This window comes from Akebia trifoliata, chromosome 12 (genome assembly GCF_017979445.1).
Source record: "Akebia trifoliata isolate Shusen 1 chromosome 12, ASM1797944v1, whole genome shotgun sequence".
NCBI lineage: Eukaryota > Viridiplantae > Streptophyta > Magnoliopsida > Ranunculales > Lardizabalaceae > Akebia > Akebia trifoliata.
Genome location: NC_141386.1, coordinates 27,972,987 through 28,076,467, shown reverse-complemented (window position 1 = coordinate 28,076,467; position 103,481 = coordinate 27,972,987). Strand labels below are relative to the sequence as shown.

Here is a 103,481-nt window from a genome sequence, read left to right as displayed (position 1 = left end):
CATTGCTCACTTGGTACTGAAAGTATTTGCAAGTGCCTTCTAAAAATCAATTTATTTATATATTTTATTAATTGAATTAAAAATTTCAAACTTTTTGATCACCGGTTTAACATCTTAAAATTATTTTGGATGATGTTGTATTCTTTAACAAAAGAAGATTAGAGCATATAAGTGCATAAATTTCTTAACTTAAAGTTTCTTCAATTTTGCAAAATCATTGAAAATATAAAGTTGATCTAGACAATTTATTGCTTTTTCAACTTTTACATTCCATAAAAAACACTTCTCAAGTTTGTTATCAAACCAAAACTTGAATTTCAAATGTGATTTGCAAACACCCTTTTAAATATTACCTTAAATTCTTTAAAATAATAAAAAAAATTTATTATCATAATGAGAGAAAGTGGAATTGATAAACTTACTATAGTCAAGGTCATTTTGATAATATAAAAAAAAAAAAAATTGGAACCTATAACACAATGTGAAAAAAGCCCAAATTTGATGGCTCAGTATCGTCAAATTTCATAAAATTCGACAGACAAAGGGGTCGAATTGACATTGAATTTTTTATTGTCAAATTTTTATTTTTAACAGCTCGAAACTGTCAAATTAATTAAGGATGGGAGAAATTCAACAACTCTAAACCGTCAAATTTGAGAACATCAAGAATTTTGACTGTCCTAGACCGTCATAGTCAAAATTCAATTTATGAAATTTGTGGCCTTGACCTGTCAATTTTTTCTGTCGAATTTTCCAATTTCACGTTGTATAAGTTGTGTAATCAGGAGAAGATCAATTGTATCCCATTTTTCCTATAGTTGATATCAATGGTTGAGGGTATCCCACATCATCAAAACAATTACATTCAATCTTTTAAATTTAGGAATTCAGTGACCGTCCATTTTTCAAACAGGAGTTGTTATTATTTTTCAATTTGTTTGCCGGTGGACTGTAAAACAACATTTACAAGAAAAATGGGCTACAAAGGATCTATTCCTTTATACTTATGCATGTTGGTTAATTTTCGAAATTACAAAATTTTTAATTTTTTACTATTTAATCATAAAAAACTTCTTTAATATTAATATTTTAAATTACAAACAAGTCTTTTTAATGTACACGGCACCTTCTAGTTATATTTAAACCAAGTACACAACAAAATCAATGAAAGTTTTTGAAAAATCCAAATCGTAACGAATGAGATCTCAACCGAGTAAATGAGATATCGAAAGAAAGTTTGAAATTTGACACATCTAGTGAGTGCAGTAACACACAACTGAGGATGTTTTATGACATTTTTGGCAACTTGACTGTCAAATTCTGTACAGGTTGACATAAAGAAGTTAGGTGGCACACTTTCTCAATGTTAAAAATTTTAAACGATATTTTGGAAATTACTAGAAACCGAATTATCGCAATATGATGAGGAGATATTGGGGACAGTTGGGACGAACGAAAATGGTTGCAACTATCTAAATCACAAGAAAAGGATGTTGTGCGTTTTAATGCAGATATAGAGTCTAAACAAGGGGTTGGAGTTCATAAGAGCATTTTAATGCTCAGTGGGCTCTGGTCACTTGTGCCGTTATGGCACGATAGTGTAAGTCGAGTTTTGACTCGACTTGCACTATTCATAATTATGATAAAAGAATAAATTTCAAGTAGGTAGGTCACATTTTGATACCAATTTAGGCGGTTCATTATTAGCCATCTTGTCAAATATTGTTTGTTTTAATTATTTTTGATTACTTAAGGTAACCCACAACCCTTCTAGTATTGTAGTCCAATTAAAATATTATTTACTTGAGTTGAGAATTGAAAGAAAAGATTGTTAAATTTGTGGACTTCTAGTTCCAAACATGGTCCCAAGTCACCAACTCATTTTTAAAGAAACAACTTTAGGGTTAGTTTTAGCTTCTGTTCCAATGGGGAGCTACTTTTTATCGAAGCCAGAAGCTCGTGGCTATCCTCACACAAGACCGATTCAAGTATAAGGTTGTTAGGTGCTTGCTTAAAACCTCGCTCAAGATCAGGACAAAGTTAATAAAGACACAATGAGGACAATTGTCCCTCCACAATCATTGAGACACCCTTGCATTTTCAAGTAACTACATGTCTCATTTACCACCACTCCCTCATCTTTCATCTCATTTGCCCCACCCCCACCTACCCACCCACTCACCCACCCTTCAATTTTTTAGAGATGACATTGCCTCTTGACTAGGGGTAGCAATGGGTCAATTCTGATTCGGCTCTTAAGAAAATTAGAATCACAACTATTATATTTTTTCGGTTCTGGTTCTGATTCTAAACTTAAAATAAAGAGAATTGGAACAACCAAGAATCATGGGTATTCGTTGGTTTCAATTCTCAAGAATTGAATAAAAAAAAAAGTATTTCAAATTCATTATAAAAAAATTTCTCCTAAAAAATAACAAAGTGTGAACTTAATTATAATTTATCTCACTAAAATATGATTTAATGATAATTTTTTCAAAATTAAAATTCATCTTCTTCACAGGTAATAAATTTTTAGAAGAGTGATCCATTTTAAACTCCAATACTTAGTTTATATGAAAAAATAAAGAACTTTATGTAATATATGTTAATTTTAAAATATAGGTAAATATTAAATTACATAATATAAATAAATGACAAAATAAATCTTTTTTTAAGAGTCCTACACGTTGGAGGGTGGAATACTTTCCTATCCAAAAACTTATGGTTGACTACTAACAAAGAAAATTACTCTTTAAGAAGAAGTGGGATGTGCAAATGCATGTGTATCAAGGACTTCTTTTTAATTTTAAATATTGATTAAAGGGTTTTTGAAGTTTGATCATGTGGTCATGAGAAATTTTAGTACTTTTGAAAACTAATCAATTTTGTGTTGCAATTTCTTGATTTTTAACTAAAATGACCTTCAATATTAAGTTTAGAAAAAAAAAAAAAAAACTTTTTTCCTTACTAAATTAGTAAGATTTGAAATCTTACTAAGAGTTGTTTGCTCACATGGATTATCACGTTGGAAATTCAACACCAAAACCATCTAGATTTCATGGAAAAACTCAGATTCTGCCAAAAAAAGAAATGTTTTGAGCTTCATCCAAATTGTTGAAAATGGACGATTGTGAATCTCCCAAATTTAAAAATAACAATCAATGGTGAAATATATATATATTAATTTCTTTTTAAAGTTCTTAAAATTTTGTCCTTTACACCCTTGTGGCATTGAATCATGTTTTTAGATGCCAATGTTTTAGATGTCAAAGTGGGGGCTTGAACCAATTCTACTCCACTTTCTCTTATAATAAAGAAAGGAATTTTGATTATATGACGGAGTTTTTAGGTAACGCCCCCGATGCCATTTTCTCTCTCTCGCCCATAGTGAATATTTTTTTTTCTAATTTGATCACCATGTGACATTCAAAAACATGATTTGAGACAATGAAGTTGTAGAGGACAAAATTATATGAACTTTAAAAAAAGTTATTTTGCACTTTTGAATTTTATTTTTAAATTTAGGTGCTTGCCGGCCATCCATTTTCAACACCCTGCATCAAGCTTGAAAATAATATATATTTTTTGAATATGAATATTTTCATGAAATCTAGAAGGTTGTCTTGTTGGATTGTAAATGTGATAATCAATGTGGGCCCAACAATCATTTTTAAGATTTAAAATCTAAAAAAATAAATATGTGGGCAATGAACCATGTTATCAGTTTCAAAACATTGGAGCATCTCCAATATTCACCAAAACATTGGGTTCACGTTGGAAGTCTGCATCATGATTTTTTATTTTAAATTCTTAAGATCTATATTTGCATCTCAAAAAAGGAGAAGAGTAAATTTTAAATAATATTTTTTTTTATCATTATATAAAAAGTTAATTAACATTATTATGATTTATATAATATATTAAAAAAAAAAAAGACCCTCTTTTCAAAATTTTGCCTTAGGCCTTAACTTATATTGAGCCGGTCTTGTCCACATTTTTTTTAAAAGTTAATTAGTGCTTATGCGGGTTAATCTTAGTAAAAAAAAATGTGGGGTTGGGTTCAAAATTTTCGAATATATTAAATATGGACCGGGCTAGGTTCAAACAAAACCAATCCTAACTATGTATATTAGATGTATGATTTTACAACAAAAAATAATTAAAATATATTTTAAAATAATAATATATTTATTATCATATCTAATCTTTTTCATTAGGGTGGGGATTGGACTTCTATTTTAAGAAAAAGCAATATGAAACAACTCCAAGTAGCTTAAGGAGAATGAATTGTTTGATAAAAATCCTAAAAATCAATCTGAGATGCACCAAAGACCATTTGGATTGGGCATGGGCTTATCCAACTTAGAAATGCCTTTTAGGGTTGGTCCCATTGACAACTTTAGCGATTACCAAAGAAAAGAATGGGGTGATTTGGACATACTTTTCCATATTTGTTGAATATTTGAGATGCCCTCTCAACTGAGGGACCATGTCATTTGAACCAGTCAGTCCAAATGACAATTCAGTCATTTTGTTTGTGATATAGATTGGGTTTGAAAAATAAAATCCTTCAAAAAAAAATATTTTTTGATCTTAAGTTTAAGAATGGAACTTAAGAATGGCCAGCCATTAAACTCTTAGATCTAAAATTTAAATTCAACGGTAAAAAAATCTCTTTTTTCAATTTTATGTTTTTGGGAGTTCATAAATTCCATGCTCTATATACATGTGGCACTCAATGATGTATTTGGGCACTACGTTGACATGTGTTCCATAAAGATAGATGGTGCTTCGATCAATGTGACCCCATCTCATATATATATAAGGTCGGGATCCGAAAACAACATTCTAGATAACGTGTTTTGTCTTATATGGGCAAAAAGTTTCAGAATGGTCTATTTTTTTTGTGAGGATGATCTATATAGTGAGGGGATCATCTTTGCAAAAATCAGCTCATTCTGAATTTGCTAACCCCAATTTGCAAGTTGAAGAATTGTGGACCGTTCATTTTAACTATTTGTTTGTAATCACTTTTCATAGGGTTAGAAGTTTTAGAATGGGCTGATTTTTTGTGAGGAATCTAGTCACCATATAGATCATCCTCACAAAAAAATCAGCCCATTCTAAAACTTTTTTGCCATATAGGATAAAATGTTGTTTACGGAACACTGTCTATATATATATAGGGTCAGGATCAAGGGCCATATGAAAAAACATATGTAAAAATAATGTAACATTAATAAAATTTCAAAATATTGGTTAGAAGTTTTGGATTGAGCTGATTTTTTGTGAGGATGATCTCTATGATGGGAAGATCATCTGAAAAAAAAATCAATCCAATCTGAAACTTCTAACCCCATTAAAAGTGATTTAGAATGTGGATCGTCGATTTTTTACCAACTTTTTTCAATAATTTGTAAATCACTTTTGATGGATTTAGAAGTTTCTGATTGAGCTGATTTTTTGTGAGGATGATCTTCTCATCATAGTGACCATCCTCACAAAAAATCAGCTCAATCCAAAATCTCTAACCCATATTTTGAAAAACCATTGTTTTTTCAAATGTTTTTACATATGGCCCTTGAACGGCCCATATATATATATATATGTATGGCTTGGGATCCATTGACTCATGAGAAAACACATGATTCCAACAGTTTAAATACAATATCCAACAGTTGAGATTTATGCATGCGTATCTTGACAATACATATCTCGAAGATATTTACCTCGAGGATAAATCTCAATCATTGGATTTTGCATTTAAATGGTTGGGAACTTGGGATCATGTGTTTTTTTTTTTTCTACGAATCATTCATCACGAGTCAAGGGATCCTCACCTTATACATATCTTATGTTTGGTCCCCTACTATTTTCCCTATGTGTTTTGTCATACATGGGTTGGAAGTTTTGGAATGGGTTGATTTTTCGTGAGGATGATCTCCTCCCATTCCAAAACTTTTAACCCCGTCTCAAAAGTAGTTTACAAAAAAAGAATGGTCCACTATTCTTCAACTTGTAAACATGGGGCTAGAAGTTTTGGAATGAGCTAATTTTTTTGAGGATGATCACCTCACCATAGAGATCATCCTTACAAAAAATATACCATTCCAAAACTTCTAACCCATGTAGGACAAAACACGTAGGGCAATGGTAGGGCGCTGATATATATATTGTAGCGACACAGTACTATAATTTTGGTCTTCTTTAAGGGACTAATCAAAAAAGGACTTTATTGCCCTCCTCTTCAACCTCTAGTCAAATCTTGTAGCGATGTAACATGTATAACTCTCCACTTGATTTTTATTTTTTCCTAAAATTTTATTAAATTTATCCAATTAATCGAAATGACCCCATGTAGGATAATTGCCAAATCCAAACTTATTTATGATGAATCGTAATAGGATTTTTGTGGAAATAAAAAATGATCATATCTTGCTTAGAAAAATCAAAAGATTTTCTTCAAGAGATTAGGAGGATGTTGAAAACAATGGATTGAAGGAAAGGTTGAGTACGTTAAAAATGTTTTACTGTAGTAAACATTTTCTTGAAACTTATGATACATTTTTGATAGAAAAATAAACGACTTTTTGGTTAGAGGTCTAAGATGAAAGCGTCATTTTACATTAATTTTCCATAGTAGACCAAGGTCAAGGGGGCACTTGTCGTCATCAGTTGGGAAAAAAAGGGGTATCTCAAAAATACCCAAACATGGAGGGCCATCTCTAAATCACACAACCCAACTCCTAAACCAACTCAACAAACACCACGCAACCTATCCTAATTTAATTCAACAATAAATACAGTAATTGGCCCCATTTCCTACTAAACCCATTGAATTCCCACCACCAATGATTATGACATCCCATGATCTTTAAATGCATCGTCAACAAATACATGTGTCGAGCCGAAAGTTATTTCAGAGTAAACTAAGGCCATAAAATGAGCATATTTCGAGAGTTTGTCTACTTCCACGTAAATAATGGTTTTACCATGAAAAACGACAGGACTTCAATAAAATCCATTGAAGAATCCATCCAAATATTCAGAGTAGGAAGGGATGAGGTCACGAGGGTACTTGCCCTCACAAGAATTTTCAAAATCTATAACAATGGCGGATTAAAAAAAATCATCTTTATTACCCCTATAAAAAATTTCTACTCTCATTTGCCCCCACATAAACTCCCCCCCTGCCCCCTCTCTTAATTGCTCCCATGTGAGAAAAATCCTGGCTTCGCCCTGAGAGTATGTAAATGCCAAGGTTTATGTTATGTTGTTTGCCTAGTGCCAGAATGAAAACGACCATTCATTGGAAGGTTTACCTAATAGTACCTCGAACGTCCGACTAATGGAGTCATGTGGATTTCTTCAATAATGTTGGTGTGCAATGGAGATGAATGACTTCTCATGTTGCACCCCTTATGATACCAAACCACATGTGCAAATCCCTCTTTTCTTTTTTTCCACCGACGAATTAAAGCTTTGGGATTGATCTAGACTAAAATCTACTCTGATGTTGTCCCACCACCTAGACCTTGAAAGTGAAATGAAATTTGAGTCCACTACTCCCATCTAGATATAGTACTTATTGCCTTATTATTTTAAACACTTTAGTATTGAATTTGGTAATCGTACTCCATTAATTTGGTAAGCCAATTTTGTTGAGTCATTAGTGGTGTTAAAATTGGGTATATAATGTTTCATAAATATTAAGAAAAAAATGACTAATTTAATAATTTTTGCAAAATATTACCCATCTTTTTTTTTTTTTGTAAAGTACCCATTTAGAAATTTGTTTATAGGAAAACATATAAATTGTAATAAAAAAATATCTATACAAGAAGAAATTTCAAAAAGAAAAAAAAAAAAAAGGAAAAAAGAAAAAAAAAAGAAAAAAAAGAAAAAGAAATTTTTTATTGGCATCAAATCTTTTACTTATCAATTATTCAAATTTCAAAAAACAAAAATTAATAGGATGAGAATATATTCTATTACTTGAAGAAAGAGCATTAGGTTTGAATATTTTCTTCTCATCTTATGGAGATATGCACGAAGAGTGGGAGATCAACATCAAGAAATTGGAGTAGATGATCATAATTAATGCCAACTTATTATTTTTGATGAAATAGTGTCGATAGCGATTATTTGTATGTTGATGTTAATAAAGTCATCATGTTATATTAATAATTTAATAATATTTTATTAATATTACTTGATAATTTTATCAACATTAGCAAAATTTTAAAAATACCGAAAACTTTTGTAATTATTTGAAAATTTACCCAATTTTAAATGGCCTGTGTTGATTTTTAGTTGGATAGTGTTAAAATTTAGTAATCGGGATGTAATAAGTTATAATTGGGGTGCCAATCAAATTCCATGATCAGCTATTCGGCTACAGCCATATTTTGTAGACGAAGCCGGCTCATTCTGCACTGGCAGACCTCTGAGCTGTATGGGCCACTAAAGAATAAACTCTCTCGATTTGACCCATTACCATGCAGAGCATTTATTACGATTCAGCTATATGGACAACGCACCTAAACGATACATTGATTCTAATGATTCGAGTCGCCTAAGCCGAGTTGAGGCTACATTGAGAGTTGATTTTTGTACCAGAACTGCCCTCAATTTTTTTTTCTTACCAAAATACCCTCGAATGTTTATTTCCAAGGGGTATTTTTTAGATATCCTTATGTCTTTAAATGATGGCATATCATTGGATATTGGTCTACTCTGATAGACTAATGAAAATTGATCTATAAATCTTTTGATTTTTCTTTCCAAAATCAAATATCATCAACTTCTTAAAGAAAATGGTGACGATGATGGTCAGTTTCAAAACTTTATGTCCATTGGTTGTCCTCACAAAAAAGAAAAAAAAAAAAAAAATCCCTCATGGTTGCCCCCATGTGGGCAAAATATCCTGGCTACGCCCTTGATCGCTATGGATCAATTTGAGGATTTCATGAATTAATTTAAGAGTCGTGATAATCTGACTTGCACACATGGTATACTCAATCGATACCCATGAAATGACATTTGAAGAATCGTAGATCTGCACTCCTCGGGATACAAAACTCTATTTCCCCATGAAAAAGTACAATTCTATATCTTGGGAAGTGCAGATCTACGATTTCCGAACATGTCACGTCAGGGGTGTCGATTGAGTATGCTATGTGGGTAAGTGAAATTATCATGATACAATTTTTTTTTCGTTATTTTTAGTTTAATTTCGTTTTCACAATCCAAGCCCCACTTCTTGTACCATTCTATGTTCTTTACTTTCATTTTTTGCATGATCATTTTTAAGTCTCCTTTTATAAACATCATATTTCCATTATGATTTTTCCTCACATCCTTCATATTTCCCCTAATCTTTGGGGTACATGGTAATAGAATATGAGTTTATTGAGGTGAATGGCCTTTACCTTTCATTAGTTTTTCAGAATATATAAAATACAATCACTATGTTAAACTAATAACAAAAAGTTAGTTCTGATCCTAAAAAGTAGGATGATTCAATGGAGTCCTAAACAGAAGGAAGACTTAACAACCTATTCAAACTAAGATACACAAGAATTCAAAACTTAAACTATACGATTACAACAGTTGTTATACACCCTTTGATATACATCCTTCATGTGCCCCTTCAAGATAAGCAGCGACTAGAAAGGCCAATCTTGTCCCGTAAAGATTGAAATTGAGAACGAGGCAAATTTGATAAGAAAATCAGCAAGCTGGTTAGCAGAAGAAACATGAGCCACATGAAGGATATTAGATTGAACTTGATCTCGGATAAAATGGTAAGTAATGGCCATATGTTTCATTCGAGAATGGAAAACTGGATTGGAACTCAACTGAGTGGCACCAAAGTTATTGTAGTAGACAACAAGATAGTTTGACATACTAACACCAACGAAGCTCAGCATCAATATAACGATACTCAACTTCAGTGGAAGAGCAAGCAACGGTTTGCTGTTTCTTAGAGCTTCAAGAAATAAGATTTCGACCAAGATAAATAAGATAGGCACTAGTAGAAGAGTAATCATCCTTATTACAAGCCCAATCTGCATCCGAGAATGCATGAAGAGAATTCGGGAAGGCATGAAGAGATAGATGAGAGTCGCGATAGAGAAGAAGCCCTTCATCCAAAGTGGTGCATAAATATGCAAAATGCGATTAATAAAAACCCAATGCTCATCGGTAGGTTGATGCATAAATTGAGACATCTTATTGACAACAAATGAAATATCTAGATGGGTGAGGGATAAATATTGAAGACTTCCAACTACCGCACGGTATTGAGATGGATCAAAGAGAGGTGACCCCAAGGCTAAGGGAAGGGAAAATGAATGTGTTGGTAGTGGAGTAAGGACAGGTTTAGCATCCATCATATAAGTTCTATTAACTAGGTCTTGGATATATCATCTTTGAGAAAGCATAATACCATGGTAACGAGGAACCACTTCAACTTCTATAAAATATGACAGAGAGCCAAGATCCTTCAAAGAGAATTGTTGGGCAAGACAATTGACAAATTGAGAAACAAGATCATCACTACTATCTGTAAAGATAATGTCGTTAACATACACTAGTAAATACAAAATATGATGGCCAGTCTTGAGAACAAACAAAGAAGTGTCTGAGTGAGAATTTTTAAACTTAGATTCCACAAGAAATTAACGCAATTCGTGATACCATGCTTGAGGAACTTGTTTAAGCCCATAGATGGCTTTATGGAGCTTGCATACACATGTAGGATGATCAGAATCAATGAAGTCGGGAGGTTGAGCCATGTAGACATTTTTTGATGGTCGACCTTGAAGAAGTGCATTATTAACATCTATTTGTCGAAGAGACCAACCATTGCTTACAACAATACTAAGCACAAGTCTCATAGTAGTAGGCTTAATAACTAGACTGAATGTTTTATGGTAATCCACACCTGGTCTTTGATAAAAACCTTTGGCCACAAGACATACTTTATACTGTCAACAGAGCCATTAGAGTTTTTTTTAATGCAAAAAATCCACTTACAACCATCAATATTAGTAATACCAACAAAAGAAACTAACTCCCAAGTCCCATTACGGACAAGAACATCATACTCTTCAAACATCGCTTTGCACAAGTTATGATCTTTGATGGCTTGAGTAATGATTATAGTTTCAAGGCTATGTGGAAAGGATAAGTGAGTGTGAAGGTTGGGTTTTTGAATTGGTTTGTGAATATCATTTTTGACCCTGGTAATCATTCGATGTGTAGTTGGATGTTGGGTAGTAGACTTTATTTCGATGGACTGTTGGATAATAGTGGTTGGGGGTGAAGTCAACGTGGGTTGTTGCTCATGATCTGGCTGTTGAGATGGTGGTTCAGAGGTTAATGAAGGATCAACAGTTGGAGGCAGTCCTTGAGTTTGCACTTCATATGGAGTATTAGAACTTGGTTGTGATGGAGTGGTAAATGAAATAGTTAGAATGGGTGGGATCCAAGTATTTATGGTGGTGGTAGTGGGATGTGGTAAGTGACTATGAAGTGAGTTGTAAGGAAAGATGGACTCAATAAATTGTATATGACGAGAGACAAATATTTTTGATGTGGTTGGTTCAAAACACAGGTAGGCACTTTGAGATAATGAGTATCCAAGAAATACATGGCTTAGATTTTTGATCAAGTTTATGAGATGTATAAAGACGGAGCCAAGGATAGCATAAACACCCGAATACCTTTAGCCTAAAATAATTAGGAGTTTTGTGGAAAATTAATTCATAGGGAGAAGAAAGGTTGAGCGAAATGGTAGGCATTATATTAATTAAATAGACAGTGGTGGCGAAAACAATGTGATGGTGTCGTCTTTCCAAGTATCAATTATGTTCTAGTGTATGAGGTGGAATGGTTAATCTTTGATGCCCAAATATTTTCTCCCATTATTTGAATAAAGTGTGATGATTTTGTGTTTAAAATAATTTTCCACAATGGCTTTGTAACACTTAAAAGGTTTTTTGAACGTTAGATTTTCTTTTTATTGGATAAAATCATATGTATTTGGTAAAGTGATCAACGAAAATGACATAGTATTTAAACCTATCATGTGACATTATAGAAGTCCATATATCAGAAAAAATAAATTTAAGAGATTGTGTAGAGATAAGAGATGAAGTGGAGAAAGATAACTTATGACTTTTATTGGAAAGAAAGCATTACACGAAAATTCTTTTGTCATAGGAGAAGAAAATTCCAAAAGACAACTTGAGATAATATGTTTCAAAATAGGGAGAGTTGGGTGACCTAAATGATGATGCCAGTTTGATGACATGGTTTTAATATTGGAGAAGGCGAGAATTAGGGTCGACACATATTTGGTAGCTAGCTATTCATATACTCCATCCTTAATGCTGCCTTGGAAAAGAATTGCCCCCTTGCGAAGATCCTTCACATAGAAAAAAGAGGGTAAGAATTCAACTGAAACATTGCTAGTTGTACAAAACTGAGAAATAAAAATTAAATTCTTTTCCATGTTTGGTACACAAAGAACATCATTTAATGTGAAAGTAATGGTAGGTAATGGAAGAAAGGTAGAACCAATGTGGGTGATGGAGAATTTTGTGCCATCACCAATCATAACATTGTTAGAGCCTGTATAAGTTGCATAAAGAGATAAGTTGCTCAAGTCTGCTATGACATGGTGAGATGCTCCACTGTCAAGTAACCAGGATGAATTGTTGGATGAAGTGTTAGCAGCAAAGTTGGCCGGAGGCTGCAAAGGAGTTGTTGAAGCATTTGGTGATGGAATTTCTATGTTGGATTATTGAATTGGTACCAATTGAAAAGATGGACTTCGCTTAGTCGTGTATCCTAGAATACCACATATCTGACAGAACCCCTAATATGGACAGGATGGTAGACGGTTGTTGCGAAATGGAATACCTGAGTTGGTGGTTATAGAAGGTCAATCTATGTTGCTAGGTGTGGGGCGCTAGCCAATGTTACTGGTAGGAAATGAATATGTGGGACCCCAATTGTTGTTGGATTTTTGTGGGTGCCATTGTGTGTTTGTCCAATTTGTTGGATTGGCAGTGATTGGAAGGTGTAGATCTCTAGGTTTTGTATTTGCTTGAAGGGTTGCTTCAAAAGCTAGAAGTTTCTCATGTAGCTCATCAAAAGTGATGGAGATGTCACAAGCTTAAACAACACGAACAAACTCTTTGTAGTCATCTTTTAGGCCATCTAAGATCTTCTTTGTAAGATCTTCATCATCCATTGGTGCTTCTAATATGGCTAGCTCAATCTGCATGGGCTTTAACAGATTGAAGAAAATCAGTAACACACATAGTACCTGTAATGGGATTTTTGATAGAATTCTTGACTTGTTTGATGCGTCCACGAGATGGTTTGGCATATGTATTGGCAAACATGGTCCATTCTTCCCGAGAGGTTCTGGTTCAAGCAATGAATGAGATAATTGTAAGAGAAAGAGAGCTAATGAGAGCATTGAGAATCAGTTGATCTTGCCGCACCCACAGATTGTAAGCTGGAGTTGGTGATGTTGTGTTGTTTGTAGTTAGAGTTTTGGTTGGACAAGATTTGGTGCCATCAATGTACCCGAGAAAATCATATCTAATAAAGAGAGTTTCGAATTGAAGTTTCCATGAAATATAGTTGGTGGAGGTGAGTTTGAGAGGTCTTGAGTAGAAACATTAATGGAGAGAAGCTGAAATTCGTTGGTGTTGAGAGTTGTTGAGGTTGCGGTGGTGGTTGTGTTATTTGGGGTAGTCATTGTGACTTTTAGAGAAGAGGATGTAGACACCCCAATTTGCACGAAACCGTTAGGAAAATCCAAATTTTCTCGAATTAATTCCAATTAAGAACTCAAGTTCTTCAACAGGCCCGCATTGTCACGTGGCATCATTTTTATGCATACATGCATCATGTCATATAGCTTTACATACTCAACCTTATCCCTAACCCACTCCAAATTCGTATTCATTCTCCATTAACCAATCCATCACCCATACCCTCACCAAAGTCCATTGTTTAACCTAAATTCAAGCCCATTCTCTAAGTTCTAAACCCAATGCCATTCTAAACCCATAACCCAAATTCATTACCTAACCTAACTTAAGCTCAAAACCCAATGCTATTCTATACTCATAACCCAAATCCATTTTCTAGCCCAACCTAAGCCCAAGACAAAGTCCATTCTTTAAGTCCTAAACCAAGTCCACTCTAAGCACAATACAAAGCCCATTCTCTCACATCCCCTCAAAAAGTGACACATGTTGATCTCCTATAAACCCTCAATACCCAATGCATTATCTAATTGGAGAGTCAAATCCCCCTTGTGAAAATCCAAGAATGCCCTTCCCAAAAAGGTTGGTCAAACCAAAAAGGTTCTTGGGTCTTTGGTAATAAAATTTTTAAAGTTAAGAGAACTTCCAATCATACCCTCAAAATGTGGGAATCTTCAAGTACATACATGGAGCTCTCCCATTAGTATATTTCAAAAATATACATCCACCCTTGCTTTATGAGTTATTTACAAATGAACCAAGGTCTACTTTTCACCTACTACTTCATATTTTCACATGTCATTCTCCTACTCACTCTTCAAAAAGTATTTTTGTTATCTCATTGTTATATTTCAAAAACATAAATCCACCCTTACTTTATGAGTTATTTACAAATGAACCAATATCTACTTTTCACCTACCACTCTACCTTTACACATGTTATTCTCCTATTCACCCTCCCAAAAGTACTTTTTGTTCTCTTATCTTTATTTACCAAAGATCAAAGAATATTTTTTGGATTTCTTCACAAATGTAATGTTTACCCTTATACAAATGAAAAATCCAAAAAGAAATAACTTAAACCTCATGTCCATTCTCTTTTAGGGTTGGACCACTTTATCCTTAAAAGTCCTTCAAAAACTCTATAAATACCCTCACTTTCTATGAACAATGCATGCTCTCAAGACCCCATCTCTTAATCTAAAACTCTACCAAAATCTATACTCAATCTCTCATATTTTAATTTCAACTAACTTAACCCTCAAATCTATTTCTCAAGGTTCAAGTTCATCAAGGGACAATGTGAGATTTAATATGTAGTTTATCTATTTTAAGCTTGCATTTTCTTCATCTAACTTTCTCATTTTTTTTTATTTTAGAAATATCTAAGATGTAATGCACACCCTCTCTCATCTCCGGTAGATTGGACTAAGGTTCGATCGAAAGGATCGGGGTTGAAGTCATTTTCACCTCAATCTCATGCATCATATTGTAGATAATGCACACACTCACATGTGCATGACAATGATGAAGAAATGTGTCACATTCTTGATGGGGATGAAACACTAAGTTTTTAGCCATGCATACATGTATCAAGGTTGTAGCCTTAAAGGAACTCCATCATGGAGTCTCTCTAATAGGTTAAAACCAACATTCATATCCATAACAATAATGTGGTTACATGGGTCATCCTTCTTAATAGGATGTCCCTAAGTTCACATTGAAATCAAAACCCTTCTCTAAGGGGATATTTTCACTCAATGCATACACCACCTTAGCATGCATCTTTATGCATTTTCTATCTATATTATTAACCTTTTAAAAAAATGGTCAAACAAGGTAATCACCTTTGGTGGAGAGGATGGGGTGTCTAACACCTTCCCTATCCTCTAATCGGACCTTCTTACCTATATCTTAGGTAGACCTTGTCCTTTCCAACACATGAGAGTCACTACAATACCATAGAAAAAATGATTTAAAAAAAATCAATTCAGGTGCCCATTCACACCTATTTTCAAAAAAGAATGGTGGTGACTCCAAACAATTTAGCATTGAGGTTCATGGCAAACATTTCATATCTACAGAGGACAAAAAAAATAGGAAAAATTAGTGGGGAGAAAAAGGAGATGCTCTGATACCATAATAAAATATGAGTTTATTGAGGTGAATGACCTTTATCTTTCATTAGCTTTTCAGAATATATATATAATACAATCACTATGTTAAACTAATAACACAAAGTCAGTTATGATCCTAAAAGGTAGGATGACTCAGTGGAGTCTTAAATAGAAGAAAAACTTAATAACCTATCCAAACTAAGATACATAAGAATTCAAAACTTAAACTATACGGTTACAACAATTGTTATACACCCTTTGGTATACATCATTTATACATGACACTAATAATGCTAATTATCTGTTCTCAAAATACTAATGTAATTTGATGTAGGAGTATCTTGTCTATTATTAATAGCTAAGTCCAAAATTTGGCCCAAATCCACACTAATTGAAGAGATTTCCTTCTAGAAGAGCCCAAGTCAACATGCTATGGATACCTTTGGGTGGATGTTTTCTACATTAGAACCAATAGATATTTTGATACAAGTTTGTTTAAATGTGTTTCAATTGGTTGTTATGTGGGTCTTTGAGGTATTCCCATGTTAGGGATGTTTTGGTTTTTGGCCTTGTGAGCGACAGTCCCACATCGCTTAGGTATCATGACTTTGGGCTATATATAAACATGGAACGATTTTCACCTTACAAGTCGGTTTTGTGAGGATAGTATCAGAGCGAGTAACGATAGGGATGTAGGAGACACGTTACTCGTGAGCGTAGTTACCAAGTCGGAATATGGGTTTAAATTGGCAAGGGAAAACTTCAGAAAAATGAGAAAAAATGATAAAAATATATATTAAAAATCATGAAAAATATTTATATCTAATGATAATTCATAAAATCAAGTTATTATCATCAAATCCCATATTTTTACATTTATGAGTCACTAAATTCTACTATGTATCAAATCCCACATTGAAAAAAATAAGAAAGTGTTTAATTCTTTTTTTTTCCGTGAAAAAAACAAGAATAAATTGGAAATGTTTTTCATAAATGAAAAAATCGCGTTTTTTAATCATAAAAAATGCAACACATGTTTTAAATGTTTTTTTCTTCATAAAATTATCGTTTTTTGTTACTATACACGTGAGAAGGAGTGTGAGCGATAGTCCCACATCATCTGGGTATCATGACCTTGGGCTATATATAAACCTAGGGCAATCCTCAACTTACAAGTCGGTTTTGTGAGGACGAGTTAGGCCTATGGGCTTTTACAGGCTTTTCTCTCTATCTACCATTTCGTGAGTTGAATATGACAAAATTTCGATTCCAGCTAACTGTTCATTTTAATTTTCGTTTCTCTCCACCATTCATGAATTGAATATGACGAAATCCAATTCTAAATAACTGTTCATTTTAATTTCCAAAACATGGATAATGAGATTGTAGTTTTTTCAAGTGATGATCTCATAAGTCTAAAGTGACAATCTTGCTGGTTTATATAGTGCCGATCTCATTAAAAGAATCGAACTTGCGACATTGTCACTTTAACATGCTAGATCATCACTTGAAAAACCTACGATCTAGTTGTTCACATTTTGAGATTTAAAATGAATATTGAGTTGAAATTGGAATTTCGTCAAACACACACACACACACACACACACACACACACACACAGATTGAAAGCGCTTTCAATCCGTGGGTATGGATCCGCTTTTACTTTTTTGGGAGTCACCACCTAGTTTTACGATCTAGGAATCGAAACATGACTTTAAAGGATAAGAAATACTAAACTACGAAACGATTGTGGGTTCGGGGACCAAGTTATGGGATTGGAAGGTGTTAGGCATCAATTCCACTCGGCGAACGCCAGTTTTTACTTTTTTCAAAAATTTGCATTGTAACAAACGGCTTAAAAAAATAAAATAAAAGTTACATTCATTTACCTGAATGATCACGACGATTGATTCCCTCAGAAACTGATGGTGAGAGTTCTTCGTGTGAATCTTCTTACTTTTATCTCTGTTGTTAAATCTATCTCTAATTTTCGAGATGATACTTTCTTTTCTTAAATCTAGATGTTTTACTAGCTTTTCGATGTGTTTTTAAGAGTTTTTGAGTATTTTTAGGTGAAAAATTAGGGCTTGGGGGTTAGATATGGACTTGGGGTTTCAATTTAGGGTTTTAGACAGTATTGAGAGAATTTTTGATCTCTTTTTTCTAGGATTTTTCTTAACGTATGAATTTTGGTAGTGGATGCTCATTTTTTAAAGAGTTTTGTAATAAGATTATGGTTTAAATTAAGTCTCTTAGAGATAAGATCTCTATTTAATTAATCTGTTAAGTTGTTTAAATTAGGATAATGTTTTAGATAAATTTTATTTGAATTTTGAATTTTGAATATTTTGACTTACATAGAATGTGAATTTTTTAATTTTTAGATAACCCTCCAATGGAAGGTTCTTTATTAAATTATATTTTTAATTCTTTGAGATCCACGGTGGAGAGTTATTTATTAAATATCATGTGGGCCCCACTTAAGTAAATGGGTCATCACTTAAAATTTGATCCGTGGGCTTAATTAATTGATTTTATTTGTTCAAAATTTTTAATTTGATTTATTAAGATTTTACTTTATGTTAATTAATAATTTTAACTATTAGTTTCAAATTTTAAATTTTAAGATTGGAAAATTATCGTTTTACTATCAAAGAGGACTTTTGCTTTGAGATGTTGTTTTTTGACGTTTTGAAATGTTTTATAATTAATTTTTCATAAGGAATTCAATGAGAGTGTTGGTTTGTATCGCTTATGAATTTTTGGCGTGAAATAATTGTGGACCCTATGAGTGGCATTTTCATATTTTGTCAAATTTTATGGAAATTGGCAAAACAGTTTATTTGGTTTTAGTTTGTTATTTTATGTGTTCGAATAAGTTTTCCTAACCATATGTAAGCTCTAGGGATGTTCTGATGTTAGGAGTATTTTCATAATTTAGTCATTTTTTAATATTTTTTTCGTAAAGTTTCTTTTTGTCTGAAAATGACGATTTTTATGTTTTTGGGTCATATTTTCCTAGTGTAACGTGATTTTTAAAGTTTTACTTGTTCGAAATATCTAATTCGAGTTTTGGAAACACATCTAGTAATAACTAAAAACATTAGAATATAAATCTATCATTGAAAATCGTCGCAATTGGGTTGACGAGTTACTAAATTAGGTGAGTACGAAAATGAGGTGTTTACACCTATATGGGTTAAAAGTTTTAGATTGAGCTGATTTTTTGGGAGGATGATCTATATGGTGAGGAGATCATTATCACAAAAAAAAAATTGCCTAATCTAAAACTTCTAATCCCATCAAAAGTGATTTACAAGTTGAAGAATTGTGAATTGTGGATTTTTATTATTAATTTGTAAATGACTTTTGATGGGGTTAGAAATTTTAGAATGAACTAATTTTTTGTGAGAAATATCTCTACACCATAGAGATCATCCTCACAAAAAATCAGCCAAATTTGAAGTTTCTAAGCCTATCAAAAATGATTTACAAATTGATGGTCCACAATTCTTCAACTTGCAAATCACTTTTGATGCGGTTAGAAGTTTCAGATTGGGCTAATTTTTTATGAGGATGATCTCCTCACCATAGTGATTATCCTAAAAAAAAAAAAAAAATAGCCCATTCCAAAACTTTTAACCCACATAAGACAAAACGTTGTCGACCAAATGCTACCCATATATAAAAGCTATGTTTTGAGTATATAATTGTTCTGTTATGAAGTACTATCCATATAGAAGACTTTCTTGGAATGTCCTACACATCAGAATTTAGCATCCTCCTTCAATCTTTGTTGGTGTTTGATTGATTGCTAGAGCTTTTTTTGTTAATTTTAAAGATAGCATCATAGTTTTTGATTGTTTATTCTTACTATTATTTCCCAGTCCAAGTAAAGGTGTACAACCACCTCAAATATCAATATTGATCGTATATTTTGTCAACACCTACGACTACATACTTTAAATCTCTATATTTTATTATGAGTTAGGATCCAGAATAGTATCCTGTTCCTATAATAAAGGCAAGGTGTCTACATGACACGTTTTTGTAGAGTTTAAAACACCTAGGACTCTTAACCAAGTCGTGCATGCAGCCCGATGTGTTTGAATTCCAATAAAAAATGCGTCATGTAGACACCTATTGTTGTTATAGGAACATGACACTATTCTGGATCGCGACTCTTTTATTATACCTACATCTTTTTTATTTTGACCTTTTGAACGAGTTTGTTTCTTATAACTAATCCAACCTTTATTAATGATTTGGTATTATCTTTAATCACATTTTCTCTCATAAGGTTTATTCATATGGTGGAGAAAACGCTAAGAGTTTCTATTTCAATTATATTTTCCTACCCATCAATGAAATTGGAAATATGAAAATCTTTATGAGTCGTGGTAATTTGACAGCCTCATGTGACACACTCAATCGATTCGTCTGACATAACAAGTTTGGGAATCATAGATCTGTATGTCTCGAGATACACAGTTCCCTTAGGATACACATTTTTATGGGGAAGTGTAATTTTGTATACTAAGACGTACAGATCTGCGATTCCCGAACTTGTTACGTCAGGAGAGTCGATTGAGTATGCCACGTGGGGTAATCAGATTATAACGATTCAACCTTTCTTTCTCATATTAACTTGTATTGGGATTATTGATATGATTGGACTTTTGAGAATCTGAGTAATTTTAGAAATCATATCGATCATTAGGCTACATAATGGAAAACCTTCATTCTCCTACTGGCCCACATGATCAAAACATTTTTGTTTATCCGATAAATTTCAAATTTTACAAAATGACTCTTTTTGGATTCAACATTTTAAATTTCATTTATATAATTATGAATTTGAATAACATTCTAATCAATCATTTTCAAGTTAATCATCTTAATAAGGTGATTAACTCTCTTCCATTGGTAGAGATCGATTATATAAAGTAGGATTTGATGCTTAATTAACACATTCCAATCCTTCAACTTGATCCCCAAATCTAACTTTGGCTCAATATCAGTGTCTGTAATTAGTCGACCATAAATTAGGTAAAGATTGTAGACCAAAGACAGATCCAAATTCCATTAAACCTCCATTGTGTTCATAGGGGTGACTTCACCTAGGGACATGGAGGATCAAACTTGACAGTACACGCAAGTGTCGCATTTCAAAAATTGGTTTAAAGCACTAATTTGATAGTAAAAAGAATTCTGATTTTGCAACTTTTTTTACTGAAAAATTCAGATTTAGGTCTACCATCAGCAACTTTTTTTTTTCCTTCCTCCTTTGGAAGAACACTGAGATATCAATCACACCTTTAGAACCTATATGTTTCCCTGTAAACAAGGTTAAGTGTGTCCTTCAGACCTATTTTATTTTATTTTATTTTATTTTTTCAAATTTCAACACATTTCTCAGCACCAACATTGTTGTATGATAGGTGTAAAATTTTCCAAAATTTTCATTGATCCTGGACAGAGTGATATGGCTGTATTTTCAACCCAAACATTTTAAGTTCTTGGAATTATTATATGATTGCATTTTCAGCTTAAAATTTCAGATTTCAAAGCATGCATGTGAGTGTTTTTTCTTTAAAAACAAAATTTTTGGATGTTTTTTAGCAACTTGTGTAGTTTGAAACGCGAGGGTTTGCTCAATGACAATTTCGGACTGATAAGTGGTTAATGTCCATAGATCGTGAGTTTGATACCCAATACGAGCATTAATTCCTCAAGGGCCACCCGTGAGCATCCTCACCTACCTGGTGTGTGTGTTGCGTGGGTGTTGCACGTGCCCCAGACTAGTCCTTAGACAAGACCATAGTCTGTGGATTGGGTAAAGCTCAGATATGAACCCGGTCCATTGTTTACAAGGATATCCCGTTATAAAAAAAATATCACATTTCAGGTGCAAACACCCCAAAATTGTGCAACATCCTTTTCAACATAATTTAAAATAAGCTTTCGAATGAAAGTTTAAAAGCTATCCGGTTTATCTTTATTGATATTATCTATTTTTTCATCCTAGCCAAAATCAATCTAGAAGTAAAATATTTTTACCTATCTTTGGTATTTTAGGAATATTTGACATAATAAAATTTACGAGCTTCTAAGATTCGGAGAAAACCATAGCATTTGAAATTAGAATTTTGGTGAGGTCACTAAATTAAAACCGTGTTTTATTCTTGAACTGAAAAATTAGATTCATCGTGCACCAAAATGTTGGCCATTTGTCATGATTGCCAATTGATCCATCTTTGATTCCTATGAAAGTTCAGAGTTGACGTAAAATAAGATTCTAAACTCCTTCTCGTGCTTCTCTCCAGTCCCCGTTCAAAGGACCAATTAGAATCCTTCTTGCTTCACTTTGGGTTCACGAGTCAAGCCGTTTGATCAAAAGACCCTCACATCCGTCAAATCTTGATACCTCACACTAGGCAAGCATGAAATGGTTGAAATAATTCGCGTAATTTTACTAGAATTTTTTATTTAAATTTTTTTTTTTCGTCTAAGAATGAATAAATTTTTTTTTTTTGGTAACCTAGGGAGTTTTCACACATTAGTGTGATTAAATATCCTTGGGGGCCACAGGAGAGCCCACAACTCCCACTAAACAGGTTATTTAGAGACTGCACTCGATTTCGAATTCATGACTAAGAGCCTTTTGCCTAATGGGTTATGAAAAAGCAGTTGGACACTAATTAATGTGGATATTTTAATATGGCTTGAGTACCCTTATTTCTATGATAAAAAGCAATCCAGTTGGAACACCCAAGAGGAATGTACGATGTGAAGCGTAAAAAGGAGGAGTTGACTGAGTGATTGATCTACCAGGATTGTCCTCCATATTAGTACAAAATTCAAGATGTCAGCTTTGGAAAAGTACACTGTAACAGGGTTCATCCTATGGATCCAACTCAGTTTTGAAATAAGCTGGTTTTTTTTTAAGGATATCTTTATAATCACTCATTCTTACAAAAAAAAAAAAAAAAAAAAAAGTCAATTTTGAAGCGTCTAACATCATAAAAAGTGATTACAAACTAACAGTAAAAAAATTTGACGAATCACAATTCTTCTACTTTTAAATTAGGATTAGAAATTTCAGAATTGACTGATTTTTTATAAAGATAATTTTCTTATCATAGAGATCATCTGCCCATTTTAAAACTTTTAGCTTATATAAGATAAAATGCTTTATCTAGAATGTTATCTAGGATTTTGTATATATATGTATGATTAATATGCAAGGGTGGAGCCAATATTTTCTCATGAGTCGTGATTTTTTGACTCGAAATTTCTTGCTCAGTACGTACGTAATTATCATGGCAAGGGCACAGAACCATAGATCTTTTTCTTCGGGATACACAAGAAAAATGATCAACTCTTTTGTGCCCTTACCATGGCAATCGAGTAAAAAATTTTAATTCAAAATATCATTAGGGTTTTCTTATAGTGGGGGTAAGATTGTAATTAATGATAGGGATGAAGAATTTGAACAGTGGTTTTGGGGAGAAAATTCAAGGGTCTTTTGTTAGAGGTTAAAGAGAAGGCATTTGGGTCATTTCTTATTTATCTACTAGTAGAGAGCCAAGTCAAGGGGCAATGCAATTAGTTTAAAATTTTGGAGTGCCTTGAATATTCAACAAAACACCTAATACTACTTTGACCTTGGTCTTTCCCAATAGAGTAATGCAAAACGACTTTATTACCCTCGCCTAAAACTTGAAATCAAAATCCCTTTGCTTTCTTTTCTCAAAATCATTCATCTTCAACCTCTTGGGTACAAGTTTTTATCTTATTTTTTAATCTTAAGATTAATGTACTATAATTTACAAATCTAACGAACAAATTCTAGATTACTAGTTTTAGAAAGAAAAATCAAGTATTTTTATTTTAGAAGGGTGTCCAAATCATTTTGAAAACAAAGGGGTATCTCAAATATTCCTCAATCTGATAGAAGTGTGTCCAAATTACCCAAAAAAATTAAAGGGGGCATATCATTAGATTGAAAACATAGGGGAGGGGGGGATCTAAAATATTAACCATGTAGGGAGGAGTGTCTAAATCACCTAAAGATTGAGGGGGTGGACAGAAAATTGGAGGAAGAGGTAGGGTGGGGGCAACAAGGTCAAAGATTTATCTAGTATCTAAATCTCCTAAAAATTGAGGGGATGGGCAAAAAAATTGGAGGAAGAGGTAGGGTAGGGGCAAAAGGGTCAAACATTTATCTAAATCACAAGGGTCACCACAAATAGTCATCAAAAGAAAGGGTATCTACTTAACCCAAAATATTAAGTGGGAGCAACCCAAAAGACCATATAACCCAATTATTTCAAAGAACTATCGTAAGAATTGCCCTTGGATCGCTCGTGCTTTAAGACCCTTTCGTAAAAGTACTTGTCATTTTCATAGGATGCCCCATGTCTAACACTTTTTCCAATGTCTAGAAAGTGCCACGTTGAAAAAAAAAAAACATCTCTGACCTCTAGGGTTTATGGCCTACTCTGGATCTAAAAATGATTCATGAATATGTTATCATCGCAGAAAAATTGAAAAAAATCACCTCTGCTCTCTAGGGCTCATAGCTTAGACCAAATCTAAAGAATAATAATAAATACATTTCTTTATTTGATCAAAGATTTCGAAAATGACGACCAGTGAACTCCCAAATTTAAATATTGTGATTTTGCTGTGTTATCATCATAAAATGCTAGGCCAACTAGGGAGAGTTGGAGAGTAGATTCAAGCTCAACTCAAGTGACATAGCTCTCAACCTACGCATTGACAAGAGCCAATAACGCAAGCTCAACTTGAGATTGAACTTCTAAACTGAAGTTAGCCTAAGTTAGGTAGTTTTAGCAAATAAATTTATATTTTGAACAAGAAATACAATTAATATAAAAAATTCTATCTTAAATAAAAATAATTAAAACACTTTAAAATAAATAAATAAAATGTAATACATAAATATATAAAAAAATTATATATTATTATATAGCCACAAGTTTCTGGTTGAGCTAGGTTGCACGAACCCTCAACCCGAGCTCAACCCAAATGAAAAGGTCGATTTGCATTATTGTAACTCATGCTCAGCTCATGTTCTACATAATTCGACCAAAGTCTGCCCATCAATCGGGCTGGGCTCGAGTTGGCCTTGGGCTAACCAGCCCAATTCCAGTCCTACCAAAAAAAAAAAGAAAAAAAACTCTATAAAATCCACCACCTAATGTGTGATAACACTTAATAAGGAGTCAACCCACTTGGTAGTTATAATGTTATATCACATTAAATTGCTCATCTAACTTCAACCTTCAAATGCCAAGTTCATTTAACACTCTCATACTCTTATAGTCTCCACATTGCCTCCCCTAAATTTTCCTACCAATTTTTTTCCCCCCCAAAAATGGATTTCAGGAGAGATTTTTCCAATAATGTAAAGGAAAATAAGAAGAAAGATGAAGAGAAAGAAGAAGAAGAGCAACAACAACAACAGAAACAAAGCCGCAAAGTTCCCTTTTTTAAACTATTTTCCTTTGCAGATTCCTTAGATTACATATTAATGGCTATTGGATCTCTGGGTGCATGTGTTCATGGTGCTTCAGTGCCTGTATTCTTTATTTTCTTTGGAAAATTAATAAATATAGTTGGTATTGCGTCACTTTTTCCGGAATCTGTTTCACATAAAGTAGCAACGGTAAGTTACTTACTTTATGGGGAAAAAAAACATTTTTTTTTTCTTTTTAATTTTGCTTCCAAACAGATCCTTAATTGGTTATAATTTTTCTTTTGTTTTTGCAGTACTCCTTGGATTTTGTTTATTTGAGTGTTGCCATATTATTCTCTTCTTGGACTGGTAAGGCTTTATCTTTGAGGAATTTAGGCTTACCCCTCCAGCTTTTGGTGAATATTTTAGATACTCCCTCATTTTATGATAAATGCTCTTTATCTGATCTTCTATTAGATGTTCTTAATTAAAACCCTTAGTCTTCAACCTTGGGTTTTAGTGGATAATATTTTTATTTATTTTTTATAATTTGGGATTCATTTCGTACACATGGGTTCACGTGATTGGTCGATCTAAGATTCTGTAAAATCCCAAGTTTTATTTTCATTTCTTAATTTATTTGCCAATTGTTGTGCTCCCAATTAGATTAATAACTTAATTTTTTCTATCATTTTGTCCTCTAAGTCCATGAGAAGGAAATAACTAAAATTATTATTTTATGTGACATTGAAATAAATTTTATGGTTGAGGATAATGATTTTATTGTTATTTAATTTATTTTTGGTTGAGAGAAGGGGGACAAACAAGATATTTATTAAGGGAAGTTTCCTGACTACCCATCTCTTCCTATCCAAAACATGAAGGGAAGTCACATGGATGTAAGATCACAAAATTTTAGAGAGCTTCTATTGACACCTAACTTTTATCTATTACACCCCAATTAAAAATATAGAAAATATGGATTTTTCTCAAAACGTGTGCAACTTATGTCCAAATTCCGGTTTCAGTGCATTATTCATTTTAATTCCCAAAACATGCACGAATCATTTTCTACCGAGTTTGTTGATAGGTATTTTGGTAAATTTAAAGTCAAAATACACTTAATTTTAAAGTGATGAATTCACAAGTAAATTTATAGATAAAATATTCTTATTTTTTAATGATGAATTCGTTGGTAATTTATCAATGAGTTTGTCACTTTAAATTAGAAGTACGTGCTAACAAATTCGCTGAAAAATGATTTATGCTTGTCTTTGAAATTATTATGAACATTGTATCGAACTCGAAAATTTCCGTCATATTCACCACACGAAATGATAAATCACCCTAGAAAATAAGTAAATGATGGAGAATAAGTAAAAGTTAGGGTGTCAATAGAAATTCTGTAGGTTTTTTTTTTTTTTTTTTCTTCCATTAAATTTTTATTTTTGGATTTAGGATTTTATATGAGCTTAATCATAATTATAAATAACTACTGAAATTGCTTGAATGAGTGTTATAATGTTTTGTAATGTTGAGACTAATTTGAGGCAAACCTTCTTAATGTTTGAACAGTGTGTTTTGATATTTAATTGAGGTGCGGTAAATAATTAAAAAAATTAGGATGTAATAAGTAAAATTTGAGATGCCAATAGCAGCTCTCCAATTTTAATAAGCTTCACTAAGAGGAAATTAATAAAAAAAAAATTATTTTCCACCACCCAATGGTATTAGCAAAAGTTGGTGTGGCAATATAATTAATCTTAAATTAGCCTTTATACTTTCCTAGTTAAAGAGTTGGTTAACTTAGCTATCTAGATGAAGATGATGACAATGATGAAGATAAGTTTAATTAATGGTGGATAAATTGATGCGGACATGTATAGAGGTGGCTTGTTGGATGTATACGGGAGAACGTCAAGCAGCAAAGATGAGGTTGGCGTATCTGAGGTCGATGTTGAATCAGGACATTAGTCTTTTTGATACCGACGCGTCTACAGGGGAAGTCATTGCTGCCATCACTAGCGACATTATTGTGGTCCAAGACGCCATTTCTGAGAAGGTATGGGCATTATTGTAATTAAAATTTCTAATTTCTTTTTACCAAACATTTCTTCATCTCTTTTACATGATTTTTATTTATTAAAGTTACTAATTTAATGGTTAATTAGAGACACCGTTGTGTTTCCTAACTGAAGATTTTCTTATCTTGAACTTAGTCTACTCTAATAGACTAATAATGAATGGCTTAATTGCCGTCATATTCAAATTATATATATCTAAAAAACCCTTCATTTTTTCTTCCCAAAAATCAGTTTACAATCTTTGAACCTCAAGAACAAGATGGGATTTTCAGGGAAGTGGAAGGCAATGGAATTTTGGGTAAAAATCAAGGATTTCTAAAGGATTTAATGTGAGAAAATGATGGATTAAAGAAGATAAAAAATGAGTTACTGTTACCACACCAACTGTGTGCGTGATTTTCATAGGAATTGGTGTGGCATTAGTAAAAGTTGGTGTGGCAATAGCAGTTTTCTTAAAAATAATCTATGCTAGAGGTTGAATAGCTTGAAGAAGACAGATTAATTTTTGGGAGAACAATCAATGACTTTTGGGGTACAGGTTGAAGATAAGAGCATTTAGGTCATTTTTTGTTAGTTTGTAATTAATTATTATTAATTAGGTATATTTGTAATTAATTTGTTATGGTAGGACTATATTTGGAAACAAATTATATAAGAAAGGGTCTATGACCCTCGAAAAATGTTCTCTTAAAAAAAAAACCTCCCTTTAGAAAATTTTAAATTTGGGTGTTTAATGGTCATCCATTTTCGAACCCTTGATCAAGTGAACAAAAATGTTTCTTTTCGGGGTCAACGTGGTCTAAATGAGGACCTTGGTCAATGGTCGATTGAGGCTCTACATGATCGTCTGTCCTTGTAAACTTTTTCTATATATATTGTTGCTCGATGATAGTTTGGTTCAATAAATGATTAATAACCAATGACAATCTATAAATATTGCATAAATTGGATGGTCAAAGATCACTTAGCAACTCAAATATCTCAAGTTAAACCAATAAGATTGAGTAATTTAAGAATTATGAAAGTATATAAGATTGAGATTAGGACACGCATTTTACAACTATAGTTTCAAGTTTTTGGCCCTCGTTTTTCTCTCCCCCAGGCGAAGAGAGTTTGTATCAACAAACACGTTAATGCATTTTTTTAATTTTTAGTATCATGTAATCAATTAATTCCATATTGATCTTTGGATCTTTATTTACTTTCACACACAAATCTATAAACTCGTGAGTTTCTCTAATTCTAATTTTCATGAAATGAGTTCGCAGGTTGGGAACTTCATGCACTACATAAGCCGTTTTATTGCAGGATTTGCAATTGGGTTCTCGCGAGTGTGGCAAATTAGTCTTGTAACTTTAGCTATAGTCCCTTTGATTGCCATTGCGGGTGGTGTGTATGCATATATAGCAATTAGTCTAGTTTCACGAGTCAGACAATCCTACGTGAAGGCAGGAGCAATAGCAGAAGAGGTTGTTTTATTTCCTCCTTTTCTCTTTCTCATTCTCCAATTATGTTAAAGTTCTTAAAAAACTGACTTCTTTTGTTACTTTAGATATCACTTAAAAACCGATGTCTAAAACCACATTTTAGACATCGCTCCTATAAACATCGGTTTTAACTGATGTCTAAAGTCTTTTATGTACTATTGTTAACTCAAATTTGTATCAAAACGTTAAGATGCCAGTGTTGTTACACTAAACTTCTTATAATTTTCAGGTTGTTGGGAATGTACGTATTGTTCAGGCATTTGTGGGTGAAGAAAAGGCCGTAAAATCATACAAAACAGCTCTTCTGAATACTTACAAGTATGGGAAAAAGGGTGGATTAGCTAAGGGTCTAGGGCTTGGATCCATCCATTGTGTATTATTCTTTTCGTGGGCGTTACTCATGTGGTACACTAGTATTGTTGTCCACAAGGGTATATCAAATGGCGCAGAATCCTTTACAACCATGGCTAATGTTTTCATAGCCGGCTTGTAAGTATTGACTCCTTGTTAAACTCAAAGAAAGATATAGCGTGTTATATATCTTGTAGTGGAGATAAAAAAAGCAGGAAATTATTAAAACAGCTATATATTTTGTTGAAATTATTAAACCATGCAGCCATGTTTTGCAATATTCATGAAGACAATCATATATATGATTTTGTAATTATATTCTTTTTCAAAAAACGAGTATCTCATTTATCGGTTGTTAAATGGACCATTTGACGAATTTAATTACCCCTATTCACTTGGATTGAATGCAGGTTCATAGGGAGGGTAAATAGTAAATAATCATTTTCATAAACACCCTTGGGAAAATATAGACAGGATAAATAGTATTAATTAGTATTTCTGATTGAGAAATCGTCATTATTTAGATTAATAGGATCTATAAAATCTTTCTACAGCCAAAGCTCTAATTGTTGATATTTTCAATCAAATCCTTAAGTCTTACACTCTATATGAAGATAATCACATAACATGAGTTCATACTAATTTCTGGAAAAATAAAATAAAAAATATAATTTTGTAACTCTAAACAAGCTTCGAAACTGGTCCTTTGCCTTAGAACATGTTTTGATAGATTCTGATTCCATTTAGCTTATTTTCTTCAATAATTTCTGGGTTACCTTTTCATGTGATTATACTAAATTTGGTTATTTTTCAAATATTTTGGTCATGCAGTTTTGGAGAATGTATTGAATCATAATTGTCTAACTGGATGGCTAAAAAGAGCAACAAATTAAAGTTCTCATGCACTAGTATCTTTGGTTGTTGTTCATCAGGTCACTCGGGCTGGCGGCACCAAACATCTCTACATTTGTTCAGGCTAGATCCGCTGCGTATCCCATTTTCGAGATGATTGAAAGGAACACAATAAGCAAAGCTAGCACCAAAATTGGCCGAACACTAGACAATGTGGAAGGACACATACAATTCAAGGATGTCTGTTTCAATTATCCGTCTCGTCCTGATGTGGTGATATTCAATAGGCTTTGTCTTGATATACCTTCTGGGAAGATCCTTGCCCTCGTTGGAGGTAGTGGGTCTGGTAAAAGTACGGTGATCTCATTGATCGAACGCTTCTATGATCCTCTTTCGGGAAACATACTATTGGATGGAAATGATATAAGAGAGCTTGAGCTTAAGTGGCTAAGGCAGCAAATTGGTTTGGTCAATCAAGAGCCTGCTCTTTTTGCTACAACCATCCGTGAGAATATCCTTTATGGAAGAGATGACGCAACCGATGAAGACATTAGACGTGCCGCGAAGCTTTCTGAGGCATTTTCTTTCATCAACAAACTTCCTGATAGATATGAAACTCAGGTGATGGTTTCTTCTTTTCTTCAAGTTTTTTTTTTTTTTTTTTGGGTATCAATGTGAGGATATTTCTATATACCCTGATCATTGGATCTGTCAGTACCAAGCTTAGATAAAGAAGTAGGTTGTCACTTCCACAAAATTCAGTGAAAATTTTCAAAATTTCGGAAAAATTCACCGATTAAGGATGTTAGAGTATTAGATATGGTGCATTGTAATAAGGTGTACTACGATACACTGAATTATGTTTTACAGAGATTAGTAAAGGTTAGAATCTTTAAGATAATTAATCAGATTTGTTAAACAAGAGAATGAAGTTTATTGATGCGATACACCATTTCTAATACTCTAACAAAGGGACCGCTTGCGTTAATTTCTTCATGTAACATGTCTTCTTCTTCATCTTTTTCTTCTTTTTTATTTCAAAGCTTATTGATCTTTTTTACAACCTTGATATATATTTTTCTAAAAGTCCATCTTCAACCTTCATTCTTCTTCTTCTCTTCCAAAATCTTATTAAAAACATTCTTTTACTTTCATTGTCTAAATATGAACCTTGTATTTTCCCTAAAAATCTATCATCTTCAACCTCAACGATAAATTTTATCCTTCTATCTCACGATTCTAACTTCTTGAACCTTCAAATCTTAGAACATGGAGGGTTTTTAGGGAGCTTGAAGATGCTGTTTTTTTTGGGAAGAAATCCAATTAAACATCATTTATAAAATTCCCGAAGTTTTTTCAAACTTTTTTGGACTTTGTTGAGTTTAGTCCCACATCAGACACTCATTGCCTTGTCTCTCTCTTTATAAGCTCCTGGGCCTCTCCACATGGCCAATTGGTTTTGAGTTGGACCCCCAAACTTATCATGGTATCAGAGCGTGCCTTTCTCTCCTCCACGTCACCTAGTTCATATCTCCACATGCTTTGCCCCATTCCAGCCCACACATGCGGGGTGTGTTGAGTTTAGTCCCACATTGGACACTCAGTGCCTTCTCTCTCTCTCTCCTTATAATCTCCTGGGCCTCTTCACTCATTGCCAATTGGTTTTGAGTAGGACTCCCAAACTTATCATATTTATCTGAATTAAATCAAACTGATACCAGTCAAATAATTGCCTAATCCAAACTTAGTTATGAGACTAAAAACTAGTGTAAAACTATGTCAAGACATAAAATCTTAACAATCTCTTCACATTGTTTCTGAAGTGACCGATATAATGTTGCAGACCACTAGTCCTAATGCCACTTTTTGGTTGTTGTTGTCGTTGTTGTTATTGTTATTGTTATTGTTGTTGTTGTTATAGGTGGGTGAGAGAGGGATACAATTGTCAGGTGGACAAAAGCAACGGATCGCCATAGCTCGAGCTATAGTTAAGAACCCTTCAATTCTTCTCTTAGATGAGGCAACAAGCTCCCTTGATGCTGAGTCTGAGAAGAGTGTGCAAGAAGCGCTTGATCGTGTCATGGTAGGAAGAACGACCATTGTGGTGGCACACCGCCTCTCCACTGTAAGGAATGCAGACATGATCGCAGTTGTCGAAGGTGGGGAGATCATCGAGACTGGGACCCATGAGGCACTTATGTTGGACCCCAACGGTGCATATGCATCGCTTGTTCAGCTCAAAGAGGAGGCTGATTCGAAATCTCAGCCTTCCACTATGGGACAACCACCCAGGTAAGTTGATCAATAGTCATCATAGCCTACAAATATGGATTAAGTGATTCTAAATATCCAATCAACTTTTCAACAATCCATAATTTTGGTGACCAATCCAATGTTTTAGTATTGAAAAAAAATTAAAAGGTATTTTTAGAACTATGTCCAATCAGATGTTTGTTTTGATGGAGTTCAATTTTGATATGTGGCCCATAGTTTAAATTTTGTACATACCATATTGGAATATTGTTTCATCCGAAACATTCTGATTTCAGCTGGGAAATGAGTGAAACATAGATCCCAAAACAATGAATGTTTTTAGAATATTTCAGATTCATGAGATATTTGGGAATGTTTCGGTCGAGACAGAGATTCTTCTCCCACCTGAAACATTCCATCCAAATAAAATTTTAATCCTTGGTGTGGCCTATACTCATGGTAGATCCAAATACAAATATCAGCTTGATAGGTGATTTTTATCGGTTGAATTTGAACATTTATTCATTATGGGTAAAGAGATCGAATTAAACGGATAAAAATCACCAATCAAGATGACCTTTCTTAATAACATGTTCATTGGTAAAGTGATCTCAGTTGAAATTTCTTGTCAGTACATATATAAAATGATCTGGAGAACAAAACAAACATGTTTTAGAAAGCTTATGTATCTGACATTTTTCTCTTATAAAATTATCTACAAATGATGAAATTAAATATGGTGTTTGGGGTGCGAATAACCATTCCATTTTTTAATAATCAAACCCCCTTTTCATTTTTTCTTCTCCTCTCAAAAAAATAAAGCTCTTCTATTTGGATCTCTACTATTGTGAGAAAACAATGTTTAGAGAATGATCGAAGGAGGAATCAGAGGTTGGGCACTGTGTCATTGTCATTGCAGCTGCTCCCTTCTTCTTTCCTTTTAATAACTTTTTGGATCCTTTGTGAGTTATATATAACTATGGGTAATGCTAACGTCCAAGACTAGAAGATCTCAAGGGAATGTTAGCATTCTCCACTACATTTACTTTTCAATAATCCCTATTTTGTCTTTTAGTAAAAAAGACAAGGGTATGTTGGTCTTTTCCATAATAAATGCTTGTTTAAATAATAAATGCTCTTAGCATTTATTGTAAACAAAACATTTAAATTCAAATACTAAAATGCCCTTAACATTTATTATGTAAAAGACCAATATATACTTGTTTTTTTTACTAAAAGACAAAATGGGCAAGGGTATTATTGGAAAATGAATATGGTGGAGAATGCTAATGTCCCTGCACCTATATATAAGAAAAAATTGTTTGACAATATAAGCTCTCCTCTATTATAGCATTGGTAAAGTCAGTGAATGTTGACGGTTGATATTGTTACCATGGGTTTAAAATCCGTTTTCAACTACTAACGAAATATGTGTGACTTCTGATCTACATCTCTTTGGCAGCCTTACATATTTGAAAGAATCATCTCGTGCAAGCTCCAGTTTTGGTGGCAGTGTCCATTCAGATAAGGAATCTGCAAGCCGTCATGTTGTTGATGGGATTGAAACTGTTAAGCCAAAACCTGTCTCGATAAGAAGATTATATGCAATGGTAGCTCCTGATTGGATACATGGCCTTTTGGGCATCATAGGTGCCATTTTGTTTGGGGCCCAAATGCCACTTTTCGCTCTTGGAGTTTCACAAGCTCTTGTCTCCTACTACATGGATTGGGAGACCACGCAACGAGAAATAAAAAAGATTGCATTTCTTTTCTGTGGTGGTGCTGTTTTTACTGTCATCTTTCATACCATTGAACACTTCAGCTTCGGTATCATGGGAGAACGACTTACTCTTCGAGTAAGAGAGAGGATGTTTGCAGGTACAAATACTTTATACCACTTTGATAATGGAACTTGAGTACGAATACTGAAGTATTAAATATGATTCATTATACTATATTGTACATTGATACATCAAATCATTATCTTCATAAGATTGTCCATCTAGAACATTTTTCGGATCCATTGTTCATCATTAATATTTACTCACCATTCAATGGGCTTAACTAGTGATTTCTAGCTGTTAAATTGTAACTTTTTGTTCGATCCTATCCATTAGGACCAAGACCAAAAAAGAAAAAGAAAAAGAATTTGACGAAGTAAATAATTTTTTTTAATCTAATCTAAACGATGAACCCATAAAAATTGAGGTGTCATTTGGGTCAATGTGGCAGTTTGTATGGTCCAAATGAAGACCTTGGTCCAGGCTCTATTTGATCCTTCGGTCCAATATAACCTTTTTCATATGTATAATGTGTATCCCAATGACTGTCATGTATCCCTAGGATATATCCGGGCTAACTTCCATACCATTCTTGTTCTTCTTTTTTAACATTTTACTAACCTGAGGTCAAATCTTTTATTGCAGCCATTTTGAGGAATGAAATCGGATGGTTTGATGACATAGAAAACAACAGCTCTATTTTGTCATCGCGACTAGAAGCCGATGCAACTCTGTTAAGATCAATAGTCGTTGATCGATCTACGATCCTCTTACAAAACATATCTTTGATCATCGCCTCATTCATCATTGGTTTCATCCTAAATTGGAGGGTCACACTTGTAATATTGGCCGTTTATCCTCTTATCGTCTGTGGACACATTAGCGAGGTACCCTCTCTTTGTCCCTTTTTTTAACTTGTGGCTCACCTATCTAAGCAATTTAGTTAGTGCCTAAAAAATGGGATCGAACCGTGGTCCAACTAGATGATCGGATTTTGTAATAAGGTTGGTTCGATTCAAATAGAATTGGAATATTTGAAAGTTCTTCACCCAAAAATTTTCCAAATATTCTCTTTTCAAGATATTATTTTTGGGATAGACATTCAAATTCTTTAATAAATGTAACTTGGTCTAATCGAATGAGATTTCGACCATGATCTTACCAAATTTTTCATGTTTTTTCATTCTTAATACATTACTTCGGACAACATAAGATTCAAGAAAACATTCTTCTAAAATGCTGTTTTATGGACGAGAATATATGGCAGAAACTTTTCATGAAAGGCTATGGAGGCAACTTGAGCAAGGCTTACCTTAAAGCTAACATGATTGCTGGTGAGGCAGTGAGCAATATTCGCACTGTCGCGGCATTCTGCTCTGAAGACAAGGTCATTGACTTGTATGCCAGTGAGCTCGCTGAGCCATCCAAGCGCTCCTTTCACCGTGGTCAGATTGCTGGCATCTTCTATGGAGTCTCCCAATTCTTCATCTTCTCATGTTATGGCCTCGCCTTATGGTATGTGTTTTGGTTTTGATCTACAAATTTATAGACATGGTATATAAATAGAGCTTCTAATATAAGGGTAATTTGATTTTGACGTGCCCCTCCAAATTATGTTGAAAATTAGAGATATGTCATTACATTTCTTGACTAATAGAAGATACCAAAATACATTTCTTGACTAATAGAAGATTACCAAAATGCCTATGTTTTCAGACTCTTGTTGAAAATCCTTCATCTTTCTCTTCTTTGACCTAGTGGTTACAAGTTTTTACCCATGCTTTCAACCTTAGGATTTCATCTCCTTCAGCCTTCAAACCTTAATAAAGGGAATCGACGATAATAGAATTTTTAAGAAGAAAATCAAAAGCTTTTGATTTAAGATTGACCATGACGGGTGTAAGAGGTTGAAGGCATAAGGCATTTTCAGTCATTTTTGTTAGTTTAGTTCTGTAAAAGAGATCATTTGTTAACATCAATCCCTCATTCAATTTTCACCAACTCCTAGGGTACCCCAAACTTTGCATGAGAGACTAATGTAAAATGACCTCATACATTTTGTATGAGAGACTAATGTGAAATGACCCCATTTTCAACCTATGGTTAAAACACCTTGATTTTTTATCTTACAAAATCTATCTTCAAGTTGTTAACTTCTAGGTTAAATTATTTTAAACCTATTCAATATCATCTTCAATCCATCATACTCAATGTCTTGTAGAAAACTCTTAATTTTTCAACCCAAAAATCCATCCTTCTACTTCTCCAAAAATCCTATCTTGTTCTTGATATTTGAAGGTTGCAGGAGATAAAATGTTAAGACTTAAGGCGAGTTTATCTTGAAGTTGTTAACTTCTAGGATAAACTATTTTTAATCTATTCAACCTCATCTTCAATATCTTGTATAAACACCAAAATTTTCTTCCCAAAAATCCATCCTCTGCTTCTCCAAAAATTCTATCTTGTTCTTGGCATTCGAACGTTGAAGAAGACAGAATCTTAGGATTGGAAACGAGGTTAAAAGGCAGGTTGAAAATGATGATTTGGGGAGAAAATCAAAGGGTTTTTTGGGTGGCGGATGAAGATGAGGGCATTTAGGTCTTTATGTTTTCCTTAGAGAAGAAGACCTATGTTAAGGGGGCATTCATCAGTTTGAAAACACGGGGGTATCTCTAATATTGAACAAAACGTGGAAGAGCATTTCTAAATCATTCAAGAAAAAGTTCACATAAAACTGTTGATCATGAATCAAACTGATTTTATAATAAAATCTAGTCGGGTCTCAGTAGAGCTATCTAATTTTTTTTCCAATTTTTCTGAGTAGGTACGGTTCTGTCTTGATGGGGAAGAAGCTAGCAAGCTTTAAATCGATAATGAAAACTTTTATAGTACTAATCGTAACTGCAATAGCAATGGGAGAGACATTGGCATTGGCTCCCGACATCATAAAGGGAAACCAAATGGTAGCTTCAGTCTTTGAAATATTGGACAGAAAGACCAAAGTGGTTGGTGACATAGGAGAGGAGGTGACAATTGTTGAGGGCACCATTGAGATTCGAGGTGTTGAGTTTCGTTACCCTTCAAGGCCAGATATCATCATCTTCAAGAATTTTGATCTTCTAGTACAGAAAGGCAAGAGCATGGCATTGGTAGGAACAAGTGGGTCTGGTAAGAGTTCAGTGCTTTCTCTTATACTACGATTCTACGATCCAACGGAAGGAATGGTGATGATTGATGGTGAGTATTTCAGCTGCATCTCTTTCTGTTATGTTAAGTGTAAATTTCAGTAAGTAGAAGATAAACACAAGGAGGTCAAATTAAAAAAAGAACACATGATTGAGTACCAAAGGGATGTAGAGCACAAAAGTTTTAGAATTCTAGGAAAAAATAATAAAAAAAAAATTTGGATTCAAAACCAAATCTAAATCATAAACATTAGAGGGTTAAAAAGTTGTCTAGACCAAGATAGTTACGTCTATTTGAAGAAGGTTACTTGGACGGAAGGACCATGTAGAGCCTGGACCAAGGTCCTCATTTGGACAACATGGCTGTCACAACCCTCTAAAGTTCATGATTTAGATTTAGGTTTAAAAAAGTACCTTCTTTTTGTTGGTTAAAGGCTTTGAAAATGTATGACCACCTGAACTTCAAGCTTTAAAATGCACTAACTAATATGGAAGATGTCTTCTTATTTTTAATATTTGAGTTTTAAAATTTTGTGTTCTTCATTAACTTGGCACACAATCATGTTTCTGTGTGCCACAAGGATGTTGGTCCATATATATATATATGGGTGGCGTTTGGAGCCCTAAAGAGAGCGAAACATTGTGCCAAACATTTTTTTACCGTATGGGTTAGAAGTTTCGGAATGGGCTGATTTTTCAAAAAATGAATATTTAGATTACATATAACTCCATCGAGTTTTCAAACGACTTTTAATACTGAGTCCATTCGAAATTCAATTGAATCAAGTCAACTTTTTTGAGTTTCAAATTGACTCAACAAAGCTCATACTAAAATAAAATAAGGCCTAAAATGCTACTCTCATTAAAAACACGCTTGTTTCTCTCCTTCCAAAGATACCCAAAAAACCACTAAAGCTTTTTTACATCAATTCTTGCAGGAAAGGATATTAAGAAAGTCAAGCTCAAGTCTCTCCGAAAGCACATCGGTCTTGTCCAACAAGAACCAGCACTCTTCGCCACGTCAATCTACGAGAACATTCTTTACGGGAAAGACGGTGCCTCGGAATCTGAGGTAATTGAGGCCGCTAAAGTTGCTAACGCTCACACCTTCATTAGTGGCCTCCCTGAGGGCTACTCGACAAACGTTGGGGAGCGAGGGGTGCAATTATCTGGTGGTCAGAAGCAACGGGTCGCCATTGCTAGAGCTGTTCTCAAGAACCCTGCAATATTGCTCCTCGATGAGGCTACTAGTGCCCTTGATGTGGAGTCTGAGCGTGTGGTCCAACAAGCCTTAGACAGGTTAATGACAAGCAGAACTACGGTCATGGTGGCACATAGATTGTCTACCATTCAAAATGCAGATCAAATATCAGTATTGCAGGATGGAAAGATCATAGAACAAGGGAGCCATTCTAGTCTTTTAGAGAACAAGAATGGTGCTTATTATAATTTGATTAACTTACAACAACAACAACAACAACAATAATAGCAACTAAAAATGACATTAATGATGGATGAAGGGTCTATACATTTATTATTGTGATGAAAGTGCTTTCGGAGTACCTTTGTTTTTCTAAAATAAATTTATGGGTGTATCAATATATACCTGTACTCGTTGGGTGTAATTATAATTTCCTTATATTTATATAGGAATTTTATTGCTTGTTTGGAAGGTGTCATACTCTATACATTGTTATAGCTTGGTTGGGCATCAGTTTTCAACAACATTAATCAAATCAAGGAGGTGATCCTAACTTAAAGAAGTTCAGATCTCCTAGTTCAACCAATTTTCCTTAGAACTTGTTTGGAAGATGGAGTTGGAGTTTTGCGAGATGAGATCAACTACCAAAATGAACTTCTAACATTTTGTTGTCTGAAGTAGTTTGAATAACCATTAGGTACATATGCGACATGTCGGCATCAGTTGCCATTGCGTGGTCTAGGCTGCATGGTCAGTTTGGCAGTGTGGACTATGGATGGCCATGGTAGAGTTGGTGGGTTGGAGTTGTAACTCTGACCCTTTCAGGTGGGAGTCGTAACTCCTCTAAATTTGAGAATTGTGGGGAATTATAGAAAGCTCAATTCCCAGGAAGTTCAAAAGAGCTACTCCAACGTAGTCGGGCTAGGCATCCCCTCCCAATTGTCGTTTTGGAGAGCCAAAGCCTTAAGAAAGGTCTTCAACGCACTATGCACCTGGTTCTCCATTTTGAAATATTTTGTAGAGAGAGAGAGAGAGGCAAAAGAAGAGAGTGAGATTCTCTCTGAACTCTACCTGTTGTCTGTGAAAAAGCGAAGACAATTGGGTATGATTTTATCGTAGCTGAATTTTGGATAGAATTAAAAAAAATATTAAAAATATTTATGGAGAATCATTTTGGCTAATACGGTTGGAGTGCAAACCCTTTAAATAGCCAAAATGTCTCTTCATAATAAAATGCCTACCCATTATGCCTAGCGATTATGGTTATTTGAGTTGGAGTTGCTTTAACTCAAACAAAGAAATAATTTTGAAATGAGTCGATATAAACAAATTTCCTTCAACCCTATACTCATGTTATAGATACTAAAAGTTCAAGGGGTTTTAACCTCATCTACGTGGGTTTATGAGTAGTCACCATCGAAAGAGTTAAGGTGTGAATGAACACCATAAACGATATATTTAAATACAAATTTTCAAGTAAATAGTGTTGGAAATTCTGATTTTAGTGCCTCGGGCCTTCATGTGCGTGCGGACTCCGTCTTTTTCTCTTTCACACTCAAGCAATAGCATTAGGGACACCTCATATTTTGCACTCATCTGATTAATCAACTTGTCAATCCGATTGCGATGGTTCTTAATGATGGATGAAGATTATAATATTTTTTGTTGTTACTAAATGTATTTTCAAAATTCAGATGAGATATTTCATGCAAGCAAACTTTAGAAATCACGTTATGCTGAAAAAATATGATAAAAAAATATAGAAATCATCATTTTCAGATAAAAAAAAACGTTTATGAGAAAAATCATTAAAAAATGATTAAATTATCAAAATATCCCTGACATCGAAACGTCCCTAGAGCCTACATTACTGTTAGGAAAATCTTTTCGAATACATAAAATAACAAATCGAAATCAAATAAACTGTTTCGTCAATTTTCATAAAATTCAACAAAATTACGAAAACACCTCTCTAGGATCTACAATTATTTCATGCTAAAAACCCATAAGTGATACAAACCAATATTCTAATTGAATTCTGTACGAAAACTACTTCCAAAACATTTCAAAACGTCGAAAATCAACCTTTTCAACACAAAAGCCCTCTTTGAGGGCAAAACAATAATTTTTCAAATCCTAAAAATCAAATTAAATTATTTGAACAAATCAATTAATTACGCCTACGATCCAAATTTTAAATGTGACCCATTTACTTAAGTGGGGTCCATATGATATTTAATTAAAAACCTCCACTGAGGGTCCCAAAGAATTAAAAATATAATTTAATAAAGAACCCTCCATTAAGGGGTTCCCAAAAAATAAAAAAAATTATCATTCTATGTAAGTAAAAAAAAATTAAAATTCAAAATTTAAAATTCAAATAAAACTTATCTAAAATATTATCCTAATCTAAACAACTTAACAAATTAGACTTTATCTCTAAAAGACTTAATCCAAATTATAATCTTATCTAAAAGCTCTTTAAAAAGGAGCCTCTACCACTTAAATTTGTAGGTAAAGAAAAATCCTAGAAAAGAGAGGTCAAAAACTCTTTCAAGACTTCCCAAAACCTAAAATTTGAAGTTCCAAGTCCATATCTAACACTCAAATCTCACTTTTCAATATAAAAAATACCTAGAAACTCTTTAAAACACCCTGAAAAGTCAGAAAATATTCAGATATAGGAGAAAAAACTCTCATCTCGAAGATCGGAAGCAAATATAGCAATGGAGACAAAAACGAGAAGATTCACATGAGGAATGTCTTTCGTCAATTTTTGAGAGAATCAACCGTCGCAATCACTTAGGTAAAAGAAGATATTTTTTATTATTTTTTATTTTTCAGGTCATTTTTTTTGCAATGTAAATTTTTTGGGAAAAGTAGAGACCAACATTCGTCGGACGGGATTGGTGCCTAACATCTTCCAATCCCGTAACGTAATCCATGGACCTATAGTTTTCTTTTTTGTGATTTAATACTATTTATCCCTTAGAGTCATGTTTCGATTTCTAGACCCTAAAACTAGGTGGCGACTCCAAAAAATAAAAGTTGATCCGCACATGTGGATCAAAGGTGCTTTCAATCATAAATAAATTGGAAACTATTCTTGTATTTATCCGATATGGGACTAAAAAAAGTAAAAAAGAATCTTTGACTTTCAATTTATACAAAAAAGGAATGAATGCGTCTTTTATTTATGAACTCATGGGATACCTTAGAGATATAAATGTCCAATTTCCTTAACTTTAAAATATTCTCAAGAAAACCTCAATAAAAGACTTTTAATACCCTTAACCAAGTTGTTCTTGATGGTCTTTACACCTTTTTGAGTCTTACCAATCATGATCATCAAGGGGTAGAGGTGTCAAAATACTCAAGGTTCTAGATAATTCTTGTAGGTGGGCAAAAATATTCATACCCTTTGAATGTGGTCAAACTTTATTGAATCGAGTAGCAATGACATGCAATATTTTTAAGGGTGAAAGGACTTAGAGGTCAATTGCTTTGATAGACTCTCAACAAACTTGGGGTGGGAAAGGTCATTGTTCACAAGTTCTAGAGAATTCTCTTTCATAGACAAAACGGTTAAAATCCTTTGAATTTGGTAAATTTACAAGGATTTTGTTGGAAAACGACTTTGAGTTGAATAAAAAGATGGGTGTAATAGTTAATTACCCTCAACAAACTAAGGATAGAAGAGTAATTGGTTATTTATCACCAAGAGTGATCAAATATCAAGATTGGGAAAACATAATTTACACAAAAATCAAACTTAAGTACTTAATCAAGCATTAAAGAGAAGGTAGAATGAGAATTTACCTTGAATTTTCTTGGAAAACAAGGAGTAAGAGGGGTTAAATGTCAATTTCCCTTAAGCAAATCCGTAGCATCAAGTGCACAATTCTCAAAGATAACATACCAACTATTTGGACCTTTAGTTAGTGAAGTTCAATGCAAAAAATACAAGATTCGATGACCTATCCTAGGTATAGTGTAAAATTTGCTAGGGCCATGCGTAACCCACGACCTATCTTAATTTTAAACTTTGGAAATTTGATTTTGAAGATTTGAGCTCCCTGAGATGGGCCCCACTTGGTTAAATTGAAGTCTTTTGAATTGGGCTTCTGTTTGTTGGATTTCGAGAGGTCATTGGCTTGGTTTGGACAAATTTGGGTGTCTATAGATGTGACATTATGTAGAAAACTATAGATTTTTTCCCTCAAGATACAAGGAAACAAATTTTTGGTTCTCTTCAAAGTGCCACCTCAGCACAGTGTTGAGTGCATTGTCAAAGGAAGTCTGTTCATAATTTTCCTTTCGAAATTTGAGAATTTTGGTATTGGAAAATGCTAAATTGACTTCCTTTGACATTTCCTGTTGAGTTTATATTTTCCTCCACTCTCGGTTGTGTCATAGCCCAATTAATCCTCGTGATCCTCTTACATTCATTGTTCTTCCCCGCTCCAACAGATTGGTCCTTTGGAGTAGTTGGTAGGTTAACATGGTATCAAATCGTTGGATTAGTATAGGTCACGGGTTTGAATCTTTCCACCCTTATGGGTGTGTGATAAAACTTAAATGTTGCTTATTTTCACATAATTATCATAATTATTATTATGTGAATAATCCAAATATTATTTGTTTTAAGTTCATTATACAATAATTCTCTTAATTGTAGGATAATCTCAATCATTGAGCTTACTATTGGAGACTATGAACATGATAAGCCTAATTTGAAAGTATATGTGATTGTTTGCAGAGATCTTGAAGATTATCAATGGATTATAGGGTTGTAGAAGAGAGATAGGGGCCTATATCTAAAAGCTTCTTTAAATAGACTTGTTGATACTTCTAGTACTTTGCCACTATCTAATCGGAGATGGGCCATTGTGCTAGTGGTTAATGCCCATAAGTCGTGAGTTCTATACCCAGTACGAGCATTAATTCTCAAGGGCCACTCATGAGGGCACTCTCACTTACCTAGTGCGTGTGATGTGCAGGCATTGCACGTTCCCCGAGACTAATCACTGGGCAAAGCCCAAATACGGGCCCAGGCCGCTGTTTACAGGGATACTTGATTATCACAAAAAATAAAAAGTAAAAAATTGTATTAACATTAATATAGGATCCTTGAAATGTGAAAAAACGTAAAAGGAGGAACTTTATCTATAAGCTTGTTCACTAAACATGGATCCTAAACAAAGCTTCTAACCTCAAACTGCGAGTGAAGGTGGATTTATACCTGCAGATTGTTGTATAATTTTCTCAATGAAGTTTCTAACTTCAAACTATGAGTGAAGGTGATCTTATAAACCTAGATCATTATATCAACCCTTACTATCCAATTTTGGCTTCATTTTATTTTTAGTTCTTATTCTTTGGAGAAAATTCTTCATCAACGCTAACTTACATCAGTCTTGATTGAGAACCACCTAACTTATTCAACACATGAAATGATAATTACCCATTAAAAATAAAGTAAATAAGTGAATGGTTGAGAATAAGTAAAAGTTGGGGTGCCAGTAGAAGCTCTTTCTCTCTCTCTCTCTCTCCCTTTTTCTTCTTGTTGTTGTCGTCTTCTTCTAGATTTGAATTTCTTGGGCTTAGGATTTTATATGAGCCTAATCATATTTGTGAACAACTATTGAATTGTTTGAGCCCATGGGTTATAATGTTTTGTAATGTTGAAATTATAATTTGAGCCAAACTTTGTAATGTTTGTAGAGTATTTTTCTTTAGTTGAGGATTGCCAAATAATTTAAGAAATTGGGGATGCATTTCTAGTACCACATTTGTACAATATTTTTGAATAGGAAACCAAATGTTCATAACAGTCCATTTTATATATCAATTTTTTTTTCATTCTTTTTTATAGGAAATAATTTTCTTTCTTCTATGTTTGTTGCAATAAAATCGATCATATTTACACAGAATTAGCTACATGGAAGCCCTTCCACCAATGTTTACATAAGCTTGATTTTCCAATTACAATTGCCTTTGAATAGGCCCCTCCCATCCCCTTGACTTGCATTTACGATATTCACAAAAGAGAATTTCTTCTTCGAAAACTCCCTCATTTCCACCCTATACACTATAAATATTTAAACTCTGACTTCAACTATGTCACCATCCTTGAGCTTTGTATGAGGTAACACCAGATGACCGTTCACTAACACTAGCTTTCCTTCCATTCCAGCTCTTGTAGCAGCATCGGCTGCAGTGCTACCACTTCTCATCCTCATTATCTCACCATGAGGCCAACAGACAATTACCACTTCGCCAAGGGAAACAGAATCAGGACGAGCGTATGGTCTTGTACCATTCTTTGTTTCTCTAATGCCTGCTTCGGATAGTACTTGCTCCTCCCATTGAAGCATGGTCCTCAGAAGTTTTACCTAGCATTAATGATAATAGACATCAATTTAGAGAAGTTTCATCGAGAAAGACTCGAATACATTATTGAGCAATCCTATGGACTCTGTTCTTTGCTATACATCTGGTGCACACACCAAGGGCTCGATTGAAACTATTTGAACAATCTTCCAAGAAATCTGTTTAGATAATCCTAAGATTTAAAACCTCGTCTTGAAGTAATGTCTCAATCAAAAGAAAGACCAAGACATGGTGAGAGGTTATGAAACGACCATAGACAATCTGAAACAACACCAAAACTACAGAAAGTTTGGGACGCAAAAGGTTCATTTTGATCTTATAGCCAAAAAACCCAAATAAATGACCTGGCCAAGCCATTCCTAGATGGTATGAAACTATAAACCATGAACCTAACCATCTGATAAGTATACCATTATTTTCTGCCAAATGATTAGGCTGGACTTGAGGGTTAAGGCCTTGTAATAAAATTGTTTTTGACCTAGTCACATAAGTAGGAAAAATATATTAAATTTCGACATAATTCCACAAGGTTCGACAATAAATTTTTTCGACATTTTCTTTTAGTGCACATTTTGGTTGAAATTTCTATTTATTTTATATATTTTGGTGAATAAAGAAATTCCACTGAAATGCAGAAATTTCAAATATAAAAATAAGAGCACAAACACACACACAAAGGGTTTGGAAACAAATGTAAAGGTGAATGTATGCCAACCTTGTTATTGATGTTGGTTTCCATGGGAGTGGAACTAAGAGAGTCGGATCTTAGCCTCTCCAAGTAGCTTGAATTAGATGAAAAAGAAGCAACCTGTTTACCCTCAAAAACAGAGGACACAACCATCCAGTACTCTGCTTCTTCTTCCTCTGTAAGGTCAATAACCTGGATGAAGGTGGGCAGAAGGCGCTGAAATTGATCTTGCTGCATACCAATGGAAATATCAACCAAAAATGTTATTAGGGTCCTTCACAATGTCTTATTTGTTGCACCATTTTTGGGTGCCCAGAATTCCAAAGCATCAGTCAAGAAAACATATATTTTATAATCGGTGTTAATTCATTGAAATCAAACTGATTTTGATAGATGAGGTGTCCCTAGTGAACTCAGAAAATAAGATAAGACAATTGGTTAGAATATATAGCATTTTATGACTAATTGGACAGTAAAAAAATAAGACCAGAGAAATGACAAATTTTTTTTTGCTCACAGATATCTGGGATCCACTGATCACATATACCCACTTGTATTGAATAGCATTCCTAATTTACAATAGTACTGTTGCTAGTTACAAAAAAACCCTTGTATGCTTGACATGGCAAGCACTGAGGAGTCTGACCAAAAAACGACTTGAGAAATGACAACCACATTGGTGGACTTCTCCTGTTCATGTCCCTAATATTTTGATCCCTATGATAGAAAAAGATAGCACTTGTATATACACAAGATTGTAATTGATTTCATTGAACTTGATTGAATGAGTGAACCAAAAAACCTCAACCGCTTATAATCATAACAAAAATATAACTAGATCGATAGAATAGATCAAGGTTTAAAATCTCATCTCGAGCACTTCTCAAAACATTCAATGTTTCGTATCAGCCTCAGTCGATGCCAATACGTATTGGCTGATAGGTTCAGCTATTTTGAACCATGGTTTAGATAGATTGCAATTCCATTGATACTCCAAACAATTTACACTCCATCCCCAACCCCACAAATGCCACATGGCACTCTCAAGGAAAGAGAGGGTGGTTTGTCGAAGTTTCCTCCCAAATCATTGGTTCATCTCAGATTGTACGGAAAAATAAACCAAAACGTCCATTATTTCGATATGTATATCTCAAAACATTGACTTCAATTGGCTCTTGATTTTTTATCTTCGGCAGTCCAATGCTCTCCGGTGATCTTCAAATTATTGATTGTATGGCTTCCAATTGCAACACATTGAAAGACTAATTTTCTATTGTTTCTATTTTGCACTTACCCCAAATTCATCAATTTTACACTTACACATTTAATTTGAACAATAGAAGGTCAATTTAAAATTCTCTTCTAATTACATAGTTTCAAATCAATTATCTAGTAGCAATGTATTAAGGACAATCCATTTTCTAAGAGTTTGTTGTGTTGCTTTTCTGACTTGTACCATGTATTCAGACACATGCCAACACACTTGACAAAAAAATCACTAATTTGTTTAAATAATTGTTGTTCGCTACTATATATATTTATATATAGGGCCAGGATCCGGTAACTAATGGAAAAAAACACATTATTTCAACCGTTAAACACAGAAATCCTACGTTTGAGACTTATCCTAGAGATAAGTACCACCAAGATGTGTGTTATGGGGATATGTTTTAAATCTCGGCTGTTGGATTTTGTGTTTACATGGTTGAGATCATGTGTTTTCTCATGAGTCATCCTTCATGAGTCACTGGAACCCGACCCATATGTATAGTATATATAAATTGTATAAATGTATCAGTATATGGAATTGTGCTAGTCAATGTGTCTAATACTCCGTACTGTCAGATACCAACACAAGTGAATGTGGTCTTTTGTTATTTGTGCAGTGGAAATTTCCCTAGAAGCCTTCCGTTGTAGCATGCAATTCCATCCTAATTTAGCAATATCTAATTGATTAAAATAAGTTAAGTGGGATCAGATCTTGTGAATCTATATCACAAAATGGAAATATATACAGACTCTAGCACAAGTTGGAATCAAGGCAATGTGAAAGATATAGACCCCTAAAACATAAAATAAACTTAGCACGACCCATAAGTATGCTTAATTTTTTCCCTAGATAATAGTCATGTATCAAAAGGCTTAAGCCTCAAGGTGAGGCACAGCCACCATGTCTCAAGGCGAGATGCAGCCACCATGCCTCAAGGCTTAAGCCTTTTCCATATTATTTGAGGCCTAAGCCTCTAGGCTTAAATCTTGAGGCTTATATCATGATTGTACCTCAAAAAATGGAAAAAAAAAAAAAAAAAATTTGAATTGAACCTCTATTTTTTTTTAAAAAAGTTCTTTATTGTACTTGTACTCCTTTTGATGTTATTTATTTACTAAAACTTCTTAGGTTGAGGTGTTTTTAGGTCAAGAAACATAATATTTAAAGAGAAATCTCAAAACTCTCTCAAACCCTATTTTCTCCCTACACAAAGGTTTTTTCATTATGCTCTCAATAGTTGATACGCATCCAATTTTCTTTCCATCACTTCCTACGTTACGAAGATTTGTGTTAAATAGAAACATCAAATCAAAGTTTCATTTGGTATTTGAGGACGATAGAAACAGAGCCCAAGGATGATAGGGAATCAGATATCATGATGACTCTTTCGAGGACCCTACTAGTGAAGATGATGGAGGCGATTTTTAGTTGTCTTATTTCTTGTTTAGTCTATAAGATCTAAAACTTCATCGCTACTTATTATTTTGTAAAAAACTTAAAATATAGTCTATTAATGATGTTACACTTACATTACTACATTGCTACTGTTTAATATTTAGTTGTTGTTTGATGGTTGTTTTCTTGTTAACTTCTGAGTTTTGAGTCTTTTGACAATGATATTGATAGTAATAGAAGCTCGGACTATCAACTGCACAAGTAAATTAAAAATTACTAGCTCAACATCTTTTAGAAAGACCTTTTTTTTGTGCATTTACCTTGTGGTATATACCATCTCTAGACAGCGTGTACTTTTCTAGACAAGTACACCAATCTCCATGTCCTGGGGCAAACCACCACTGATCTGAAACCTGAGGAACTAATTTGATAGTCAGTGCAACAAGTGAGAAAATTTATACTACAAATTATGAAATTTTTATTGAACAAGTAAAATATCTAAAGGCTTTTCATTGGAAAATTCATCTATTTTCAGATAAAAAGAGCATGAATTGAATGGCCAGATAAACAATATACTAATCACTCATTATGTCCTAAAATACTTGGAGTCTGATCGTACACAAAAACAGTAATCTTACCATTGAACCTAATACAAAACATAAAGAAGCAGATAATGTATCCAATTTAAAGCACGAGAAAGGATTCTTAAAATCTTAATTAATGATGGGAATGCTTCCATCAGTAAAAAATATTTCCCTCTAAAGAGTAATGTAATAAAAGAATTCTAAATGTTCGAGAGTTTCAATTGGAATTATCCAATATGGAACTCCTTCAAGAAAATTTCAACAGAAGTGGTAATAAACTTCTTCTTTTTCCCTGTTTTTTTTCCGGTTCAGTATAAACTTTCATTAAAACCAAAAGAGGGAAAAAAAACACTACAACAAAGAATGTCGAGATGACCCACCTAAACCAGAAAATTAAACATAGAGAAACAAGAAGGGCAAAATGTAAAAACAATAAAACAGAGATAACTCTCAGTATGAACCACCAGCTCCCATCAAAAAACTAAATCTATAAAGAGAAGGTCACAGAATTCTTTTAAGATCTTAGAACAAAAGAAAACGAGTTGAATGCCTTGGTATGCCAACTATGAAATAAAGATAAAACCAGTGAAGGAAGGACCCAATTAAAATTGAAGAGTTTGAAAAAAAATGAGTCTATTAGACTAGGCAAAGTTGCAATGCATGAGAAGGTGGCCAACAGACTTGCCACTAATAATTTGAAGGAGAAACACATCAGCTATGGTAAAATCACAAAAAAAAATAAGGAAATCAATAGTCAAAATTTTATCAAAAGTGCCTGACCAGTCAAAAAACGCCACCTTGAATAGAATTTCTGAACCCCTAATGATAGCAGACAGAAAGACAGGTAATAGAATGAGGTCAGAACTGATCAAAAGATCACCCCATCACAACTTCTCTTCCACATATGGATGTTCTCTTCTGATAAATGGAAGGATGTCAAAAATTCAACTAATCAAGCTAGCTCAAGAATTCACTTCCCCCATTCATTAAGGTTACACCATTGAATGTATTGTCATCTGAAAAAACCAAGAGGTTCTGAATTGGGCTCTTTTTCTTGCTAGAAATACAATGAGGTTCGGAAACTGAAAGCCAAGGGAATAATCACTACACCAGCAGCTTTCCAAGAATATAACTTTTTTTACTTCCCTACTTTGAAGATCCCCCCCTTTTGGAATTCGTTTTGGATATCACTCCACAAATTGTAGCCATAAAAGCTTCCAATCTGACCACCCTCCCCTCCCATATTCCAACTACCGAATTTTGGTTTGACAAAATTTCTCCAAAAGCTGTTAGATTACGAGAAAGCCGAAAGTGGAACACACCACCGCTCATTCTACCAAGTAGAATTTGAAAGATCCACCCTTGTCGTGCCACAAGAAATCACAAAGTAACTCATCAAGCTCTCTCTCGACAGATATGGAAGTAGAGAATAAGGATAATTACACCGGGATACTTGATAAGGTACTCTTTATGAGCATGACCTCACCACTTGCCTATAAAAATATGGATTCCAGGAAGCAAGTCTCCTGCTCACTGGTTCAATAATTTAATTACAAATTTCTTTTAGGCCTAGGTAAGAGGATGTAAATTTTCCGCACTCACATTCCAGGTGTTAGCCAGGTATCAAGATCAAGCAACTTCCCAACTCCAAAAATGATTTGGAGAAATAGATTGTTAGACAGATACTAAACGACATGATAGTCCCTAGATGGGCATATTTTATACATAATTTTTCCAAAACTAAATCAGGAGGAAATATTCTCTTTCAGCTAATTTATTCTCTGTGAAGTATTGATTTCAGCAATTGCCACTGCTAATTACATATCCAAGCAAAATAGTAAGGCTATAAAGTAGGAAAATTTAAATAGTCACGTTAATATAGCTTCATTTAATTACCAGGCTACATATTTGCTAGATCAAACAACGGAAACTCAAACCTTTTTGAAGAGACTTGCATAAGCTTCCCATCTCTTTTTCTGGAAAGAAGATCTTCTGTTGGCAACTGCTTCAGAAGCTCCAAGTCCAAAACTCACAGCCACAAGCAGCTCTCTTCCACCCTTTTCCACGCTGCGTAATTGCATGTTTCATAAGTAAGTTTGTCAAGAAAATTTTACAAAGCATTGAAAAAATAGCATGAAGCCATAGATTACCAAACCTGACAATAACAGCAGCAAATAAGTGACTCCCTTCCACTCTAAGGACTGGATGTCCCACTTTTAAGGAGCTGTACTTCTGAAACTCACCATCTTCAATGGAATTTTCATCCTCTAATCCTCCGGATTGATATGAGGGTGTATTCATTTTGGGATCATCAGAGGCACTTTCATATATCACCTTGTTTTCAGATTCTTTATAAAGCCAATGTGCAGCAAGTCCATATTCTGCATGCTCATGCATTCTCTGTAGTCAAAGTGTCAATTTCAGTGCCAATTAAAAGCTCATATGATCTGGAAAATTAACATGAACTTCGATAGTTCAGTTTAGTATAAGTAAAGTTTGAACATGTGTGTTACCTGTGTTCTTATTTGCACTTCCAAGGGTGAACTATCAGGACCTTGTACCGCAGTGTGTAGAGACTGCAATTGAAAAAAGGATATTAGGACTTCAATAGAGAACAAAAAGGGAGAATAGGAATGATATTTTGTATAGTAAGTAGGATTCTCTACTATAAGATATTTAGGGAGAGAGAATCAAATTCTTCACACAGAAAAAAGTACAGTATGGGGTAGGGATAGGGGTGGCAACGGATCGGTTTGGTACAGGATCAATACCACTCCAATACCGATCCAATTTTTTTTTTAAATATGTACCTGATCCGATCGATCCAACCAGATTAATGAATATGCGACCCGAATCTGATCCGATCTAAACACATGCCTTATTTTCAAATGATCAATGTTCAAAAAATTTTAAAAAATATAAATCATATAAATTTAAAAAGAAAAAAAATCTAATTTCCAACTACAAATATAGAGGGAAAAAAGACTAAAATGTTTTATCTATATGTATTTATATGAAATTAAGAATAATAACAAAATTATTAAAATATGTTCGGATTGGATTTTTTCTGGAGTGGATTGGGGTAGATCCGAATCCGATCTGGAATTATTTCGATCTAAGATTCCAATCCAATCCGAAAATCCGTTTTTTAGGTTTTCGGATCAGTTCGGACATCAGGTATATTTTGGATCATTGCCAGCCCTAGGGAGGGGGAGGGGGGCATGAAAACAAGAAACAAAGTATGACACGACTAGAGTATTTATTTCGACATTTTTCCACATAGAATATTGAAATATTTCCCTTTCCTAAAGGTCCCACATGGAATGCAACTTACAGTTTCCTTTTGTATATATTTCGGAAGAAATCACTAATCATTTTGTTAAATAGTAAATTTTGACTGAAATAATCAAATTTCATATACAAAATGCAAGATTCCGGTGGAAATATTTCAATAAATAGTAAAAGTTGAACGGAATATTTTTTTGGAAACATATTTTAAAATTATTGATAAAATTCATTAAATAATATAAAATATAAATTTCTGTAGAACGGAAGAGTAAATTACGCTTCATTCATTGATGGAATGGGAATAAATTATCTTCATAATTTGATGTCTTGTAAGTATACTAGCAAGTTCATATAAGCCTGTATATACAATCGTTCATGTTCAAATTAGTTATATACATTAGTAATTTGTTCATATATTAGCATGCATCCATATTATAAGCATATTATTATTACCTTCATAAAAGTATGTACAAACAATCATCACATTCTAATTAGTTAGATATATTAGTAACTTTTCATATATATTTAAAAGATAGAAATGTATATAGTAATGTGGGAATGTAGTACTTAATAGTCTGTTCATATAAAAATTATTTTGCATATTAAGCTATTTGTAGTTAACATCACATTATTATTCTCATTTCCATGAAAAATACAGTTGCTTTAGCTGTTGGATTCTCATATACCTATGCAAACATGTAATGAAACAGTACTGATCTTCATTTCCACCTTTCATATGATTTTTTATTGTAGTTTTATTACAGGATTACTATTGTTTGATAAGAGCTTTGCATACATGTAAGAATGGTATATGCCAAGGGAAATCTGATGCCACCTAAACTACCCTCGTGGCCATTTGGAAATTATTGTACTAATGGAGGGATAGACTCGTGGAGCCTACGTATAGAAAGAGAGGAAAACACTGAAAGAGAGGAGAAGATCGTGGTGGGAAAAGTCCATATAATATATCTTCTCATGCCATTTTCTCTTTCAAGACCCCAATTTATAATGGTCAAAGGGGTTGATAGCTACCAAACCAAAGGTCTTTTTCATACATTGGCTGGGGTTTGGTAGGAGTTGTTGCTCAAACCATGCATTCCATTCTCTTGGATCACTGGAGACATGGAGAATGTCAGCATCCTACTCAACGGTCAACCCTAGATCAAAGGTCAACGTTGATTGACCATATAGCTAGGCCATGACACATGCATGTACCCCAGCAGCCCTGCTGACAATGATGACATCCTTGGCTCTCTCTCCTAACACTAACAGATGAACTGATCAAATGGGATACCTCATACCTGATGAGATCTCAATGCGTTTTCTCTTGGCCCGCCAATCCTCTAATTCAATCAATTCCCCTATAGTCTAAGTGATGCAAGATGATGAGGGAAGAGAAAAATAAGGGGGGGGGGGGGGGGGGTTAAGAAATCTTATTAGGGTAGTTTGGGGTTAGGGATTTGGGAGACAATAGGAAAAGGATTTCCAAAATCCCAATTGGCCATTGAGATATAAATGCAAAGTTTTGCAAATTACGATATTTTGGTTGGGATTGGATAAGGGTTGAAGGAAAGGGGAAAGGATTAAGGAAAGGGGTTTCAAGCAATCAAAATTCAAGAATTCAGGAATCAAGAATTCAAGATTTCTAGAAAAATTAAGAAAACAGAGTTTATGGGTTGGTTTCTTGAAAGAAATAGGGTGTTCTTAATGGATTCTTGATCTTTCACAAATAAACAAAAAATGTAGAAAAAATGGATTTAAGAAGAAAATAGAGGATAAGAAGAAAGATTAAAGAAAGAAAAAAAATGATATTTACCTAAGAATCACCCAATGATTTCCATGGCATCAACCACATTGAATGCACAAACATTCAAAACAAGAAAACAATTCTGTTTTTTAATTTATTTATTTATTCATCATCTTTCAACAAACCCTAATACAATCTATAAATAAACAAAATGCACCAAGAGCCCTAATAAAACTAAAACACCAAATAAAAAACCTACTTTTCGTAACTTTCTCTCTCATAATTTTTCAACCCGTATAAACTTAAATAAAAGACATTATAAAGTAACTAAACTACTCCTAAATATTACCTAAGACAATGGGCAAATAAAACATGAAAATAAGCCCTAAAATAGAAAACTAAACAAAATAAAAATCTACTCTTCAAGCTTTGATGTCCCCATCACTAAGTGTTTTAGGATGCTTTGTCGGGATAAGCGTCACTCTTTTTCTTTACGTGAGTGGTACATAAGAGTGGTGCTTGAAGAGTTTCACAACCAAACGAGATTGGGGCTAAAAATGTCACATGGCCACCTTCGAAGCAACATGGTAAATGATGCCAAGACAACCTCCCTCAAGGTGTCATCTAGACAACAAGCGATGTTTGACCAAGGTGCTACGATGGGTAGCAGCACCCTACAAATTTCTTGAAGCTTTGGAAAATGACACGCCAGCGGTCTTGAGGCCTCAATAGTATTACAACAGATCCAGTCAAGTGACTGTTGTGGTGCCAATGTGAAATCCATAAACGTCTATCAACAAGTCTAATGATTTACGAGTGTTTTTATGTATGTTTAATCGTTTCCTACACTTTCAATGAAAACTTCCTCAACATTTATATCCTTTCCTTGAAAATTAGTATTGATTTCTATTAAATTTTCAATGAAATGTTTCCATTTCTGGGCTGATTGAAATAGACACCGAACCGAAATTTAATTCCTTGGACACAATGAATTAACGTTGTACAATAGGTGTAAAGTACCCCTAAGACAACCCCCAATTCCATGACATGGGAAGAATTAGCATTGAAAATTTTCAAGCAAGGAAGGAAAGTGGACAACGTTTGACGATTCATTACTCAGATGGTTGACAATCTAAGATGGTGTGGAAATGAAAAGGGTGTGAGATTGTGTCATGAAGAAAGAGAAGATTAATGAATTGACTATAAAAATTTAGATGCTTGGTCCTATCACAAATGGAAACAGTTTGGGATATCATGGAAAAAACAAATGGATACATGAACATGTTTTTCATCTTTCTATTCTTTTTTTGTACTGATCTATGAATATACTAATCCAACAGCAAAACATTCAAGAAGTATCTGTTTCACCTTTCCCTATTTCTCCAATCAAAATATAATAATAATAATGAAAAGATATTCACCTGATAGCCACTTGGCTTGGGATTAACAATGTAATCATCAAACTCGCCATCAATGGGTGTCCAAAGCCTACACAGGAAAAAGCAAAGTTTAAGGACACGATTTAGTTTCTGCAAACTTCACTGGTGATGTAATGAACAAATGCATCGTGTTTCTAGCAATATGATAAGATTGCTGCTTCCCCAGGAGTTTGAATAAAATAAATGGAGTTGATGAATATTAAGAACATGGTCCTACAAAATAAGCCAGGTATTTCTCACAAGATCAGCAGAAAATGAGTAGGGAATTAAATATACAGATTAATCTGTGCAACTCAATTAATTCAAAATAATCATTTGAATATGAGATTATATGTAGTATATTATCCACCCATATGCCAAATTAGAAGACTAGCATACCCTCAAAATGTTTGGATAAGAATTATGAAATGGTCAGATACAAAGAATTAATATCTTCAGAACCTGTGTAGAGTGTCAAGAAGACTGTAGCAACACTTCACTGCAGCTCCATGTAGTGTTCCATTCTTATCCCCAACAACCACCCTCAGTGCTCGGGCGTCATAAATTCGCTTAATGTCAACATCTTTACGTTTCATCTGCATAGGAAGAATGGATGGGAAAGAAGACAACCACATAGTTTTCTAATAATAATAGAAAGAAATGGGTTTTTAGAAAGCTTAATAAAAGAACAATCAATATAATGGGACACATTAGGAAATCCATAGGGTAAGTTATACAAATATTAGATGATGAAAACGATAATTTGTAGTCCACTAGAATCTAGGAACTGAAGGATAGTGGAGAAACATAAGTAAACACCTCATGGATGCAAACATAAATCTAAACAATCATTTAGACAAAATAGATTGGTGTAGGCAAAATAAAACTTGCTCAACAAAAAATGGTCAAACTCATTTTTGTTATAATTTCCATTAGTACAATTTGGAATAAAAGTTCAGATATTTTATTCCATCTCTAGGTGTACTATTTCACCAAATATGTTAGTCACTAGGCCAAAGGTTTTCTGGAGCAACACTCCAAAACTATTTACTTGTGTGGACTTTCTTAATACATGTGAGATATGATACAGACAAAGCATCTTAAATGACACCGATTTTAAAATATAAAATGAAGAAAAAGAAACATGCCCCTTTTTGTCATGTTTCATGGTCTACCTCTTTCTAGAGGCTTACTGTTCAATACTTGCTGTCTTTCATGTACTCATATTCTGGAAGTAAGCCAAAGGCAGGGACAATACACAATAGCAAGAAGCAAGAAAACAATGAGCCAAAGTAGCTTTTACTCCTAATCTGCAAGAGCACGAGAAACTGGGCTCGAGGAACACACTTACCAACTCACTCTTCTTACCATTATCAAGGAGGATGCCAATCTTTGCTAGTTTTCCAAATGAAAATGCAAGGCCAAACATGTTGAACAAATACAAAATTTCCCATATGTCAGAAACACCACTATGGCTTACTAATGGAATCAAAATGATCTCTGGATTGATCAAGAGATCCTTTCGATTGGCTAGAATCCATTACTTGAATGAAATTCATCTAGAAATCCATTCCACAACACCAAGTAATCTATCTGGTTTGTGTGTGTGTGTTTTTTTTTTTTTGGGGGGGGGGGGGGGGCGGCTAGCGTACCACCCAAACAAAGTTTGCTACTGCACACTGTACTTCTTTTGGTGGTAGGCCATGCTCAAGTGCTACAGCTGGACTCTTCCTAAATCAGCACAATATGGATTTAGGATGCTGGGGTGGAAGGTGGTGGACCTTTCTGACCAGGTTAGCAATTGCATTTGAACTTGATATGAGATTTCACCTAAGCATGCAATGATGGTACCACTAAATTTCTCCATATTATTTTGGCATCCTCTACGTTAATGGGATTGATATTCCATTATAGACTCACTTCATTATAGGTGCATCCTTAATAGAAAGATGGTTTCTAGACCTACCCTTCAACCACCATCTCCATATATGCTTAGGAAGAAAACTTGTCAGAAGCCAAGCAGACACCATGAGTTGCCCTACTCCAACAGCAGGTAGATCTAATGGTAAAACAGTATGAATCTTACATCTGGCGAGAATAGTTGACTTGAGAAAATGAGGCACTAGGGCAGAACTAGATTTCCTCGATGACTCCTTAGAGGGACCACTCACACCAAACCAGACCTACTAGGAAAAAACTATGAGGGGATCACAAGGAAGGCCCAATCGACAAGATTGCCAAGCAAAGTGAGAAGATGTGGCCAGCTTTACTCAAATCAAAGGCGCAACCTGACAAGATAGGTCATCTGATCTAAATTGAGGTAGAGAATATGATGATTGACATTGACCAACCTGGTAACCCGGGCGATGACCTTTAGAGACTAGTCAGGGGTGAATCTTGGACGTACTTTTTTTTGGTGTATTTTTTATTTGTACAAATCTTTTTTTTTTTTTTATCGATAAAAATAATTTTATTAAGAGAAGGAAAACAAGGGGGGTCGAGCAGACCAACCCAAAACTAAGAGAAGCAATAGAAAAAAAACAAGCAGCAAAGAAAAACAAGAAAAGACTCTCACGACAACAAACAAATCCTATCCCATCTCACAAGAAAATCTTCTAAGAAAATCCCTTTAAATTCCTTATAAAGTTTACTCCAAAAGAACAAGAGCTCCAAAATAGCAATAACTAAACCTTCCATTGTAGCCTCTTTCCCCTAAAAAATGATATGATTACGATACTCCAAATTCCCCAACAAATTGCGAAAGGGACCAGGTACCAAAGAATCCTTTTAGAAGATGAGAAAGCTCCACCCCACGAAAGCCATGACTCCAAAGTCAATTTAACAGAACTGAGAAAGCAGCCCATGCTAGTAAACAACGATAAGAAATGCGACCAAATGTGATGAGCTACATGGCAATGAATCAGTAGATGATCCACCGTTTCCGCCTGAGATCTGCACATACAACACTGATTTCGCGAAATAAAGCCCCTTCTTATCAACTGGTCCATAGTAGCCAATCTCCCCAAAGTCGCCAACCAGATAAAAGTCGAAATCTTCAGAGGAATCTTACCACCCCAGAAAAACGAATAAGGAAAAGACGTTACTGTAATAGGTGCAATACAATTTACAAAGACTTCACCGTAAATTTCCCATCCGTAGTCCCTCCCCACACCCTTTGATCTTCCAAGGAACTCTTCATACTACTATTCTCCAACAAAGAAATTAACCTCCCAAGATTATCCATTTCCCAATCATTAAAAGCTCTTCTAAACCCAAAATCCCAATTCGCCACCCCATTAGAAAAGCTTCTGATACTCAAGATGGTATGATTCCTTTTCAAAAATAAAGCAAAAAAATCCAGGAAAAGGTCCTTTAGGGGACCACTCTCACACCACCAATCCTCCAAAAATCTCACCTTCCTCCCCCTTCCCACCTTACAGTTCATTTTTTTTCTTAAAAAACAGAATTCTTTTAAGGATACATTTCCACACTCCACACCCTAATGCTCTTTTAGTCGGACCACTCTCCCACCCATTATCATTCACCCCATACTTATCTACATTAACTTTCCTTCACAGACTCTCTTCCTCCTCCCCAAACCTCCAAAGCCACTTCCCTAACAAAGCCGAATTCATGTAACCAAAATGTCGAAAGCCCAGGCCCCCATTCTTCTTAAACAAACATAACTTCCACCAACTTACCCAATGATGTTTTCTTGCACCCTCTTTCCCATGCCCTAAAAAGTCTCGACAAATCCTGTCTAATTTTACTTCCACATTTCTAGGCAGGGAAAACAACGAGAAGGTATAAATGGGAAAACTAGCCAAGACACTTTTAATCAGAGTAATCTTCCCCCCTTTGGATAAAAGCTTGGCTTTCCACAAGCTTAGTTTCCTTCTCAACCTTTCAAGAACCGGCTCCCAAACTTCCTTGCTATTGCACCCCATACCCAAAGGAAGCCCTAGATACGTGGATAGTAGAACTCCCATTTGAAAACCTAACAAGGCTACCGCCACCTCCACCCCTTCCTCAACGCCTACTCCAAATAACTTACTCTTACGAAGATTAACCGGAATCCCAGAAATAGCCTCAAAACACCACCCTAGTCTCAAAAATGCTAATCTAAGGGAAAGAAACCTACTTGGGGTGTGCAATTGTCCACATATTGCCACCTTCTCAGTGAGAAGGTGTATTCTATGGGAGTTGCCTCCTTTTGTCATTTTCATGGGAATTTGGAAGGAGAGAAATTGGAGAGGTTTTGAAGTCAAAGAATAGTATTTTCAAAACATTGTCTTCAACATCTAGAGCCTAGTGTTTCATTGGTTGATGGAATTCAAGGAATGAAAGGGTTGTTTCTTGAGGATAGTGTTTTCAAATCAGACTTGAATGTTTGTAGGAGCTTGCAATTTGTAAATTTCTTTTTTGGTGAGTCTTTGATGGGCTAGAACTTTGGGGATTTTCTGTATGTTTGATTTTGCTGGTGTCACTAAATTTTTTATACATTAAAAAATAAAATAAAAATTCCTATTTTCCACCTACTCTGTAAAAGGACTGACCCATTTATTTCATGCTGCAACCTGATAGTTTATTAACATTCACCAGTCTTCTACACAATTAGTAACAAGTTTTCATGCTAATTCCCATTTTCCATGCCACACTCTGTACGGATTCTTTTATTGCATTGCTACTTACACATTTAAACGTGACCATAGTCTTCTATCAGAAAGACCAATGTGTTATGATGGTAATGGATAAATATGGAAATGAAACTCCCTGGTATACTCAAAATAAACGAAAACAAGATAATTGAATGATGTTCTATTTCACGTTGCTCGTGCAAAATAAGCCATGAACACAAGGCATACCTTGCAATAGATACTATACAAGCTTTTTAGGCGACTGGATAAAGTCACTTCCATCCCTGGAACATAACTGCACATGATAAGAAGAAACCATATTCAATATGCATAGTGTGATGCCAGACAACAAATAATTGCTCACTCATACATCAGAGGAGATTAAAAAATAAAATTATAAAATGTGAGCTTATCTGCATGATTAACAAACAAAAGGATAGAACGTACGAAGTTGATATAAGTAACTCCCGCTCGAGAGCTTCCTCACAAACTTCTAGAGATGTCAACGCGATGCTGGCATCACTCAAAACCTTTGGAATTGTTTGAGAAGCCTCTGAACATTTCTGTAGATTATTAAGAAACTTAGTGCGCTTTCTTCGATCCAACAACAGATCAAATGGTAGTACAGCTTGTAAAAGATCCTGCACATAAAAAAACAAGTGAAGAAATGAGCTTTAGATGTAATGAAGGCCAACAAAACATAATGATACAAATAAGTGAAGATTGACAGAGCTAAAAGAATAATGAAGATCCATGAAAAATATATTCTGTAGTCCGGCCTTCATCAAAAAATATCTTGGTAGAAGATTATGTAGCTAATTTATCTGAGCATGCAGAAACAGTTTCATAATGTGGGTGTGGAATGTGCACATGAGAAACAAACAGGATATAGTGAATTCGAAAGGTCATAAAGGAGAAAAACCCAGAGAGCATATGAATGATAAAACTTAAAGGTACACCCACATATGCATCCATATGTAGACAGACAAAACATGCCAACTCAACCACCTGCACTAGGGGTGTTAATGGGTCGATTTCGATTCAGTTCCACAATATACCAAAAACTGAAACCTAAATAAAACATCAGTTCCAGTTCTTATTGGTTCTGATTCTGGGTATGAGATCCTTGGAACCATAACCGACCCCCTACAAATACCTGATAACCATCAGGTACCCCCGTTGGGTAGTTCATAAGATAGGTGATGCCAACGGATTCTTCAAGAAAATCAAACTTTTGGGAACACAATCTCAGAAAATTAAGATCTAGAGTCTTTTTTTTGGAGTTGTGATGGAGAAAGAATAGGGAATATGAATGGATATTTGTTCAAAAGAGAGAGACTCCACATTCTTTTAGATTCTAATTTTAGCTCAAGTGCATAGAATTCTAACTACCACATTGATTAATATCTAAGTAGAGTACTCTGTGTCCTTATAAATAAGTTATAAGTAAGACAAATCCACTAGTTACTTGTCTACCTGAAGGAGACCTGATTCTTAATGGAAATGATCAGATCCATGTCCATGATGGTAGACCCAAAACCAACTAATTGGTTCCAGCTGCATCAGGTAATCGGATACCCATTGACACCCTTAACCTGCACAAACTAAAGGTAATATAAACCCCATCCCCCCCCCCCCCCCCCCTCTTTATACCACCTTATCTAATACCCCCACAAACTTAAATGCATTTCGTTGGTTGCCTATGAAACCCATCAACATCCCATACCTTGTGGTGTTTGATTTTGACACCAAAACCAACATCAAACCTTGTTGTTGGTGATTTTCCACTGGAAACAGATCTCGGCAATGTCATTAGTTGTTTTAACATGCACATTGACATAGGTACAGTACTGTAGCCATTTATTTACAAAAAGAAAACACGGAAAAATAATATTTTAATATTTATATCATATTAATCAATATTCCAATATAATTAATTTTACAAGAAATATAAAATAAAGTATTTTATAGCACGGATTTGATTATAAGTAGACCTTTTTATTGTACGTCTATACAAAGATATCTGTGCACATGTGCCCCTTCAAACAATACATGTGAAAGTATCTGTATCATAGAATTTTGGAAATGGGAATGATAAAGTATCCGTGTCCCTGTCCCAGATTTTAGAAAATGTTGAGTCGTACCCCCCCTCTTCCCATGTCCAAGTCTATATCAGGCCTCATAGGATTATACCATAACCATTGACCAATCCAGTCCACGCAATGCATAAAATCATTATGTACTTTTGGTTGGTCTCCTCAACCTCCTCTAAATAAAATCTTTACTTATCAAGAAAAAAGAACATGAAGAAGATGCCTAAGGAAAGTCCTCACCTTCATAGTTGCTACATCATCATCGGTTGCTATCGACACTTCACATTCAGGACTTGTATCATTTTCACGCAAGGGTACAAGCAAATCGGCTTTTGCTGGTATTCTTCTCAGATTTCTTGCCTTGTTGCTTGGGTTCCACATGGAAGCTAGCTCAGCCCGCATCCGTTGAAAAATTTGAGGCTGTGTACAGTAATAAACTATTCAATTCCAAAGAAAATTGAACAAAACAGAGTTACAGTGAGCTCATAAATGGTAAAGTACAAAGCTCAAACCATTGACTATGCAAACAAGATCTCACACAGAAATTGATCCCGAACTGGTAAGCTAAGGGATATAGAAAAGCATGATGAGCTATCACTTATTCGTGAAGAAACAAAATTCTTTCCGATTCATAGTTAAACCATTCTAAAAAGTGTTGCAGCACATGTAAAATAAGTAAACTAAATCTGTTCCAAGGATGAGTTTTCCGGTCCACTTATTTTTTTGCTGCCAATCCTTAGGTCAACGAGAACCCATCCATCTCCACACAACCCTCAAAGCAAAGCAAGGAAAGATGTGCAATATGCTAACATTTCAAATCCCATCAACGCATTGAAGCATCTTCAGAAAATCTATGATGCATGACCGTGTCATAGTCTTGGTGGTCTAGGAGTGATCAATGTACCCAACTTTTGAAGGGGCTCCTAGATGTATGGAAAATATCCTTTTAGACATTTGTATTTCAAATATTGACTTCCCAAAGGACATTCATAGTTTCACTGTAAGAAGAAACAGAGCATAAATGTGGCCATCAATCCCTCTCATTCAGAACGAGAATCAATGCATCCTTCCAAAGCAAGTGTAGCTATTTGATCCAGCATATTTCTGTCTCGAACAGGATGACCACATATAAAAATAAAAGTAGATGGGATTTAACTTTTTGATCAAGAAAAGCAAAATTTTGGACCCTTCTTTGATCGAAGGATTCAGACCAGCCAGTGTCAACTATGTTGAGATGGTCGAAAAGACTCAAGAACCCTCTTAAGAAATTTGCACATAGGCTAGAACAGCCTGGTGCACTAAGGGATGCTAATTCAGATACTGGGTCACCTAACTACGCAAATTGAGCAAAATGGCTTTGTGTGAGCTCTGGATATCATTTAACTTTATAATCATTTTTTTCACAGATCAATTAAAAACTGAAACATGAGAACAGAAGGTTGAATAGACCTACCTAATACAATACATGCTACAAAGCAAAAAACAGCAGAAGACATCAAAAGTAAATGAGAAAGAAAATCCTAGTGAACGTAAACATCTAGATGAGCACACATTTGTGAAACCATATGTATGTATACATCTTCTTAATTGTGCAGTCTGCTTATATTAATCAGCATTTTGAACAATCCTGGTTGATGAAAGTATTTTTTTTTTTATTGATAAAGATAATTTTATTAAAAATAGAAAACAAGGGGGTCGAGGTGACGAACCCAGAACAAGGGAACCAACTGGAAAAGAAAACAACACAACAAAAGGAGAAAAGAATACAACAAAACGCGAGAAAGCAGAAATTATTATGGCATCAAACAAAGCCTATCCCACCGAACTACGAAATCTTCGAAGAAAACCCCTTTAAACTCTTTATAAAGCTTGCTCCAAGAGTACATGAACTCCAAGATAGAAAGGATTAGTCCTTCCAGCGTAGCAACTCTCCCTTCAAAGATACACCGGTTGTGTTCTTTCCAGATGTCCTAACAAATTGCAAATGGAGCCAAGAAAGAACCTCCCCACACCAACCAAGAAGTGCAACCATATGTGATGCGCTACCCGACAATGAATGAATAAATGATCCACCGTTTTCGCCCTGGGATATACACATGCAGTACTGATTTGAAGAAATGAAACCTCTTCTAATAAGCTGATCCAAAGTAGGTAGTCTCCCTAAAAACGCCAGCCAAAGGAAGACTGATATCTTAGGAGGAATTTTACCACCCCAGACTAGAGAGTGAGGAAATGCCGACGTAATCCTTGGGGCTATGTCAACATACAAAGATTTAACCGTGAACTTCCCGTCCAGCGTGCCTCCCCACAACCTTTTATCTTCCGAATGGTTCTGCACATAGTTGTTATCCACCAAAGAAATAAGCCTCTTTAGCGTATTCACCTCCCAATCATTGAAGGTTCTTTTAAACCCAAAGTTCCAATTAAGCACATCATTAACAGAACTTTTGAAAGTAGAAATAACTTGATTCTTCTTCAAAGATACTTCGTAAAAATTAGGAATGAGTCCTTAAGGGGTCCGCTTCCGCACCACCAATCCTCCCAGAATCTCACCTTAGTCCCATTCCCAACCTTTCAATGCACTCTGCTCTCAATTAAAGAAAGTCTTTTGAGAATGCCCTTTCACACACCACATCTCGATGCCCCTCTCGCCGGGCCGCTTTCCCAACCATTCCCATTGATACCGTATTTATCCACAATCACTTTTCTCCAAAGACTTTCCCCCTCCTCCCCAAACCTCCAAAGCCACTTCCCCAACAGAGCCGAATTCATAGGACCAAAAAGTTTTGATGAATGATAACACTATTGACCAAAAAGTCACAATGTTCAATAATAAAATCACCCTTTTTGAAGCTTAATGAATTATTAAGAAAGAAAAGAAAACTACAAACTTCAGAGGAAGAGGGGATCATCCTCAAGAGCAAAACATTAAACATGAGCCTTAAAAAACATCTACTAAATTCTCTGGATAATTTAAGCAAAAAATGAGGAAGCTTTGGCATTTGAGACAATGGAATGTAGATCTTCCTCATTCCCATAAAAAAATCCTCTTATTGTGCCTTTCAATTGCCTCTCCTCAATATCACGTACATAGATCAGAATAGAATTCTTTTAGGAATCATAAATATCACGTATATCTTGATTTCTGAACTTAGAATCCCCCCAAGATCACATGTATAGATCAGAAAACAATTCTTTTAGGAATTATAAATAAAAATGACAAATCCACCTCAACTGTTAAATTTTTTTTGTGAAATTGGTGGGTAGATTGGACCAAAGTAAAATTCGGTTTTCCTTTTTTCATTATTTCATGGTATTGTGACGATAATTCAAAAAACACGAAAAACTTTCAGATTTTAAAAAATGATTGTAGATATACAAAAACACATATTATTTACTCGTTAGTAGAAACAAAATATGATTGATTAACTTTTTTTTTTGATAAGTAATTGATTAACTATTTATTTAAAATCTTATTTTTTGTAATTGAAAATAATATTCAAATAAAAAAGATGAAAAATGGAGGAAAACTGGAGAAACCTTAGTGCATTGAACACATGCATTGATGCATATAAGATGTATTCAAAGCATGTTAACATTCATATAATCATTTATATTCTAATTTGTTGACCATATTAGTAGTCTGTTTGTCTAAACTAAAAGAACGAGAAAAAAATACTAAAAGGTGAAATGGACTCAACAGTTAATAACAGGTATCATTTAAGAGTGTGTTTTACTGTGTTACTAAGAGGTCGTTCACCTGTATAATGTGGAATTTCAAACTCAAGCAATATATCCGAGATTATCAGAATTGGTAACATAACATCATGCCATGGATCTAATATTGTAACAGCATAGGATACCATTCTTTGAGGGCTCTAAGCTCAATAGAGATGAAGGGCGCCAAAGGTCAAAGCAGTTATGACCTTCCATGCTGTGCACTCTTCTATCTTTCTTGTATATAGTTAACGTGACATAATTTGATCATTTGAATGTGCAATTATAGTAGCTATTAACTGTCATGCTCTCAAATGCAGGCATCCAAATGTTATAATGTTATGAATCTTAATTTCCACTCCAAATGATCATCTAGTATAATTAGATGGATTTTGAGAATGCTTTTCTGTTTGTTTTACCATTTTCTCAAGTTACAAAATAAAATTCACAATATTTCCATTAACAAATATCAAAAGGTTAAGGGGATTTCGCTAGAAAATCTTCAGCAATTACAGCCACAGTTCAATATAGCTTTGAGCATAAATAGAACTCTGCATGCCTTACACCGATGAGCTTTGGCATGTCGCTAGAAATGAGTTTATGAGAACATGTGAGCTCACCTGAAGAACAGCAAAGCACAGATCTTCCAGCTCAGCTTTTAAAGCCCACACCCCCAACCTGGAAGCAAGTGAACACCACACAGCTAACGTCTCTTGTGCAACAGCTTGAGCCTTAGGTAATGGCAGAGCATAACTGTAAGAACAGCATCTAGAGTGTGACCAATATAATAATATATTACACAAAACTTCAGTTAGCATAAGCACACTAGCCAAAGAAATTTAGCATTCAACAGTTTATATATGCTAAGTTAAAGATGGCATGGATTGAATGAAGAAGAAGAAAAGATAATAGAATTAACGGTAAAATCAACATGAGGAAAACTGCTTACTCTTATAGCAGATACAACTTAAAGCAAAAAAACAAAAATACCAATCCTTTAATCAATATAAAACCAGAAAATACCAAATTAGGTCTAGAGACAGTACATGGTTCTCATGTTATGCAGACGGTCCGCAAGCTTGATGAGAACAACTCGAGGATCATCAATCATACCCAAGAGCATAACTCTTAAATTATTTGCCTATAAAAGACAATACAGAAAACCTATGAGATAAATAAAACTATGAGAACAATATTGCTTCACATATATTAATCTTTTAGTGCACCAACTTGTGAGAAAAGAAAATATATTTCACACAATAGTAGACAGTATTTGACACAATAAAGAAGTTCTTTGCTGTTTTACATAAATAAATTCCATTCTTGATTAATAAAAAAACATATCAAAGTAATAAAATTGGGGGCGGGGGGAAGGAATCCCGATGCCATCGATCCCTCAGGATTCCTCCCAAAAAACAATATTTTTCTTCTTGAAGCAATCAATCATATACACCAACAATCACGGAGGAAAAAAGAAGAAAATAAGTGAGGGAGACACAAGGGTTTGTCGATGGGGTTTGCCGTAAATCCGACAACTACGTCCCCGGGCTTTGGAGAGCTTATTGACAATTTTCCATAGTATTACAACATTTTCTATTTACAAAACATGGGCCCTAGGCTTTCTCTCTCTCTCCCCCCAGCTAAGAGCATGCCATCCTGCAAAAAAGAAAGAAGTGAGTCCCAATAATCTGGCATACAATTGCCCAATAATCAATGATTTAAAATATGGCGACTCACCCATTAATTAGGAGTTCTTAGGATAGGATTCTATTATGATCCTATCAAATGTTTTCTTTTAAATCATGCCAATCAACGCCTTGAGATCTATACTAGATTATTCTTGAGATGTGTGCTAAACAATGCCTCGAGAGTCGGGTATATATATATCAGATCTACCCTAGGATCCACCAAATTGCTCTAATACCATATAAATCCTAGGTTTGATGATATGGGAAGAAAATGAGAAGGAAAATATAAAGATAAAAAACGAGGAGAATAGGAAACCATGAGAGAGAAACTCCATATCTCCTCTCACATATTCACTTATATTTATGGACACGTGAAAAATAAATTTCTTTCCAAATGGGGGAAACTAACTCTTATCAAGAGTGTCCTATCAAGCACCCCAATGTAATTTTTATCTAGATTTAGCATCCCAAAAAACATAGAACTCGGTTTGGTAAAAATGTTCGTGATTTTCTTTTGTATGTTAAGGAAGGAAACTGTAAATTTCATTTGGCAAAGTGAAAAGTGATTTGTGGCTCACAAAAGGGAGAGGGATTAGTGGTGAAAATGAAAAAGTACCAAATAAGGCATTGTTGGAAGAGGTTGTGGAGATTTAGGATGAAAAATGGATGTCTGTGAAATGAGGGGTCAAAGCCAAGTATGGGGTCCATGACAAGGGATGGGAATCAAAGCCAAGTATGGGGTCCATGATAAGGGATGGGAAAGCGGGTTGCTAGAGGGCCCTATGTATACGGGGTCCAAAAAAATGTGCTCCAGATTCTATCTAAATTCCAAAGGAAGGTAGCTTTTAAAGTAGGTGTGCTTTTGAGAAGATACTTGGTGTGGTGATTTTCCATTGATGCCACAATTCCCTTCTCTTTATTTCATTTTTACGAAAAAGTTGGTAATGGGAGATTTTTTTATGGCTAAGCTGGACTTGAACCCACAACCTCAGAGTTGCTTCGCAATGTGTCAAACTAACTAGGCTATTGGCATATGCCCGGTAGTGCGGGATTTCAGGGCTCAGCAGGGAGGAGACTACGATTGGGATCTCGATTTTAAGAGGAACTTCAATGATTGGGAAGTGGATTCAATTGCTAGTCTCATCAGTTGCTTGTCGTTCCATGCAACCTTTCCCTTGGTGGGGAACAAATAGTACTAGAAATGTAATAAGGATGGTGTTTTCTCCATAAAAACTTTCTACCAATTCTTAGCTAAGGATCCATCGCATCCTTTGTTCTCGACTTCTTCCATTTGGGGTCTGCATGTTCCTTCCAAGGTTTCCCTTTTCATTTGGTTGTCTCACATGATAAAATCCTTACTTCTAACTGCCTTACGTCTAAAGAGATCATCTTAGTTGAGCTTTGTTGCTGTCAATCACCATCTGATTCATTGTAGTTCTACGTATGCTATTTGGTCTCATTTGATTAGTCTCTTTCATATTCAATTGGTTCTCCTGTTACCGATTTGTTCCCTTTTACAAAGTTGGCAATAGTGTTACTTTCTTGGCAAGAAAAAAAAAAGTCATTTGGTCAGTGATCCCTTTTGCCATACGTTGAGGGATTTTGGAAATGGTGCAATGGTCAAATTTTCTCAGAAAATGAATGAGATCTACAAACATCAATTATCAATATCATGGGATTGCTAATCTTTTGATGCAAGCAATTTGAGGACTTCAAGGGAATTTCTTTGAGAATTGTTCATTCAAAAGGGATCTTGTTTGTAATGATTCCACTTAATAGTTGTGGTTTGTGATATTGTCCATGTCTTTTGCCATTTGAATTGTAATGACATTATTGAGCGTAGGTCTTCACAACTTCCTTCCTTCTTTTTGAAAATATGATCTATATATTCATAAACAAAACAAAGGATGTTATCCATAGATCAGAGTTCTCACAGTGGAAGTGTGTTCATGTAGTGCTTTGTAATCTATGCATCAAAATAAAAATTAAAAAGAAAATTTTATAAGATGGTTGTAAGACTGGTTATGTAGTAGTATGTTGGGCATTCAAGAAATAATATATTCATAGATTGACCGTATAAGAGATAGGGATGTTAGCATGGTTTAGTAGAAGGACTAAGAAAAACTAAAATAGATATGAAACCATACACGAAAATGTTTGAGTAAAAAAATAGGTGATAAACTAAGTGGAAGTCGATTGAGATGGTTTGATCATGTGCAACAAAGACGATAACATCCTAGTTAGAAGTATCATGCCAGTTGAAGTTTATAAAGAGTGAAATAAAAGTCCAAAAAGTGCATGGATTGTGGTAGTGAGAGCGGATATTACTAGAATTAACAGCAAACATGTCCTTAGACATAATTGAAGGGAGGAACTAGATTTATTTGGCCAACCTACATTTTTTGGATAAGGCTTTGATGAGGAGGATATGATTTCCAGTAGATACCCTAACTAAAACAACAACTGTCATCAACAAAAATAACATGATATTATGAGATACTCTTCAAGACTAAAATTGATTGCACCCAATACATCATCATTCTTAAGATTATGTGTAAAAAGAAATAAATTCAATTTTATAAATGATGATAAGATGAATGTTTTGCCAAATTTTTGGGTAAGACTTTGATGATGATGACGATGAAATGCTCTACCAACTAATATACCTCCTCGAGACCAAGAGCACCTTGATTTACATTCGTCCGTCGACGTCTCCGCAACAGCTGCATAATACGAAAATAATTACAAAACAACTAAAAGAAAAACTTCATTTTGCTCACCAAATTAATAAACAAATGTGAAGCTTATGGGCTCAAATATCTTCTATTTTTTAAACTTTCTATACTACACGGATCCCATATGGGTGATTAACAATAAGCTTGTCTAAGAAATGGACAAAGAGATCGTGTACCAAGAGTAGGAAATGGCCTAAACAGCATACCAGATACCAAATAATAAATAAGGATGGAAAATTTTTAGTTCTCAACCCAATGTCTATTCTTGTTTAACGGACTTAGAAGTTAGTATGATGTCCTAGCATTTAATGACTAGCTGAGAAGACTTAGGTTTTACTTTTTTTTTTTTATGGCATGTAAGGTTCAACTTTATTGAAGTAATTGGCAAGCACGTGGATGGTGCAAAACTAGAACCAAATTGAACACCTGTTGCTTTAGAAGCCAAGATTGGTAAGGGAGTAGGATTCGGAGAACAGGAGCAGCTATCTCAAACAATAGAAGCATGTAGGGAGCATCAATTCATTTTAACTTCGCTCAGAAAATCTGCTGCCACTTTTTCCGTCTCTATGTTTTTGGCTGCTTCACAAAGCTGTTTATGCTCTATACCTTAGTTCGCATTCCATGGCTTTCAGATATATAAAAATAAAATAAAATAATTTTAAATTGCAGGGTTGATCCCCTTCACGGTTTGTTGGGGCTTTGGAACGAAAGAAACAGAAGCTTTCTTTTATGGAAAGGAGCAGCCAATTCATAACAAGATTATCAGCATCTTAGTCATTATTTTCTTCTGGTGTAAAATATTCAGAGAATTCCACTGTCGCTTCTTTGACAATTTTTTATTTTTTTGTTTTTTTGTTTTGGTTGCAGATGGAAGCTTGCGTTAGGAGAGGAGTCTTAGCTTATTATCTTTCTATCACATTTTAACTTCATTTCTTTTCCATGCATCTGTCTCTTGCCAATTAGGTATCCTTCACATCTTGATTGTATGTTAGAATCCTTTTGGGCTAATGAATCTTCACAAAAATAGGTAGATATTTCATTTTTCAATTTCAGATTAAAAAAAATAATAATAATAATTATTATTATTGCTATTATCACATTCAAGTTCATACCTGATTTATACAGCTTAGCCTTGAAACACCAGCAACCAATTTTGCTACGTCATCACCAAACTCCTCGTATATACTATGCAGACTTTCATGTGTGTCATCAATCACATCATGGAGAATTCCAGCGACAACTGTATCTATGGCCTACAGAAGAATCAGTGATATCAAGGAAGAAGAGCATAGGAGTCAGACTTCAATTTTTTTATCCTCCATGCTATACAGAATAACACACTTTGGCAATAAGAATGCAAGAAGAGCCGTGATTTTCTGACTCGAAAATTTTCACTCAGTCGACGTGGCAAGGGCACAGAACCATAGATCTTTTTCTTCAGGATACACAAGTAATAAGATCTACAGTTATGTGCACTTGCCACGTCAATCGAGTGAAGACCGAGTGAAAATTTTCGAGTCAGAAAATCATTGGTCATGCAACAATGAGCATGCTCGAAATGATCAGACACAAACATGAATCCTGGAAACTCAAAAATGGAACATTTACTCGTTTTCCACTCGACGGAACCAATGCTGCCAAGATTCTTCCAGTATGGATACAATGGGTTAGATAAGGGTCTCCTGTTTTCCTTATTTGGCCGTCATGAGCTTTCCTTGCAAATGTGATAGCCTTTTGCACCTGCCGCACAAAGAGTTTGATGTCTTAGTGGCTGCCAACAAGGCATGTAAAAATTCAAGTCATGATGTGAGGGGAAATTGTAAACCTTGGCATCATTAAAGATCGGATACCCGGTTACATCTACTCCATCAATTGTTAGAGAATCTGCACAACGTGAAACGATTGATTTAACAAATGGAGAGAAAAAAAAAAATTTTGAATTTTTTTTTCTTTTTCTGATTGTTCACAACATTTACGTCTAATATTTAGAATCTTTTGATAAATTCGTAATAATTAAAAAAAATGCCCAAAAAGAATCAAACAAGCTTTCAATTTAATAATTCAAACATCAATCGAAGCTTCCCGATTAAGAAAAAACAAAGATCAATTGGTGCAATAAATACCTGGTTGCTCCTCCACTCTCGGCCACAAAAAATCAACTTTGGTCGAAAGACAAGCTCCCGAGGCAATCGCCACGGCAGTAACGGCAACATGAGCCAGCGCAGATGTAACCGCCGCATGAGCCGAACTAGTACCAGCAGCAGCAGCAGCTGCGATCACATTTCCAGAGCTGATCACCGAATTGAGGGACGAAGATATGGTGAATTTCGGAGAAATTCGATTAATACGGAATCTAATAGAGGAATTTCTTCGAAGACGATGATGGTGATGAAGATGATGATTGTAATCTAATGGAATTCTACAGAGTGATTTGATTTTGGAGATTTTTTGCCCTAAAAACATTCTCGAACTTTGATGCCCTAATTCGGTGCAAGAAGACATGTTAGTTGGTTGGTGTTCTTAGTGTGAGAGTGGTGGTTGTTAAGATGACATCATCATTTACAGCTCGTTAGAGAATATTTTAGTTGGAAGTGAGTGAGAGAGAGAGATGAAGAGTTTCAATCTTTCTTTCGTTGGAGATTCCAGTCTCGTCGACTCACTCTCTCTACTCTTCCATGTGTAACGGCAAGAAATGTGTGGTGGTTATGACATGAGAAGGAAGAGGCGCCACGCATCTCTTGGTTGCCTGCTCTCGAGTAGAGTACGACCGTACACTTCACTACTCGATGGGTCCCGCTCGAAAGTTTCATCAGCCATTTTAACTGAAATATGACATTGCGAAGTGCCAACTGCCAACACATGAACACTTCATCAGTCATTTGGTGTTTGGTGACACCAAAATATGGAAGATAACATTATTATCAGGTGAATAATGATTACTTGACTCTCATCTACTCTCCTGACTTGGCATGTGCATACAATCGTAGATTTCCTCGAGATTGCACATTTGTGAGATGAACAATTGTACATCCCAAGAAAAAATCTATGATTCGTTCACATGCCATGTCAAAAGAGTAGAGTGAGAATCAAAAAATCACAACTCTTATCATGTAAGGTTGCAAGTAGGGCAGATTGGGGATCAAAGTTCTCAAGTCTGGTGCCCAATCCGACCTCGAGCATGAAATGCTAAGTCTGAACCTTACCTAAGTTGGATTGCTGGGATTTGTTCATTTCTCATTAATAACAGATAATTTAGTAATGATATAAACTTATATACATATAAGTGGTATGTAAAAAATATAAAATTTGCAATTAATTATTTTAAAGTTTATACCTGAAACTATAAGCAAATGTAAAGAAAAAGAAGATGATAATAATTAATTATTAACTAAAGCTTAAATTGAGAATGAGAAAGAAACAAAGACATTTAAAAATATTTTTAAATTATTATCATATTAAGTTTGTGTTCGGATAAACTAGGCAACCCGATACCTATGCCCAAACCTAGTTCAATTAGATTCGGTCAATTTCTTTGTCTAAATCAAAGTCAACTGCACTAAGACTTAGTCTAAGTTGAGTTCAAACAAATTTTGCTTGCTCAAGTTGCAACTCTATTTTCGGGGTCATTTTGTCAAAATTTAATAAAATTACAAAGCTACGTACATTCCATGGTTGGTTAGTTTTCTAAACTTATAAAAATATTTTGTATTATGTTATCTTTAAAATCCCTTTAATTAATATTTTAAATTAAAAATTATGTTGATGCCACCCATTTTTATTCATTAACAACTGATATTTTCATAATGTACAAGAGAAGGAAACTAGTTAGGCTACACGAGAAACAAGTGGATCACTACTTAGGAGTAGTTATATAAATCTTTATGATTGCAACCTAGGTCGAATATGAGTATATCCATATATGACTTTTATTTGGATCCAAATCCAACTTGAATCTTATTAGTTAAAATTATATTCGAACCATTTTGTTTTTATCAAACCCATATTTGGATCCAACCCAAGCGAACAAATTGATTTGGGATAGTCGGGTCGGATAATTTTGAACCATCTAAGTTTATTTCAAGAAAAATCACTAAAGGTGTGTCTTTAACTCAAGACCTCTTCCTTTTTGGAAGGAGGTCTTGTCCATTATGCCCAACGTTTGGTAGTTGATGAGTGTTTCCAAACACTCAATTATACACACATTTTTCGAATATTTATCTTGATTTTTGTACCTATTTATCCATATTAAGATAATAATCATGATAAGCCCCAAATCACCACGTTGCATGTTAATTAGGCTTAATTATATATAAATAAATTCATTTACTAGATAAATCTAATTACATGTGTTTCTTGTGCAGAAAATCAACAAATTGGAATCAAATTCTCAAGATAAAAGCATTTGGGCCCACTTTGGAATGCCCTAATCCTTAACTCATATTCTCCTCTTTTGTCTTTTTGTGCAAAGAAAAGTGGAGACTACTTTTAGACTCTTCTACACACATTTTCTCTATAAATAGAGCCATCATTTCTAGAGAAAGGGTCTCATCTTGGTTCTCTTATCTAAGACTCCTTTAATCTAAGGCTCTTAGCATATTCTCTTATTTTTTATATTTTCATTTTCTAGTTATTTTCTTTTGGTTAAATAGTCTTGTAAGAAATAGAAGAAGAAGAAGTTGTAATTGTCTCCATGAAATGAAGAAAAGTTCTTTCATCTCTTATCTTCCCTCTCTTGCAATGACATTAGGCTAAGTTCCCCTCCATTGGAGAGTGGAAAAGTTTAGAGCAAGTTCTTGTGTTATTTCTAATTTTATACCTTTCTTTTATTGAAAATGCTTATGAGTTCTCTTTAAGTTTCTTGCACATTTTATTCTTAATATAGATACTTTATGCTTAGATTAGATCAAGATAAAGTATGCTTAAATTAGATAATTTGTAGTAGGAAGTTTTCAAAGAATTATACTTTGTTTTTGTTCTCTTATTTCATTTAATTTGCAAAACCTTCCGATCTAAGGAGTTAACACCAAGCCCTTACGATTGAGTTATAAAAAGGCTAGAGATTAGGAATTGCTCATCAACATGTTCTAGGTAGATCCACCTCCAATGGTGTTTTAATTCATAAGTTTACTTGCTTTTAATTTCATTTACTTTAGTTTATTTTCTAGCAATTTTACATCTTCTTATAAGTTCAAAAATAAAAAGAAAAACAGTTTTAATTCCTTTTAGTTAATTTGGATTTTATCTTCTTAGCTTAGCTCTATTCCTCCTTTCTCTTGGGTTCGATCCCCTACTTGCCCCACAAGTAAGGTAAAACTAAGATTATTATTAACTCCGGTGAGAAGAACAACGATAGTCTCATCAGAATTTTGGCGCCGCTGCCGGGGAAAGATAAAGGTAGTAGTGGTAAGTTTTGATTTAAAATTTATTTTTTTCATTTTTATTTTATTTTCTTTTTTTGTTTTAGTTTCTTTCTATAAGTTCAAGTGTTCTTGAGATTTTAAGAGAGAAGAAAGAAGAAAAAAACATTGAAAAAAAAAAAAAGTCATTCTCGTTTTCTTTTTCACCCTTAACATCAGAACTTAAACTGACTGTAACTTTCTACTCCGATCTCCGATTATCTATTAGTGTATATCGATTTGGGGTAGAACGAAATTTTCTATAAAATGTGATAAAGTCAGTAAGTTTGCGGTAAGTCAGATTCTATTTTTAAGTCTATTTACTATCATTTCTGCTAACATTTCTATTTTGCTTCTTGTAAGTGAACATTTTTTTTTCTTCTTTTCTTTCAATTTTCTTTAATCTTTAGTTAGGTTTATTTTTCTGTTTTAGAAACTCTTGTATATGATTTCTTGTAATTTTTATTAATTATCCAAGAAGGCTTGGATTGTAATAGACTAAAGAAGGACGACGGGTGGACAATACCGTCACGGCTCCTTAGGTTCGCACACCAAAATTGGAGTTGGTGGCCTAAGTCGACTCAAACCGTCTTCACCTTGTCTAGCACGGGAGGTAATCCCGAAACACCCACGCCTCTCTTTGCTAGTGGGTTACTCCTTGCCTTTGTATGTTATTTTTCCAATTTGCACACACTTGGAATAGTTAATTAAGTAGTAAAGAGCACCCCTCTCCTAGGGATGGCATGATAAGATAAGGATTGGAAGTCATTACCAATTCCTTGCTCTAATTAGGATAATCAATGCACTAGTCATCCAATCAAATTAATTAAAATCAATTAGACTTGACTATAGGGCCCACGAGCTCAATAGGAGAAATTCCACTTCAAGTTGTGCCAATTGCGCTTCTTGGTCATTTTTGTATCTAGTAAGATCTTGCCCTTTGAGGGGATAGACTCAGTCTATTCAAGAAAAGAAGGTATTTAAGCGTGCTCTTGCTTATGCATTATGCGCCTCCTCCGATCTAGAGATCCGAATGATTCAAACTTGACTTCATAGAACCGAGTTGGAAGGCTAGTTGCGCTATTTCTACCCAGTTAGGAGCTGTCTAGCTTTAGGCAACCTATCTAGGTCCAGTCTTTTTTTTTCGTGATTGTTTGATCGACTGTGTGATTTGTATGCTTGGTAGACGTTCACAAAATAACGTGTTAGAACCATTTGATCCTGAGATCGAACGTACCATCAGTAGGATACGCAAGACACCATCAGTAGTTATGATGGGTGATCGAGAGTGAACTCTCAATGAGCTCTTCGCTCCAGCTTCCGCATCTTCTCCCACATGCATTGTTTTACCGTTGAACAATGCACCTCAGTTTGAAATTAGGGCTGCCACCATCAATATGCTCCCTAAGTTCCACGGTTTAGAGCGTGAACAACCTTACACCCATCTTAATCGATTCTTGACTATATGTCAAACTTTTAGAAATCAGAATCTAGATGAGGAGAGTATCAAGCTTATTCTGTTCCCGTTATCCTTGGAAGACCATGTAGCTGCGTGGTTGAACTCCCTAACACCCAATTCCATATCTACCTGGGATGTTCTATCAAAAAAATTTATGGCCAAATTCTACCCCATGGTCAAAACTGAGAAAATGAAGGACTCTATTAGAAATTTTAGAGCCCGTCCTGATGATTAATTTTCCCAAACTTGGAAAAGATTCAATGATTTATTGGTCAAGTGCCCACACCATGGCATTGACAAAGCACAATTGGTGCAAAGTTTTTATAGAGGATTAACAATGAATCAACGTACCTTAGTCGAGTCAATGCATAAGGGTCAGTTCATGAACCAGACTCCCAAGCAAGCGTACGATTTCCTCGTAGAGTTAGTCGAGAGTGCTCAAAATTGGAGTACTAACCAAGAAGAATTTGATAGAAATGATCCGGTTAGAAAAACATGCATGTATGAGATGAAGGCAGACCCTGATCTCAAAAATGTTATGTCTAATCTAGTGAGTGGGATGAACAATCTCACGAAGAAGTTAGATGCCTTTACCATCTCAGCATCCAAACCTCACCTAGACCCTCGTGCAATTTCGCAAGTGACTGTCGAACCGAGTTCTTTGTGCGTCATATGCGACGGCAACGACCATTTGGTCGAGTGTTGTCCCACCTTGCCTCAAATCAAAGCTGAACAAGCAAATGCGATTAATGGCTATAGTGCTTTTAGGAAGTCAACTTCAAACTCTTTTAACCAAACGTATCACCCAGATAATAGGTTCCATCTTAATTTCTCATACAGACAGAATGAACCTATTCAATCTAGTGGTCCGTCAGGTTACAATAGGAGTTTTCCTAGGCAATCTAGTTCTTCTACAAACCAAGTTATTGTTCCTCAAGTCCCTTATCAACCCCAATAATCTACAAATTGTAGAGCCATCATACCAGATCCCATGACCAATTACCAGCAGCCTGCCCAACAACAGTCGTCCTTAGAATCTATGATTGCCAAGTTGATGAGACAGCAACAGCAGTTCATCCAAACTCAACAGCAAACCCATCAAAATCAAACTCAGATTAACCAGGTCACTGCGCAATCCATAGCTAAAATGGAAGTTCAGTTGGGGCAGTTAGCTCTCTTCTTGAGTGGGAGAGAGAAAGGTCAATTTCCTAGTCAGACTATCCCTAACCCTAGAGGTCAACCATTGATTCCAAACGGATCAAAAAGTCAATACGAAGTAGGAAGCCATTCTGGAGCTCCACAAGACTCAGTCCAGGCTATCCACACCTTGCGTTCGGGAAAGAAGGTGGACAACAAGGTCCAACCTTTTGACACGGGAAAAAAAGTCTTAGAAAAAGATAAAGTTCAAAAAGAAGCCATAGAGTCTCCAACAGAGAAGTAGAAAGATTTGGAAAATCCTCCTATCATTTTGCCAATTCCAAAAGCTCCATTTCTCCATCGTCTTAGAGATTCTAAAAAAGATAAGCAGTTTGAGGGTGTCTTAGAAGTCTTCCAAAATGTGCATATCAATATCCCATTCCTAGTTGCCATTAAACAGATACCTTCTTATGCGAAATTCTTAAAGGATTTGACCACAGCTAAAAGGAAAACACCATTTCCTCGGGAAGCTATTATGGCAGCCCAAGCTTCGTCACTCATCCAACAAACGATTGCACCAAAATTTAAGGATCCTGGATGTCCGACAATTTCTATTCATATTGGAAATCAAGTGGTCGAAAAATGTCTCTTAGACTTAGGGGCCAGTGTGAACTTTTACCATATTCGGTTTATAAACAATTAGGTTTGGGGGTTTTGAAACCCACAGATATCACGTTGAGTCTAGCCGATAGGTCCATAAAAATTCCAAAGGGTATAGTTGAGGACGTGATAGTTAAAGTCAAAGATTTTTATTTCCCTGTTGACTTTGTTGTCTTAGACACAGAGCCAGTCATCAATTTGAACAGTCATATTCCTATCATCTTAGGACGTCCATTCTTAGTCACGTCTGACGCAGTCATTCGTTGTAGAAACGGAATTATGACTTTAGCATTTGGGGATATGAAAGTGAAACTGAACGTCTTCCACAATTTCCAAGGAATTGATGTAGATGATGGTATGGAGGAAGTGAACATGATAGATATGCTAGTCAATCAGACGTATCAAGAGTTAGGGTACTCTAATCCCCTAACAAAATGTTTGGCTCACTTTGGCCTTGACTTGGACGTAGAAGAGTCTATAAGCGAAGTCAATGCTTTGCTTGAATTCGTTCCACTCTTAGATTCTGTGCGGTGGCACGCAAAAGCTGAAAGTCTTCCTGTGCGCACATCCAATCTTGTTCCTTCTCATGTCGAGCCTCCAAAATTGGAACTCAAGTCTCTTCCAGAGACCTTGAGATATGCATTTCTTGGCAAGAATCAAACCTTGCCTGTGATCATTTCCTCTCACCTCAATGAAGTGCAAGAGGGAAAGTTGTTAGGAGTATTAAGGGAACATCAAGAAGCTATTGGTTGGAGCATAGCTGACATCAAGGGAATTAGTCCATCTGTGGTGATGCACCACATTCGTTTAGAGGATTTTGCTAAACCTTCCTTAGAACCTCAGAGACGACTAAATCCTATCATGAAAGACGTGGTTCGGATGGAAGTGATGAAATTGCTAGATGCGGGTATTATCTATCCTATCTCTGACAGTCGTTGGGTGAGTCCTATACAAGTAGTTCCTAAGAAATCTGGTATCACTGTGGTAGTGAACCAAGACAACGAATTAATCCCCACTCGAGTCCAAAATGGATGGAGAGTGTGTATCGATTATAGGAAACTCAACTCGATGACTCCTAAGGATCATTTCCCCTTACCTTTCATTGATCAAATGTTAGAGCGTCTAGCAGGACATTCTTATTATTACTTCTTAGATGGTTATTCCGGGTACAACCAGATACCTGTTGCTCCAATCGATCAAGAGAAAACAACGTTCACCTGTCCCTTTGGAACTTTCGCGTATCGTCGCATGCCTTTTGGATTGTGTAATGCACCCGCTACTTTTCAACGGTGCATGATGAGTATATTTTCCTACATGTTAGAAAGATATTTCGAAGTGTTTATGGACGATTTTTCAATTTTCGGACCAAGTTTTGAGGAATGTCTCCATCACTTGACTTTGGTCCTTGTACGTTGTAAAGAGGTCAATCTAGTCCTCAATTGGGAAAAATGTCATTTCATGGTAACATCAGGGATTGTGCTAGGACACATTGTTTCTGCTAAGGGGATTGAGGTAGATAAGGCAAAGGTAGGTCTAATTGAAAAATTACCACCTCCTAGAACGGTCAAAGAAATTAGATCATTCCTAGGCCATGCGGGTTTTTATTGTAGATTTATTAAAGATTTCGGGAAAATCTCGAAGCCTTTATGTGAGCTATTGGGAAAGGATGTTCCTTTCAACTTTTCAGAGTCATGTCTCTCTGCGTTTAACAAGCTCAAGTCCGAGTTAACCTCGGCACCCATTATTCAACCTCCAAACTGGAGCATTCCATTCGAAGTTATGTGCGACGCTTCAGATTATGCATAGGCGCTGTTTTGGGTCAGCGAATTGAAAAACAACCTCATGTTATCCAATATGCTAGTAAAACCCTAAACGATGCTCAGCTTAATTACTCTACAACAGAGAAGGAAATGCTAGCAGTGGTCTATGCCATTGAAAAATTCCGCCCCTACTTCATAGGATCTAAAGTCGTAATCTACACAGACCACGCAGCATTGAAGTACCTTCTATCAAAGAAAGATGCTAAAGCAAGGTTAATCCGTTGGATTCTACTTCTACAAGAGTTTGATCTCGAGATCCGAGACAAAAAATGGGCAGAAAATGTCGTAGCTGATCACTTGTCTAGGATAGTTAACAAGCCATCCGAAGAATCCTTACCCATCTCTGAATCCTTTCCCGATGAGCAACTTATGCAAATCTCTCAAGCCAATGCTCCATGGTATGCGGACATTGTCAACTACCTAGTTACAGGTCAATTCCCAGTCGAAATGACTAGTCAAGAGAAACTCCGTTTTCTGTCAAAAACAAAATGGTATTTCTAGGATGAGCCATACTTATTTAAGTATTGTCATGATCAAATCATTAGACGTTGTATTCCAACCTGTGAGCAAGTCAGTATCCTAGAGTTTTGCCATAATCATGTCTGCGGAGGGCACTTCAGTGGTAAGAAGACCGCCATGAAAATCCTACAATGCGATTTTTTCTGGCCTAGTATTTTTCGTGATGCCCACGAGTTTAGCAAATCTTGTGATAGATGTCAAAGATTAGGAAAAATCTCTAAGAGAAATGAAATGCCTCAAAATCCTATACTGATCATCGAAATTTTTGACGTGTGGGGTATAGACTTCATGGGACCTTTTCCTATCTCCCAGGGTTACCAATACATCCTAGTTGCTGTTGACTATGTGTCAAAATGGGTCAAAGCTGTGGCATTTAGAACTAACGATCACAAGGTTGTGATAAAATTCATCAAGGAGACGATTTTTTCAAGATTTGGTACTCCGCGAGCTATCATAAGTGATGATGGCTCGCATTTTTGCAACAAGATCTTTACTGCGTTGATGAAGAAATACCTCATAACGCATAAGGTTGCAACACCTTACCACACACAAACAAGTGGACAAGTGAAGATTTCTAACAGGAAAATAAAGATTATCTTAGAAAAAACAGTCAATCCTTCAAGGAAAGATTGGTCTTTGAGATTGAGTGATTCACTCTAGGCCTATAAGACTGCATTCAAGACACCCATAGGGATGTCTCCCTACCGGTTAGTTTTTGGCAAGGCCTGCCATCTCCTTGTAGAATTAGAACATCGTGCATATTGGGCGATCAAACGCCTCAACTTTGATTTTGATAAAGCCGGTGAGAAGCAAAAGTTACAACTAGACGAGTTAGAAGAGATTAGAAATGACTCGTATGATTGTGCCAAAAGGTACAAAGAGCGTACCAAATTCTTTCACGATAGGCACATTCTTAGGAGGAATTTCATTCCTAATCAAAAAGTTTTGTTGTATGATAATAGACTCCACCTTTTTCTTGGAAAACTTAAGTCTCGATGGACTGGCCCTTATATTATCCAAACAGTTTACCCCCATGGTGCTGTTGAAGTCCTTAATCCTAAGGACGGATCCACTTTCAAAGTGAATGGCCAACGTCTCAAACCGTTTCTCGAGTATGTTCCGCATGAGGAAGTTCTTTTTCTCGATGATCCCGTCTATCAAAATTAACTATGTTTTCGTCTAGCTAAAGACGTTAAACTTAGCACTTTTGGGAGACAATCCATACACTTCAAGGGACATTGTGTTAAATATCAACAGGACTATAGGGTCTGTCTCAGGTGCTATCTAACCCACTTCATTTCATTTTGTCAATTTCAATTTTACTTTTGCATGTATATGTTGAAATATTGAGGACAATATAATGTTTAAGTTTGGGGGTGTATGGGTCGGATTTCCATTTATTATTTTCTTCTTTCAAAAAAAAAAAAAAAAAATTTTTTTTTTGGCGACTTTGTTGTATTTTACTCAAAATCTTAACTTGTATCTTTAAGCACTTAGTTAAAAATATTTAATCATCTTTCATTGGAAGCTATGATCTGGAGTCCCCATTTGTATTTCTCTTAGGCAAAAATTAGAGCAAAGTTATCTTTTGGTTTATAGTCACTTCTAATAAGGTTACCAAGAGTTAGATTGTATTAAAAGAGCTTATTACCTTCTTTCTACCAGAGTTTAAGGAAAAACTAGGTTTGATGAACTTTGACTTCCTTGTTCAATTGGTTGGCTGATTAGAAGAAAAACAGAACTGGGTTGTATACACCTTGTACAGCAACCATTGAATTAGACTGTGTACCTTGAAAAGGGCTGCCTACTTTTCTTAGAAAAATAATGAAGAAGTAATAGAAAAAAAAGAGACCTTTCAAAAAAAAAAAATCAAAGATCTAAAAGTTTATGTAAAGTTTTAGTAGGGTGAAGCCATCAAGTGTAAAAATGTGAGTATACTGGAATATCACAGATAAAGCCCCTTAGAGGTATTAAAGTGAATATCCACACTTCTCACTACCCCAGACAGGATGCTAAGTTTAGAATTAAACCCTAAGTTACTCCAGTTATTCTTGAGTAGTTAGAAGGTTGAAACTCATTTGAGGAAATCGAATCTCTTAAATTTTTGAGTTAGAATCACTATCGCTCAAAGGTCAATTTAAGTCTAAGTTTTGTCATAGAGAAATAAGGGTTGGGACTCTATACCAAGCAATACTTCCAATTGATTGAAAAAAAAAAAAGACTTGTGCTTTTCAATATAAGTTTTGATTTTGACTATTTTTACTTCAAAGTTGTTTTCAAATTTTGTGGGTATATTTTCTGCAAACCCTCACGAGTCAAACTCGTCCATTAGGGGTAACCTAGAGGTTCAAGGGCTTGATGCATTCGCTAAATGCAGTCGAGGTGCCTGCGAAAGTGGCAGTTTTATTTTCTAAGGACTAGAAAAAGGTAAGTTTGGGGGTGTGATGAGTGTTTCCAAACACTCAATTATACACACATTTTTCGGATATTTATCTTGATTTTTGTACCTATTTATCCATATTAAGATAATAATCATGATAAGCCCCAAATCACCACGTTGAATGTTAATTAGGCTTAATTATATATAAATAAATTCATTTACTAGATAAATCTAATTACGTGTGTTTCTTGTGTAGAAAATCAATAAATTGGAATCAAATTCTCAAGATAAAAGCATTTGGGCCCACTTTGGAATGCCCTAATCCTTAACTCATATTCTCCTCTTTTGTCTTTTTGTGCAAAGAAAAGTGGAGGCTACTTTTAGACTCTTCTACACACATTTTCTCTATAAATAGAGCTATCATTTCTAGAGAAAGAGTCTCATCTTGGTTCTCTTATCCAAGACTCCTTTAATCTAAGGCTCTTAGCCTATTCTCTTATTTTTTGTATTTTCATTTTCTAGTTATTTTCTTTTGGTTAAATAGTCTTGTAAGAAGTAAAAGAAGAAGAAGTTGTAATTGTCTCCATGAAATGAAGAAAAGTTCTTTCATCTCTTATCTTCCCTCTCTTGCAATGACATTAGGCTAAGTTCCCCTCCATTGGAGAGTGGAAAAAGCCTAGAACAAGTTCTTGTGTTATTTCTAATTTTATGCCTTTCTTTTATTGAAAATGCTTATGAGTTCTCTTTAAGTTTCTTGCACATTTTATTCTTAATATAGATACTTTATGCTTAGATTAGATCAAGATAAAGTATGCTTAAATTAGATAATTGGTAGTAGGAAGTTTTCAAAGAATTATACTTTGTTTTTGTTATCTTATTTCATTTAATTTGCAAAACCTTCCGATTTAAGGAGTTAACACCAAGCCCTTACGATTGAGTTATAAAAAGGCTAGAGATTAGGAATTGCTCATCAACATGTTCTAGGTAGATCCACCTCCAATGGTGTTTTAATTCATAAGTTTACTTGCTTTTAATTTCATTTACTTTAGTTTATTTTCTAGCAATTTTACATCTTCTTATAAGTTCAAAAATAAAAAGAAAAACAATTTTAATTCCTTTTAGTTAATTTGGATTTTATCTTCTTAGCTTAGCTCTATTCCTCCTTTCTCTTGGGTTCGATCCCCTACTTGCCCCACAAGTAAGGTAAAACTAAGATTATTATTAACTCCGGTGAGAAGAACAACGATAGTCTCATCAGTAGTTGAAAAAAAAAAATACCCTACAAAATATAACTCACAAAGTAATATATTATTTGGATCTATGTAGATATAAGGATGGATCTGTATCCAACTTGGGTTAAGGGACATCATCCCATATTCGACTCATTTTTTAATTTGGATATACTTGAAGAAACCAAACTTGCTAAATTCGGATTCGGAACACTTGAAGTTTAAGCCCTACACATCAAGCCTAATAAGAGTAATTTGTAAATTTGGGAGGCATTCAATACATGCAGGCTCATGTTATTGGTAGATCCCGGATTTTGATTACACTAAGCAAAAGGCAAAATAAAAAAATCGCCAATATACACCACAAAATGAGGACTTCGCAATACTCGTACCTCATTGATCATCTCAAAACAAATAAAACTATGTCATGCACCCAAATATCTGCAATAAATAATTTTGCTCTTATTATAAATCTTTGAGATCTAGGTCATACATACACATAATAACTCTTCAATGGTATCATTATTAAGAATCTCCCACTGGTCCTACAAGTCACTTGAGTAACCCCTAAATATTAAAAAACCAACTCCCTTTTTTGACATTTTCCTTGGTGCAATCAAACATGGACCGATTTTTTATGAGTAAATTTTTTCTCGTAAGAACATTTTTCAAGAAAATATTTTCTCTACAATCACACACTCTTTAATATATGTAATTTTTCCAACAAAAAATGGAGGTATTTATAATCTAGGCCGATCTTCCAAAAGATGTCTGAAAAATTTGCAAAATTACCACTTTAGCGCACTGTTCGTTTTACTTTCAAAAATGGTAAATCACCATTTTCGAATTAAAATATTTCACTTCAAACGGGGTAAAACAACTATTTTAAAATGAATAGTGGATTAAAATGGGACTTTCACAATTCTATTCTACCTTTTTGGGTAAAAATCAATAATACTACATCCAATGAGTAAGTCTAAAGAGTAAAAACCTTCAATTGGACACAAACCCTTTGATTATAGGGGAAATAAATAATAAAGCTAATTAAGCAAATTGGAATTAATCTCCCTTAAACAAATAATAGGAAACAAATAGATATTAATTAAAACTTATTTTGATTTTTAAAAAAAAAGAGTAGCTAAATCAGTTTTCTACTCTTCCCTTGACTCCACATACACATTACCCTTACCTTCACCACTCCTATCCAACCCTTGCACAGGTGAACCTTTTTCACTCGCTTCCTCCCTCACATGACCAGCAGCTACAGCCCCACCATAACTACTTATATTCCCAAAAATCATGATTAACATTCCTGCAATGGCACTAAAAAATGTTATACCAAATGTCAAGCTAACATCGCCCGGGAACATTGATGCAATCGCAAATCCACCACAAGCACCCATAGCTCTAACCCATGCAAACCATGCTGAAAACACGCCTTCTTTTCTTGCTGGAGTGCAATCCAACAATAGAACTCTTCCAAAAGCATGCAAGATCCCCGAAGCCGTGCCTTGTAGTGCCACCATGAACAAAATGTGGTGTTGATGCCAAATCTTGTCTTGAAAATAGAATCCAAATCCAGAAACAATGGCTGAAATAAATAATCCGAGTAGTTTCATTCTCATGGCATCGGTCTTCAGAAGTACTTGCAATGGGTGCAATAAAGGGAGAGAACACAGGGGGAAGATGAAATATATTAGCCATAAAAAGAGAAAATAGACTGGTTTGAAACATAATTGTCCTGCAACATGCAACATGCCTCCCGTAAAAATGCACGTTGATGTAAACGATGATAGGAATATGCCAATTAGGGTTCCAATTGCATATGGGTACTTGAATATGGAAAAGGTATGGCTCCATGTTGAAGGTGGTACAGATGTGGTCGAACCGGGTCGGTTTACGGAGAAAGCATGGGTTGTACCGACAGCCCATTTTAGGCCACTAAAAATGGAGACAACCCATAAGCTTAAGAGCTTTTCGGAGAAGTGGAGCATGCGGAAAGTGAAGGCAGCCATGATGCCAGCACCGAGACAACCTGCAGCAGTGGCGTAGAGTGTGAGCCAGCTCGAGACCGACCTACGCTTGGGAAATTGGCTATCAAAGGGAGAGGAATTGGTGAAGCCGCGGACCATTAGGCCAAGGTGACGGGTGTGGGATGCAGTGGCGATGATGCTTGCAATGACAATGATTGCAAGATATGGTGGGAGTATCCATGAAACTTTGAAAAATCCGACGGGAAGGGTAAAGAAAGTGCCAACGGCGGTGGCGCAGCCAAATATGATGTGTTGGTTGCGGCCATGGTCTAGGTGGGGACTGATGTGGGCGAGGAGGGGGCTGGCAAGAATTATCCCGGCTGCCCATGAAATTGAAGTCAACTCCAGGGGTGAGAAATCGTAATCTTTGATCGTTATTGAAGGAATGGTTAGACCTTGATACCTACAATGGAAATATTAATACAAGTATATGAACTATGAAGTTTGTTTCAAATAATTTTGGGAAAACTGTTTAATGGATCCTAAAATAGGATTTTCTTTCTAAATTCATGCTCCAAATTTCTAGGTGGCAACTTAACAATCCAATTAGTAAATCTTTTTTCAACTAAGAGCATCTCCAACAAAGTTCTTTAAAATAAAGAGCATCTTTTGTTTTAAAAAAAAATTACAAAAATTATTTTAACTATTATAAAATTTGATCCAAACTCCAATTGAATCAATACTTCTTTTTCTATTTTTAACATCTAATATTATTTTACTTCACAAACAAATATTTGCTAAAACCTACTTAAATTCTATTAAGGGTTTTGAACTCACATTTTGACATCCAAAAACATAATCCGATGCTACAAGTTTGTAGAAAATAAAAAATTATTTTTCATCATTAAATTTTAATTTTAAGTTTTGGGAGTTTGATAGTTGTCCATTTTCAATATCTTGGATCAAGCTCAATATATATACATATAGAGAGTGGAAGGTCCTTCTTCATTTTAACACTTACTTTTAAAGAGTCTCTAGGAGACAGTTTTTCATCTTTCACTCTTTAAAGTAAAAAACTAACAAACGTTAAAGAGTATGTTGGAGATGCTCTAAATGTCGCCTCACCTAACCTCACCTTAAAAAAAGATTGTAAATATCACTTCATGTTTATAGAACCTTCTTGTACATTATCGTCTCTTTTGTCTTATATGAAGCTTCAAACAACTATTGTAATCACACTTTGAAGATTTGTAATGAGAAATTGAAATAACAACCAACATTTTCATTGTTTTTACAAGATTTATATTATTTATCAATTTTTGTTATAAAAACATTTCTCATTTCCATGAAAACATACAATATAAAGTTACTCAACCGTGACCAATCAATGATTTTGTTGCTTATGATAAACTCTAACAGGCAAATTCATTACTTCTTTAGAATTTAAAGTGGCTAATAAGACATCAAAAATTTTGAAATTTAAATTAGAGAAATCCCTTTTCTTTTAAAGGTTTTAGAAGCAACGAAACTTGCAACTTTTAAAATACCACTACTTTTTTTGTGGGCATCCATTTAACTATTATTATATGACTCAGAATCCAATATGATGTCCCATTCCTATAAAATATGTTAGGTGTCTATGTGACACACTTTAATTGGTGTTTAAAACACCTCGGGCTCCTAATTGAGCCGTTCACGCAGCCCAATGTGTTTATTTCCTAATCAAATTATGTCATGTAGACACAATTCACACTTAACTCTTATTATATATGTTTTTTAGGTAGATTATTTATTACTATTAAAAAGACATACATACATGCATGCATGCATATAATATAACCAAACAAATGTTAGGATTAAAAGTAATAGAATTTTTTAAAAGTAACGAGTTTGTTGCTTCTAAATGCAGCAAGCTCTCTGCAAATTTGACCCGTGCATCTTTTCGATTTTTTATTATATGACTTTTGAGTAGATCTATATTGTGTGCTACCCTAAATCCATATATGATTAATAATAGCCAAACACGTGAGGATTAAAAGTTATGAAAATTTTTAGAGGTAGCAAAATCATTTGCTTTAATAAGCACTGGGATTACTACTTTTAAAAATGCCATAACTTTGATTTATAAATCCATCTGATTGTTATTATGTATTTGATTGATTTATTACAAATTATTCAAAAAATATATATAATAATATCCAAAAGATGCTATGATTGAAAATTACAATATTTTTAGAAATGATGAGCTCTTGACTTTTACTAGTGATGAGCTTTTTTTTTATTGAAAATGTCAAAACTTTTGACATAGACTTCCTCTTACCTATTGTTATATATACTTTTTGGGTATTTCCCAATGATCTAATCAATAAAGACATATAATAGCAGTGTAAAAAATTATGGTATTTTTTTTTTTGAAGTGGATTCTTTGTCATTTCTAAAATTCAATAAAATAAAATAAAATAATGAATTCGTGGTTTTAACTTCCAAAATACAAGAGAGGCTTATTTTCCATTTTAAAATTCAAAGAAGCAGTGAGTCGCTACTTGAAGTTTTTTAAAACATCATGATGGTTGTTTTAAAACATAATTTTTGATCTTTTTTGAAGGTGTCACTTAGCTAAGTGGTAAATGCTTGAGGAGAGTTGATCCTATGACCTAGGTTCAAATCTCTTTGAACCCATCTTCACTTCCATTAACCACTTATCGCTTGCATGTTTAGCAAATAAAAAAAATAAAAATGAGTCATCACTTGAAGTTACCACACAACAAAATTGTTGCGTGGTCATAGTTGAGCAAGTTCATAGTGTAGATATTTTATGGGAATGAGAAAAAAATTCAGAAAATTTTGATAAATAACTTAAAACTTCAATTATTGATTGTCATTATAAACTGTGGGATTACGATTGCAAATTTGTAATAGCTACTTAAAATCTCAGGTGAAGGTTATTGTTTTTTTTTTTTTATTTATCACTTTTCAAGAAATTAATTAAAAGGGAAAATAAAAAATACAAAAATATTGAGAAAAAAGAAATAAGAATAACTTACAGTTGTAATTCTTTTGTATTACATGATGATCCCTTAGAGTTGGTAGTCGATCCGTGCTTTTGCAGTTGTGTAAGAGGTACAGTTTGGCTGATGATGAGAGGGAACACAATTGGAATAAGAACTGTATGAATAAAGTAGGAACATAGCTCATATAGATACCAAAGCACAATTTCTCCAATGGTTGGTTGCTCCTCCATTCCTGCAAATTCCTTATAAACATCTTTAGCCCTTTGGATCTTCACCGATACGTTATGAACATCGGCCGAGACCAATTCTTTCTCTTCTCCCATGGTCATAGCCCTTGGTATCTTAACCGATAGGTTACGAGTATCAGCCGAAACTGAATCTTTCTCTCCTTCCTTGGCTATAGGTGTTGAAGCTGGGCTCGATGTGTCACCTATTTCTGGTGTAGCAGTCATGTAGTCTTTCTCTACACACTCTCCCTCAAAGATTATTGAAGATGCATGAGTTTTGGGTTTGGGAGTTAAATAAGGTGGTGTAGCTGTAAGGGTGGTGGCATGCAACAGCTGGTGCGAAATTCTCGAGGGTGTTTATACACCTTGATTTGTTCATTTGTGTAGGGACATAGATCGAATATTGGCATCATATTTGAACATCTAGCAGCCGAATTTCTAAATAAATAAATAATAAAGCTAAACAAAAAAGGCAAATTAACTATAGAAGGAATATTTTTATTCTAACATTAAACTATGTGATTCTATGTTTGCTTTCGTATTGGTGGTTCGTCCCTTTAGAATGAATCAGATTCATTGAGGTATGAAGAGATAGTTTGTTTCTTGATTGGTACGATTAGCACAATGTGAAAAAACCCCAAATTTGACAGCCTTGGACTGTCAAATTTCATAAAATTCGACAGACCAAGAGGTCAAATTGGTGTCGAATTTTTCATTGTCAAATTAAAATTTTCAACGGGCCAAAACTGTCAAATTAATGAAGTATGAGAGAAATTCGACAGCTTTGAGCCGTCAAATCTGAGAACATTAAGAATTTCAACGGTCCTAGACCATCAAAATTCAGTTTCTAAAATTCGTGAGCCTTGACCCGTCAAATTTTTATGTCGAATTTTCCAATTTTCACATAGTGTAGGTATATATAATTTAGAGTCGTGTTGGGGTGACATAGGATTTACTGTGATTCTCACAATTCTAACGTGGCGGTGCACACATAAATCTATGGTGAAGAGATCATCCTCACAAAAAACCAGTTCATTCAAAAATTTCTAGTTCCATCAAAAGTAATTTACAAATTAACACTAAAATTAATGATTCACAATTCTTCAACTTGTAAATTGGGGTTAGAAGTTTCAGAATAAGAAATCATCCTCACAAAAAAATCAATCTATTCTAAAACTTCTAACCCATATATTGCAAAATGTTTCGCTCTCTTTACAGCCTCCGAACACTTCTCAACTTTTAAACTGGGGTTAGAAATTTCAAGATAGACTAATTTTTTGTGAGGATAATTTGCTCACCATAGAGATCAGCCTCACAAAAAATCAGCTCATTCCAAAACTTCTAGACTATGTATTAAAAAATGTTTGACTCTCTTTAGAGCCCCCGAATGCTCCCCTAACCTATACATATTGGAAGGTAATTCGGGTTTAAGCGGACCCCGCAATTGACAGATATAAACCTGTATCGATCTTAAGGAAAGTATGTTTTTCACTCTCCACTACAGATTTGATGCTTTGAGTTTCAAAAAGTGGCCCCATTAATTTCTATTACATCCTATAATCTATAAACACCAAAAATTAAGAGCAAATTGAGCCCTTGAACTATATTCCAATCAACTTGATATGTGATTTCTGATCATTTGATCAAGTATTTTATTGTGGGAGTTATGAATATATGAGTTTCAAAGCAAAAGATTAAAATAAAATAAAAAATGCCATTGGGTTTGTTGGTCAACTAATTAATAAATGAGAATTTAAAAACATGATATTTGTTTGCTTCATATGATCCAAAATTTTGACGATACATACCATAGAGTGGCACTACTGTCCAACTGAGCTGAGCAGGATGGAATTTGTCCTTCTCTTATGATAATAAGCTTAGACACTGAACCTCCTTAAATGGCTCAATTTTGGGCTAGTTAGAAACCAAGACTTGTATGGATACTCTCATTTGCTGGGAGTGAATATTAATCAATAATTGTTTAATGTCTATAATTTTTTTAAAATAAAATTAAAAAATTGCCAAAGTGTCCTACTTGACAAATTTAATAATTTTGTTTCTTAACTTGGTTTTGTGAAAATATTAGTCCCACATTAACTAGTTGTGAGAATGTTACCATGGCCTACTAAGGCTGCTAAGGATGATAATTATTTTCCAAATTGAGAGAAGGAGTTGTATAAAGTTAAAGCACATTTTTTTTTTATGAAAACGATTATACGAAGATTATTAATACTCAATTATATACTACAACCGATTGAATAAAAATGATTGTTATTTAAAAACCAAAACAAAAACAAACAGGGTGTACGTGTTGTATAAGACAATTTAATTGGGCCGAATTGCAAAATCATTAGCAATTTGCTATAATAACAATCTTTTAAGGACAAAATTCCCTCTAGTATGGGTTTGCTCTCACAGATGATGATATTTCGGAACGGATCCTTTGTAGCCCCATTTTCTTGTACTCATGTTGTAGATCAGATTTGAAAAAATAAAAATAAAAATGTTTATTTTAAGATGATCCGTGACTATGAAAATAGACAGTCACTGAACCTCCAATTTTCAAACACATTTCAATGGTTTATTTCCAATTTATTATGGTTGATGAAAAAGGAGCTACAGAGGATCCGCACCTTGATATTCCCAAATGTTTGATGAAATTCATGCCTTGAAACTTTACAATCCCTGATGATGCAACATCCCCCCAGCTGGATCGGATTTTCCAAATTGAATCCATCAAAATTTATCAATTTGATCGAATCTGGCCCGGCATCCTCCGTATAACAGTTGGATGCCTCTTTCTTTTGATTGTCTTAGGGAAAAATCCAACATCAATCAAATATAAACTCTTGAATTGTTAAGTAATTTTTTCCATCCAATTCTTTATGGGGCCAACTAGTTGCACACTACCCACTACAAAGTGCACTCCATCACTTGAAAATTTTCCTTTGCATTCAAAATTAAAATTAAAATATTGCACTCCTTTGGCTTTTGTTTTTTGTTCTTCTTCTTCAACCATGCTCATATAAATTATTGTAGGTTCAATATTTTTTGTAAAAAATACTCGATCTTATAAAAAAGCATGATTAAAATTTACACAAGTAGAGAAGATGAAGTCACAAGATATATGTATCAATCTTTAGAAAGAAAAGGAAAAAAAATTGAATTTAAAGGTGTGTGTAGCTGTTAAAGACATAGCACCAAATGAGGAATTTTAAGAAGACAATCTTTTTGATCTTCTATTTTCTTTTTGACCTCCAATCTTTTTGTTAAATGAAATTTTACTTATAATTTATAAAGGAAAGAATAGATGATTCATTGTTGCGTAAAACTAGCCGTAAGATCATCAACACTGCCCATGGTAATCATTGATCACCAATCAACTTGTGGATGAGTGGTAGTTCCACGCATATAGTAAAAGAGTCCAGATCGTATGCACCTAGGTGGAGTAGGCCTGTCAATGGATAGTCAAAATTTTGAATATGATTTAAATGTATTCAAATTTTTAGATACCGGACTTGAATTTGGATACTATTTTCACATTTGAATGCTTATCGGATTCAAATTCAGAGATAGATTTATTGAATTCTATAATATCTAATTCAAAATTTAAAATAAGAAATATTATATTTTTATTAATATAATTGATAAGTATTAAATTATATATTTTATCTTTTAATATCAAAATTCTCTTCTTTTACTCTTTATTTCTAGTCGAAGTCACCTTAGGGTTCAGGCATACGAGCTGCAAATAGGGAAACCTAGCGATTGGAATCAATTCGACGATGCCACCTTTCCAGGTAGGACCTCTCTCTCTCTCTCGTGTGTTTCTAGTGCCATTAATGGCGAGAATCTTAAGTGAAGAAATATTAATTTTTCTCTCAATTTTTTCCTCGTGAGACTCTTAAATCTCCAAGGTACATTATTATTATTTTTTTCAACCTTATTTTACAATTGAATCAAATCCCCTTTGTAGAAAAAAGTCTTTGGTTTTCTCCCAAACAAATCAAGGGCTTTGAAGATATTTCAAGGAAATAAATGGGCTGAGAATAAATGCATTTGTAAGAAAAAAAATCAAAGTTGTTTTGAAATAGCGACAATAAGGAAGATGAATGATTTTTGGAGATTAAAAATCAATCGAGATTTTCTTTGATACAGGTATTTCAATTCGAATCGAATATTATCACATATTCGATAATTAAATCGGATTCAAATTTTAATATTAATTCTTAAATATCCATCGAATTTCGAATTCGGATATGAAGATATTCGAACTCGGATATAAGCGTATCTAATTCGATTAGCATCAGTTGACAGCCCTAAAGTGGAATACCTCAACACATGCCACATAAGCCACAATTGAAGGAATTATGCCTAATACATCTTTTTAAAATTTTCAAGGATTATGACTTTCGTGTCATGTACTGAGGTGTGGGAGGAGAATTTCAATCCTCCACCAGGGTGCATATATGATCAAGATTCACTCGATCAATACATGCCTAGAGATACTCTCTAGTCTCCTTTTGTACATACCTGCGCCGCTCACCTCCCACCAACCATCCCAACTTATTACCACGTGTCGTGACAAGAACTAAACTGCAGGGAATCACCACGAAGATTCCCCACCAAGATTCCCCAAGCAACTTTACTCATGAGAAACATCACCAAACACAGAACAAACTAACTTTTTCTTTCCTGTTTAATATGTATATTTTTTTTTCAAAAATCAGATCTCTCAATTTGAAAAGAGTGAATCCTCTGCTCCAGGAGTTGTGACACTTCTCAACTCCACATCTTGATCTTAGCCTGATATAATCCTTATAGGCTCACTCAACCATCAATGTTTGGCGCTCTTTAGTGGGCCTAATAAGATCCAACAACCTGTATTCCCATTGGTAAATCATAGCCATTGGTTTCAAAGATTTTTCATCATAGACTAGAAGCCCACTCATACCACTATCATAAATCAACTGATAGTACTCAGATTCAATGGATAGAAATCATCAATCAAGAGTAAGTAACGTGCATGGGTCCCACATTGAGAGAGCCAAACAATAATGGGTGCACTATATTATGTGTCAAAAAGGAAATGTGGTGTTGAGTAAGTAACCCCAACACCTGTAGTAGAGAACCACACTCATTTAAAAAGTCATATTGAAGATTGCATCATCAAAATGAACCTTATTATTCCTCCTCTCTTCAAAAAACAAAACTAATTCTTTCTATACCATTCTCAAATCTCAAATCTCTATATTTAGTTTCTCTAATTCTTCCTTTGAACTCAGTTGGAAAAGAACCAAAACCCATTTCATGCATCCTCACAAAACCAGCTAAAACAAAGATCATTCAACCATAACCCACCACAGAACTTGTCTCAAAAGCTTTTAAAAAGACCACAAAAATGGCAATTTGCATAGTTCACACAACCCATTTTCTCATCAACTCAATCTCTCCAATTTCCATATCAACAAAGACCCACTCAGGGTTTCATCAGTTTTACCAAAGACCCACTTTGGGTTTCTCTTGCTGCTACAAAGAAGCAAGAGAATCACAAACAGTTGTCATTGGGTTGGCAGCAGATTCTGGGTGTGGGAAGAGCACCTTCATGAGAAGGTTAACAAGTGTGTTTGGTGGTGCAGTAGAACCACCCAAGGGTGGCAACCCAGACTCAAACACTATGATCAGTGATACAACAACTGTGATCTGCTTGGATGATTATCACTCACTTGATAGGACAGGAAGGAAGGAGAAGGGAGTGAGTGCACTTGACCCAAAAGCCAATAACTTTGATCTCATGTATAAGCAAGTAAAGGCTCTCAAGGATGGCTGTGCAGTTGAGAAGCCTATATATAACCATGTCACTGGTCTCTTGGATCCTCCTGAGCTTATCCAACCTCCCAAGATCCTTGTCATTGAAGGATTGCATCCAATGTGAGTTCTATAAAATAAATGCATTTGCATGGGTTTCGCTCATAATTGTTCTTCATGTTTTTGGCTTCTCTTTAGTGTGTGTGTGTGAGAGAGAGAGAGAGAGAGAGAGATACCATAGTTATAAAACTCCTCGAGTTGACTTGCAACTCTTTGATTTGCCTCGACTCAATAGGACTTTGTGGTGATTTGGCCATCAAGTAGTAGATGGATCAACCCAACTTATTTATAGGAGGGTATTTTAGAAACACACCCTACAAAATTGGTGATATTGGGATTACCCCCTTTGACCGTAAGTCATCGTTGCATTTTCTTGATGATTTAAAGGTGAAATTTTGATTTTTTTGCAAAATTATCTTTCAATACTTAAATTACTAAATCAAAATTTGACTGTTAAATCATTAAGAAAAAACGTTGACTTACAGGTAAGAGGGTAAACCTAATCTTGCATTTTATAAGGGAGCAAACCTAATATCACTAATTTTTCAAGGGGGTGCTTCTAAAATACCCTTTATAGTACCATTGTTATAAAACTTCTTGAGTCGACTCGAAACTCTTTGATTCGACTTGACTCAATTGGATTTTAAAGTGATTTGGCCTTCAACAAGCTGGATCAAACTCTCAAGTACCAGAGTTATTAAACTCTTTGAGTCGACTTAAGACTCTTTGATTCTACTCGACTCAATTGGATTTTGAGGTGATTTGGCCCTCAACTAGATGGATCAAACTCGCAGGTCAACTTGTCAATTCAGTTGAGTCAGCTTGAAAATGCATCAATTCAGGTAAAAAACGTGACCCTGCAATTACTTAGTGTTATATATTATGTTTTTTGGAGAATAAAATCATTTTATTTATTTATTTTAACTATTTAAAAATTAAGGGTATGTTTGATAAGTGGGAGTTCACCGTGAGAGTTGGACATTCAAGTGTTCAACTCTTGAAAGTTCAACTTTTGAAAGTTGACGATAAATGTTAATTATAACTTTTGTGTTTGGTTGTTTACAAGAATTCACCTTGGAGTTATATAAAGCTCAAACTCCCTCAAAATAGAAGAGGAAACTTTTTGCTAAATCCAACTTCCTAATTAAGGTTGAAGATAAATTCTTATTTATTTATTATCATTATTTATTTTTATTTTAAATTCAAATTATTTATTTAATTATTAAAAAAACCATTGTTACAAAAAATTAGTGATATAGGTTTATTATTATTATTATTATTATTATTATTATTATTATTATTATTATTATTATTATTATTATTATTATTATGATTATTATTATTATTATTATTATTATTATTGTTATTATTATTATTTCATTGTTTTATTTTATTACCTTTTCTTTTCTTATTACTATAATAAAATAATGTTATAATAATAATAATTATTATTACTATTTTTCACTTATTTTATTATTCTTAATTATTTTTTGTTATCTTTTCTTTCTCATTACTATAGTAAAATAATATTATAAGCTTTATTACTATAATTATTTAGTTTTTAATTTATTATTATTTATTCTATAATAATATAGGTTTATTATAATTACTTTTAGTTTCATTATTATTATTTATAATTATATTTTCTTTTCTCCTTACTATAATAAAATATAAATATAAGTTATTATTATAATTTATTTTATTTTCATATTATTATAATGATAAATAAAATTTTAAAAATGGGATGAGAGCGAGAGTTGCCAACTTTCACCTCTTAGGGTGAAAGTTGAAATGCTTTGATTTTAAGAAGTTGGAGAATTGGTGAGTTGATAACTCGTGAGTTGAGTTTTCTAAACACACAATCTTTAGCAACTTGTGAGAGTTGCCAGCTCTCATGTTCAACTTTCACTTATCAAACACACCATTAATATTTTTGTTTGACTCATCCAATTCAACTTGCGAGTCCTTGAGTTCACTCGACTAACTAAAGGAATGAGTCATATGAATACATGTATTAAATATTTTAAAAGTAAGATTTATATTTGCGGTTTTGTTTTTTTTTTCCGCAAAAACATTAATATAACTTGAATTGATACACTTTTTAGTCGACTTGCTAAGTTTTTGAATTGACTCAAAGAATTGGCTAAAACAAATTTAAAAACAAGTCAACTCATAATTCTAACATGCCGAGCCATTTGTGTTTGGAGTTGACTCAATTCAACGAGTTTTAAAAGTTAAAACTATGATTTCAACAAGCTTCTTTGTACATAATTTATTCCACGGGTGTGCATATAGTAATAACATTTAGACAAGTCTAGGACTACTTTTGTGAGAATAATCTTCATAAAAGCAGCTCATCTGAAAGTTACAAGTCTTGTGAAAATTGAAGTTAAAATAGAAGGATGAGAATGTTTTGACATGGAACACACACACACACACACACACGCACACGCACGCACGCACAAATCCTTTTCATTTCTACCATATAAAACTACATGATTAATCATCAATATGTTTTTGACTCCCTAATCAGAGATATATTTGAGTTTTCACTAGTTGTGTTATGCACCTTTCGATAAAATCAATTAATTAGCTAATTTTTTCTAATTCTTAGGTATGATCCTCGTGTAAGAGACCTACTTGACTTTAGTATCTACTTGGATATTAGCAAAGAGGTCAAGTTTGCTTGGAAAGTTCAGGCAAGTAAATATTTTAAAATTTCCTACAAACATATTATTTGTATTTTTTATTTCTTATATTTGATCATATGTGAAGAGGTTCATCAGAGGGACATGGCAGAACGTGGGCATAGTCTTGAAAGTATTAAGGCTAGTATTGAAGCTCGGAAGCTTGACTTTGATGCTTACATTGGTAATGTTTCTTAATTAGGTTTAGCTCATTTGATTTTTTTTTAATAGTTATTTTCTCTTTGATTCATTACTTAATTTGCATGAATTAGCGTTAAACTTGCATTATTGGAATTTGGAGTAGCTAATGTAAAATTATGTGAAAAAATTCTCCACTTTTGCAAGATATGCTTGAACAAATCAATAAAATATTTATTATAAATTTTACTATATAAAAATATTTTCAATTAATATATAAAAACATTTTCAAGGCATAAATTCAAAATTATATTATTGTTTCTATTTTCGAGAAGAAATATTAAATATAACACACATCAATTTGAGTTGCAAATTACCAAGTCCAATTGGTAATATTCTGAGTAGACTGAATAATTAACCTTTTTGAATTTGTATTTAAGTTACTTATGAAATTCTATTAAGTCAATTTGATAAATTAAATCAAGTTTCAAGTATGATTTATGTCATTGACCCTTGAAGTTTAACGGAGATATAATGTTTACGATAAGATAAGAACGATAAATAACATTAAAGTTCATTATTGTTCTTTTTTTAGTGGCATATTTACTCTTCTCTCAATCAATTTTAATACTACACGTCATGGTTCCCTAATGCACTTGTGCAGACACACAAAAACAACATGCAGATGTAGTAATTGAAGTATTGCCCACCCAACTCATTCCAGACGATAATGAAGGGAAGATTTTGAGAGTTCGATTGGTAATGAAAGAAGGTGTAAAGTATTTCTGCCCCACATACCTTTTTGACGAGGGCTCCACCATCTCTTGGATACCTTGTGGGAGGAAATTGACATGTTCATATCCGGGAATTAAATTCTTCTATGCTCCTGACACTTACTTTGACAATGAGGTAACTAACTAGTTCCAATATTCCTCAAATTAAACCTTTTTATTAAAGATATATATATATTGGTAAATACATATAACATAACATGTTTTTTCCCTTAATTAATAACATGTGTGTATGGGTGTATTTTTGAATAATTTAGTAAATTTTTTTTATTAATTGTTACTAGCCACATTTTTTGTCCAACTGAAATAGGAAAATATTAATTTAGAAATGATTTTCTTAGTTAAAGAATTGGTGAATCTCTTATTAGATATTTGATCCCAATCAAGCATAATGTCAATCCCCAAAATATCTTGTACCTTTTTTTTATATAAGTCGTCACCCCTATACGTACATGTTATATAGAAAATGAGAGAGTGGGTAAGAAGAACACCTATTTGAATTTGGCACATGAGGTGGCTAGTTTGGCTAGGTAACATAATGAAAATGTATCGGATTACAAATTTTGGAGCAATTTAACCCCATCCTTGACGTCGGGGAGTGGTTAGTAGCACAAAATTGAATCAATCAAGTGACATAATATAAGATTCCTTAGTTAGAAATCCTCATACAATATTTTAAAACTTGAAAATAAATAGTAAATGTATTAACATATATGGTATATTATTGGTTGATAAATCAAAATGACTAATACGTATACATAGTGAAAGTCAAACTATCCAAATCTTGAGACAACTGATCATAATAAAGTACATCTTCTACTAGCATTAATGGTCCTTCAAATATTATATTTGGATCTTGAATAACATATAATAACATTCAAAGTCAACTATTCTAATGGTTGAAACAATGTCTTACTACCTTATAAATTTTTTACCATTAGTCAACCGTATAAATGAAATGCTCAACCTCATTCGCATTTGTGACCATTTTAGACTTGAAAGGTTAATTAGACAAATGTGCCTTCCATACACAACTTGGAGTTGTGTACTTCTTTTTCTTTAATGTTCCATGTAAACCTTATTTCAACTCATAGAAATAACATAAATATACTCCACAACGACATATGCATGAATAATATATATTTTATACATGAATTAAAGTAATTAAATAAATAAATTTTATAGTAAGCAAAAGAAAATTAACTTTTCATCGGTATATATTCAAATAATCATCTACACTTTGTAAACTGTAGTGTTATACTTATGAAATTTACTCATTCTTTTATTATAGGATATTGATAAATATTTTTCATATATTATTAGTGTTTAGGATCCCTAGATGATTTTTTTTTAAAGTATAATAATATTGTTGTTGTTATTATATAAAAATGATTATTTATTCTAAATTATTTAAAATATAATGTTCAAGATATGACCTTCGTTTTTAGGGTTTGTTGAATCTAACACTAGTACACATATTAGAGTTTGATTATTTTACTCTTATTTATACAATATAAAAAATGAAGTAATTATGACTTCTACCAAAATAAAAGATTTACATAATCATTTGATTATTTCTCCTAGGTGTCTGTGTTGGAGATGGATGGGAAGTTTGACAGATTAGATGAGCTTATTTACGTGGAAAGCCATCTTAACAACATTTCTACTAAGTTCTATGGTGAAGTTACACAACAAATGTTGAAGCATGCATACTTCCCAGGCAGTAATAATGGGACGGGTCTCTTTCAAACCATAATTGGAATGAAAATCAGAGATCTCTATGAACAAACCATCAGTAGTAAGGAAACAACTCAATTTGAAGAAATCAAAGTCTATTAGTAGTCTTTGATAGAATAAACTCAATCATCATTTCCTTGTATTGTCCTTTCTATGTCATTGAGTGTAAGTTTCTAATAAGGTTAAGAGGACTCTTCATGTTTTTCATTCTGTAGTTTAGAGAATAAAATGATATTGGTGAAAATTTGCATATAAGCATGATAGCTTATTTTCTAATTTATATACATACAGGGTCACGTTCAATGGCTAACTTTTTGGCAAAACATTTTTCAAAACATGAGTTAGAAGTTTTGGAATGGGCTGATTTTTGGTGAGGATGATGTCTACAGTGAGGAGATCATCATCACCAAAAATCAGCCCATTCCAAAACTTCTAACCCCATCAAAAATGGTTTACAAAAAACGGACAGTCCACAATTTTTCAACTTGTAAACATGGGCTAAAAGTTTTGGAATGGGCTGATTTTTTGGTGAGGATGATCTCCTCACCGTAGAGATCATCCTCACCAAAAATCAACCCATTCCAAAACTTCTAACTCATGTTTTGAAAAATGTTTTGCCAAAAAGTTAGCCATACATATATAATGCCATAATTTATACAGTGGATTATTAAGGATGAGTTAGTCTAGATTGTTTCAAGTTCAAACCAAACTTTCCTGATGTATACAAGAAAATCATGTTTTGAAGCATAGACGCATTTGGTATAGTACATTCTTATATATGTATACGAATACCCTAATAATGTACATTGTGATATTCTTTTCATAATTTAAGCTACAACCAAGTTTCAAAGGTTCAAGGGAGAAGTATATATGTTCATTATTTCACCATGTTGTTCTTAGGTTGCTCAACATTTAACTCGTCTTGGTACACATATTTTTTTTTTTTCTACTTCGATTGGTGCACATCCATCAAAATTTTATTCTGAAATATTTATCGACTTTATCCACCCAATATCCCATCTTTATAAATAATTGGACCTAAATAGCAAAAGTGTTCCTCTTTGAGGTATTCTTTCTCATTATATACTAAAAGAATTAATCCATATATAACTAGCACACAAAAAATTATCTGTGAATCTACTGTGCTAGGAAGCTATCTCGTTTAGAATTCTAGTATGCATATACTTAATATCAACATACTTGTTCTAAACTCTTTATTTAAATTTCTCCAAAATCATCTATTCATGGATCATTTTATATATATATATATAATTTTTCTATGCTGATAAAAATCAAGTGTAGATTTTTTCTAAAAAATTTGTCAATAACTTTTTAAATAAAAAAAATGTCCTTGATAATTGATTATTTTCTAAACATAAATCGTAATTGATTATTAAAGTTATAATTTTACCCCTCAACATTTTTTCCATCACTATCTTTCATAATTTTATGGTGAGGTTATAAATTTTATACCACGATGTTTAATATTATTTTGCACATCTCCCTTGGTACTATCAATTGATATTCTAATACTTCTTTACTTATGTAAAAATTGTAATTTTTGAACTTTTGTTAAACATAATGGTTAATAAACATAATTAAGAATCTTTACATGCATTCTAACTTTTAATATAATACTAAATTAACCTAGATCATTTTGAATAGGAGGTGTTTTACTAACAATTTTAGGATGACAAAATGTTGACAAAAATTTTGTCTTCCGTGGCTTAAATTTTTTAGATTGGGCTGATTTTTTGTGAGGATGATCTCTATGGTGAGGAGATCATCCTTACAAAAAAATCAACCGAATCTGAAACTTCTAAGTCCATCAAAAGTGGTTTACAAATTTTCGTTAAAAAATCGACAATTCACAATTTTAAAACTATTTTTGGTGGACTTAACAGTTTAAGATTCGGCTGATTTTTGTGAGGATGATCTCCTCACCATAGAGATCATCCTCATAAAAAATCAGCTCAATCCTAAATTTCGAACTCACATATGACAAACATTTTGGCAGCGTTTTGTCATCTTAAGATTGTCAACTAATCGCCACCCTTTTCGACATCTTCATCTAGTAAATATTCTATACCTTGTTTTAGTAAATCTAAATGTACAATATGTTCTATTTTAGATATCTAATGGTCCTTATATGATATGTATTTTTTTCTTTAGATTTAGGCGCCTTAATATGATCTTCCTTATTAAATA

The 103,481-nt window shown here is 34.2% G+C and overlaps 3 protein-coding genes across 4 annotated transcripts; 2 read left to right on the top strand and 1 right to left on the bottom strand.

Annotated features, from left to right (window-relative positions):
* Nucleotides 1-25,246: 25,246 nt before the first annotated feature.
* Nucleotides 25,247-39,059, top strand: LOC147389275 (ABC transporter B family member 2-like). The gene is made up of 12 exons (XM_086418069.1): nucleotides 25,247-25,604; nucleotides 25,709-25,763; nucleotides 27,281-27,456; nucleotides 28,747-28,947; nucleotides 29,195-29,454; nucleotides 30,249-30,789; nucleotides 32,090-32,460; nucleotides 33,884-34,299; nucleotides 34,848-35,089; nucleotides 35,470-35,717; nucleotides 37,027-37,439; nucleotides 38,326-39,059. The coding sequence occupies exons 1-12, from the start codon at nucleotides 25,314-25,316 to the stop codon at nucleotides 38,871-38,873; spliced, it is 3,762 nt and encodes a 1,253-aa protein (XP_086274195.1). The 5' UTR covers nucleotides 25,247-25,313; the 3' UTR covers nucleotides 38,874-39,059.
* Nucleotides 39,060-44,410: 5,351 nt separating this feature from the next.
* On the bottom strand, nucleotides 44,411-73,045 carry LOC147389274 (uncharacterized). 2 transcript variants are annotated; one of them, XM_086419136.1, is made up of 18 exons: nucleotides 72,365-73,036; nucleotides 72,067-72,125; nucleotides 71,850-71,981; nucleotides 71,354-71,494; nucleotides 70,173-70,229; nucleotides 66,865-66,959; nucleotides 66,439-66,571; nucleotides 62,342-62,521; nucleotides 60,456-60,649; nucleotides 60,237-60,303; nucleotides 55,834-55,967; nucleotides 55,375-55,441; nucleotides 51,432-51,494; nucleotides 51,074-51,318; nucleotides 50,856-50,985; nucleotides 48,655-48,747; nucleotides 45,697-45,900; nucleotides 44,411-44,983 (listed from the first exon to the last, which is right to left on the bottom strand). In XM_086419136.1, exons 1-18 carry the CDS (start codon nucleotides 72,741-72,743, stop codon nucleotides 44,690-44,692), a joined length of 2,667 nt encoding a protein of 888 aa, XP_086275262.1. In that variant the 5' UTR covers nucleotides 72,744-73,036; the 3' UTR covers nucleotides 44,411-44,689. The 2 variants fall into 2 exon arrangements, with proteins under 2 accessions (XP_086275262.1, XP_086275263.1); XM_086419137.1 differs by lacking the exon at nucleotides 44,411-44,983 and having other exon boundaries at nucleotides 45,695-45,900; nucleotides 48,655-48,755; nucleotides 72,365-73,045.
* Nucleotides 73,046-95,262: 22,217 nt separating this feature from the next.
* On the top strand, nucleotides 95,263-101,553 carry LOC147389273 (phosphoribulokinase, chloroplastic-like). Its single transcript, XM_086419602.1, has 5 exons — nucleotides 95,263-95,983; nucleotides 98,535-98,619; nucleotides 98,707-98,791; nucleotides 99,410-99,654; nucleotides 101,121-101,553. The coding sequence occupies exons 1-5, from the start codon at nucleotides 95,454-95,456 to the stop codon at nucleotides 101,373-101,375; spliced, it is 1,200 nt and encodes a 399-aa protein (XP_086275728.1). The 5' UTR covers nucleotides 95,263-95,453; the 3' UTR covers nucleotides 101,376-101,553.
* The last annotated feature ends 1,928 nt before the right edge of the window (nucleotides 101,554-103,481 follow it).

Coding starts and splice junctions, on each gene's coding strand:
- LOC147389275 (XM_086418069.1), top strand. CDS start 25,314: ATGGATTTCAGGAGAGATTTTTCCAATAATGTAAAGGAAAATAAGAAG. Junction 25,764..27,280: donor ATTATTCTCTTCTTGGACTG/GTAAGGCTTTAT, acceptor GGACATGTATAG/AGGTGGCTTGTTGGATGTAT. Junction 35,090..35,469: donor TCTGTGGACACATTAGCGAG/GTACCCTCTCTT, acceptor AATATATGGCAG/AAACTTTTCATGAAAGGCTA.
- LOC147389274 (XM_086419136.1), bottom strand. CDS start 72,743: ATGTCTTCTTGCACCGAATTAGGGCATCAAAGTTCGAGAATGTTTTTA. Junction 71,982..72,066: donor CGATCTTTAATGATGCCAAG/GTTTACAATTTC, acceptor TTTGTGCGGCAG/GTGCAAAAGGCTATCACATT. Junction 48,748..50,855: donor ATGCAAGTCTCTTCAAAAAG/GTTTGAGTTTCC, acceptor TTAGTTCCTCAG/GTTTCAGATCAGTGGTGGTT.
- LOC147389273 (XM_086419602.1), top strand. CDS start 95,454: ATGGCAATTTGCATAGTTCACACAACCCATTTTCTCATCAACTCAATC. Junction 95,984..98,534: donor ATTGAAGGATTGCATCCAAT/GTGAGTTCTATA, acceptor TCTAATTCTTAG/GTATGATCCTCGTGTAAGAG. Junction 98,792..99,409: donor TGACTTTGATGCTTACATTG/GTAATGTTTCTT, acceptor GCACTTGTGCAG/ACACACAAAAACAACATGCA.